The following is a 144,179-nucleotide window of genomic DNA, read 5'->3' on the forward strand; positions in this document are numbered from 1 at the left end:
TTGGCTACAGAGTTTAAGTCTACTGTATGGCAGGCTGGGAAATTTGATTTATCCCCAAGTGCCTTAAAATAAACCTGAGCTTCCTCAATTTTGAACAAGTCTCTCAAGGACTTCTGAGCTGGGGCTGTGTCCAAATTTAGTAAACCTCCCAGGTCTCAGCCACTGACTACTGAAGCTGAGTCATCTCTAACCAGCTTCGATTAGAAATGGGTGATGAAGTATCTAATCTGAAAATATGCTACTTTAAGACAAGGCCAAACCATCAAAATAGACCTGATAGTTATGGAAAGAGGGGCAAACAACCCAGCTCTTTTGTATAAGCCATTCCACTACATTTGGTGCCCTTATCTTCCCACCTATGTTTCCCAGCTTCCAAAACTTTACTCCAAAGTAATTTTTAAGAGGCATTTCTTTTAAGAACATAAAACTCTGATCAGTCCTTCAGTCTGTGACACCTTGAGCTTATGTACAATGTATGTTATTACTTTGAACTTACCTGTGTATTGTTTAGTAATTACTAATATTTTAAGGCATATTGTTTCTGTAAGTAGCATATCTGTGATTGGATCTTAAACATTTTAAGGGCAAAGAAAAGATTTTCTACCTTATTACATCCAATAGAGTGCTAGTTATGTGCCTGGTGCCCAGTATTTATTCTAACAATAGCTGAACAATGAACTCCTTACTCCCAGTTCAGGAATAATTCACCATGGAGCTCGTTGTGCCATCGCTTCTTGTGGCTACAGTCCTATGGCTGCTGCCCAGTGTCTGCCAGGACCATCCAACTCCTAGAATGCTGAGTTTGCTGGATAATAGCAACTCTCTCTGGAGAATTCCACTGCAAATGATAAGGAGAAGAGGAAGAGAAGATCAAAGAGGACACTCACTCAAATGGTCAGAGAGGTAAGGTCAGCCGAGAGGCAGTGAGCAGAACATAAGGCCATACAGTGTAGTGTTTACATGTCAGAATGTCTGAATATAAATCCTTGGCTCTACCATGTATGACCAGTATGAACTTGGGCAAGATTCTCAACTTCATTAAAGTCAGTTTCTTTATTTGTAATATACTACAAAGAGGTGGACTGTCAATGAGGATAAAGGGCATAATCCACATATTAGTGGTTGACACAGTGCCTCGCACCATGAGGTTAACATTTCATAAGTGTCTATAAAGCTCATGTTTCTGGGAAAGCAGCCAAATGGTTGTATTAGTACGTTTTGTGTTGCTATAACAGAAATACCTGAGACTGGGTAATTTATAAAGAAGAGAGGTTTATTTGGCTTATGATTCTGGGACAGCTGCATCTGGCATGGGCCTCACGCTGCTTCCACTCATGGCAGAAAGCGGCAGGCAGCTGGCAGGTACAAGCAGATCATATGGCGACAGGAAGCAAGAGAGAGAGAAAGGAGGTGTCAGGGTCTTTTTAAGCAATGAGCTCTTGTGGGAACTGATAGAGCAAGAACTCACTCATTAATCCTCCCTCCCCCAGGGAGAGCATTAATCCATTCATGAGGGATCCACCCCATGATTCAATCAGTTTCCAACACTGCCACATTGGAGATCAAATTTTCACATGAGTTTTGGAGGGGACAACACATTCAAACTCCATCAATGGTGATGTCTGATATGAGTTTGGACATTTGAGTTGACTCAGAGGAAGTATTATGGGGTGGGGGTGGTGCCTGATCCACCTTTCAATTGCTGCCCTTGGTGCAGGAATACAAAACATGCTGCTTTGGCTGGAGGCAGCCAACATGAGTGAGGTGCAGCTTATGAGGAAATCTCTTTGTGGCCTTCACTGAATAGAGCTGCATTGTCTCTGGTAAGGCAGGTGAATTCTCTGTTCCAAGATGGTCACAATGACCCCATGGACAACTATCTGACCATCACAAGAACCAAACTACTGAATTCTACTGCAGGAAACTGAAAAAAATAGAGATCAGTTTGAGGACACAGAGAAGGTTAGCGAGATTAAGAAATTTCATAAGGGGCAACAACAAGGTGGTCTTAGGGTGTTTATGACAATTCAGGTTCCATTCTCAAGAGATTGTGGTTGATTATCTCACCACAGTTCTAGTCCTCCCACCTTGTATTTCCTTGCCTTTAGCCCTGGGTTCTGGGGCCCTTCTAGCTAAGGTCCATGATCCCTTCCCTTTCTCCCTTAATTACCTTGTAATTATGCTCTATCATGGTTCAAATTTCACCCCCCAAATTCTTCTAGCTGCTACTAGCTTCCCTTTTCTGTCCCTTGTGATGTCTTTGATGTCTTTTATAGATTCTGGACCCTAGTTGTGACCACCAACCCAGCCCTGGCCTTGTCCCTGGTGCTCTGGCACTTTAGAGAGATGTCAGATTCAGCCCTATTGACACGGCTCAGCAACCATGGAAGCCATTCAGGAAGGAAAAATGCATCTGAAAATTCCTACATCCATGCCCCAGCACATACAGAAGCTCAGGTCAGAGGAGAGCCAGGTACTTGCTCCTCGAGTCAGCACCTCCCTGTTCCCTTCCTGAATGTGCATTTCTTGTGTATTGCTTATAGCAGTCATTTATGACCCCTCCTCTTGCTTCCTGTCCAGCACCAGCCCCCACTCTAGTGGATAGTCTATAGCACAAGCATGGGCGTAGGGCTTACATGATAATATCTCTGCCAGCTTTTCAGTTGCTCTACCAATGAGGGCCAGGGAATTTGGAAGAATTATCTTTTTTCAGGCTTTGACTATGGGGTGTTTTGTACACTCTGGCTCCTTCTAAGAGTTTTGATAATACAGAGAAATACAGTAGATATGAATGCAGAGCTCTTTGGGCAAGTAAACAAATATTTTTATACAAAATCCAAATCTCTTAATGTAGGCTCTTCTTCACCCCTCGAGAATCTCGATCAATGAGGGTTTTTATTTAATGACTGTGTTTAAATGTAATTTACAGAGACCAGCTATATGAAAGATCTGCACATCATTAGGGAGCAGTTTTAGCTGTTGATGAAGTTGGCTGGGTGTCTCAGTCCTGAACAGCTGCAGTTGATATTCAGCAACGTTTTGTTGCTCATTAACCTCAATCAGAAGTCCTGGAGAGCCTGCAGAAAATGTTCCAAGCCCTGGCTCATGTGGGGCTCTTGAAGGGCTGCCTTGGCTCTGTGGCTATAACTGGGCTATTAGTTTCAGAGGCCCTGCCATAGTCACTATTTGCTTGCCCACCCTGACTTTGACCTCCTTTCTCTTTTCAGGCCCCATGAGGCTTCCCTGAAAATAGTCTGTCATCTAGTACTTTTACTTTTGTAAACAAGTAAATATGGAGAAAGAAAAGTAGTAATCACAAAGGTAATCTTAATTAAACTACAAAAAGACCTTTCTTAAAGGGCTTGTTCAACTGGATATGCTAGTTTTCTAAAATTAGCTAGAAACATTCCTTCTGTTTTCATGCTCTGTAAAGATTATATAGCATATAATCTGTTCCTTGAAAGGCTGTCTTAGTCTGTGATGCTATAACAGAATAGCACTGACTGGTTGGGTTATAAACAACAGGAATTTCTTTTTCATTGTTTAGGGGCTGGGAAGTCCAACATCAAGGCATTGGCAGATTTGGTATCTGGTGAGGGCCCACTTCCTGGTTCATAGATGCAGTCTTCTCACTGGGTCCTCATGTGGCAAAAGGGACAAGGGAGCTCTCTGGGGTCTCTCTTATAAGGGCACTAATCCTGTTCACTCAATCCACCCTCATGATCTAATCATCTTTCAAAGGTCACACCTCCTAATATCATCACCTTGGAGGTTAGAATTTCAGCATACAAAGTTTGGGGGAACACAAACATTTAGTCTATAGCAAAGCCCAAAAAGAAATTGCCTGTAAAATGGTCTAGGTACATACTTTTCTTCAGAGAATTAATGACTTTTAAATGTTTTCTCTGTAGTTAATGGCCTGTCACATTTTTCTACTTTTTCTTGAGTCAAATTTGAAAATATATGTACACACACACTACTTTGATTTTTAGTACAATTTTAGACTTACAGAAATATTGAGCAGATATACAGAGAATTTCATGTACTCATCTCATCCCCACCTTCCCACCTCTCAGCACAGTTTCCCCTATTATTAACATCTTGTGTTAGTATGGTGCCTTTGTTACAATTAATGAACCAATATTGAAATGTTATTATTAACCAAAGTCCACAGTTTAAAGTTCATTCTTTGTGTTATAGTCCTACAGATTGCAACAAATGAATGCCATATGTCCACCATTACAGTATCATACTGAATAGTTTCACTGCCTTAGAAAATTCCGTGTTGCATTTATTAATCTTTCCTTGCCCCTGTCCAACCCCATCCACAATAACCAATCTTTGTACTGTTTCTATAGTTTTGCCTCTTTAAGAGTGCCATATTGTTGGATTATATAGTATATTGTCTTTTCAAATTGGGTCCTTCACTTGGTAACATGCATTTAAGGTTCCTTCATGTCTTTTCATGGTTTAATAGCTCAATTCTTTTTATCACTAAATAATATTCCATTGTATGGATGTAGTTTATCCATTCATCTGCTGAAGAACATCTTGGTTACCTCCAAGTTTTGGCAATTATGAATAAAGCTGCTATAAACATTCATGTGCAACTTTTTGTGTGGACATAAGTTTTCACTGATTTCACTAAATACCTGGGAGTATGATTGCTGAATTGTATGGTAGTCTACGTTTAGCTTTGTGAGAAACTGCCAAACAAACTGTCTTCCAAAATGGTGGTAACATTTTGCATTCCCTCCAGCAATGAATGTGAGTTCCTGTTGTTCCACATCCTTGCCAGTTTATTGGATTTTTGCTATTCTGATAAGTGTGTGGTCGTATCTTATTGTTGTTTGAATTTGCAATTTCCTGGTAACATATGACACTGCGGGAAATAGGAGAGGAAGCTGAAGGCACACCAAGAATTCGAGAGTGTGCTGAGGATGGAGTGAAGTTGGAAACTGAATATGTAGTGGTCATGAAGCTATGTCACCGATGACACCGACACTGTCCTGATGTCTCCTGCAGCATTCTGCACTCCAACGGTAGGAGTGGAGAAAACCAGTGGTTGGACTGATCCAGATTTAGGGCTTTGCTGGGCAGATACAATCAGGGATATAAGAACATAATGTATTGATAAAGTCCTGTAGCTTCAGTATCAGCTACTTAAAATGCTTGCTGTGCTCCTCACCAAGTGACCTGCAAATCACTTAACCTTCTAAAGTCTTATTGTATCACATGTAAAATGGGGATAATCATATGTATTTTATTGATTCAACAGATGTGTGCCCTACTCTCCGTTCTAGGACCTGAAGATATAGCTGAGATCAAAAGAGACGAAAATTCCTGCCTTTTTGGAACTAATAATCTAGTGAGGAGAGAGAAAATAAACGAGATAAATAAATAAAATATATAATATGTTAGATGACAAAATGATTAGGGAAAGAAATAAGCAAAGATGTATAATGTGTGTGGAAGACTGTAATTTTAGATGGGTAACCAGGAAAGGCCTTACTGAGCTGATGTTTGATCCTCAAAGGGTTATGTAACCATTAGGATTAGAATGCATATAGCGGGATAGCTGAGTGCCTCATACACAGTAAGATTATAAATTCAAACGAATATTATTCTTTTTGTCAAGAGAATGCCTTAAATGACAGATCATTGGGAGCTGGCTACTTTTATTTCTTTAGGATCTCAAGGACAGCATGCGTGATTTCCGTTTCTTGCTGGAGCTCCTAACTTCCATTCCAGGGCCTAAGCCCTCGTATCTCACCCTTTGCTTAAAACCTAGCTCAAGAGCCACTTCCTAAGAGGCACTTTCCCAGTATTCACTATTCTCTATCCCTGACACTCACGTCCTTAGAGACATCGCTGATCCTCTTTCATACTAACGCCGGGTTCTAGTCCGAGATCCATCACTAAGATGCTGCTTGCCTTGGGCAAGTCACTTCTCTGGTTCTCGTTTTTTATCAGTAAAATAAGAAGGTCATACTAGACGACTAGCTTTCCGGCTCCAGTATTCTATGACTCCACGAGCAAAACCCATATCCCTACTCTTTTCTCACAGCTCACTCAACAATCCAAATGGCAGCTGGTGACAGCAGTCTGAAGCTTAGAAGCCCAAGCCTCGATCTGAGTCAGTCAGACAACACGGCAGAGGAACTGGAGGAATCGAGAACGTACACATCACACGGGAAACACCTGTCCTTTTCCAGAACGCCCGCCCTCCCGGCATTTCCGGTCCTCCTCCAGATCTTCTTCCGGGACACTTGCTCTCGTCTGATCCTGCCCCTCACCCACTCTTTAGAATCTGTTCGCTGTTTCTTTGAGGAAGCGAAGCGTTTTCTGACCTGATTGGTTTCCGTCATTGTTGATGGTTACAAACAAGGCGTGCCTGGTCTCCATGGTAACGCTCTGCCGATAGCCCTGATTGGTCGATGTCCTAATCCCCTCTTCCGTCCCAGCTACGAGTGGTTGAGTCCCTGGCGGGGCGCGGCGGCGGTGGTAGGTGTCGCGTACGGGTTTCCCGAGCTGACGTGGCTTAAATTGGGAGGGGGGCAGTTGGAGCCTCCGGCTGCAGCCGCTTCCAGGTGAGTGGGGCACTCTCCCCAACTCCTCTCCTCCGCCAGTCCTATAACGGTCACCCTCGTCACAGGGGCCGCGGGGGCCTCCAAATCATTCACTCTCGAGTCCCCTCCCCGCCTCACCTCTCCCGGATTCAGTCCAGGATCCGGCCCTTCACCTTTCTCCCTTCATCTACCAGGCCTAGTTCTAGTAGCTCTCTTGCCTTTTGGCTCGCCGGAGGGTTTCGGGGTCGCTCTGCGCGGCCTCAGAGCACATACACGCGGTCTGCCCCAATCCTAGGACCTTCTTCTCTGGGAGCGACGGGAAAAGGCGCCCGGGCCCGTCCTGTCCACACGGCCTTGTTGCCTGAGCGGCCTGCTTAAGCCGGCCTCGGTACGCAGCAGCTGACGTCGGAGAGAACCTGCCGGGCCTTTGCGCTCAGGTCCCAAACAAACTTGGTGTCCCGAAAGGGAGGCGGGACCCAAACAAACCAAAGGTCTTGAGAGCAGAGGTCACAGAAACATTGGAGATATTAATGCAAACGGAGGCCTGTCGGACGAGCCTGCTAATGCTAATGGTTTGCTGGAAAGATGAGAAGAGAGGGATGATCCCTGCAATCCCATCAACCCTAAAATCCCAGGAATCAGAAGTGGGCAGGCTGTTAGAGGAAAGGGAACCTTGAAGAAAGTTCTGAAGGGAAAAGAACTTGATTTGGTGGTTTGGAGTATGTTTATTCTGCATAACAGGAGTGTGAAGGGGAGGATGAGTCCCTGGATGAATGAGGAATATATTTGTCTGACATAAGAGTTCCAGTCAGTTTATGAGGAGAGGACAATTTAAGAGTGGCACAGAGGTATTTAAAATCACGGATAAGTACTTTCACTTTGGAAATAGTTGGAAGCTCTCTGAACACTTAAAGGACCTGTTTACAGTTCCCTGCTAACATGGCAGTGGAGAACGCCTTTCAGAAAGGCTAGAGGCCTTTCCAGAAACCTGAATTAATAGAATTCGGACGGTCAGAATGATTATGAAGGGTCAAATCCAGGAAATAATCTTTTGGAAAAATGGCAGCATTTGGTCATGGAGTATATATAAGAAAAAGTTGAGGAATTGCAACTTTGAGTTGCAGACATTGCTCATGGTCTGCTTCACAGCTTTTTCTTCTCATCCACTGACCATGGAATAAGCCCTTTTTTGAGGGGAGTGGGGGGAGGCTGACCCGTATGGGGAACCAAACCTTGGTATTACAAGGCTGCACTTTAACGAACTGTGCTAACAGGCTAGCCCGGAATAAAAATTTAATGCTTTCCTCTTCACTGCAGTAAATTTGTTTGACTACATCAGCAGTTTCCAAACATTTTTTTTCCCCACACATTTTTTTATTTTACTTTATTTTTTTAAAACTTTTATTTTGTCGATATACACTATGGTTGATTATTGTTGCCCCTTACCAAAATCTCCTTCCCTCCTCCCTCCCCCCCCAACAATGTCCTTTCTGTTTGCTTGTCGTATCAACTTCAAGTAATTGTGGTTGTTATATCTTCTTCCCCCCCTCCCCCGGTTTTTTTTTTTGTGTGTGTGTGTGAATTTATATATTAATTTTTAGCTCCCACCAATAAGTGAGAACATGTGGTATTTCTCTTTCTGTGCCTGACTTGTTTCACTTAATATAATTCTCTCAAGGTCCATCCATGTTGTTGCAAATGGCAGTATTTCATTCGTTTTTATAGCTGAGTAGTATTCCATTGTGTTGATGTACCACATTTTCCGTATCCACTCATCTGATGATGGACATTTGGGCTGGTTCCAACTCTTGGCTATTGTAAAGAGTGCTGCGATGAACATTGGGGAACAGGTATACCTTCGACTTGATGATTTCCATTCCTCTGGGTATATTCCCAGCAGTGGGATAGCTGGGTCATATGGTAGATCTGTCTGCAATTGTTTGAGGAACCTCCATACCATTTTCCATAGAGGCTGCACCATTTTGCAGTCCCACCAGCAATGTATGAGAGTTCCTTTTTCTCTGCAACCTTCCCAGCATTTATCGTTCAGAGTCTTTTGGATTTTAGCCATCCTAACTGGGGTTAGACAGTATCTCAGTGTGGTTTTGATTTGCATTTCCCGGATGCTGAGTGATGTTGAGCATTTTTTCATATGTCTGTTGGCCATTTGTATATCTTCCTTAGAGAAATGCCTACTTAGCTCTTTTGCCCATTTTTTAATTGGTTTACTTGTTTTTTTCTTGTAAAGTTGTTTGAGTTCCTTATATATTCTGGATATTAATCCTTTGTCAGATGTATATTTTGCAAGTATTTTCTCCCTCTCTGTTGGTTGTCTTTTAACTCTGTTAATTGTTTCTTTTGCTGTGCAGAAGCTTTTTAGTTTGATATAATCCCATTTGTTTATTTTTCCTTTGGTTGCCCGTGCTTTTGGGGTCGTATTCATGAAGTCTGTGCCCAGTCCTATTTCCTGAAGTGTTTCTTTTATGTTTTCTTTAAGAAGTTTTATTGTTTCAGGGTGTATATTTAAATCCTTAATCCATTTTGAGTTGATTTTAGTATATGGTGAGAGGTATGGGTCTAGTTTCATTCTCCTGCATATGGATATCCAGTTATCCCAGCACCATTTGCTGAAGAGGCAGTGAATAGGCTTGGTGCCTTTGTCAAAGATCAGATGGCAGTAAGTGTGTCCCCACACATTTTTAATTACACACCCTATCAGTAAAACATTTTGAGCATGCATCCCCCCAAATATTGTATATTTAATTGTGGATAATTTATAAATACCACTGTATATTATGTATATTATAAAATATACAAAAACAAAACTGTAAAAGGATCAAAAAAAATTTTTTTTGGGGGGTGGCTGGCCAGTACTGGGATCCAAACCCTACGTGTATCCCAACCCTGAGGCTGGTGTTATTAGCACCACACTCTCCCAAGTGAGCCACTGGCCAGCCCTCAAAGAATGAAATTTTTAAAAAATTTCTTCCCACACCATGGAACACTCCAACCCTATTTGAAGATCACTGAAAGATACTTCCTTGTTTTTTGAGAAAGTTGTTTCCATCTCTGAAGATCTCCAGATTGGGGTGACCTCCATTCTTTTGGGATGCAGCCCTTCTTAAAAATAATAAACTTTTAGATCTTTTATTTATTTTTTTCCCCTTCTGCTTGACTTTTAAAGGCCCCCTCTCATTTTCCCTCTTTGGATTAATGGGTTAATTAAAGGGATGTTTATAAAATAAATCATTAAGTTCTCTAGGTTAACAACTGTTAGAAATACATTATTTGGACACATCTCATCAGAGACCATTACATACTAGTCTTTTGTTAGGAACCACTATGTAAAAGGAGGTTAGACTTTATAATACTCTATTTTTAATTAAGGTATTTTAACATAAGCTGCATGTGCTTTTCATAAAAGGAAATTCAATACAGAAGGATAAAATGTAAAAAGAAAAATGTCTTTCTCCACTATCTACTGACCCTCTTCTCCATTCCCCACTTCCCAGAAGCAGGCACTGTAAATAATTTCTTGGTCATTCTTAAGAAATGTTCTGATTGTAGTGAAGCACATATGTGATATATACCTCCCTCTTTCTCTCCCACAAGTGGAATCATAATACACATGTTATTCTATACCTTTCTTTTGCCACTTAATAGTTAATATATATTAGGTATTTTCAATATCCATGAGTATAAAAGTACCTTATTCTTTTACATGGCTACACAGCATTCCCTGTAGAAATATGAAAAATGTATTTAGCCTGTCCCCTCTTGATTGACATTTAGATTGTTTTCAGTTGGTAGCCATCAAGACACTGCTATAATGCACATCCGTGTATATACTTGTATATCCTTTTGCCCTTGTGTGAGCCTGTCTGTGGTATTAACATGGAATTATTTGGGGCTATACTACTATGAATTATTTCATTTCAGCCTTTGTACTGCACAACAAAAGTACCTATAGAACTATTAACATAGTATCTTCTTGCCCTCATTCCTGTTTTCATACTGGGTGAAGAATGTTGGGTGATGAGGTTACTCAGAAAATAGATTCTTTTGTGTATCTCTACCAGCCGAGAAGCTTTGTCCAGCTATGTGACTGAGCAAATGATTTAACCTCCTTATGCCTTAGTCTACTCAATTTAAAATTGGGGATATTGGTAGTACTTTCCCCTTGGGGTTGGCTTAAGAATAAAATGAGTTAAATAATGAGGATAAATAAGTTATATGTAAAGCAATCGGTCTTGCTGTGTATATGTTAGAGCTACTGTTTACTTCTAACTTTGTTTAATGAAAATAATTTTTTTGTATCATGAAAAAGTTTTTCATTTTCTAACTGTAAAATTATATCATAATATTGAATATGCTTCTTTCAGTTATACAGCATTATCGTCCCATTAGATCCTCAACTAAATTGAGAATCACTTTGAGAATTAAGAAATTAAGGAAAACTACTGAGGCTCAACTAAATATGCATGAAATAAGTTTGAGGAGTGAACTTAGTGGAAATCCAACCATCTTCTGTGTTGTGTCTGTGGAAAAATGTGATTTAAATTCCAAAGCAAATGACACATATGCATGTGCATATAGGCATGCATTCACTGTCTTGTTATTTTGCTTATTTTCCTGTGCATATTATACTAAGTTCTCTGTGGTTAGGGACATGCCTTATGTTTCTTTTTATATTTTTATAGTTCCTAACATAATGCCATACACCAGGAAGGTATGTTTTTTTAAAAATTTTACTCCTCAGTATACGTTGTAGTTGATTTTCATGCCTCTTTACCCGTTCCGCTTCACCCTCCTCCCCTGCACATCGTATCTGTTCATTTGGCTTAAATAGTTCAAGGAATTTTTGTGGTTATTCTGTCTTCTTCTCTGCTCCCCTCCCCACCCTTTATTTGTTTGTGTGTTTATTTATTTATTTATTTTTAGCTCCCACAAATAAGTGAGAACATGTGGTATTTCTCTTTCTGTGCCTGACTTGTTTCACTTAATATAATTTTCTCTAAGTCCATCTGTGTTGTTGCGAATTAGTATTTCATTCTTTTTTATAGCAGAGTAGTATTCCATTGTGTAGATATACCACAGTTTCCTTTTCCACTCATCAGATGATGGACATTTGGGCTGGTTCCAACTCTTGGCTATTGTAAATAGAGCTGCAATAAACATTGGAGTACAGGTATTCCTTTGGCATGATGATTTCCATTCCTCTGGGTATATTCCCAACTGTGGAATAGCTGGGTCACATGGTAGATCTATCTGTAATTGTTTGAGGAACCTCCATACCATTTTCCATAAAGGCTGCACCATTTTGCAGCTCCACCAACAGTGTATGAGAGTTCCTTTTTCTCTGCAACCTCTTCAGCACTTATCAGTCTTAGTTTTTTGGAAGTTAGCCATCCTAACTGGAGTGAGATAGTATCTCAAAGTGGTCTTGATTTGCATTTTCCGGATGCATTTTTTCATGTATCTGTTGGCCTTTCATATGTCTTCTTTGAGAAATGCCTATTCAGCTCCTTTGCCCATTTTTTAATTGTATTATTTGTTTTTTGCTGTAAAGTTGTTTGAGTTCCTTGTATATCTGGATATTAATCCTTTGTCAGATGTATATTTTGTAAATATTTTCTCCAACTCTGTTGGTTGTCTTTTTACTCTTGATTTTTTCTTTTGCTGTGCAGAAGCTTTTTAATTTGATATAATCCCATTTGTTTATTTTTCCTTTAGTTGCCTGTGCTTTTTGGGTCCTAATCATGAAGTCCGTATGCACTCCTACTTCCTGGAATGTTTCCCCTATGTTTTCTTTAAGGAGTTTTATTGTTTCAGGGTGTATATTTAATTCTTTAATCCATTTTGAGTTGATTTTGTATATGGTGAAAGGTACGAGTCTAGTTTCATTCTCCTACATATGAGTATCCAGTTTTCCCAGCACCACTTGTTGAAAAGGCAGTCTCTTCCCCGGTATATAGATTTGCTGCCTTTGTCAAAGATCAGATGGCTATAGGCATATGGATTGATTTCTGGGTTCTCTATTCTACTTCATTGATCCATGTGTCTATTTTTATGCCAGTACCATGCTGTTTTGGTTATTATAGCTTTGTGATATAGTTTAAAGTCAGGTAGTGTTATGCCTCCAGCTTTTTTTTTTTTGCTCGGGATTGCTTTGGCTATGCGTGGTCCTTTGTTGTTCCATATAAATGTCTGGATAGCTTTTTCTGTCTCAGAAAAAAAATGTCATTGGAATTTTGGTGGGGATTGCATTGAATCTGTATATCACTTTGGGTAATATGGACATTTTCACCATGTTAATTCTTCCAATCCAATAGCATGGGATATCTTTCCATCTTCTTGTGTCCTCTTTAATTTCTCTCAACAGTGAGGGCTGGCCCATGGCTCACTTGGGAGAGTGTGGTGCTGATAGCACTGAGGCCACGAGTTCAGATCCCTATATAGGGATGGCTGGTTGGCTCACTTGGGAGAGTGTGGTGCTGACAACACCATTAAAAAAATAAAAATAAAAATAAAAAATTTCTCTCAACAGTGGTTTGTAGTTCTCTGCGTAGAGATTTTTCACATCCTTAGTCAGCTTTATTCCGAAGTATTTTATTTTTTTAGTGGCTATTGTAAATGGGCTAGCTTTCTTGATTTCTTTTTCTGTCTGTTCACTGTTGGAGTATAGAAATGGTACTGATTTTTGTGTGTTGATTTTGTATCCTGCAACTTTGCTGAAATCATTTATCAGCTCTAGGAGTTTTTTTTTTTATAGAGGCTTTAGACTGCTCAACATATAGGATCATATCATCCGCAAAAAAGGACAGCTTGACTTTATCCTTTCCAATCTGTATGCCCTTTATTTCCTTCTCTTCTCTGATTGCTCTGGCTAGTACTTCCAACACTATGTTGAATAGGAGTGGTGAGAGTGGGCATCCTTCCTAGTTCCTGTTTTTAAGGAAAAAGCTTTTAGCTTTTCCCAGTTCAGGATGATATTGGCAGTGGGCTTATTGTATATGGCTTTAATTATGTTGAGATACTTTTCATTTATACCTAACTTGTAGGGAGTCTTTATCATGAAAGACTGTTGAATTTTGTCAAATGCTTTTTTAGCATCTATAGAGATGATCATATAGTTTTTGTCTTTGCTTTTATTGATGTGGTATATCACATTTATTGATTTGCGTAAGTTGAGCCAGCCTTGCATCCCTGGGATGAATCCCACTTGATCATGGTGCCTAATTTTTTGTATGTGTTGCTGTATTCTGTTAGCTAATATTTTATTGAGGATTTTTGCATCTATATTCATCAAGGATATTGGCCTGTAGTTTTCTATTTTTGATGCATCTTTGTCTGGTTTGGGTATCAGGGTGTGATGTTTGCTTCATAGAATGAATTTGGGAGAATGGCCTCTGTTTCAATCTTTTGGAAGTTTGTAGAGAATTGGTATCAGTTCCTCTTTGAAGGTTTGGTAGAACTCTGCAGTGAACCTGTCTGGTCCTGGGCTTTTCTTTGTTGGGAGCCTTCTAATAACAGCTTCAATCTCTTATTGTTTTGGTCTGGTCAGATTTTCTATATCTTGTTGGCTCAGTTTTGGTACTTTGAATGCATCTGGAAATTTATCCATTTCCTCCAGATTTTCAAATTTGTTGGCATATAGTTGCTTATAGTAGTCCCTTATGATTCCTTGTATATTGTACTAATTTCTCTGTGGTTAGGGACATGCCTTATGTTTCTTTTTATATTTTTATAGTTCCTAACATAATGCCGTATACCAGGAAGGTATTTTTAAAATAATAATTGTTGATAACTTTGAGAAGATAATACTTCTTATTTAATTCTAAGTGCCACTTCAGCATACAAGTGTCAAGTCCTGTGGCAGGGTTTGTGGAAGGTGTGGCCAGCATGGACTTTGAGGGATTGTTTTTTTTGCCTACGTGTTTTATAGAAGCCTGGCCTTGAAATGAAGTTCTGTATTTTTTTCTTTTCCTTAGTTGCTATTCATGATTCTGGTGTTTTATAAAACAGCAGCAAGAGCATTGTTTGTCCAGCAGTCACACATTCATATATACTTGCCCATTTCTATCCTACGGTGAGCCTAATAGAGGGTAATACCCATCTTTCTTCATTTAGGTTAAGCATGGCTTCTTCATGGCTATCTTACCCTCAGGTTCCCAACCTTTGAGGTACCAAAAGCACTCAGCTGTGCCCTTCCATTTACATTTCTAGATTATTCCTTTAATGTCAACAGCTGTAGAAATCACTTTTGAATCACGGACTCACATCAGTGAGCATTAGAATGTTCCTTCTCAGTCTTCATTTTAAGATGAGGAAACCAACACTCAAAAGGTAAAGTGACTTACCCAGTGTGATACAGCTTCTTGTTGAGCCGGGACTGAAAGCTCAGTTCACTGGTTCCCAGTTTGGTGCTTTCTGCTATGTCATCTACTTTCCCATGTATCTCTCAGATTGTTGAATCAATCTATGAGAGACTCCTTTTATCTTGCCTGAAATAGTATTTCTGTACTAGTCTCCTAGATTTTTATTTTGTTTAAATACTGGTCTTTCCTTTCTTACAATATACATATTTTTAAATGGTTATGTGGGAAAAGTAATCTATTTTACATTTAAAAAGCTGTTTATCTTATTCTGTTGCTTATTTAGCTGAGGGACCTTAAAATATCTTAATTTCTCTGGGTCGGTTTTCCCCATCTACTTGTATAAAATGGGGATGATAATAAGACTTACCTTGCAGATTTTAAGACTAGAGAGAAGGTGCTGGCTGGTTAGTTCAGTTGGTTAGAGTGTGGTTCTGATAACACTGAGGTCCAGGGTTCAATCTCTGTTACCAGCCAGCTGCCCCTGCCTCCCAAAAGCCATTAGAGAGGAGTGTCTGGTACTTTCACTTTCCAATTAAATTGGATATTGCTAAACAATTGTTGCCATTAATACTGTCATTGTTATCCCATGTTCATGTATATGTATCCTTCATATGCAATGATTTTCAGTAAGATGCTGGTGGAGACACACCCTCCTGAGGAGGACAAATCAGAATCTCATGTGTGGTAGTAGTATGGGGAAGAGAGAAGGGCAATTATAGTTTAAAAAAATATTCATGATTTTAATTTTATGTAAATGGAAAATGAAAAAAATCACATTTACACAATAAAAATTACATAAAATAAGATTCATCACAATCTTTTTGGCTAATGGTGGTATGCAAAGATTTTATCTAAGGAGTACCAACTTGGCTGGATGGATGTTTGCACATGTGCTTGTACAAACACGATAGTTTTACATTTCTCTGAAAAGGGTATGGCTTAAAAATGGCTGAGAAACATTGTCACTATGTCTGAAATTTCAGTACTTTTTTGGTTAGCCCTAAGGTTAGTAGGGTCCACACTACTGAGAGCAGAAAGTGTGGGTGTGAACAGTAGGGTTATGATAGAGGTAGGTTGGGGGTTGGTTGGGGAATCCGAACTGGAAGTGATAGAAAGTGGCCAGTGAGTTAGGTATATGTAGGTCAAGGTGTGCGACAGAGCCTGGGCTTGAGCCAAGAAACTCCCTTAGGGAAGCCTCTAAATATAATTGCTTAACTATTTCTGTTAATTAAAAAAAAAAAATTCTTATTGTGAAATAAAACAGATATAGAAAATAACACCAAAAATGTATAACTTGATGAGTTATAAGGTGAGCATTCTTGTCATAACTACCAGGTCAAGAATTATAACTTTGCTAGTCATCCCAGAAACTTCCATGTGCCCTATACCAGTCATGGCTCTCCCCTTCCTTCCAAAAGTAATCATTTCCTTGTTGTTTCTTTATAATTTTTTCACCCAAATGTGAACCTTGCCATATGTTCTTTAAACTAGCTATATCGAAGCCTTTTCCTTACAATTTATCTGTTGAAGAACTTAGGTCTTTTTACCTGTGGAGTTTCTCATAGTCTGGGAATTGCACATTCATGGGGCAGTTCAACATGGTCCTCTGTCCTCTGCATTTCCTGCAAATTGGCAGGAGGATGGAGGGTTCCTCAGACTGAGGTTAGTGCTATGTTCTGTCATCGGAGATTCATGATTTTGGGTTTTTGCTTTTTTGTTATCTGATGTTAATGCTCAATATTTAGATCCATGAGTTCATTAGTGTTTGCAAAATATTAGAATAGATATTCCAGTTCTACCATTTTGTTTTCATTTATTAATTGGAATAGTAAGAGATGTGTCCCCTCATCTACACTTTGCTTCCTGAATGAATGGTAAAGTTCAAATAGGAAAGGCAAGATAAATCCTTATATTTATCTAGTGCTGTGGGTCAAATGTGTTCCCCAAAAGTTCATGTATTGGAAACTCTAATCCCCACTATAACAGTGTTATAGAGGGTGGGAAATCCTATTATGGTGAGGACTGTACCCTCATGAATGGATTAATCCACTGATGATTGAATAGATGGTCATGGGGATGATTAAGATTGCTTTATAAGGAGAGCAAGTAAGAAGCTTAGCTCTCTCTTGCTCAGGCCATTTGCCATGTTACACCCTGCATTGTTGTGGAGAATTACCACCCACAAGAAGACCCTCACCAGGTGTATTCTCTGAGGACCTTGGACTTCCCAATCTCAAAAACTGTAAGAAATAAGTTTTGTTTCTTTATAATTTACACAGTTTCAGGTATTCCGTTATAAGTGACAGAAACAAACTAATACACGTATTTTTTAGGGTAATTGCTTCAGGTGGTAGCTAGTTAATCTGTTAGTATTACGAACTTGTGGATTTAAATTTTTTTGTGAGTTTCAATCTGTTGCAATTCTTATTCTTATATGAACTTAAGTTGTCCTTTAGACAATGGGAATATCTTCAATTGGGCTCCTATGTCCTTTTCACATGACTTTTCACAGTGGTCTTTGATAGCTTCCTTGCTATCATGTATGACAAGATGTTTCAGGCTCATTTTGTATTTCTGACTTCAGATCTGGAATGACCCATTTCTCTAAGAAGCCCTTCTATTTAAACAATTTTTTAATGGGAAATGGTATTTCAGCACCCCAATCTAGGCACTAGTGATATTTATTCTCAATTTGCCATTGTTTTTAAGACTTTTCAGTGGACAGACCTAGGAAAATATATGTAAGAAGATAAAATATCTTATAAGTTAATACTAAAACTTCCAATTCAAATTCAAGATCAGTTTATATTTTGGGGTTCTTAATTTCTTCTGTATTACATCTGTATCTTCTTTTTTCATATTGAAAATGTGATGATAGAATTAGTATTCCAATAATTACTAATTTGTTTTAATTCCACATTCACCTACAATAGTCTAGGCATAACAATGCTAATACCACCACTACCATTTTTTATTATTGAAAATAGTTTTAAAAGGTTTTTTTTTTTGCAGATGCTATTTGTATTCTCCCAGATTTTTTTTCATGGTTGCCCTATATATTGTCAGAGCATATAATCATAACATAATATGCTCTCTTCCTCTTGGTCTTTACTTAGTCTTGGTTCTACTAATAACTGTATATTTCACCACCAGTCCTCATAATGGTATTTCTTTAGTCATTTTGGCTGTCTCAAGTTTTCTCTCAAATAGAGCCTTTAGGAAAGGCTGAAAGGAAAACGTCTTAATTTTCTTGCTTGTTCGTTACATTTTGTCTGTGCTCTTTATATCTGAAGGTCAATTTTGCTGGGATGAAATCCTTGGCTCATTTTTTATTTTCTTGAATATCTTAAAGCTGTAACTCATATTTTTTTTCTGGCAAAAACATTGCTGTTGAAAAGTCTGTTCGTTTTATCTTCATTATCTTACCAGTCATAGGATATTTTGGACTATATCCTAAAGGATTTTTTTTAAGTCCAGTAATTTTACTAGGCTTTCCTGTTGGTCATTTTGGGTTGATATTCTTAGGTACATGCCTGCTTTTTTAATGTATGTTTTCAAATATTTTTTAAATTTCATATAAGCATTCTTGGTTATGGTTTTTCACATTTGTGCTGTTCCATTGCTTCATTCTTCTTCTTCAGGCAATCCTATCATTTGATTTGCTTATCATCAATATTTATCACTTTCTCTTGAATCCTGTTTAACTTTTTTTCTTTTTGAAAATTTTTTTAAATAAACAAATTTTTAGGTATAATTTTAGAGTACTATAGTGATTTTGCAAAGATAGTACAGAGTTTTGGTATACCTTTCACCCAGTACTCCCTAATGATAACACATTACATTAGCAATGTACAAAATTAATTGACCAACATTGATACATTACTATTAACTAAACTCCGGACTTTGTTCAGATTTCACTAATTCCTCCATTAGTGTCATTTTTCTGTTCCAGGATCCAGTACAGGATATCGCATTGCATTTAGTTCATTTCTTTTTCTTTTTTTTTTAAATTAAGGTAATTGTAGAGTCACATGCAGTTGTAAGATAAAGTACAGATATCTCTTGTACACTTTATTAAGTTTCTCTTAATGGTGACATTTTGCAAAACTATTATATAATATCACGACGAGGTTATTGACATTGATATATTCCCCAGTTTCACTTGTATATTCATTTGTATATGTATGCGTGTGTATTAAGTTCTGTGCAATTTATCACCTGTGTAGGTTTCTGTATCCATTGCTACAGTCAAGATGTTGAACAGTTCCAGCATCACAAGGATTCCTTGTGTTGCCTTTTTATAACCACAAACACATCCTTCCCTAACCACTGGCAACCACTAATCTTTCCTCCATTTCTGAAATTTTGTCATTTCAAAAATGTTATATATTAGAGCACAGCCTTGTAACACCAAGGTCAAGGGTTCAGATCCCTATACGGGCCAGCCACACCCCAACCCCCAAAATGTTATATAAGTATGTAACCTTTTGGAAATGGCTTCTTTCATTCAGCATAATTTCCTGGAGACCCAATAGTTTGTTCCTTTTTATTGCTGAGAAGTATTCCATGAGATGTATACACCACAGTTTTTGTGTGAACTGAAGTTTTCATTTCTCTGGGATAAATGCCTACGAGTGTAATTGCTGGGTTACAAGGTAGAATAATTTTACACTTTCTTTCACATAATAGTCAGTGAAGCATCTGATGATTAGTATCATTTCTTCAACTATACTTTCACAGAATATTTAGCTCTGTATTGAGCATATAATAGTTAAAGGGCTGCTATGACTGAATGCTGGAACTTACAAATCATTTATTTAACAAAGGAAGGAAATGAGGCTATAAGACATTAATTTGTTTAAGATTGCAGAGCAAAAAATAAAACAAAATTAAAAAGCAGGGTATAAAATGAGGCACATAGAAAAAAAATTTTGCAGTCACAGGGTTTATTTGAAAAAGTGGGAGAGAATAGTAGTCTGGCAGAGGAAGGAAGAATAAGAAATTCATTTTGTAGATGAAATTATTATGAAAGAAAGGATAATAAAGATGACTTTTAAGGTGTACTTAACAGTTACATACTTGTATTTAACAATTATGTAGTTGTATTTTATTTAAAATAGATATTAATGAGGGTGATTATAATCTCTCTGCAACTGCCACTAAAAAGTACAGTGTGTGACTACATGTCTACACTCAAGAGCCTTTTTGAAGACATCATCATGCTGCACACTGTCTAACATATATCACTTACACAGTTTTCTTATTTTGCTTATAGATGATGTGGTTACCAATATAGGAGATGCCTGTTCCCATTTTACTGATTCTTATGTTTTCTTTTCCTCTTTTCCTGCAGAAATGCTGAGCCGATTATCAGGATTAGCAAATGTTGTTTTGCATGAATTATCAGGAGATGACACTGATCAGAATATGAGGGCTCCCTCAGACCCTGTGAGTAGCTCTGTTCTGAGTTAAATTGATGAGACATATATTCCCTGTTCTTCTGAGGAAAAGAATTTAAAATAGAAGGGTGTGAGCAGCCTCCCTTGTGCTAGATGGAAGCAAGGATTAAGAGAAATATTGAAACTTTATAAATGTTTCTTCTGCTGTAAGTTTGTAGCCTAAGAGCCACAGTGATGGGAACTAAGTCCTCAGAGATACTTGAAAGATCTTTCTTGTTTGTCCCCATGGGCCTTGTTTAGTGCCAGATTATTTTAAGTATTCCTCCTCATCTTCTAGTATATATTCCTGTTCCATAGAAAAGGTTTTAATGGGGGAAGTGTAGCACCTTTTTGAGTTTGAGAATATGTGCTTGCTTTTATAAATTCATCTACCATTTCTCTTATAGTTTGTATTACATTTTCTGAAGGCCATGTAAGGAATCAATAGATGTTCTTTAGTTTTTTGAAAAGATAAGCAGTGATGCCTAGTGGTTAACAGAGTTTTATTAAAATACTCTCTTAATTTTAAAATTTGTGCTCTTCCACTTAATGGTTTGTGATCTTTGCTTTCCTTTATTTTTCTCTTTAGATAATAATACCTTAAATGAGATAATGTTTGTAAAATGCTTAACATTTATAAAATACCCAATACATTGTAATGGCTATGATAATTGTTATTGTTGGATCAGGGTTAGGTTAGAAAGATTCTTTAGTTAAAAATGGTATGAGTTGGACAAAAGATAAGATGAAGTTGGAATGAAGGAACTCTTGTTTGGAAGCTGAAATCTTTTCCCTGGTGCCTTTGCAACTTTTTGTCTAAATACTAGGAATTACCGCAAGAATCTGACATGGAATTTAATAATAGAACACAAGAGGATGTTCTGGAGCGCTTGGCTTATGCAGAACAGTTGGTGGTGGAGCTAAAAGATGTTATTAGACAGAAGGATGTTCAACTGCAGCAGAAGGATGAAGCTCTGCAGGTACTAGTGTTTTTGTCTTGTAGAGCATTTGATAAAGGACAGAAGCACCATTCACTTTGATTTTTCTGTTCATTTAGATTATTAGATTATCTGATTCTTATTTCCCTAGTACTGTAACATGATGCCTGTTGAAAATAACGTTTGTTATGAACTGGATAAGTGGTGAATAAACATTTATGTATTTACCATCATTGTTCTCTGGCAGGAAGAAAGAAAAGCTGCTGATAACAAAATGAAAAAACTAAAACTTCATGCTAAAGCCAAGTTAACTTCTTTGAATAAACACATAGAAGAAATGAAGGCACAAGGAGGGACTGTTCTGCCTACAGAACCTCAGTCAGAGGAGCAACTCTCCAAGGTATGGTGACTGGGTATAATATATATTTTCTGAGTCGAAAAAACCTCCCAATATAACAGATCTTCACTAATCACAAACATTTATGATGCTAAAATAATACATCACTAAATGCTGTCCTTTCATGTTGAGCTTGTAATCAAGCTAGACTATAGGCCACACACAGGAAAAAGAAAAGGACTACAGAAAACATGGACATGAAATGCCAGTTGTGACCTAGACTTTCAGAGAATTAAAAATGGCTAACAGGGAGACTAAAGTGAAGCACTTAGGAGAGACACCATACCTTTTGGAGGAGTTTCGTCATTGGTTAAAAGATCAAACTAAGATTTCTTCTAGCTCCTTTAATTCAATGACTTAATACAGAATATTCTATGTCCTCATATAACCACATAGTAGTAGGTTAAAGTTTCATGAATTGTGGGCTAAATGAGATAAAATACCTTGGACTCCTTATAAAGGAGCCTCTCTAGGTATATGACTGCCACCAACAAAGCAATTTAAAGTTGGGATACAGAGAAGAGTAAGGAAAGTATTGCCTTTTGAGGAGTACTGCATCATCCCAGTATTCATTTTCATTATCGTTCCTCTATGGTTAATCCCTAAATATTCATGTTCAACCAGCTTATTTAGAGAGCAAGAAACTGCAGTTTTATAGAGAGTTTGGTATAAATTATATGGAGGCAGGCATATCATTAGTGCACACTGTAATTACAGAATTAGCCTATACTTCACCCTGCATAAGAAATCTTTTTATTTTCTTAATTTCACTCTGTTTTGCCCTTTCACCCACTAGTATGCTTATTCTCAGTGTTCTTAGTTCTTGGGGAAAAGGTTTTATTCAATTCTCTAGGTACAACCCTTTGGGATCACTAGTACCCTGATAAGTCTTTCCCTTCTGGGGCTAATGCTCAGAGGATATTACTTTCTCTGAATTGATAGTCTTATTTAACTTCTAAAAGGTTATTTTAAAGCTTTTCTCAATCTTCTCAAATAATTTTTTATATTGATTCTTCTTTTCTTACTTTTTGATTTTCCCTATGACAATTCTTTTCCCCTGTGGTGGCACCAACCTCTTTCTTCCTATATTGCTTTATTTCTTTTAAATTTCTCTCAGCTATGTTGTTAGATTTTTTAATTATCCATTTTATATCCTGCTTTTAAATTTTGTTTTATTTTTAGCTCTGAGATCTTAAAGAAATTAATGTCTTATATCCTCATTTCCTATCTCTGTTAAATAAATGATTTGTAAGTTCTGGCATTCAATCACAGTAACCCTTTAACTATTATACGCTCAATACAAAGCTAAATATTCTGTGAAACTACAGTTGAAGAAATGATAGCAATCATCAGATGCTTCACTGACTGTAATGTGAAAGAAAGTGTAAAATTATTCTGTGTAGTTCCAGTAAGCAGTACTAGGTTCATTTGGGGGGTGAATTTAATAGGGAGGCAGAATCTGGTTCAGTCTAAGGAAGAGCTTTTGGGAAAAAAACAGACTTTTGAAAGATTTGGACTTCCCCTCACCAGCTCTTCTCTGATGTTTTGCCCCTGACTTAACAGCAGCTATAGTTTCCTGCACTCTGTCCTTGATTCTTCAAGGCAATAAGACTGTAAGTTTTTGATTAAGGTTTAGACCTGCATGATGCCAACTAGTTTTGCCCTCATACTAAAAGCTGTCAAAATGGGAAATTCAGTGTCATTTTTTCCAAGTATCAATTCCCCTTCAGTATCTTCCTGCTTTTGGTTGCTGTCTGGTATTTTCAGATAGCTTTTTTCTGTATTGTCCAGAGTGTATAGCTGTTATCTGAGGGAAAGTAGGTCTAATAGGCACTACTTGGCTGTACTGAAACCAGAAAACTCTAAGATTCCTGATTTCTTGTGTCAGCTGGGTTTTTTTGCTCCCATAAGTTTAATAAAACTATAATTGAATGATTGTAAAAGGCAAATCAGAGCAAAAGATCAAATATATATTCACTGTAATTCTTTTAAGTAAATGACTGTATCTCCTGCATTTTCAGCATGACAAGAGTTCTACAGAGGAAGAGATGGAAGTAGAAAAGATAAAACATAAACTCCAGGAGAAGGAGGAACTAATTAGCAGTTTGCAGGCCCAACTTACACAGGCACAGGCAGAGCAAGCTGCACAGGTAGGGGTAATCATTAGGTTAACGAATCACTAAAGCCCAGTGGATTATTATATGACAAGTGCATTTTCCTAGATGCCCAATGGATATTTATCTATGTACCTAGCAGTCTCCCTCCTCCCAACTCCCTTCCCTCCTTCCTTCCTAAGTCTAGTAATTTTATTAGAATATACATTGGTATTTATCATTCTTGGTTGATATTTGTAGATACCTCATTTAAAACATTTTTTAAGTTTCTTTTTTTTCTTATTACACTTATGGCATTCTATTTTGTATTTGCTTTTTTGTGTTCCTTCTTGTTTTGTCTTCTCTTCTGAAATGATTTTTTCTTGTATATCGAATTCTTCATGAGTTCTGTCACTTCGTTTCTGAGTTTTTCTGATAGTGATTTATGTTTTTCTTTCAAGTCTCGTATAATTTTCTCAAATTTTTTTAGCTCTTTGAAATAGGCTACAATTTCTATTTATTTTTTGAGCATGCCTCTGGTATACTTTTATTGCCTGTAAGTATATTATCCTGGCCCTTGAGTTTTTTTGTTTTTTAATAGTAACTTCATATGGGATTTGACCTTAATCTTTTTTTGCTCCTTATTTTTATTTATTTATTTATTTATTTATTTTTAATTTTTTTAAAAGATGACTGGTAAGGGGATCCTAACCCTTGACTTGGTGTTTTCAGCACCACACTCTCCCAAGTGAGCTAACCAGCCATCCCTATATAGGGATCCGAACCCGTGGCCTCGGTGTTATCAGCACCACACTCACCCAAGTGAGCCACGGGCTGGCCCTGCTCCTTATTCTTGTGCAATAGTTTTCCTGAATTTTTCAAAAATTCAAAAAAAAAAAAGGAAAGCTTTTCTTACTTAACACACTTCCCTCTTCTATTGTTTTTATGTTGTATTCAAAGAGATGGGAGCTGGATTTCTGAGATTTTTTGGCTTTTTCTCCTTGCCCTTCACTTTGGTCTATACCACCACTGTCTAATAGTAATAGTTTCACTTGTAATCATCAAAAACTGGAAACAATTCACATGTCCATCTACAGGTGAATATTTAAACAAACTGGTATATCCACATAATGGAGTAGTTCTTAGAAATAAAAAGGAAGATATCCATATGCAGAAGAATAGATATCCATATGTGGAAGAATGAAACTAGATATGCACCTCTCACCATATATTAAAATCAACTCAAAATGGATTAAAGACTTAAGTATAAGACCTGAAACTGTAAAATTACTAAGGGAAAATATAGGTGAAACACTTCAGGAATTAGGTCTGGGCACAGACTTTATGAACATGAGCTCGAAAGCACAAGCAGCAAAAGAAAAACAAATGGGACTACATCAAACTAAAAAGCTTCTGCACAGCAAAGGAAACAATCAACAGAGTGAAACGATAACCTACAGAGTGGGAGAAAAATTTTGCTAACTATGCATCGGACAAGGGACTAATATCTGTAGTATACAAGGAAGACAAGCAATTACACAGTAAAAAAAAACAAATAACCCAATTTAAAAATGGGCAAAGGAGCTGAATAGACATTTTTTAAAGGAAGACATACAAATGGCCAATAGGTACATGGAAAAATGCTCAACATCACTAGTCATCAGGGAAATGCAAATTAAAACTACATTGAGATACCATCTCATCCCAGTTAGACTGGCTATAATCAAAAAGATGGTGAATAACAAATGCTGGTGAGGGTGTGGAGAGAAGGGAACACTCCTGCACTATTGATGGGACTGTAAATTAGTACAACCACTATGGAAAACAGTATGGAAATTCCTGAAACAACTACAGATAGATCTTCCATATGATCCAGCAATCCCACTTCTGGGTATATACCCAGAGGAATGGAAATCATCATGTCAAAGGGATACCTGCACTCCCATGTTCATCGCAGCTCTGTTAACAATAGCTAAGACATGGAACCAACCTAAATGTCCATTGATGGATGATTGGGTAAGGAAAATGTATATATACACTATGGAATACTACTCTGCCATAAAAAAGAATGAAATTCTCCCATTTGCAACGACATGGATGACCCTGGAGAAACTTATGTTGAGTGAAATAAGCATAGCAAAGAGGGATAAATACCACATGTACTCACTCCTAAGTGGGAGCTAAGAGAGAAGGAAGGAAGGAAAGAAAGTACACAATGGTGCATTGGACTTGCAGAGGGAGAGAACATACCTTGGGATACAAAGTGGGGTGGGGGGGAAATGGGGAGAGGGAGGGAAGTGGGGAATAATTGGGTGGGGGACATGGGGTACAAACACGATTTGTGGTAAGGTGCGTGCTGCCAATATGGATCTGGCCTTCACATCTTGGGCACGAGGGGTGACAATCAGCTTTGTATCTCATGAATATTCATAACCAATAAAAAAATTGGGAAAGAAAAAGAAAAAAAGGAAGAAACTATAGAGCAGTAGAATGCTTTTATTTTAAACTTAAAAATGTTTCTATACTTATTTTTTGAACTAGAAAAAAAATTCAGTTATAGTTAAAATAATAATAAGTGTTTATATTTTAGTTTAATACAAGGGTACTTCAAAAAGTCCATGGAAAGATTTGTATGAAATTTCAATTTTGTTTTTCCATGAACATTTTGAAGTATGCTTATAGGGGTATAGAAAAAAGATCATTCATATTGAATCAACCCATTGATACCAACTACACGTATGTACCCTTGTTACTTGCACAACACCTCAACAATATCTTATTTGATGCAACAGGAAAAGTGAAATGAAGTTATTCCAAAACAAAGTGGTGTTTAATGGAAAAATAACTTATACTTCAGTTTTTAACTTTAAATCAATTAAAATTAAATAATATTAAAATTAAATTTTTCTTTCTCAGTAGGCATATTTCAAGTGCTCTGTAGTCCCATAGTTGATGCTGAATTGCTAGTTTATACTGAATTATACAGAATATGCATAAACCTTTTTCTTCAGTCTCTGTTATTTCTGTTCAGCTTAATTTTTATTTTAATCCTAGCAGTTTCTTCTTAGTGCAGGACCCTGTCTTAGAAGGGAGCATTGATGAGTCAGTTTTGACAGTTCAGACAGGCTAGATTGCTCTAGCCCTTTTAGTCCTCACTGCAGACCCCTTACATTTACCCAGGGCTGGAGAATGGGAAAGCCTTGCTGCTGTTCTAAAATTGGCCAACTCTGCATTTCCAACAAATACTTATTGGCTGTTTTGGGGTTTTTCTATTCTCAGGGTCATCAGATGTCACTGCGTTGCTGTCTCCTTCTTCTTACACAGACTCTAATACCATGCAGGTCTTCTGGTTTCTGGTGGTTTGCCCTTACTTGCTTATATTTTAGGATTTATTGGACTGTCTTCCAAATTTCACTGTAAATATTGATCGAGGTTTTTTGGTTTTACTATTTAGTTGTGCTTTCTTTCTATGTGAGGATTCAGAGAAATTGAAAAATTACTGCTACTGCTTCTTTCTGTCTTCTGACAAATTTTGATAGTTACTTTTTGAAAACCACAGTACATGCGATTCCCTTTTGTTAAGAGAGATTGGGAGAAAATATGGTAGGTATGGAGGGAAAATGAGAAAGGAAAGTCAAAGAATTAAGAATGTTACTTCTTTTGCTTAAATAAATACTCTTTTCCTTCTGTGTTTTCAGTTTGATAAGAGTTCTACAGAAATGAAAGAATTTGTAATGATGAAGCAACAGCTCCAGGAGAAGGAGGAACTCATTAGCACTTTGCAAACCCAGCTCAGCCAGACGCAGGCAGAACAAGCTGCACAGGTAGGGGTGGAAGTTACCTAGTAAACATTAGGATAAAGAATCATGAAGTCTTGTGGATTATTACATGGCAAGCCAATTCAAACAATCGCCTTTTAAAATCTTAGTAGATGAAAGTATAGTAGCTAGAGTATTGTAGTAAAAATTAGAAGGGTGTGGTAGTAGAAGAAATTGAAAGTAGTGTGATTAGTTAAGTGTGTCATTAGGGAACACCAGAAAACCTCAAAAAGTGTTATCTGCTTTGATGAATTTATGATAGACTAATGATGGATGTTTCTTAGTTCTACAGATCCAGAAACTTGATCTTAGTAGAACACAAGAGAGTTAGTCTCTTAGGAATGGGCTCAGGCTGAGTTCAAAAGGGAGTGATAGATAAACCAAAAGAAATATGAATAATTAGGTCCATTCTTTCCCTAAAATAAAATCTTAATAGGAAGATAAATTATAATCAGAAGATTACTTAGCCTGTAGTGAGAAAGTGGTGTAGATTATGTGATTCAGTGTTAAATGGCACCAGTATGTGACATTCTTCTTTATATTTATTTCTGCAACCAGGACCAGACTGTTTGTAGTGGCATCTTCAACTCTTTCTATTTTTCTAAATTTCCTGGTTTATCATCCAATCCCATATTTTTCCTTTGGAAATGCTTTTGAATCATACAGCATTTTTTCCCTGAAGAACCTTGGCACATAGCTAATTTTATCCATCAGGTGTTTACTTTATCGATAGTTTATAGTGTTAGTGGTGCCTTCTGTCTGTAGATGGCCTACTGCTATGTGTGCAGTTAAAATGGTATATGCAAAATCCTTAATTTTACCTGTTATCTTTTATTGTGTCATTTCTATGTGCAACTATTGTATATAGTGTAGGATGGAGAAATGCAAAACATGGTTTTTACCTATGAGTTGCTTAAAATATGGAAAGCCAAGGTATATAAATAGGTAATAGATCCATCATAATGCAAGCCATTTCAAATAAGTGCCAAAGCAAGCAGCAGTACAAACAAAAATGTTTTGAGAGGTAAAAGAGGTTACTGTGAATGTGACAGGGAAAGTTACATGGAAAAGTTGGGATTTAGGCAAAACCATGATGGATAGATTTATTCTAGACAAGCCGTGGTAAGGTATTCCAATAGGGGAGGATGGTGTGAACAAAGTCTCAGAGAAGAAAAATAATATGATATGTACACTTATGGGAAAGGAGTTAAATGTGTTTGGCTAGCAAAAGACTCCAGTGCCTACACACTTCAAACACAGGATTCCAAATTCATAGTGAGGTCAGAATTCAGATAAGTCAAAAATTATGAGGATTTTTTCTCCTACCAAGAAGGAGAGCCAAGTTGACGTCAATTCAAGGTGTCACAAACTGAGAAATCTGCATTAGTTGAAGGACCAATGCAAGATGGGCAAGCTTAGGGCTGGTCAGCATGCTCAACTATAGATCTTAAGGAAACGGTTAAGTAGGCATGCACGCGTGATCTAAAAACAAAACAAAAACACTGATACTGAGCAGTTCACAATCAGTTCATTTATTTACATTTCATTCTGTTGAGAACCAGTTACAAATGAGCATGATCTAGAAGCCTGGAAGTAATGACAGCTGAAAATAGCTGTCTGGAGAGGTGGCATGGGTTTGGAAGCACAACAAATTCTTTAGTAGAACCAATTCTTTGAAAATAAGACTAGAAAGATAGATTTGTATTTCTAGTAGTAGAGAATCTTGAATTAAAGATACATTTGCTTGAATTTTCACTTATTGGCCATGAGAATTTCATTGAAAGTTTTTGAGCATAAGTGTGGTATTGGAAGAAGTGTGTAGGGTTTAACTGAAGTCTAACTTCACTTTGTAGGTTTAATATTGTAATCTTAGAACTTTAAAAAAATACACTTTTGTATATTTGAAATATTTCTAGTAACCATGAAAATAAAATTTTTAATCAAAATGTATATTTAGGCTGACTTCTGGATTTAATAATATGCTTTCTCTCACATTTTGAAGTTACCGTCAGGCCTCTGTTCCAACATTCTCATCCTTGACATTCAAAATTTAATTTGAAAATGCTACTGTCTATCAGTTCTCAATGTCTATCTTTGGAGAGTAGTCTGTGAGTTTTGTTTTGTAATATATGGGGAGTGTAACTTGTATAGTTTCTCTGGTGTGTGTCTTCAGTTGAGTTCCATGCAACAGGTGGTTCGAGAGAAAGATGCCCGCTTTGAAACACAAGTTCGTCTTCATGAAGATGAGCTTCTTCAGTTAGTAACCCAGGCAGATGTGGAAACAGAGATGCAACAGGTGTGTTGCTAAAACTTAGTAGAATGACTATGATTTTGGTTAACTTTTAATGAAATCACAGCCACTTTTCTACCCTTACCCACTGCTCTTCGCTTGGTCTTAGCGTACTCCTTATTGGCTTCTTTTGGTGTTCTTGTCTTCTGTTGCATATTATTTATTTATTTATTCTTATCCTTACTTTGCCTTTTATCCCTCTAATCAGGTTGTTGGTACTCAAAGGCTGAGTTTAATTGGTGAATGTATGTGGTAGTCAGAAATTAGTTTTTCTTTAGTTTGCTGATTGTAGCTACCTTCCTGCATTAAAAAACTGATCCAAAGCTTCAAATCAATGAAGTCAGTTTTAAACTTTCAAAAAATTATAGAGATGAAAAGAAGTGATTTTGAAGCCATGCAGTCTTTTATTAAATCGGTAATTCTTTTTTTAAAAAATTCATTAAGTAGATTTTGAAAATTGACTTCATTGTATTTGAGTTTGCCATCTACTAATTCAAGGGTGTTTGTTTTTACTTAGCGTGTAGTGCAGTGCGGTACTGAAAGGCACTTCAGTGGTACTTTGATCTGTTTAAATGTTTTTGAGTGAAAACTTCTTTCAGGTCCTAAGCAATCCTTAAGAATTCACCACTAAATAAACTTTAGAATACAGTACTTCGTTAAGTAGAATATTAGTTGTATATGTGTATCATTGATTTATTTTTTCAGCAAGTGTTTTTCAAGTACCTGCCCTGTACATGAAACCAGGAGAAGAGAAATGTTTTTTGCTTGCAGAGAATGTTCTCTTTAGTGGGTGAGATAGACCTGTACCTATATTATATAGGTATAGGACATTAACTATATGATTTTGAAGTGGATACATGTCATTTTTCTCTATTTGTTAAAAAGTCTCCCTAATTCAGGGACTTGCTCGCATCTGGGTTTGGCTGTTGTCAGTGCTCTGGAGAAGATATTTTTGGTGATTCTTTGTTGCTGCTGGATGAGGAGCATGGCATGTTGGTGTCCCACTCTTTAATCTGTCATCTTCAATACCCCCAAATTTAAATACACAACCTATATGATATTTTGAAAGATAAGCAAATAATAGTGCTCATCTGTTAGTATATTATATCTAAAACATTTTCTCAGAAATTGAGGATGCTGCAGAGGAAGCTTGAAGAATATGAAGAAGCTTTGTTGGGCCGTGCTCAGGTTGTGGACTTGCTGCAACAGGAGCTGACTGCTGCCGAACAGAGGAACCAGGTACTGCCTTAGGATCTTTACCACCTGCCTTGGGAGTATTCATTTCCACTTTAGTTTGCCAGGCAGTGGGTATAAAAGCCTATTATAAGTCTTCAGAGAATTGATGCTATTTCTTCATTCTTTCAACAAATACCCTGTGCTTAAGCGGTGGTGATAAAATGATGAGCAAAACACAGTTCCTTCCCTCATGGAACCTACATTTCACATATTTATTGTTGCTCTTTTCCTTTGTCATTTTAAGCATAGAGTCCTGTTTTCTCTTAGAATGTCATATTTTCCTCTAGTGGGTTTCTTTTCCATCACTTTACCCCTTCTCTACTGAATGATTCTTGTGCTTTATGTACTGTCCCTTCTTTGCTTGTTTCTGTCAGTTGACTTCCTATTGGATTGAAATGGTCCCATTACGCAACATAAAGGTGCTCAGGGATGCTGATGTTCTAATATCTTAAAACTCAAAAATCCCATTCCCTGATTATAACCCGTTCTATCATTTCCTTTTTCATACTGTCTGATTTTCATTGCCATTGAGATCACTTGATCTTTCTACTTAGTTCCTCCAATATGTTACTTTTTCCTTGGCCTCACTCCTTTCCCTGTCCTTTAAGGACCCAGCCCTTGGATTCCCTGTGTCCCCTGTTCTTTTTCATCAGAGTAGCCAAATCCTAATGCAGAATTAGTGCTATAGTCCACATTCTCTTATTGTTCTTCTGGGTGCTGAGTGCTGCTGGAGAAAGTCAGCTATCTCTTCTCTTCTTAGTTTTCAACTCTCCTTGAGAAAGGCTTTTTCTATAGCATAGAAACATGTTCCTATTTATTCCATCCTCACAAAGTCCATACCCTGATCCCAAGACACCTCTCTGGCTGTCATCAGATAATCAGGTTCAAGTCCCAGTTGTGCCACTTACTATATAGTTACCCCCTAGATAGTTACATCTATATGACTGTTGGCAAATTATGTATTAGTTAGCAGTACTATGAATCCTTACAACAACATCCCTTTGCAATAGATACCATTATTATCACCATTTCACAGATGAAGAAACTCAGGTATAGAGAATTCATACATACCCAGGTTGATCTGGTAGGCATCAGATTTTTCATCAATAAAACAGGGGTAATAGTATTTATATAATGGGTATGTCAGAGGATCACATGAACTAGTATATAAAAGTACTTAATACAGTGTTTGGCACATAGTAACAGCACAGTATGATAGCTCAAATTACTATAACTCTACTGAAATCATCCTAGATAGTCGTGAAACACTTTTGCATTGTCAAATCTAATTGACATTTTCTAATTCTTACTTTTGAACCTTTCTGCTGTATTTGTTACTGTTGATCACTCATTCCTTGAAGCTTTCCATTCCCTTGACTATTAGAACATTGCATTCTCTTGGTTCTCTTTCTACAACTCCGGGGCTTTTCTTTTATTTTTACTTCATAGACTTCTCTTCTTGCTCATTAACAATGTTTTCCAATGTACCAGCCCCAGCCCAGTATTCTTACCATATACACTCTCTCATATTCTCTTGTGGTAGATATGAGACTCCATCCCCACAGCCACTAATGTGTCTCAAATATTTATCTCCCCAGTGCATTTGGTATATATCCAGTTTCCTACTGATATATGGTTATCCCACAAGCACCTCAAAAGCACCTCAACAAGTCAAAAACAAATCTTATCTTCCCTCCGTAAAATCTATTATATTTACTGTATTTTCTCTCTATTAATGGACCATTCACTCAAATGTGTGAATAAAACTTGTTAGACTTTCCTATTTCCTCCATATTCTTTAATACCCTATAGTTAATTACTTATCAAATTCTGCTGATTTTATCTCTTAGATAATTCTTGAATCTGTCCTCTCTACTATTAGTACCAAAGTTCTGGCTCAGGACATCTTTGCATAGAGAGTGCTTCCTGACAGGTTTTTCTCTGCCTCCGTTCTTCCTCCCTTCCCCCTATCCTCTATATGGCAATCAAAGGGATGTTTCCAAAAATTATATCTGATCAAGGATCATCATTACTTAAAAAAACAAATTTCAAGCCTCTTAACAATATGGTATATAAAAATCTTTGTGTTTGGCTTATGATTATTTTTCTGGCCTCATCTCCTGCCTTTTCCTGCTAGAGCTTTACCCACTAACAACTCCATACTATATAGATAACCATGTTTTTTTCTTAACCTCTATGCTTTTCTTGGCCAGTTTCTCTGCCTAAAGTACTCATTTTAATGCTTATTTGCCTGGCTGATTCCTCATTATTTAAATCTTGGATTAGGTGGCCTTTCTTTTAGGAAGGCCACCTAACCAATCCTTATTCTCTCCTCCTGTTAATACTTTGTATCTCTCTCATGACCTCTATCACTGTACTTATCTGTTTCAGTGTGCCTGAACTCTGAGTTCCTTGAGGGCAGGGACTAGATTTGTTCGTTCATTCAGTACAGTATTTATTGAGTACCATTCTATGTCATATACTGTGCTAGGTGCTAGAGAACAATAAGGACAGAAAAGACACTTATGTCCCTTCCCTTATGGAACTTACTTTCTAATGGGAGAGACAGAATTTAAAAGATAATGACACAAATAAGTATATATGAGTACAAACTGTCAAAATATCAAGAAGCAAAACTGTTAGGTGTTATGCAACTGTATGTTTCGTCCTGAGTGCCTAGCTCCATCCTTCTCCTAGAAGAGTCACTTCACTATGCTACTGAAATGAAAGAATGTATATATGGCTCATGAAGATTGTCTTTTTTCTTAGATTCTTTCTCATCAGTTACAGAAGATGGAAACTGAGTGTAATACCTTAAGGAACACTGTGGAAACAGAAAGACAGGAGTCCAAGATACAGATGGAAAAGATGGAATTTGAAGTGGCAGAGAGAAAATTATCTTTCCACAACCTGCAGGAGGAAATGCGTCATCTTTTGGAACAGTTTGAGCAAGCAGTCCAGGCCCGGGCTGAACTAGAGTGTCGATACAGTGCTTTAGAGCAGAAGCACAAAGCAGAAATGGAAGAGAATACTTCTCGCATTTTGAGCCTTCAAAAGTCTGAACAAGAGCTGCAGTCTGCCTGTGATGCTCTAAAGGATCACAATTCAAAGCTTCTCCAAGATAAGGATGAACAGGCAGTTCAGTCGGCCCAGGCCTTTCAACAGCTGGAAGGTTAGCATTTGATTGCTTTTGAAGCCCACATCTCTAGAACCTGAGTGCCTCCTACTTCCTATCTTCAGGGATCTGTTAGTGGCATCGTTTTCACAAACCAGTTGAATCAATAGAAGGATTAAGAAAGGCATCTCTTCTGAACTCTGTTGCATTTTTCCTGCCTCTGACTGAAGTTATAATGTCTTAATATTATAATTATCATTATAGAACTAAAAACTGATGGTAGTGATATTCCATATATCAAGTAAAATGCTATGTGAGACATGACTCTGGTCTAAAGGTTTCAGTGACTATAGGACTTGAATTTGTGGAAAACTCGGGCCAGATCTGGGTGCATAGATAGGAAGACTGAATTTCATGGAGTCATCCTTAAATCTAAAGATGGGTCTCAATTTTTTTCTTATAGGTGAAACTTTCCTTTTAAAGAAAACTTATCCATTAAGATGGTGTAAGGAAAAATTTTTTAAAGTGTGTTATAAAAGCAATACATGCCTCTAAAAATTGACTATTTTAGAAGTTTATTAATTAAAAAGTGAAGCTCCCTCAATACCAATACTCCATCTCACCAGTGAGTCCTCTTCCCCAAATTATAACCTCTGCTAAGCAATTGGCATATATGTAAAGGAAAAATATTAGAATTAAGTTAAAAATATGTATTGAAGAACTGAACATTAACCAGAAAGCCCTGAGGGGTGTTACACAGGAACAAAGTGTTACATGAGCAAGCTGTCCTCTTAACTGAACCATGTTCATGTTTAAAACCATGCTATATGGAATCTGGTGGGGGCCCTAACACTTAAGTGGGGAGTAAAGAAAATAAAATAAAAACCACTACAGCCATTTTCAAGGGGGAAAGGAAGAATGACGTTTTAAAATGCCTAGGGTTATTTTATTTTATCTTTGAAGTAAGTGGTTTACTGAGGTGGCATTTGGTCCTTGAGAGCATTTATTTATTTAATTTTTCAATTTTTTTTTCTTTAAGGTTTTAATTAATTAATTTATTTAGTTAAACATTTTTTTATTTTACTTCTCAATATACATTGTAGTTAGTTTTCATGCCCCTTTACCCGTTCCCCTTGAGAGCATTTAAAGAGTTAAAAAAAACTGTTGTCATTGGCATCATAATTTTAACTAAGGTAACTGAACTAGTAAACACTATAGATATATCCTTAGAAGATAGTTCACTAAGTTTCAAACTTGAAGCAGATATTACTTCTATTTATTTGTTTTCTTTTCCTTAGATCAACTCCAGCAAAAATCCAAAGAAATTAGCCAATTTCTAAATAAACCAACCTTGCAAAAACATGAAACAGCATCTCAGACTTCTTTCCCAGATGTTTGTAATGAGGGCACACAGGTAATTAAATATGAACCTCTTATGCATATGATCTATTTGTCTTTGCTGTATCTACAAGGGTACTTCAAAAAGTTCACAGAAAGATTTTTATTATCTGGCTTGCTGGTTAGCCCACTTGGGAGAGTGTGGTGCTGGTAACACCAAGGTTTGGATTCTGGTACCAACCAGTTGCCAAAAACCAAAAATCAACAATGAAGATGACTCATATTATCTTTCAATTTTATTTTTTCGTGAACTTTTTGAAGTACCCTCATATACTAGGATGCTCTAATGAGGATTTATTCCAGAAAACACTATAAACCCATAAAGCACTTCGCTGTCTGATAAAATTCATATTGGGAACGATTCTATTTGAAGGAAATCATGAAAGGTATTAATGCAGTGTCTCAATGAATAATGAGAAAGTAATAGATGACAAGCACCAGGATCTCAGGAGCCTTTCTGATTCTAAGGTCATAAAAGTCTGTATTGGAGACAAATCATTACTTTTGCTTTTATAATCAATTTTCCCAGTTCACAATTTTGTTTTTGGTAGACTGGGATTTGATCAGGTTTAGTGTGTGCAAGTCAGTAGCAAAATTTGTAAGTCTACTACAGAAATCATATTGCTCCCATTTATTAATTAACCGTGAAAAATTTAATATCCAAGTGGCTGCTGATTGACTTGTATATTCTCTCTTCCTTCTACAAAAATCTCTGTGGAAAATTATAATCATCAGAAGGCTGCTTATTGAGCATGAATGTCAGAACAAGGGAAATTGGTTTGATGATTTTAATTGACTAGTGTCAAGCTGGGATAACTGGATTCATCCATCTCTATTATTAGATTATACCCTTCTATACTGACATATGTGTTGGCCAGTATGGTCCCTGGACAGTACTGTGTACTGATACAAAAAATTTTACATCTTGGTTTCTAGCATCTAAGCTTTCCAATCTCTTCTATTTTCCCATTCTCAATTTTTTGTTAAGGTATTTTCCAATATTCAAATAAATTGACAGAATTTTATAGTGAACTTCTGTACAGCCATCATCTAGATTCTGTCATTAACATTTTACTATATTTGCTTTATCAAATATTCATCATTTATCCATACCTCTCTATCCAGCCACCAATTCATCTTAATTTGTTTATACATTTCACAGTAAGTTATAGTACATTTTTTCTCTAAATATTTCAGCATGCATATCATTGACTAGATTCCAATATTTTTATAGTTCTTTTTCTTTTGAGGTAAGATTTATAGACCATTAAATGCACAAATCCTAAGTATACCATTCATTGGGTTTTGTCAAATGCATTCTCCTGTGTTACCCAAACCCGATCAATATCTATCACATTGCCATCACCCTGCGAAGTATCCTCATATCCTTTTACAGTCAACCCCATCCTTCTCTCCAAAGATAGCTACTGGAGACCGCTGAAGCCATTTTCAAGGGGAGAAGGAAAAACAAAATTTTTAAAAATGCCTAGGAGTATTTTATTTTACCTTTGATGGAAGTGGTTTGCTGAGGTGTACTTTGGTTCTTGAAAGCATTTAAACAGTTTTTAAATGATGTAGTCATTGGCATCATAATTTTAATTAAGGTAACTAAAATAGTTCTGTTTTTTCACCACGGATTAATTTTGCTTGTTTACAACATCATGTAAATGTAATCAGACAATATGTGCTCTTTTGTGTAAAGCTTCCTTCACTCAGTGTGTTTTAAGATTCATCCATGTTGTTGCATGTATCATAATTTATTCTTTTATATTGCTGAGAAGTAGTACATTTTATGAATATGCCATATTTTCCTTTTGTATGATTGTTCTGCAATTTACTATTGATGGACACCTGGGCTTTTTCATGCTTTGGCTATTATGAATTAAGCTGCTATGAACGTTCTTGTACAACTATTTGTGTGGACATATGTTTTCATTTATCCTCTGTAAGGAATTGCTGGGCCATAGAGTACACATGTATTTAGCTTTATAAGAAACTGCCACATCTTTTTCTAAAGTGGTTGTATCATTTTAGACTCCCACCTAAAATATATGAGAGTTCCAGTTGCTCATATCTTCTCCAAGATTTGGTGTTACCAGTTTTTAAAGTTTTAGCCATTCTAATGAGAGAGTAGTGGTATCTCATTGTGGTTTCAACTTGCATTTCCCTGATTACAAACGATGTTGAACATTTTTTTATTGAGAGTCTTGGCCATTTGTATATCTTTTTGATGAAGTGTCTGTTCAAGTCAATTCCATATTTTTAAAATCTAGTTCTATGTCTTTTTATCATCAAGTTGTAGGAATTTTTTATATATCCTAAATGTTAATCACTATCAGATACGTTTGGTGAATATTTTCTCCCATGCTATGGCTTACCTATTTGTTTTCCTCATAATGTCTTTTAATTGGCACACATATAAAAATTTTGATGAAATCTATTATTTTTCAATTTTTTTATGATTTTTGATTTTCTGTATCCTGTCTATGAAACCTTTGCCTAGGCCCAAGTCATGAAGATATTCTCTTATGTTTTCTTTCACAAGCTTTATGGTTTTAGCATTCACAGTTAAGTCTCTGAACCTCAAGTACATTTTTGTGAATTGTGTAAGGTAAGAGTCAGATTGTTTGGGGTTTTTTTCCCCATATGGATATTTGATTGTTTCACCACCATTTCTTCTTTTTAAAAAATTTTATTTATATTTATTTTTGTGGGGAACAGTGTATTGTTTCAATACCGATATATACCACCAATGATTGAGTTAGGGTAGGTTGCACAATTTTGTACCCATTATTCCACCCCGTCTCCTCCCTGTCATCCACTCCTCTCCCAGCTTGTGGAAGCCATTATTCTACTCTCTACTTCTATGAGAACCACTTTTTGATTTGTTTTTTTTTTTTTTTTTTTTTAAGATTCCACATATGAGTGAGACCATGTGGTATTTGTCTTTCTGTGCCTGACTTACTTCACTTTAACATGATGGTTTCCATTTCCATCCATGTTGCTGCAAATGATAGGCACTTTCAGTTGGTTTATGTCTTTATGGATTAAGTGAGTTTCTTGTAGGTGGTGTATTGTTGGTTCTGGTTTTATAGTCTAGTGAACCACTCTGTGTCTTTTAATCGGGGCATTTAATCCGTTTACATTTAGAGTTATTAGTGATATATAGGGACTTGTTACTGCCATTTTGTTACTTTTTTTCTGGTTGTTTTGTTGATCCTTATTCTCCTTTTTCTGATCTTATTGTCTTCTTTTGTGATTGAGTGGTTTTTCTCTAGCAATGTATTTTGATTTCTCACTATTTATTTTTAGTATGTCTATTAAAAGATTTTGTGTTATGGTTATCATGAGACTTACAAAAAACATAGTAACAAAAGGTTATTTTAGTCTAATAACAACTTAACTGTGATGTATAAGAAAAAAGGAAAAACCAAAGCCAACTCTACGCCTTGGCATCATTCCTCCCCACTTTTTGACAGTTTGTTGTTTCAGGTTACGTTTTTAATATTGCCTGTCTGTTATATGCTTGCTGTATTTGTTGTCTTCTTAGGTTTGTCCTTTAGTGTTCATGCTAAAGATATAATCGGTTTATTCACGCCCCCCCCCCTTATGACATTGGGGTATTCTGAGATTGTCTGTGAGCTTATTTTACTAATGAGTTTTGTACCTTCAAATGTTTTCTCCTTAGTGTTGTCTTTTTTCAGATTGAAGAACTCCCTTTGGCATTTTTTGTAAGGCAGTTCTGGTGTTGGTGAATTCCCTTAGCTTTTATTTGTCTGGGAAAGACTTCATTTCTCTTTCATATTTGAAGGTTACTTTTGCTGGATAGAAAAGTCTTTCCTTCAGCATTCTGTATATGTCATCCCATTCTCTTCTGGACTATAGGGTTTCTACTGAGAAATCTGCTGAGAGATGTATGGGGGCTCCATTGAATGTTTTGTGTTTCTTTTCTCTTGCTGCTTTCAGTATCCTTTGTCTTTGGTTTTTGATAATTTGATTATGATGTGCCTTGGGGTGTTCCTCCTTGGATTGAATTTGATTGGCCACCTCTGAGCTTTTTGTTCCTGGATGTTGTCATCTTTCTCCATACCTGGGAGATTTTCATCCATTATTTTCTTGAATATGCTTTCTACGTTTCTTTCTTTTTCTTCTCCTTTGGGTATGCCAGTTATGCAGAGGTTATTTCACTTGAGGGAGTCCAATATTTGCTATATTTCTGTTTCACTTTTTCTTATTCTTTTATCTTTTCCTCTGATTTGATAATTTCATATGTTTTATCTTCCATCTCACTGATTTTTTTCCTCAGTTTAAGTCTAATATTGGAGCTTTTTTTTTTGAGTTTTTCAGGTTAGATAATGTATTCTTTTTTTTTTTTTTTTTTTGACCGGTAAGGGGATCGCGACCCTCTGCATGGTGTTGGCCGCACCATGCTCAGCCAGTGAGCGCACCAGCCATCCCTATATAGGATCCAAACCTGTGGCCTCGGCGCTACCAGTGCCGCACCCTCCCAAGTGAGCCACAGGGCTGGCCTGATAATGTATTCTTTATTTGTAGAATTTCTATTTTTTTATAATTGATTCAGTTCCTTTGTCAAGTTTCTCATTCTGCTCCTGGATTGTTTTTCAGATATGATTTAATTTTCTGTCTTTATTTTCTTGTGACGCTCTGAACATCCTTAAGAAGGTTATTCTAAATTCTCTGTCAGACATTTCATAAATCTGCTGTTCCTCTGCATCCATTGCTGGTGCTTGGTTTGTTTCCTTTAATGGTGTCATATTTCTTTGTTCTTTCTCGATCTTTGTGTCTTTACATTGATGTTTGGGCATTTGAGGAGATTGTTACCTCTTCTAGGTTTTATAAGTGTTCTTTGGTGGTGTTAGACCTTTGCTACCTTTACTAGTTAATATTAGAGCTTTGGGTCTGATCTGTGGGTTTTTTTTTTTTTTTTTTTTTTTTCTTTTTCAGTTATGTGTTGGATTATTATCTATCACCACCACTTAAACTCTGCACTGGAACTATTGTTGTCCTTTGGTTAATTCCAAAATTGGGGGAACTTCCTGTGGAGACCAACACTTGAGCCCTATGGTTTAGCTCAATTGCTGATTTGCTGCTGATTCTCTGGGGAAAGCTTTTTGTGCAGCTCAGATTTTAATTGTTGGCCTTTTAATCACTTCTGGGTCTTGGGAAGTCGGATACACATGAGCTATGTGGAAATTCTGGCCTGGGACTGAGTCTCTCCAGCAAACTGCACCCTCTGCTGTTCTTTCTCCCTGACCAGTCTCTGGTGAGTGGGACTGTACCAGTCAGAAAGTAGATCAGGACAAGACTCTACTCTGCATTGGCCAGTCAAGCAATGTGTTCATCAGCTGTGCTTCACCAGTTTACGACGTATGTACATTAACAATGAGATCTGCTCCCATCTTATCTGTAAGGAACATGAAGTTATGAAAGATGAACTTTGCCATCAGATGGCTGCTCTGCCTTCAAGGCAAATCTGTTGTTCCAACTACTTCAGACTTCCTCCCTGTGAAAATGTGAATTTGCAGAGACCCAGTGGTCTGTGATCAAAGAAGAGGAAAGAAGAAAGAAAGTGTGGGCGAAAGGAAGGGGAAATAATTCTTCTCCTACTAGTGTTAGTGAACCCATAGGCATTAGTATTTCTTAAACCAATCCCTTTGCAATGTCCGGCTTTTGCCCTTTCACCCAGACTGATAACATTTATCTCGTTTTTCAAAACTACTTAAAATACAAAGTCTATACTATTGCATGGTTTTGAGGCTTCCCAATACCATAGACATAGTGGATAAATGATGACCAACGGCTAAGAAGCAATGACCATATGGCTTATATGCAAACATTTCTACATACAATTTCAGGGGAAAATAAACTTTCAGTTAATAATCTTTACTATTGAATCTGTCTGATAGAAAGCTTAGGGTAAAAAAAGCTAAATTGTCTTGTATTGGCTAGCCATAGAAGTCTGTTTATTTTCCTTTCAGGAGTTTCCTGTATTAACTCCCCATCATTTAAATGTTCTGCTTTACTCTTATTTTCACTATTTTGCTGGATTGTCCTAAAATTTTCCTTGCAGGTCTTCTTTATGAGAAGTGTTATGGTAATTTTTATAGTCATAGAAGATTCTCCAACAGAGCAAAGAATTATATAATCCTACTAGCAAAAAAAGACCCAAAATGATGTCTTCTGCTATGCCAGGTAGAGAAGTTGGACTCATAATTTCCTGTCCAGTTTTTCATGCAGTTGTCCAGTCAGGAAGTATAGCTGGAAAGTAAGTCTCTTTTACTTACATGTGGTAGTAATTTGTGGTAGTCCTGGGGGTAGTCCACCCCGCGAAGCAAATTAGACAACTGAGTGTGAAACTGTACCACTGGCTGGAGTTTCCTCGTGTTGTCGGTACTCCTTTCATCCTCACCAGTAACCAAGTGCACAAGTAGAGATTACTGTGTGAATGGCTTCTGGAATGTACCCTGATTTGGTGCCTAAGAAGTGCATTTACACCTGAATTTTAATAGGCAAGCAGATAGTTTACCTAATTGTTAACATGAAAGAGTGAAAGAAAGACATTTTTCAGACAACCACATTCTTATCTTGACTCTAGCAGTAAACATGTATCCTCAGACGAGTCATTTTCCTTAAGTCCTGGTTTAATTTCCCTGTCTTTAAAATGAGAAGGTTAAATTTATCTTAGTTCTAAGGTTCCCTTTAATTCAGTGATTCTCTGAATTTAAATGCATTATTCATATTTCTTGAAGCCAAGGTGCAGTCTGATTCACAACAACCATGTCTGCTTTATTCTGGATGAGAACAGCAGTCCACGATGTAATAGAACAAAGTCCCATTATAATAAATGACAAATTATATATTATAGACCCTTCTGTCTAAACAACTCAATAACTTTCTATAAAAACCAATGAAATTCAAATAGGAACTAGGGAACAATGAGTTACATATGACACTAGGGGTTGTATTCCTTTTACATTGCTGAGAAAACTAGCTAAATGAAGATAGAATTCTTGCTGTTAAGAAACAAGTTAGTTTAATGGGATTTGTACAACTGATTAAGGAGAAATGCTACAAAATGCCCCAAAGCATGTAATCTCTCCTCCATACTGTCTCTAGAATCAAATATACTCATATATAGACAGACATATTAAATGCATATTGTAGCTACTATGGAGAGCTCATAGGCACAGAATATCTAAGAATCATTTTGAGAATCTCTTTATGAACTTGATCCTCCTAATACACATTGTGACATTCCCATCAGACAGCACCTCAATCTCAGTATTGTGTATATTGCAAATTCAACATTTTAATGTAAAAAAAAAAAAAAAGAAAGAAAAGCAGATTGGCTGTCCATGCTGCACCCCAATATTCCTCCAGTGGGCCAGCCTCCCTCAACACTCCAAACGCTTCCTGAGGGGCAGGGCAGGTTGTGCACAGGTCCCTCATGATGACTCACTGGCCTCTGGGTGACTCCTTTCTTCAGTTGGCTATGGCTCTTTGCTCCTATGTGGGTCCACAGGAACCCTGTCAGTGGTCTCACTGGCTTGGGGGCTGGTATGGTGCACTCCAAGTTCCTGTTATTACCAGCAGATGCCAAGCAACTTCATGCAAAGGGCACAGCCGTGGCTTTTATTGTCTCCTGCTCTGTGTGCTACAACTTCTTCCTGCCCTCAACCAGGTTTCCCTAAAGCTGCTGGAGTTCAAAATGGTTGGAGTGGTCCCTTCTTTCTCTTGCCATGGTTTCTCCCACCATCACAAACTCTGTGGGTTTCTTCTTCTTTTCCTCCAGTAGGCCCAGGTTGTTGGCAGTCTTTGCTTTTTTTTTTTTTTTTTTTTTTTGGTTAATAGTGTATTTTATTTTATTTTATTTTAAAAAATGTAATTTTATTAATAATAGTTTTTTACATTCTAGGATGTTGTTGTGGAGCAGTTGGGAGGGGGTATAGGGGATAGGGGAAGTAAATGATGTGATGGAAGAAGGAGGAAGGAGGAGGGATGGGGTTGAGGCCTGTGGCACCCCCCTTATTCCCTCAGGGGAGACCAGGGGGCTTCCAGCAGTGGCTTGGTCATTGATAGGCTGGGTGCAGATGTCAGGGGAGTGTGGCAAAAGCCCTCACCCCCATCACCCCAGTTCAAGAACCTGGGGCCCTTCTTGCTGTGGCTCGGTGGTCATCGCTGGACTGGTTGCACGTGTAGGGGGAGAGAGGCCGAGGCCGAGGCCATTGGCCCCCCACCACCCTGGCTCGGGAGAGCCCAGGGTGCTTCCTGCAGCAGCTCAGTTGTTGCTGCTGGGCTGGCTGCGGGTGTCGCGGCGGGGGGGGGGGGGAGGCATGGCTGAGGCCTCAGGAAGCCTCAGGCCCCCAACAGCCCCGGTTTGGGAGAGCCCAGGGTGCTCCCTGCAGTGGCTTGGTGGTCATTGCTGGGCTGGCTGTGAGTGGTGGGGGGCATGGCAGAGCCCTGAGGCCCCCCACCACCCGGACTCGAGAGAACCTACAGCGCTTCCTGCAGTGGCTTGGTGGCTGGGCTGGCTGTGCGTGTCAGGGGGGCGTGGCCAAGGCCTTCTCCCACCCTCAGGACTAATTTCAGGTGTCGGGTAGCATGGTTGAGGCCACTGGTGCTTCCCCCTTTCTGGCTTGGTAGCCCAGGGGACTTCCAGTCCTTTTAGGTTTTATGGGTGTTCTTTGGTGAAATGAGATCTTTACTAGTTAATATCAAACTTTGTCTCTGGTTGTGGATACTTTGTTTTTTCTTTCATTTCTGTGTTGGATTATTTGCTGTTCCCACCACTTAAACTCTGCACTGGAACTAATTGTCCTTTGCTTACTTCTAAAATGGGGGAACGTCCTGTGGGGACCAGTACTTGAGCTCTGTGGTTGAGCTAAATTGCTGCTTTGCTGTTGATTCCCTGGGGAAGGCTTTTTGTGCAGCTTGGGTTTTAATGGTTGATTTTATAAGTACTTCTGGTTCTCGAGAGATCTGGTATATCTGGGTTGTGTAGAAACTCTAGTCTGGGCCTGAGTCTTTTCACCAAACTGCACCCCAAGCAATTCTATATTCCTGACCAGTGTCCCCTGAGGGGTCTTTCTCTGATTGGGGTGCAGATAAGCTGTCCTTGCTGTGCCCCAGTATTCTCCTGGTGGGCCCATCTTCCCCACTGCCTGTGCTGCAAACACTTCCCGTGGGTCAGGCCATGTGTCAGTCCCATGTAATGACTCACTGGCCTCTGAGTGGCTCCTTTTTTTCAGTTGTTGTGGCTCCTTGCTCCTATGTGGGTCCATAGGAATCCTATTAGTGATCTTGCTGGCTTGGGGACCACCATGGCCCTTTTCTCCCCTGCCACCTACAAGCAACTTCATCCTAAGGGCACAGCTGCAGCTTTTGCTGTCTCCTGTACTGTGCACTCAGCTGCTCCAGCCTGGATGCAGCCAGGGTTCCAAATGGTCAGAGCTGTTTTTTCTTTGTCTCTTCATGGCTTCTCCTGCCTTCATGCACTCCATAGGTCTCTCCTCCTCTTCCCCTGAACTCTAGCGGCCCCAGCTTGGCTGTTGCTTATTTATAATTGTAAATTGGTTGATCTTTGGGAAAGAGTGATGCTGGGGACTGTCTATTCCACCATCTTTACTGGAAGCCAGAACTCTAGTCTTCTTATGTTTATTGCTTGCATGGTATATTCTTTTCTGTCCTTTTACTTTTAACTTATCTCTTTCTTTAAAGTGAATGTCTTGAAGGCAACCTATAGTTGGGTTGTGCTTTTTTATTCCTTCTCATAATCTCTGCTTTGTAATTGTCTGTTTCCCCCCATTCTGTTTTCTGTTCTTTTCTCCTTTCCTGCCTTCTATTTGATAATTTGAAGTTTTTTGAATTTTACTTTTATTTATCTATTGATTTCTATTCCTTTTAAACAGCTCTATTAGAGGTATACTTGACATACAATAATCTGCACACATTTAAAGTGTACAATTTGATACATTTTGACATATGTATAACCCATGAAACCATCACTACTATCAAGAAAATGAACATATTTATCATTTCCAGGACTTTCTTCATCCTCCCTCTTAATCTCCCTCACATCTCCCATCACTGATCTGCTTTCTGTCATTATAGATTAGTTTTTACTTTTTAAAATTTTTATATTTTTTTGCTACCTTTTCTCAACATACTTATTTTGAGATTCTTCTTAATGTTGTGTGTAGCAATAATTCATTCTATTGTATGGTTGAGTATGTTGTACATACCACAATTTTTGTATCCATTTACTCATTGATGGACAATTGGGGTTGTTGCCAGTTTTTGCCTATTACAAATAAAGCATCTATGTTAATCTTTTAGGGAGACACAATAATAAAAAAATAAATCTTAACTGCCATTGCAGGTATCATTTCTGGTACTTTTCATTCTTTGGGGATAGATCAGGGATTGGCACTCTTTTTCTGTACAGGGTCAAATAGTAAATATTTTAGGCTTTGTGGGCAATACAGTCTTTGTTGCAACTACTCAGATCTGCCACTATAGAGCAAGAGCAGACATAGAGCAAAGGTATTCGAAGCTATTTACAAAAACAAGTGGTGGATCTACAGAGTCTGCCAAACCCTGGTTTTATAGTTCTATCTGGTATCATTTTCCTTTTCCCTGAAGGATTTCGTTAACATGTGTGTGTGTGTCTGTCTTTCTGTCTGTGTCTGTGTGTGTGTGTGTGTGTCTGTGCATCTGTGCAAGTCTGCTGGTGATGGCTTCTTATGACTCTTGTATATCTGAAGACGTCTTTATCTCACCATTGTTGTTGAAAGATATTTTTGCTGACCATTGAATTCTACATAGACAGTTTTTTTTCTTTCAGTACTTTAAGGATGTTACTCTACTGTCTCCTTTGTGCATTTTGTTTTTGACAAGAAATCTGCTTTCATTTTCTTTTTTTTCCTGGCTGCTTTTAGGATTTTATCACTGGTTTTGAGCACTTGGATTATGATATACCCTGGCACAGTTTTCTTCATGTTTTTTGTGCTCGGGATTCAGTGAGCCTTTTGAATCTATATGTTTATAGTTATCGTCAATTTTGGAAAATTTTCTGCCATTAACTGAACATTTTTTCTGACCCCTTCCTTCTCCAATTAAATATATATTAGGTTACTTGAAATTGTTCTAGAACTCATTGATGCTCTTTTAATTAAAAAAAAAATTTTTTTTTTTTTTTTTTTTTGGTGGCTAGCAGGTATAGAGATTAAACTCTGGACCTTGATGTTATCAGCACCACACTCTAAACAACTGAGCTCACTGGCCAGCCCCTTAATTTTTTTTATTATTATTTTTCTGTTTCATTTTGTTAGTTTGGTTCACTAATCTTTTTTTTTTTTTTGCAATGTCCAATCTGGTGTTAATCTCACCCCGTGTATTTCTTTCAATCTCAAACATTGTAATTTTCTTCTCTAGAAGTTTGATTTGGGCTTTTAAAAAATGTCATCCATGTTTTTATTTGACTTTTTGCATATATAGAATCACAGCTGTTTTAATGTTCTTATCTTCTAATTCTAACATCTGCATCTGCATCAGTACTGGGTCTATTTCAGTTGATTATTCTCTTCATTAAGGTTTATGTTTTCCTGCTTCTTTGCATGCCTGATAATCTTTGGTTACCAGACATTATGCATGTGGATATCTTTGTATTCACGTAAATATTTGAGGGCTTTTTTATGGGATTCAGTTTAGTTACTTGAAAAACTTTGATCCTTTAGCTCTTGCTTCTTTGATTTGTTAGGAGGGTTTAAATCAGTGCTCAGTCATTCATTACTACTGTGACAAAGACCTTGCTGAGTATTCTTCTTGATTCCCTGTGAAGTGTAAGATTTTTTACCTGTTGGAACTGGCACTCTTCCAGAACCTGTATGCACACCAAGTGCTGTTCTCTAATCTTTTTAGATAGTTTGGGGTCAGTCAGGTTGCTTTGGACAGTTTCCTTGTATTTATACGCTGCTCTGTACTCTGCTGAATAGTTGTTTGGGACCCTTTGCAGATATCCAGAGTTTTCTCTCTATGTGGCTTTCTCCTATTTGGTATTCTATTCTGTGAACTCTGGCCACCTTGCTGTCCCTTGACTCATTGTTCTGTCTCCATAATTCAGGTAGTCTGCCAGGCTTTGTATAGGTTCCCACTTCTTGGGCTGGAAACTCTCTTAAGGCATTAAGTAGGGCTCATGCTATTTGTTTCCTACCTCTCAGGGATCACTGTTCCTCATTGCCTGTATTTTGTTTCATTATTTTGTCTTTGTTGTTGTTGTTGTTTCAGGTGGGAGCATAAATCTGTTCCATTTTACTTTGTCTTTAGCAATAGCAGAAGTTGTGACTTTACAAAAAAAAGTTTTACGTGGTTGCTCTAGAAAATTCAATATGTATACTTAATTTTTCAGTCTTTTAGATTTAATACTGTACCACTTCACTAAAATGTAGAAACCTTATAAGCAAATACCCTTACCCTATTCTTTACGCTATAGTTGCTGTATGTATTATAGTAACAAAGGTTATAAGCCCCAGCACACAATTTTAACATTTATGCATTAAAGAGCTATATTAAGAGGAAAATATTGACCTTAATATTTGCCCACATATTTACCATTTGCAGTTCTCTTTCTTCTCTGATGATCAGGTTTCTATCCGATATCATTTTCCTTCAGCCTCTAGAACAACCTGTAGTATTCTTGAAGTGCAGGTCTGTTGGTTAAAAAATTCTCTTAGTTTTCTCTTATCCAAAAATGTCATTCTTAAATGGTATTTGTTACTGGTTATATAATTCCAGATTGACAGTTTTTCTTTCAGGACTTTGAAGAAGATGCTTCACCGTCTTCTGGCCTACATTTTTTCCCCACCAATTCGTCAGTTTATTGCTCTTCTGTATGTAAAATATCATTTTTCTGTGGAGCTTTTGAGACTTGTTTTTTTTTTTTTTTTCTCTTTATCCTTGTCTGTGATGTATTTAGTTGTGGTTTTCTTTGTCAATTTCTTGCTTGCTTTTGTTAAGTTTCTTACATTATAACCTTATGTTTCGGAGAATTTTGGCCATTTCTTAAAATAATTTTTCTGCCCATTTTGTCCTTCCTCCCTTCTGGCACTCCAATTACAAGAACATTGAACCTTTTAATATTATTCCATATATCATCCCTGAGGTTGTATTCTTTTTTTTTAATCTTTCTTTTTCTTCAGTCTTCAGATTGGATAATTTTTATTGATCTATCATCAAGTTCACTGAGAGTTTTCTGTCATCTATATTCTACTGTTAAGCCTATTCATTGCGTTTTTCATTTCAGGAATTCTGGTTTTCGAATTTCAAATGCATTCATTATTATATTTCCTTTGTACTAAAATTTCCTGTCTTTTCATAGCTTCTTTAAAACCCTGTTTACTAATTTCAAAATTTGCATCAGTTTGTGGTTGGTCTCTGTTGATTGTGTTTTTTCTTGAGAATGCATCACATTTTCCTTTGTGTGTTGAGTGATTTTTGTATTGAATCCTGGATGTTGTGAATGTTTTGTTTGTTCTTGAGATTCTATTCTGTTATTTCAAAAATTCTGAAGAGTTTTAATTACTTTTTATCAGCCAAAAACTTGCACTCAAACTATAACCTCCAGCCTATGGTAAAGAGCCACTCAGAACTTAATTCAGTTATTTCTGTCTTAGCTGGGCTGCTTTGAGTCAGCCCCACAAACACATAGTTCATCGTTCAGCCAGATATTTTGGCTAAGTTTATACATGGAATTTAGGGCTCCTCCTTGCTTATTCTTTTTCTCTTCTCTCTGGTTTTCCTCTTTACATTTTGGTAGCTGTGTTTATCCCAAAGTCTTTTCTTTTCATTCTTCAAACCAAAAACACCTATGGCTATTCTATTAGAGTTTTACTTGTACTGTACAATGCAAACTGGGAATTTCCCTCAGGGCAAAAGCCATAAAAACCCTAAACTTATCCATTGCTTATTTCTTTTAACATCAAATAAAGCTTTAGGGTCAAGTATGCTATAAAGATCCTCATGACTTAAAAATTCCATAACTTTATGAAAATTGCATAGACTAACCCCTTTGGAGAAGAAAAAAATAATAAAAAGACATAAAACTAAAGATGTGGCATAATTAGATATATGCCTGTCGTTAGGAAAACCAGTCATTCTGGATGCATAAATTAAGCGCAAGAGAATTTTTACTATACTTGGAAAAAACAAAAAATCAATTATGGTACTTCTTCCTTTCTTAAGAGGTACATATTACTTTTCCCTGTATTCCTCTTTGGTGAGCCTCTCTTCACGATCATTCTCCTTCAAGAGAGAGACCTTGTTACTTGGTGGCATTAATCTAATCTTGTAATGTTATTTGTTTGTGAACCTGAAAATGTTCTTTCTTAAGCAATAGACTTGGCATTTTTATCTTTATAATCCAGTCTTCAAACTTAAATTCAAAAACCAATGAACTGGGAGTTTGTGTGAAATATTTTATTTCTCTTTCTATCTTCAGGAAGAAAAACATTTCTTCAAAATTACCTAGGCAGATAAGTAGATGCTATTTTAAAAGTATTTTCATGGTTGGAGAACTCTTAGAAGACAAAAATGATGGAGGCTATCTGGGCATTAGTATGAGAATTTTCACTGGAGAATCATTAATTTGTTGTTTTTCTACAATTTAGGCAGTCACTGAGGAGAATATTGCCTCTTTGCAGAAGAGAGTGGTAGAACTAGAGAATGAAAAGGGAGCCTTGCTCCTTAGTTCTATAAAACTGGAGGAGATGAAAGCTGAGAATGGTATGTATTAAATGAAAATCATAATTCTTTGTCTTCTATCCCACAAGTGCCTCTACTTTTATCACTATACATGTGTAACATGTAGACTCTCTCATTCTGTGATAGTAAAGATCTTAGATAGCAGAGTTAGTCATTATCAAAGATAAGACTAATACACATTAAACAATTAGAGCATAGTACTAGTGTTTACATAAGTATAACATTTTGCAATATCAGCTATAAATGCTGCAGGATTTCTATATAATTTATATTCATTTTGGAAAGGTCAAGATATCTTCTAGGAAGTATGGCTTGAACAGGGCCTTAATAAGTTGATGAATTTTTAAATAGGCAAAATGAAGAAAAGGAGGAAATTTCCATCAGTAAATTTGTGGGATGAAGTAACAGAAATCAGTACATAAAAGCTCAAAGGTGGATACCATTTTGGTTTTTGCTCATGCTGTACCCTGCTTAGCATCCTACCCCTTTCCTTTAGTCTGGCTGATTCTTTCTCATCTTTCAGGCCTTAACTGGAGCATTGTCTTTTTCAGGAATTTGGCCCTGATCCCCAGAAGGTGGGATAAGTGCATTTTTGTGCATCCATAACATTCTTGCATATCTTTAACGTTGTATTAAAATGATCTGTTTGTGTTTGCCTTTATTACTATATTATAAACTCTTCAAAGATAAAGTATAAGCTCCTCAAGAACAGGGGCTATTTTTCTTTTCATCTTTACTTTACCCAGCACAGTATAGTACCTGACAAATAGTGGCTGCTGAATAAAGTTTTATTAGATTGAACTGACCTTTGCATTTTGTTCTATTGGACTGTGTGTGAACAGTAAGAATGAAGACATATCTCCTTCTGCTTATCATCTGCTTTACAGGAATCTGATGGATTTAGTAGCATACAGTTAATAATGCTTTATTGATCTAATTCATCCTGGATTAACTGAGTACTATGCTTTTTCTTTTAGGAATAAGAATGAATACCAAGTAAAATCTTTGTAAAATTTTTATTTAACTCCAGAGCCAATATTTCCAACTTTGCCATTTTACAGTTTTTTGCTTAGCTCTAGAGATTTTAGACCTTTTTAAGACTGTTTTCACCATTGCTTATTAATAAAGAATAGCACACATTCAGCTCATTACTCAACCTACCCAAAGCACTTCTTTGAGACCTTATTCATGATGGTTATTTTGCAGTTTTATCAACAGTCCCTGTTCCATTCCCATGGCTTTCATGTGGTTTGGAGATATTATATGAGTTCCATTCTCTTTTCCCTTTCCTGCAGGGATCACTGGCCTTAAGGTTTTCTGTATTGGTTTTTGTGTCTGGTCTCATAAGTTGCCTTTGCTTTATGTGTAGTATTCTATTCACCTCACCTTTTATACTGCCATTTCTACCACCATACCCCTTCCTCAAGTAATCTTGTGAAGCGTCTGAACATATTATATACGGTCTTGAATTCATTTGTTTCATGAATATTCCTTCCTTCATCCAAACAGCAAAAATCTATGGTTCCTTTCCTATGTGCCAGGCACTGTTATAGTTGCTGAGGATACAACCATGAACATAGTAGAGAGGAAGACAGGCCATAAACATGTATGTAAATGAGAGAATTTCAGAGAGTGGTAAGAATTAGGATAAAAATAAAAACAGGATACTGCAGGTGTGCCTGGGGGAAGAGGAAGGCAGTATTAGAGTTGTTAGGGGAGTCCTCTCTGATGACTTGAAACCTGAATGATGAAAAGGAGACAGCCATGCATATAGGCTAAGGAAAGAGCATTCTGAGCAGAGAAAAGAGCAGTGCAAAGCCCTGAAGTATGAACGAATTTGATAGGTTTGTAGAACAGAAAGAAGGCCAGTGTCTTTGGAGCAGAGCCTAAAAAAAGAGGCAATTCAAGAAGAGGAGGTTGGAGAATAAGTGGGGTCAAAACATGAGGGCCCCTGTAGGTCATGTTAAGACATTTGGATGTAGTGTAAAAAATATACTTTTTTTTTTTACTTTAGTCATATCTGTCTTAGCTTCTCAGAAATAATATAAGCTTTTGGGGGATATTAATATTAATGCTCAGTGTTTTTAATCCTCCAAGGTATTAACTTCCTTTTTAAGATATACACATTGTAATAGAATATAGGGAATGGAAGTACTGGATTTTGATCCCAGCTCTCTGTGAACTGAATGTATAACTTCTTCAAGTGGTATCATTTCTTTGTTTCCTCATGTGATCATTGAGGAGATTGGATAACTACCTTTTAGTGCTAAAATTTGATGTCTATGAATATATGTGAAGAACATTAAAGACATTGTAACTGTTATGTTAATGCAAAATATATATCATGAACATAGGATTATGGATAAATTAAGGAAAATTTATTGCCCTAGAATTTCCAAATCATGCCGTAGAAATAGCTGCTTCATGTCACATGCCCTGGCATCCTACTCCTTTCAAACCTTCCACTGTTTAGTATACTTCACTCTGGTTCATTATCATCATCTACTACTATTCTATCATATCTCATCTTCTCTTTCCACTCCTTTAATAAGCCTTTTATTCCCCCAAACTCTTTTCTCTATTTCTCTCCTCTTGAATAGCCATAGATCTCAGCCTCACATGCAATTATATCTCTATTTTTGCAAACACTCCACATACATCTTCTAAATATATTTATTTTGTGACTTTCAGAAAAACTGTCTTCTCATATTATTCTCCTGGAGGCTCAGAATAGAGCTGGGGAGGCAGATAGAGAGGTCAGTGAGGTAAGTGATGCATTCTTAATATAACCAGAATATGAACTAAATTAAGAGGAGGTACATTCATATCTAAACATTCCTGCAATTTTCTAGGCTTGACAGAGAATTACATTGCCTATAGAGTGAGATCTGTTAAAGAGATTTATAATGGTTATTATTTCTCATTTATTCTCATTTCTTTCTGAATATTTAGAATTCTTTGTCCTAAACCAACACAAGTACAGTTGCCACTTATTTGGGACTTGATAACCCATTTCTCATATTGGATTTTCATTTATCTCAATTTCTTTGTCTGTCTCAGAAAATTTTCTCAATAAAGAGATTAGATAATATCTCTTGGTCCTCTCACAGTTGGCACAGTTTTACTTAGGATTATTAAAAAAAAGGGTTATCTTGGGAGAATGGTGTTTTTTATAACCTGAAGATTATTATAGAGAAATGTATGGTTGTGTAATATTATTCTGTTGAATTAAGATTACTGTTAGCTGTATTGTGCTTAATTAACTGTGCTCTTCCAATCAATTCTTGAGAAATAATGTAGCTTCTTAACAGAAGTGTCTGCTTACTTATTGTATCAGTCAGGGTTCTCCGGAGAAACAGAACCAATAGGATGTGTATATATAGAGAGATTTATTTTAGGGAATTGGCTCATGTGGTTGTGGAAACTGGCAAGTCCAAAAATCTGCAGGGCCGGGTGGCAAGATGGAGACCCATGAAGGAGTCACAGTTCAAGTACAGAGAAAGTCTGCTGGCAGAATTTACTGTTTTCAAAAGAGATCAGTCTTTTTTCTGTTAAGGCCTTCACCTGATTGGATGAAGTCCACCCACATTGGGGAGGGTAATCTGCTTTACTCACATTCTCCTGATTTAAATGTTAGTGCCATCTAAAAAACATGAAACATGTAGAATAATGCTTGACCGAATATCTGAGTACTGTTACTGAACCCAAATCCTGCTACCTGCCCTGTACAAGAAACCTGACCAGGCTCACCAAAATCTGTTACTGAACCCAGGACATTTCAGCTCTTCACTAAGGCTTACCAAGATCTTGTTACTTCAGGGCACTCACCTCCTGGCTTAGGCTCACCAAAATCTTGTTATCAAACCCACGTCTGGTGGTGTGCCCCAAACAAAAAAACAAATGAATGAAAAGTCAGATGGTAGAACAGGAAGTCAGCTTTTATTCAGGAATATCAGTGACTTGAGGAGAGATGTTAGGCTGGTCCATCTGTCCAGTAAACCTGAAGGAGAATGGTCAGACTAAAACCATCTCAAAAACTCAGATTTACTGAGGGGCTTTTAAAGAGGTGGTTGAAGCCGACTGGTTAGTTCAGTTGGTTAGAGCATGGTGCTGATAACACCAAGGTCAAGGGTTTGGATCACTATACTGACCAGCCACCAAAAATAAATAAATAAATAAAGAGCAGGGGTTGGGGGAATGGAATGTAGGCAATGGAAAGCAGGAGGGAGGAGTCTGTGTAAGGGGCGAGGTGCAAATTCTTGCCAAGGCTCCTTCTGGCTAGTGTTTTCGTCCTTGATGTTATCTTACGGTCCTACTTCGGGGTGGAATCAGGATAGCTTTATTGATGTTTTCCTTGGTTTCTCAGGATCTGGACAGTCTCATGGCAAGTTTGCAGCTCCAGGCTGACTGGAAAACATTACATTTATGTAAATAATGTCCTGTAACCAAGGTTCAAAATATCAAATAACCATGGGAAAAGAGGGAACTCAGAAAAATGCATGCTAAGAAAGAAAATGTCTTAAAATTTTCCTACATCCCAGGTGGTTTTAGGTCCCAACATGGCTTTAGTCCTGCTCACTCCAGCAGTACCATGGCCTAGCCAAGTTGACACATAAAATTAACCATCACACTTCTATTCAATACCTGTTCATGGGCCACTTGATGCTCTGTTCACAAAATTGTCAAAAGGAGACTAAACATTAAAAATCTTAGTATTATGTGGTCATTGACAAATAAGAGTCTGGAGGAAAAATGAATCTTGTTTGGCCAAGGGATGCTTAATATTTTAAGATGCTCAGCAGTAGTGTTTTGTGAAAACAAGAAAACTTAGCTCAAAAAAGAAGAGCAAATAAGAAAAATGCAAATATGGTAAGAAAAAGAAAAACAAAACAACCAGAAGAGAAAACAAATAAATAGGAAACAATAGAAAAGAAAGGGAAAAAAACCCACACACAGAAATTGCAAAAGGAAGGGTGACTAATATAGTCCTTTAGGGTAAGAGAGACACTGTAGAAAAGGTTCATAGAAGGTGTAAGCTCAGCCGAGAGGGGAAGACTAGTATTAGGAGAAAGAATAATTAATGTGAATAGACAGAAAGAGCAGTTATCTGCCCTCTCGGTATGGGATGACGTTGATTCTTTAAGCCAAAAAGCTAATTGAACTCTGTAGGTATCATAGGGAAGAGCAAGGAGCATGATCAAGGGAACTTTTTCCCTGTGCTAAATACTGTGTCCACACATTTTGGTCTCTAGAAATTTGAGTATGGATATAGGTAATGCAGACAGCAAAGAATTTTAAGTGATTAAAATAATGCTTATGAAAAATGAGAAAACTTTTCTTAAAATAATAATTCTAAAACAATGAAAATTTTTTCTTAGTGGCTAGAATGATACCAAGATAATAGCTAATATTCACTGAATACTTATTACTGTGTGCCAGTTTCTGCTAGTAAATGGATCCAAGATGTAAACGCAGACAGTTGTGCTGCAGAGTTTGTACTCTTGGCCACTGCATTATTTGATGATCCTGTTTGTTTGTTTTTTTCTTTTTCTCCCATCAAGTTGGAATTTTTTTCTGGGGAAAAAAGGTGTTGTTAACAAAGGTGGAGATTTTATTGTGTATCCTGTCCCCAAGCTGATTTAATAAAATTCAAATAAATTCACCATGAGATTCACTGATTTTGTTTCCCAAGAAAACAATTATAGAAATAATTCATGTGGGTCGTGCAGTCTAAAACAGTAATCTTTGTAAAAACTTGGTTCATATTTTATCCATCAAATCCATAATTTCATGCCCAAGCCCCAGCAGAGCTCCTTTTGATTATTTGATCTTGGTAATTTATCTGAATCTACTTGTTTGATAATCTGCTTGTCTGTTATTGGCTATTTTATGTAATATTTAGAACTTTTTTTCAATAGATAGTTTAGGAAAAGAAATCTCATAGCTTCCTTCTTGGTATAGCAGGAAACAAAGATTTAATTAATTTCCTGCTTCCCTTTTTATCTTTAAGTAGTTCTTAGGAGAAAATTAGGAATTTTAATCTGAACAAAAAAGTTTCCCACATAAGGAGTATCTAGAAAATGAATTTCAGGTTTCCTTAGGTCTTGTGAATAGGGCTTGACCTCAGCAGGATTGACAGAGTGCCAATTTGGGACATAGAAACTGATTTTTAACAAAGGAAGTTTTGACCAGGAAGTTTCAAGTTCTGGAAAATGCAATAAATACCAGTTTTTAGTTAGGCTATTTCTATCCTAAAACATTTGATTTATGATATTAAGGCTTTTTCTTTTCTTTTCTTTTTAATAGATCAGCATGGTTGGTATTACCAAGCTCAATAGGAGTAGCTCTTCTACCGAGGAAAGTGGACCAGATGTCCTAGAGAACACATTTTCTCAGAAACATAAAGAATTATCAGTTTTATTGTTGGAAATGAAAGAAGCTCAAGAGGAAATTGCATTTCTTAAATCACAACTCCAAGGCAAAAGCTCTGAGGGGGACCACGAGGTCCTTGGCCATAAAGAAATTAAACAGATAGAGAGTAAGGGAACACCTCCAGTCACAATGAAAGTATTTTTTGAAGATACAGGACAAGATTTTTCCTTAATGCCAAATGAAGAGAGCAGTCTTCCAGATATTGAAAAAGAACAGGCAAGCACTAAACATCAAAATAGAACATCTGAGGTAATATCTTTAAATGATACTGGAGTGGAATTGAAATCAACAAAGCAGGATGATGCTGATAAATGCCCTTCTGTACCAGATATTGGTCAGTATCACCAGGATGAGTTAGAAAGATTAAAAAGTCAAATTTTGGAACTTGAGATAAGCTTTCGTAAAGCAGAAGAAACCTATGAGAAAAATTTAGATGAGAAAGCTAAGGAAATTAGCAGCCTAACCCAGTTGATTGAGGAGTTTAAGAAAAATGCTGAAAGCACCAACAGTGCATTCACTGCTTTGTCTGAAGAAAGAGACCAGCTTCTTTCCCAAGTGAAGGAACTTAATGTCTTAATAGAACTGAGGGTTCAGGTAAAAGAACTGGAAACAAAACTTGCAGAAGCAGAAAGGCAAAGAAGACTTGACTATGAAAGCCAAACCACTCATCACAACCTGCTCACTGAACAGATCCACAGTCTCAACATAGAAGCCAAATCTAAAGATGTGAAAATTGAAATTTTACAAAATGAACTGGATGATGTACAGCTTCAGTTTTCTGAGCAGACTACACTGATAAGAAGCCTACAAAGCCAGCTGCAGAAGAAGGAAAGTGAAGTGCTTGAGGAGGCAGAACGTGTGAGGGATATCTCAAATAAGATGGAAGAACTTTCACAGGCTCTTTCACAGAAAGAACTTGAAATAGCAAAAATGGATCAACTCTTACTAGAGAAAAAGAGAGATGTTGAAACCCTCCAACAAACCATTGAGGAGAAGGATCAGCAAGTGACAGAAATCAGCTTTAGTATGACTGAGAAAATGGTTCAGCTTAATGAGGAGAAGTTTTCTCTTGGGGTTGAAATTAAGACTCTTAAAGAACAGCTGAATTTATTATCCAGAGCTGAAGAAGCAAAAAAGGAGCAGGTGGAAGAAGATAATCAAGTTGTTTCTGGCCTTAAACATAATTATGAGGAGTTAAGCCCAGGAGGGCTAATAAGTAAAGAAGAACTTCAGCATGAATTAGACCTTCTGAAGAAAGAAAGTGAGCAGAGAAAGAGAAAGCTCCAGGCAGCTCTTATTAACAGGAAGGAACTTCTACAAAGAGTCAGTAGATTAGAAGAGGAATTAGCCAAAGCAAGAGATGAATCTAGGAAAGATATCCCACTCAATGAGAGTGAAAGGAAGGAAAAGGAGGAAGATAAAGAGAACAAAGAAGACTCAGAAAAATGTGTGACTTCTAAGTGCCAAGAAATAGAAATTTCTTTAAAACAGGCAGTATCTGAAAAAGAAATGGAACTAGAGCATGTAAGGAAGGATTTGAAAGAAAAGATGGTCGCTGAAGAACAGTTACAGGCTATGGTCAAACAGATGAATCAGAACTTACAAGACAAGACAAGTCAAATAGATTTGCTCCAAGCAGAAATAATTGAAAACCAAGCAATTATCCAGAAGTTAACTACAGGTAATAGGGATGCAGGTGATGGGGACTCAGCAGCACCTGTGAAAGAAACAGTGGGGATCAGTCCACCTAGTGCAGGTAGTGGAGAACACTGGAAACCAGAACTGGAAGAAAAGATACTGGAGCTTGAAAACGAAAAGGAGCAACTTCAAAAGAAGCTACAGGAAGCCTTAACCTCCCGCAAGGTGATTCTAAAAAAGGCACAGGAAAAAGAAAGACTTCTTAGGGAGGAGCTAAAGCAACAGAAAGATGACTATAATCACTTGCAAGAACAGTTTGATGAGCAAAGCAAGGAAAATGAGAACATTGGAGACAAGCTAAGGCAACTCCAGATTCAAATAAGGGAGTCCATAGACCAAAAACTCCCAGGCACTGACCAGCAGGAACTGGGCTCTCCCACTCAAGATTTAGAAGAACCTTTATTCAAAGCTACAGAACAGCATCCCAATCAACCTACTTTAGAGTCTGACATGTGCCCAGACTGGCCTTCTCATCCTGTAGTGGCGAATACGCTGCAGGGCAATACTTCTATTGCCCAGATTAAGGCCCAGCTGAAAGAAATAGAGGTTGAGAAAGAGGAGTTAGAGTTTAAAGTTAGTTCTATAACAAGTGAGCTTACTAAAAAATCAGAAGAGATATTTCAGTTACATGAGCAGATAAATAAACAGGGTTTAGAAATCCAGAGTCTGAAGACAGCATCCCATGAAGCTGAAGCCCATGCAGAACACCTGAAGCAGAAATTGGAAAGGAGTCAACTAGAAATTGCTGATTTAGAACATCTAAGAGAATTACAGCCTGAGCTAGATAAACTGCAAAAACTCATAAGCAAAAAGGAAGAAGAAGTCAGCTACCTCTCTGGACAACTTAATGAGAAAGAAGAAACCCTTAGTAAAGTACAAACAGAGATAACAAAACAAGAAGATTTAATTAAGGCTCTGCATACACAACTGGAAATGCAAGCCAAAGAGAATGATGAGAGGATAAAACAGTTACAAGTGGAACTTTGTGAATTGAAGCAAAAACCAAATGAGATTGGAGAAGAAGGTAGAGCAAAGCAACAAATACAGAGGAAATTGCAAGCCGCCCTTATTTCCCGAAAAGAAGCACTGAAAGAAAACAAAAGTCTCCAAGAGGAGTTGTCCTTGGCCAAAGATACCATTGAATGTCTCACCAAGTCTCTGGCAGACGTGGAAAGCCAAGTTTCTGCTCAAAATAAAGAAAAAGATACATTCTTAGGACAGTTAACCCTCCTTCAGGAAGAAAGAGACAAACTCATTACAGAAATGGACAGGTCTTTACTGGAAAATCAAAGTCTCAATGGTTCTTGTGAAAGTCTGAAACTAGCTCTAGAGGGTCTTACTGAAGACAAGGAAAACTTAATGAAGGAAATTGAATCTTTGAAATGTTCTAAGATTGCAGAAAGTACTGAGTGGCAAGAGAAACACAAGGAGTTACAAAAAGAATATGAAATTCTTCTGCAGTCCTATGAGAATGTTAGTAATGAAGCAGAAAGGATTCAACATGTGGTAGAAACTGTGAGGCAAGAGAAGCAAGAACTGTATGGCAAGTTGAAAAGCACAGAAGCGAACAAGAAAGAGGCAGAAAAGCAGTTGCAGGAAGCTGAGAAGGAAATGGAGGAAATGAAAGAAAAGATGAGAAAGTTTGCCAAATCTAAACAGCAGAAAATCCTAGAGTTGGAAGAAGAGAATGACCGGCTTAGAGCAGAGGTGCATCCTGCAGAAGTCACAGCTAAGGAGTCTGTGGAAGCACTTCTTTCTTCTAATTGTAGCATGAAGGAGGAGCTAGAAAGGGTCAAAATGGAGTATAAAACCCTTTCTAAGGAGTTTGAGGCTTTGATGGCTAAGAAAGACCTAAGTGAAGAGGTTCAAGATTTAAAACATCGGATAGAAGGTAATGTATCTAAACAAGCTAGCCTAGAGGCCACTGAGAAACATGATAACCAAATGGATATCACTGAAGAGGCAACACAGTCTGTGCCAGCTGAGGCTAAAGAGCAAGATTCTCTGAATATCAGCACAAGGCCTGAATGTTCAGAATCTGTTCTGTCAGAGCACAGTGGCAAGCCTGACATAAGTGAGAATTTCAGCTCACTTGATGAAATTAATAACTACCTACAGCAGATTGATCAGCTCAAAGAAAGAATTGCTGAATTAGAGGAGGAGAAGCAGAAAGACAAGGAGTGTAGCCAGACTTTACAAAATGAGAGAAATGCCTTATTGAGTCAAATATCGACAAAGGATGGTGAACTAAAAATGCTTCAAGAAGAAGTAACAAAAATAAACCTGTTAAATCAGCAAATCCAAGAAGAACTCTCCAGAGTTACTAAACTGAAGGAGACAGCAGAAGAAGAGAAAGATGATTTAGAGGAGAGGCTTATGAATCAATTAGCAGAACTTAATGGAAGCATTGGGAATTATTATCAGGATGTTACAGATGCCCAAATAAAAAATGAGCTATTGGAATCTGAAATGCAGAACCTTAAAAAGTGTATGAGTGAACTGGAAGAAGAAAAGCAACAGTTAGTCAAAGAAAAAACTAAGGTAGAATCAGAAATACGAAAGGAATATTTAGAGAAAATACAAGATGCTCAGAAAGGACCTGGCAATAAAAGCCATGCAAAGGAACTTCAGGAGCTGTTAAAAGAAAAACAACAAGAAGTAAAGCAGCTGCAGAAGGACTGCATCAGGTATCAAGAGAAAATTAGCACTCTGGAGAGAACTGTTAAGGCCCTAGAATTTGTTCAAACTGAATCCCAAAAAGATTTGGAAATAACCAAAGAAAATCTGGCTCAAGCAGTTGAACACCACGAAAAGGCACAAGCAGAATTAGCTGGCTTCAAAGTAGTCCTAGATGACACTCAAAGTGAAGCAGCAAGGGTCCTAGCAGACAATCTCAAGTTGAAAAAGGAACTTCAGTCAAATAAAGAATCTGTTAAAAGCCAAATGAAACAAAAGGATGAAGATCTGGAGCGAAGACTGGAGCAGGCAGAAGAGAAACACCTGAAAGAGAAGAAAAATATGCAAGAGAAACTGGATGCTTTGTGCAGAGAAAAAGTCCACTTGGAAGAAACATTTGGAGAGATTCAGGTTACTTTAGACATGAAAAACAAGGAAGTTAAGCAACTTCAGGAAAACTTGGACAGTACTGTGGCCCAGCTTGCAGCCTTCACTAAGAGCATGTCTTCCCTCCAGGATGATCGGGACAGGGTAATAGATGAAGCCAAGAAGTGGGAGAGGAAGTTCAGTGATGCTATTCAAACCAAAGAAGAAGAAATTAGACTCAAAGAGGAGAATTGCAGTGTTCTAAAGGATCAACTTAGACAGATGTCCATCCATATGGAGGAACTGAAGATCAGCATTTCCAGGTAAATGATTGATAACTTTTGTTTTGGTTTTTGTTTTTTTCTTCCTCCTCCAGAGGTAATTGGAGGCAAAGAAAGTTTCTATTTAAACTATTTCTATCCCTTTAAGATTATGGGATTAATTTTGGCTTTAATTTGCTTAGAATACATATTCTCTCACTTCTGACTTTTTTTTTTTTTTTTTTTTTTGGCAAGTGTTTTAGTCCATTTTGTGTTGCTATAACAGAATTACCTGAGACTGGGTAATTTATAAAGAAGAGAGGTTTATTTGTCTTATGATTCTGGGACAGCTGCATCTGGCATGGGCCTCAGGCTGCTTCTACTTGTGGCGGAAAGTGGCAGGTAGCCAGCGGGTACAAGCAGATCACATGGCAACAGGAAGCAAGAGAGCAGAAGCAAGAGAGAGAGAGAGAGGAGGTGTCAGGGTCCTTTAAACAATCAGGTCTCGAGGGAACTAATAGAGCGAGAACTCACTACCCCTCCTCCCCCAGGGAGAGCATTAATCCATTCATGAGGGATCCACCCCCATGACTCAATCAGTTTCCAACACTGCCACATTGGAGATCAAATTTCCACATGAGTTTTGGAGGGGACAACACATCCAAACTCCATCAGCAAGTAACTTCCTGCTACAACTTATATTAACATAAAAACTAACATCTTCTCTTTCCATCTTTCTATTGAGAGACCTTTTATATTTCCTCTCTTTTTATTTCCATTTCCACTATCCTTGTCTGGATTTTTACCACAGTCCTCCCAAATTATTGCCTTCATGTCCTAAATGGTCTCGTCTTTTCTCTTCCCCATAGTCCATATCAGTTCATACTGCATATGACTGTTAGAATTGTTTTCCTTAAATTCCAATTTTATGTCACTTTTCAAGCTCGAGAACTAACAATGTTCCTTATTCTTTGTACTCCTCCATTTCTAATAGGAACCATCTGTTCTAAAACAGATTTCCTCACTTTCTCTCATACCAAGATTGTTCCTTAAAAAGGCCAGACATTAGCTTGTCTGGAGCAAAGTAGAGCAGAATAAGAGAAAATGTTACTTTTCAGAGTGTCCAAAACTATGTCATTAAAATAAGCAACATATTTTGGAGTTTATGATTTAAATATATGAATCCTTAGGTATGGTATACCTTTAATACAAAGACAAGTAGACAAGTATAATATACTCGTATAACATATATAATGTAAATATATGATATAATACTTGTCAACAGACAAGTGTATAGATACAGAGAACTAATATCTCTTCATTAAAAAGTTTAACACCTTCAATTATGATTATTAATTCATTTATAGATCTGTTGAGTACATGTTGTTGTGTTTGTTTCTTAGGTATGATACAGTTTTTCCTTGACATCTGTAATTACTGACCTTCTCTCTCTCTCTCTCTCTCTCTTTTTTTTTTTTTTTCAGGTTTGAACATGACAAACAGATTTGGGAGTCCAAGGCCCAGACAGAGGTCCAGCTTCAACAGAAGGTCTGTGATACTCTACAGGGGGAAAACAAAGAACTTTTGTCCCAGCTGGAAGAGACTCGACACCTATACCACAATTCTCAGAATGAATTAGCTAAGTTGGAATCAGAACTTAAGATTCTCAGAGACCAGTCAACTGACTTAAATAACTCTTTAGAAAAATGTAAGGAACATAAAGAAAATTTGGAAGGGATCATAAAACAGCAAGAGGCTGATATCCAAAATTTTAAGTTCAGTTATGAAAAACTGGAGACTGATCTTCAGGCCTCTAAAGAACTGACCAGTAGGCTGCATGAAGAAATAAATATGAAAGAGCAGAAGATTATAAGCCTGCTTTCTGGCAAGGAAGAGGCAATCCAAGCAGCTGTTGCTGAACTGCATCAGCAACATGATAAAGAAATTAAAGAACTGGAAAACCTGCTGTCCCAGGAAGAAGAGGAGAATATTGTCTTAGAAGAGGAGAACAAAAAAGCTGTTGACAGAATGAACCAACTTATGGAAACACTGAAAACCATCAAAAAGGAGAACATTCAGCAAAAGGCCCAGTTGGATTCCTTTGTTAAATCCATGTCTTCTCTCCAGAATGACCGAGACCACATAGTAGGTGACTATCAACAGCTGGAAGAGCGACATCTCTCTATAATCTTGGAAAAAGACCAACTCATCCAAGATGCTGCTGCTGAGAATAATAAGCTTAAGGAAGAAATTCGAGGCTTGAGAAGTCATATGGATGATCTCAATTCTGAGAATGCCAAGTTAGATGCAGAACTGATCCAATATAGAGAAGATCTGAACCAAGTGATATCAATAAAGGACTGTCAGCAGAAGCAGCTCCTTGAGGCTCAACTTCAGCAAAATAAAGAGTTGAAAAATGAATATGCTAAATTAGAAGAAAAGATGAAGGAGTCTGAGGAAGCAAGGGAGGATCTGCAGAGGTCCTCTGGTGCCCTACAAGAGGAGAAGCAAGGTTTATTGAAAGAGATTGAGAGCTTGAAAGTATCTGTATCCCATCTAAAGAGACAAGTGACAGCTTTGCAAGAAGAGGGTACTATAGGAATGTATCATGCTCAATTAAAAGTAAGAGAAGAAGAGGTACAGAAGTTAAGTATTACGCTTTCCTCCTCTCAGCAGAGAATTACAGAACTGGAAGAGGAATTGGTTGGTGTTCAAAAGGAAGCTGCCAAGAAAGTAGGTGAAATTGAGGATAAACTGAAGAAAGAATTAAAGCATCTTCATCATGATGCAGGAATAATGCGAAATGAAACTGAAACCGCAGAAGAGAGGGTTGCAGAGCTAGCAAGAGATCTGGTAGAGATGGAACAGAAATTACTCATGGTCACCAAAGAAAATAAAGATCTCACGGCACAAATTCAGTCTTTTGGAAGGTCTATGAGTTCCTTGCAAAATAGTAGAGATTGTGCCAATGAGGAGCTTGATGAAATGAAAAGGAAATACGATGCTAGTCTGAAGGAAATGGCACAGCTGAGAGAACAACAGGGCCTCTTAAATGGAGAGAGAGATGCTCTTCTTGCTAAAGCTGCTTTTCCAATGAACTCCACTGGGGATCTCAGCTTGTCTTACCTTGAGAAACTTAACCAACAGATCCCATCCAAAGATGAGCAACTGCTTCACTTGTCCTCACAACTAGAAGATTCCTACAACCAAGTGCAATCCTTTTCCAAGGCTATGGCCAGTCTACAGAATGAGAGAGATCACCTGTGGAATGAACTGGAGAAATTTCGAAAATCAGAGGATGGGAAGCAGAGGTCTGCAGCCCAGCTTGCTCCCAGCATAGCTGAAGTACAGAGTTTAAAAAAAGCTATGTCTTCACTCCAAAATGACAGAGACCGACTAGTGAGTGTCTTGTTCTCTCAGATCTATGTTTAAGAGTTTTTGAATGTTTCTTTAAACTGACTTTTGTTTCTATAGAAAAAGATGAACGCATTTTTAAAGACGTTATCTTGGCACTCAGGGGCAGTATCCCACAGGTTCTGTTTGGTCTTAGACAAACACAGAAACATCATTTAAATTGCTTTAACTCTGCTATTACCATTAAAAAAAAATCACTAATTTCTGTTGCACAGAACTATTCATTGATTATAAAAGGACAAAAAGATGGAGAGCTGTTTTATGTATTTTATACACACATGGACAAACGTAAATGTTTCCACAGTTTGTCATAGTGCAATTGAAAGAAAGTGTAGGGATTACTTAGTGCCTTCTTAACAGTGACAGTATAGCAATAGATCATCTGGTAGAATTTGAGGTAGAGAGGACTCCTCTCATCTCAATCCTAATTTGTCAAAAAAAAAAAAGTTAAATGTAAAAAGGGTTAATTTAAATAAGTTTAAATAACTATTCAGTAAAGTTTTATTTGTAAGCTGAACCATTTACCCACTTCCTTTTAATACCCAACTTTTTTCAATGGGAGAGAAAGTTCAGGAAGATCTCTAAAGCTGAAATTTTGTTGCTTATAGTAGGAGCCAGGAGTTTAATCCAGGTCTTTTTTCTGGAAAATTCCAGGTCATCAAGATTAAGAGGCAAAAACTGGAACTATATGAGCCAAGTCAGGTTGCCAGGGGATTCTAATTGTGTGACATTACTGTCTTTACTTTTATGACAGTCTCTTAACTTTGTCAAGGCCATGTACAGATAGGAAAATTGGCCAAATAGGAAGTAAATTAAGCCTCAAAAGGCCAGATCTTCCATTTTAAAATGTGGTCCATGCCCAGAATCTGAAAATTCTTGATTTTAAGATTAGCCCTAGTGAAAAGATTTCCCCTAACCATAGAGTCTTGTGCAAATTTTTCCTTTTCTTTGTAGGTAATTTGTTCATTCCCATTACACTTAATATCCAATATTTATAGACAATCTTTTTCCTTTTATAATCTGAGCAAAGCCCCCCTTTTCAGCTATGGTTTTGATATTATAATTTATGCATATCTGTTTATATTTTAAAATAATTTGAGTTCAGCTGACTTTGTCCTAGGACCTTGGACTTTAGTCAGTCCTTTCAGAATGCAAATGCAAAAGGTTCTCTTCTCTGTGCCTCAAAGCTGTAATTTATGGCATGCTGGTGTTGATTATCTTCTAAATCAAAGTCTTTTTCCTGGAGCTGTTAAGATAGATTCTGAATTAACCTACTGTGTTTCATTCAGTGAATTGCTTTACTGTTCTTATCTATTGTAAACACTAGGCACAAAACTATTATATCTCTCAACCCCAACTCCACATTTTTGTCTGCTAGGTATTTATAAGCAAGCCAGCTTTTTTATTTCCATGTTTCTATAAATCATAGTAATATTTTTTTGTTTCCTAAGACTCATAACTGTCTGTGATTTTATTCCATTTAACCATCAAGGTTTATCATTCCTTTATTCACAATGTGTCTTCAATACCTTTCCTCTGCATCTCCAACATCCTAGAATAAGCTCTTAATACCTTACCCTTCTTAAACTGTTGTAATAATGCTGCTTCCAGTTTGTCACTGTTCCAGTATGTTGTATACCATTGCTGAATAAATCTTTCTGAAACTCCACCTTTTACTATATCACTACTCAAAAACCTTTAAAAGTTGTACTATCTTTAGAATAGGCTTAGGACTGAAACCCTTTAGTCTGGCATTTAAGACCTTATAATTTGTCTTTACCTTTCTTTCCAGCCTTCCCTTTTATTGCTCCCTACTGATCTACTCAGTATGCAATAATCATGTTTGATAGTTCCTACTTACCCATATTATCATCCTCTCAGGCAAAATGTCCTCGCAATTGCTTTCCTTTCTTAGGTGAATATTTTCCACGATTTAAAGATCATCCCAGAGCTTAAATCCTCTGGTTACATTTCTGTTTGCCCTGTTGTCTATTGCCTTTGTACTTCCCTAATACTTCTATCATTCTTCCTGTATTGCTTTGATTTGTGTGTTTGTAATTTCTATATACTTTTTTTTTTTTTTTTGTGGCTGGCCAGTATGGGGATCCAAACCCTTGATCTTGGTGTTACAGCACCATGCTGTAATCAACTGAGCCAACTGGCCAGTCTTCTTTTATTTCCCCAATTAGAACGAAAACTCCCGGTAAGTGTCATGTCTTATATTTGTTTGTATATCCTGTGGTATTTAGCATAAGGTTAACTAAGCAGATGGTAGATAATCAACAATTGGTGGTCATTCTTTATATTTGTAGCTCTTACTGAGCATTTCTCTAGGGGTACCTGTATTTGTCTATACTCATCTCATTCTGAAAATGAAGTAGCTTATAAAGATACAAACAGCTTTTCAAGATAAAATATAATAAAAGGGTCTGAGAAAGAAGAGAAAATGAGGACAGGACAGAAAAAGATTAAGGAGAAGTCACAATATCCTGTACTTTTTGTTAGAAAGTAGGGCCACAGGCTGGCCCCATGGCTCACTCGGGAGAGTGCGGCACTGGGAGCGCAGCGGTGCTCCCGCCGCAGGTTCGGATCCTATATAGGGATGGCCGGTGTGCTCACTGGCTGAGCGTGGTGCAGGCGACACTGAGCCAAGGGTTGCGATCCCCTTACCTGTGACATTAAAAAAAAAAGGAGGGCCACTAATTTGCTCTGAGCTTTCTGGCAGCTGTCAGAAAGAGGGAGTCAAAACTGTGTGCGTGAATTGCACTGTCCATATTTTAGGAGAAAGGAAGAAAGAAAAATCACTTGCTCAAGACAAGAATAGTTGTTCTTTAAGTACTGAAGCCTATAAGAAATTGCTTCTGTGTTCTCGTGAAGAAATCACTATGTCGTTTTTACTACTCTACAGTACGTCTTTTATTTCTGTACAGTAAATATAATGATTTGTTTTATAGAGTTTTTATTTAACTATCCCTTGATGTAAGTGCATAGCAAAAGAACTATGATTCACTAAACATACCTCAAAAGGGGCTAAAATGCAGTCTCAGACACACAGCTTTCTGATGGTCTGGTCTTTTACAAGGCTAACATTTACAATATCTAGACCAGAGGAGTGAGTGGATTGCATAAGAAATACATTTTTGCTTTAAATCAAAACAAAAATATGTTTTTAGTTTTTGGTTTAAAAAGAATGCTATTCAGCACATATTTAATTAGTCACTAAATTCTACAATGTTTGGTGGAAAAAGCTAAGAGTAGCATCCCCAACCCCATTTCTTCTCCTCCTGAGGCAATTTGCTTTTAATCTTTTAGCTATTTTTTGGTATCTCAATATTTTAATATCATGCTTACATTGCATTTTGGCTTTTCATTCATTGCATTAAGTATTGAACATTCTTTATGCTAACAGGGTGCGGCTCTCTTTACCTCTCTGCTTCCACAATATGTATGTACATTCTCAACACACAACCCCTTCCCCATTCTTCTGGTATAATTTAATCTTAATTTTGATTAAGTCAATTCAGTGTTCACACTTTTATGACTACAAATGCTATTAGAACTAAGACAGTTACTTTTATTTTCCTCAACATCTTTCTGTTTGTCCTTGATTTAATAACTATTTTTGTTGTTGTAACTTAATTTTCTATGTATAGCCATGCACCACATAATGACATTTTAATCAATGACAGACCATATATACAACGATGGTCCCATGAAATTATAATGGAGTTGAAAAATTCCTATTGCCCAGTGACATTATAGCCATCTTAATGTTGTAGGGCAATACATTACTCACATGTTTGTGGTGACTGGTGCTGGCTAGGAGCAACAGGCTATACCATATAGCCTAGGAATATAGTAGGCTGTACCATCTAGGTTTGCGTGAGTACACTCTGTGATATCCACACAACAACAAAACTGCCTAAAGATACATTTTCTCAGATGTATCCCCATCAAGCTACATGACTGTACTTATCAATTTAATTTAACCCCAGATTTACTACCATTTGTCCACATCTTTTCTCAAGATGTTTATTCCTATACATTTCATTTTTATGAAAATTCTCCTGGAGTCTCTGATTTGCTCCTATATGAGCCAGTTGCCCTGTACACCCAGAACATAGTGTAGGATATTTCCCTTTACCTCTCTCATGGGTTATATCTCCTGTTTATTGTATTTCATGTCTTCCTCTTCCTGGTTTTATGCCATCATTTGGATAGAATAAGTCATTCAGTAGCTCCATAAGAAAAGATACATGGGAGGTGAATTTAAAAGAAAAAGTCTTTTAATCGCTCATACCTTATTGATAGTTTGGCTGGGTAACTAGGCTGAAAATAATGTCTCTTCGAAATTGTGAAGATAAGGGCTGGCCCATGGCTCACTTGGGAGAGTGTGGTACTGATAACACCAAGGTCACGGGTTCGGATCCCTATATAGGGATGGCCAGCTTGCTCACTTGGGAGGGCGTGGTGCTGACAACACCAAGTCAAGGGTTAAGATCCCCTTACCGGTCATCTTTAAAAAAAAAAAAAATTGTGAAGATATTGGTCTTTTAGCCTGCATTGTGGTTCACAAGTCTAAAACTATTTGGGTTCCCTATCCTTTGTATGTGATCTGTTTCTCCCTCTCCCTCACACATTTCCCTCCTTTTGCCCCTTCCTCCCCTGCTTTTCTTCCTCCCCCCCTCTCTCCTTCCCCCTAAAATTTTATGTTAATGTGATTCAGTGTGGGTGTTTTTTCCTTTATCACACTAGTCCTTTGAATCTAAAAAATCATATTCATCAATTTCTTGAAATTCGTTTGAGATATTTTTTCCATTTTCCCCCATCCTTTTTCTTTACTGTCTTTTTTTGTGAAAATCCTATTATTTAGATGTAGGACCTTCTGGATTGGTTCTCTAGTTTTCTCTAGTTTTCTTACCTTACTATATTTTTTGCTATACTTTGAGAAAATTGTCTCACCTTCATCTGTTGACCCCAAAACTGAGGTTTTCATTTTTGCCATCATTTTCTTAATTTCTAGGGAATTCTTTTATTTATTTTATTTTTTTCTTGTCCCATGAATAGATTTTTTTCAACTTATCTCTCCAAGGATAGTGGTGATAATCTTGTCTTTTGAAATTTTCTTGTAATGAGGTTTTTTAAAAATAGTTTTATATTTCTGTTATAATATTTTTGATTTCTAATATTCTATCTTAAATATTTTAGTACATTACATCCTTTCCCCCACTAATGTCTTCCAAGTTATCTTCTTCCAGTTGGTTTGTATTCCTTCCTAATGTTAGCTGTTCTTCAGGTGAAGGTTAATCCTTGGTTTATTCTTCATGTTTAAGATAGAGTCTAAAAAGCTTATGAGTGGGGTTTACCAACTTGAGTTTCATTGCGGTATGATCTTGGTAAGCTTATTTTTGGTAGTCCCTATGTTGGTGTCTTTAGTTCTTCTTGGGATGGTCAGATTTTTGAGAGAAGATTTCTCATTTTCTGTGTCGAAGGTAAAAGGCCTTGTACCAGCACTCACCAGGCTGAGTAGGGAAATGGCTTCAAGCATTCAGAAAACATGCATTCACTTATTGCCCTTGTTTTGGAACAGTATCCTTACTTGCAACTGTGCCTGGTGTTCAATAGTCCAGAAACACTTCTTTAGCTTCTCCAGGAAATAAAACTCTAGTTGTCTGTTGGGGTAACAAATACTGTGAAGCTTAGGAGGGAATCTAGGGATGAAGTCGTTTTTTATGCAGCTAATCCTTTTCTTAGCTACAACTTGTCTCCCACCCCCATCATCATTTTTTCCAGAGCGTTTTGAAGATTCTGCAGAGTAAGTTCTATTGATTCTTGGCTTTCCCTACTGCCAGCTTAAGATTCAGCTTTCTCAGATCTAAGTCAGTTGCCATTTATTTATCAGCTTTTCAACTTCAAAATTAATTTTGTTGCTGCTGATTCCTCTGTTCTTCTTGTTCTTGTGTTTTATACTTTTTTAAAAAAAAATGCCTTTGTTGCAGTTTTAGTGACATTTCTGAGTAGGTGAAAGAGGTGTATGTTCAAGGCCCCCATCTTTACCCAGATGTACTGACATTATTTCTTTGAGTTTTGGGGATAAAGAGTTTGAAAATACACCTGGAATGTAGATAGGCAGTTTTGCTACTTAAAGGCAAGTCCATCACCATCACCACTAACTTTATGTGTGACGAGCATTAATTTTCTCATTTAATTCTGATATTCTTGTGAAAAAGTTACAGTAATTATCTTCATTTAATAGATGAGGAAAATTATAGGGTGTGAGCAATATGTATAGGATCACACATCCAAAAACAGAGTAGGATTAGATAATTAGATAAGCCTAAGTGCTCTGGACCACTGGGCAGCACTGCCTTCTTTATAATCAACATCAGCTAAGCTAGAGTTAAGATTGATATGCATATAAAAAAAGCTAAGAAGCCTAACCAGGGCACATGACTAAATGGAAAGCCAGTCCATCTTTACACTTTTTGTTCTAGGGCGTTAGCACCCACCATGAATCTGTAGGTCCCTTAAGTCTGTCCCATGTTAGAGTTGCAGCTCTTGAGTCAATTTAGGACTTCAGGGGCAGAGGGAAGGAGTAGAAGCTGCAGGAAGGGTCAGGCCCTGCAGCTCCGTGGAGTGATTTCCACCAGCCTGGCTACATGTGTTTTAACATTTTAGAGATTCATGCTGCATTGATATATCAATGGACTGTTAGGTGTTGGTTGTCTGTTATGGTGTCTGTCTGACTTAGTAGAAGAGCTGCTGATGACTTAGCACTGGGTGAATGAGATGTGATGAATCACCCTTTTACTTTTCCTTTGGTTAAAGCTGAAGGAATTGAAGAATCTGCAGCAGCAATACTTACAGATTGATCAAGAGATCACTGAGTTACGTCCACTGAAAGCTCAACTTCAGGAGTATCAAGATAAGACAAAAACATTTCAGATTATGCAAGAAGAGCTCAGGCAGGAAAACCTCTCCTGGCAGCATGAGCTGCATCAGCTCAGGTATGATAATCACTGTTTTTTTACCCTTTTCATTTTCTCTTAACTTTTTATTTTGAAATAATCGTAGATTTTTAGAATGCTACCATTGGAGGAAACTGGGTGAAGGGTACATAGAGCCCTCCAGTTTCCTCCAGTGGTAACATCTTACATAACTGTTGTATGATATCAAAATCAGAAAATTGATATTGGTACCATTCACAGACTTTATTTAGATTTTACTAATTTTACTCATTTGAGTATGTGTGTTTCTATGAAATTTTGTTGTATTCTAGATTCATGTAAGCATCACCACAACAAAGATACATAACTGTTCCATCACGACAAATACATCCCTTGCGCTACTAGTTTAGTCACATTCCTCCCTCCCTTCCCTCTCTTACATTTCCTAACCTCTGGCAACCACTCATCTGTTCTCCATCCCTTTAATTTTGTCATTTTGAGAATGTTTTATAAGTGGAACTCAGACATACCACCAGCACCTCAGGGACCCACCCAGGGGCCCGGGTCTTGGAGCCAGGGACTGGACCCCCCACCACAACTAGGTATACCGCCAGTGCCAAGGAGCATGCCAAAAAGATCATCTCCATGTGGGTGGCCCACCACAGCCACCGCAGTAGCCACGGCTGCCTCAAAAGTGGCTAGACATCACAACCACCACACAGATGGTCCGCCAGCCACTGGAGTGCAGTGAGACAAGGAGAGTCACCAGTAGAAACCAAAGAAAAGAATAGGATGTCTCTCTCCGCAAAGCCCATTGCAGAGTGACAGAAGAGCATCTGCTCTATGATTATATTGGGGGACCCGAACACACCTTTCAGCATTGGACAGATCATCTAGGCAATAGATCAACAGAGTAACCATTACTCTTTCAGAGGGAGAGAAGAAATCTAGAGCAATTAGAGGGGGAAGGGGAGAGATTGGACAAGGGGCATAATGAATAAATATGACTTGTAACAATATGCATACTAATAATATTGATTGATCCACATGTCAACATTGAATCCCAAAAATATGTATGATCAATTATGACTCAATTAAAAAAAAACCAAAAAAACAAAAAACAAACAAATAAAAAATAAGTAGAATCATGCAGTATGTAACTTTTTGAAATTGGCTTTTCTCACGCATCATAATGCCCTTGAGATCATCAACATTGTTGTGTGCATCAGTAGTTCGTTCTTTTTATTAATGCATACTATTCCATAGTATGAATGTACCAATTTAACCATTCACCCAGTGAAGGACGTGAATGTGGTTTCTAATTTGTAGCTGTTATAAGTAAAGCTGCTGTGAACATTTGTATATAGGTTTTTATGTGGATATAAGTTTTTATCTCACTGGGATAATTGTCCAGGAGAGCAAATTCTAGGTCGTACAGTAAGTGTGTGTTAAGAAACATCAAAACTATTTTCCAGAATGGCTGTACTATTTTTATATTCCCACAAGCAATATATTAGTGATCCATTTTTATGCATCCTTCCCAGCACTTGGAATTGTAACTATTTTTTATTTTAGTTGTTTTTAACAGTTGCGTAATGGTATCCCATTGTGATTTTAATTTGCATAATGGCTAATGATGTTGAACATCTTTTTAAGTACTTATTCGACGTCTCTGTGTCCTGTATGATGAAGTGTCTCTGTGTTTTGTTCATTTTCTAATTGGGTTGTTAATTTTTTACTTTTGAGTTTTGAGGGTTCTTCATATATTCTAGATATGAGTTCTTTGTCAGATATGTGGTTTGCAAATATTTTCTGCCAGTGTGCTGCTTATCTTTTCATCCTCAACAGAATCATTTTAATTTTAATGAAATCCAATTTATTGATTATTTTCTCTTTATTGTTCAGATTCAGTATTTTCTATTGTCCTGTCTTCAAGTTCTATGATTCTTTCCTCCATCACCTACATTCTGCTGTTGAGTGCACTGAGTTAGCTTTTTATTTTGGATATTTATTGTATTTTTCATTTCTTAAGTTTTCATTTGGTTCTTCTTTATATCTTCTGTTTCTTTGCTGAGGCTTTCTATATTTTTTCCAGTGCATTAGTAATTACTTATTGAAGTATTTCTATGATGGCTGCTGTGGAATCCTTGTCATATAATTCCAACATCTGTGTCACCTCAGTGTTGTAATCTTTCAATTTCCTTTTCTTAGTCAAGTTGTGGTTTTCCTGGTTCTTGGTACGATGAGTGATTTCCAGTTGTGTGCTGGACATTTTGGAGATTATTCAGCTCTCAATCTTATTGAGATCTGCTTTAGCAGGCTTCCACCAATACCCTACCACATCAGCAGGGGAAGGGAAACATTGCCACTTTACCACCAGATGGAGGGGGAAGTCTGGGCATCCCACTTAGCCTCTGTTGGTACCCCTTGAGGGAAGGGGTGATCTGATATTGCCAGGGAGAAGTGGAAGTCTAGTCTCTGCAGATGGCCTCCACTGGTACTGCTGGAGGATATGGAATGGGACACCTCATCATTGCTGAGTGGTGGTGAAAGTCCAGGCTGTCCACTCAGCCTCCACTGACTCTGAAGGGGGGTGATTGAGGAGGGGCATCTTGTTACTGCTGAGTAGTGCCTAAAGTCCAAGCTTCCTACCTGGTCTCTTCTGATACCACCTCTACAAGCACAGGGAGGGGCACGTTGTTAACCTTGTTATAAGTGGAAGTAGATGTCCAGGCCCCACATGTTACCTCCACTACACCATGGTGGGGATGGGGTAGTCAGAGAGAGACATCTCCTTACCACTGGGTAGTGGTGGCAGTCCAGGTTCCACACTTGGCCTCCTTTGACACCACTCCAACAGGGAGGGTAAGATGCACCTTGTTACCACCAAGAAAGAATATAAGTTAGTGATACCTTGGCTTTTCCATGGTGTTTGCCTGGAGTAGGATGATTATTGTCATTAATGTTTCTGTCTAGCTAGACCTCCCCTTCCTGGTCCTTTGGCAAGGCAGAATAAACTTTTCTTGGCAGTTGTTGATGTTTCTGAGTTGTGGGATTCTCTAGCTCCCAATTTGGGATATCAAGGATACAAAGATAAATACCAAGGAACTCACTGCCATGTCATTCCTCGAGTCCTGGGGTCCCTAGCTGGTCCCTGCCTTCTCTCCATCTTTCTATGTCTTCTTATGTTTGTTTTTATTTATAATGCTGAGGAGTTAGAGGAATAAGGAATAATACTCCAGTCTTGTCTGGAATCAAAAATCCTGGGCTGGCCAATCAGCTTAGTTGTTTAGAGAGTGCTGTTGTAACACCAAGGTCAAGGGTTCAGTCAGATCTCCATACTGGTCAGGTGCCGAAAAAAAAAGAAATCCTATCCCTTTTCTTTTTAAGAAACAAAACAATAACAATGCTGTCGTGGCAGAAAAAACTTAAGATACTAACTGTAATTCTGATTGTATTTTTATTCAGTTCTTTTAACAAATTTAATCCAAAGAATAAAGGTATTGAATAAACACAAGAGTATATAACATCAGGTCTAGTTGTTGCTACCTCATTGTTGGGATTTTATTTCTGTTTACTGAAGATGGTGCATGCCACCTTAACAAAATCAAACTGGAAGCTTTCAAGATTTGGTACTGAAAGGAGAATCTCCGTGTTAGAAAGTGCTGCCGTTATTTTGCAGTCCCACCAACAGTGTGTGAGAGTTACTTTTTCTCTGCAACCTCACCAGCATTTATCATTCATAGTCTCTTGGATATTAGCCATCCTAATTGGAGTGAGATGGTATCTCAGTGTGGTTTCGATTTGCATTTCCTGAATGCTAGGTGATGCTGAGCATTTTTTCATGTGTCTGTTGGCCATTAGTATATTTTCCTTTGAGAAATGTCTGTTTAGCTCCTTTGCCCATTTTTTAATTGGGTTACTTGTTTTTTTGTTGTTTCAGTTCCTTGTATATTCTGGATATTAATCCTTTGTCAGATGTGTATTCTGCAAATATTTTCTCCCACTCTGTCAGTTGTCTTTTAACTCTGTTAATTGTTTCTTTTGCTGTGCAGAAGCTTTTTTGTTTGATATAATCTCATTTGTTTATATTTCCTTTGACTGCCCGTGCTTTTGGGGTCATATTCATGAAGTCTGTGCCCAGTCCCACTTCCTGAAGTGTTTCCCTTATGTTTTCTTTAAGAAGTTTTATTGTTTCAGGGTGTATATTTAATTCTTTAATCCATTTTGAGTTGATTTTAGTATATGGTGAGGGGTATGGGTCTAGTTTCATTCTCCTGCACATGGATATCCAGTTATCCCAGCACCATTTGCTGAAGAGGCAGTTTCTTCTCCAGTGTATGGACTTGGTGCCTTTGTCAAAGATCAGATGGCTGTAGGTGTGTGGGTTGATTTCTGGATTCTCTATTCTATTCCATTGATCTGTGTGTCTGTTTTTATGCCAGTACCATGCTGTTTTGGTTATTATAGCTTTGCAGTATAGTTTAAAGTCAGGTAGTGTTATGCCTCCAGCTTTATTTTTTTGCAACCTCTATGGAAAATGGTATAGAGGTTCCTCAAACAATTGGAGATAGATATACCATATGACCCAGCCATCCCACTGCTGGGAATATACTCAGAAGAATGGAAATCATCAACTCAAAAGTATATCTGTACTCCGGTGTTCATTGCAGCACTATTTTCAATGGCCAAGAGTTGGAACCAGCCCAAATGTCCATCATCAGATGAGTGGATATGGAAAATGTGGTATATCTACACAATGGAATGCTTCTCTGCTATAAAAAAGAACGAAATACTGCCATTTGCAACAACATGGATGGACTTAGAGAAAATTATATAAAGTGAAGTCAGGCACAGAAAGAGAAATACCATGTTCTCACTTATTTGTGGGCACTAAAAATAAATAAATAAATACACAAATAAACTGGGACGAGGGGAAGAAGACACAACAATCACAATTCCTTGAAGTTGTTAAGACAAACAAGCAGATATAAAGTTGTTGGGAGGGAGTGGGGAGAGGGAGGGGGCAGGGAGGATTCAGTAATGGGCCACAAAAATCAACTACATTGTATACTGATAAAATAAAATTTTTTTTAAAAAAAAGTGCTGCTATCAATCATCACCTGCTTTGTCTCACCAAATGCTAGAGGATGAGAGGCAAATGAATACAGAGAATATGAGTTAGAGTCTCAATTCCTAGCAAGTTTAAAAGGGGCTACCAGGATACCAACTATCAATATAGTAAAATAAATATCATAACATCCCTAAGAGAACTCTTAATGTGCAGACACAGATTTGCACCTTACTAACATGATATTTCAGAATAAACTTAGTTTGTACAGCAAAATGCTTTTTAGAATTTAATGATTTATATTTTATACAGTAAAATAACATCCAAAGATTTTCATATTTAACATCTTTATGGACTTGCTTATAAGTAAAATCAAGCTCATAGCATGGAGTTGGCAACTTACCCGGATAATACAAGAATATTTTTTTGACCAAATCATGATGTTTGCAGAAAAGGTAAACAAACAAAACAAAAAACTGGGTTTTGCTCTCTGGTAATAAAATTTTCTTCAGTTTCTTTTTGGAATTGAACCTCAAGAGAAAAGATAAATTGCCCCATTTCAATGTCATCTTTTTTCCCCCCAGGGAATAGCTGCTGCCCTAGCTTTATTCTGTTAGAATCTCAATTCATCATCAAAAGACCAGGTACTCAGTGTGTCATCCTTCAGATGTACTTTAATGCTGATGATTGAATTTAAGGCCCTCCAAAGGTGATTGGGACCAGGTCAAAGTATTACTTTGATGTCTCTCATATTACCTCCATGTCACCTGGCACTACAAAAATCTTTGTGTCCAGCTACTAGTGTAAATCAAAGAAGAGCTACGAAACTCTAAAGCCTTATTTCCTGCAGCCTTTCTTCTTTAAATTTCCTCTAAGGACAATCTAAAAGGACACTTTTCCTTATAAAATTGACTGTTAGGGAAGAGGAAAAGAGACAGAATAATTATTTCCAGCTTTTTAATTTTTTCTCCTTCATTTTCTCCTTTTCTGCCTTTTTCTTAACCTTCCCCCTTTACCTTCAGATTTGAGCAACTTTGAAGATAAGAAAAATTATATATCAAATGGATGTGAGTAAATTAGGAGAAGGAAAGGAGGGCATTTTATTTTATTTTTAGAAGGAAGAAAAAACTGAGGACACAGATTTGATTCACTGACTTTAGGATCAGCTTTTCTAGCTGAATAGTTTGAAGACTCCCCGTGTTTTGCTCTTGAAATACTTGGGAGAAATGAACTTTTCAAATGTGAAGAAGTCAGAACATCATTCAAGATTCTGTTGGAGGGCTGCCCAGTTAGCTCAGTTGGTTAGAGTGTGGTATTGTAACACCAACGTCAAGAGTTCAGATCCCTGTACAGGCCAGGCCAGCAAAAAAAATTCTATTGGCTTTGAGGGGCTGGCTTATCAGTAGAGCCTGCATTTACAACATAATCTTTCTCTTCCACTATGGCTACTAGTTTGCTTATTCTGCTCTGGTTCCTGTACACTCATACTTAAAGAGGTAAGTGAGGTATAGTCCTCTTTCTCTATGGCTGATTTCCATTAGGTCGTCTTATTTGTCTTTTGGCCACCATTGAGGGTCTCCTTCCACTCCATAACCACTTGTTCATCCTTCCAAAAAAAAAAAAAAAATGGCAGTTTGAAACTTCATGGAAGATTATGATCTTTCTCATGTCCTCTCACTCTTACATGCCTTCTTGTTTCTTTCTTCACAGACAAATATTTAAAAGAAAGTTTCTAGAAATACTCCTATGTCTTTTGCATATTGTGACCTTGTAATAAAAATTTACTTTTAATTTTTTTTATTGAAACATAATTGATTGTACATATCTGTGGGATACAGCAATGAATATTAATACCTGTGTGCAACATATGATGCTCAAATCAGGATAATTAGTGTATTCAACATTACACAATGTAATCATATTTTGTGGCCCTTTACCAGTTCTTGCTAACCCACTCTCCCTGTACCCCTTTCCCACCTCTGGTGGCCTCAGTTCCATTCTCTTTTTTTGAAAGTTCATGAATTATTGTGATTTTTGTATTTTTTCTTTCTTTTTTTATGTATTTGTTTATATTTTTTAGCTCCCACTTATGAATGAGTACATGTGGTATTTCTCTTTCTGTGCCTGGCTTTCACTTAACACAATTTCCCCTAAGTTCATCCATGTTGCAGTAAATGGCAGGATTTCATTCTTTTTTATGACTGAGTAGTATTCCATTGTGTATTTTTACCACATTTTCCTTATCCAGTTTTCTGCTGATGTACATTTAGGTTGTTTCCAACTCTTGGCTATTGTAAATTGTACTGTGATAAACACAGGAGTGCAGGTATCCCTTCAACATGATGATTTCCTTTCCTTTGGGTGTACAGCCAGCTGTGGGATTGCTGGATCTTGTGGCAGTTCTATGTGTAGTTTGAGGAGCCTTCATACTGTTTTCCATAATGCACTAATTTATAGTCCCACCAGCACTGTAGGAGCATTCCTCTTTCTATGCAGCCTTGCAAACGTTTGTAATTCTCTTTATTTTTGATAATGACCAGTCTAACTGGCATGAGATATGTCATTGTGATTTTGATTTGCATTTCCCTGATGCTTAGTGATGCTGAACATTTTTTCAAGTGTCTGTTGGCCATTTGTATGTCTTTCTTTGAGAAATGCCTCTTTAGTTCCTTTGCCCATTTTTAAATAGGATTACTTGTATTTTTATTGTTAAGTTGCCGAGTTTCTCATATATTCTGGATGTTATTCCCTTGTCGGATGCATAGTTTGCAAATATTTTCTTCCTGTCTGTCTTTTCATTCTGTTAGTTGTTTCCTTTGTTGTGCAGAGCTTTTTAGTTTGATATAATCCCATTTATTTTTATTTTAGTTTCTAAGTTTTGGTTCTGTCTTTTTGAAAAAAATTGACTGTAATCCAAGCCACTGCTATTTCATAACAGGTATGTATCAATTAGCAAAGAAGGGACAATTTTACCTGATTTCTAAAGAGAAAGACAAAAAAGCTAGAGGTAATTCAAACAAAGCTTTGTATTTTGGGGAAGATAGAGATATTTGGTACTACTGAAAGTGAACAGATCCTGAAGTTCATGGAATAATAGATTTAAAATATAATAGTCTTTCCATGAACTTTTGAAGTACCTTTGTAGTATCTCATTTAATTCTCACAATAATACTAAAATGTACATAATTTATTCCTATTTTATTGATGAGATCCAGAGAGATTAAGTAATTTTTACTCGGGGCCTCACATCTACTGTATGATAGAGCCAGCATTTGAGCCCAGGTTCTTCAGACTCTATAGCTGCATTCTCATAATCGTAATGTTATACTGCATCATTGCACTGCCCTTCTGAAAAATTAGAGTGGTTTCCCATGACCTACATGATCTAATCTCATTTGTTTCCATCCTATTTCTTACCACATGCACTCTACATGCTGTCTGATACAGTGATTCTAAAATTCATTCACTATATCCACTCATACTTGTGCCTTTTGCTCAGTTTTCTCCTTGAACCTAGAATGCTATTCCCTTTATGGAAACCTGATTCATTGCTCAGGTTTCAGACCAAATGCCAGGTTTTCTGTGAAATCTTTCCAGTCCTGCTAATTAAAAATCTTGTTTTTGGTTCCACTTCATCATCTTGCTGTACAGTTCTGTTTTTAAAATGAATTTCATTCTGATTATGTATTTTCTTTACTATATCTCTAACAGCTCATAATACTGTTTTGAATATAGAACTATTCACCTTTATATCACAAGTATATTTTTGCCTGTGATTATTTCATGTTTTTTTCTAGGATAGAGAAGAGTTCTTGGGAAATACATGAAAGGAGAATGAAGGAACAGTACTTTATGGCTATCTCAGATAAAGATCAGCAGCTCAGTCATCTGCAGAACCTTCTGAGGGAATTGAGTTCTTCTTCCTCCCAGACTCACACCCTCAAAGTTCAGTACCAAAGACAGGTAAGTAATTGCAACACTGATTACTACTCAGAGGTAACCACTGCCCAGAAGGCATCAGCTCCCTGCAAGTTATGTGCCCATCTACCACCATAAGGCAAGCCATCTTATGACTTACGAGGGGTTGGACAGTGTTTCTAGAGGGATGGAATTAAGCATAAGCAATCTTAGGAGAGAATTTCATCAGTGTTTATATCTTAGCAGGCATCCCTAGAGACATCAACTTCTCCAGATGGCTCACAAAACCTAGTTCGTGAGACAGAACTTCTCCGGACCCAGCTCACTGACAGCTTAAAGGAAATTCACCAAAAGGAATTAAGAATTCAGCAGCTGAACAGCAAGGTAAGTGTTTCCTGCTAGACTGGAATTCAGTTTCTTTTTTCCATGACTGAAGCAAGAAGGTAAGTAGAAGCTGATTCAGCATAATCTCCTAGCTGTAGCATATTTTAGGGTGCAGAAGTTTTATCTATCTCAGAATACGGGTTGCTTATCCTAAAGCAGTGGGTACAGGGCCATTTCCTTTTCCTTGACCTTGGAGAGTCCTTGGGAATGATTTGGGGAAATTCGTACAGTAAGAATAAAGAACCCAACTCCTTTAAGAAGATTTCCTCCTGAACATCATCTCCCCATCTGTATCAACTTGCTAGTAATATTGGGGTAACTCCCTACCTCAACCTCTTATGAGTTATTATCCTCCTGTTGCTCTCTATTTAAAGTATTCTCCAGTGGCACCTCCCCTAGTTCTGCCTTCTTCATAGGAACTCAACTAGGTAGTCTATGTTAGAACTAGAAGATATTCAAGAGATCAGTCATACTCTGGAGTCCAGAGATTAGCTTTGAGGAGAGCTGTGAATGTCCAAAAGTTGTAATCACAATGGTGTGTGCATGTGTGTGTGTAAATTTCTCATCACAAGAACTTATCAGTTCACCAAGGGATCTATGATCCAAAAATTGTAAAGATCAGTAGAATATTTTCACAGATGAGGTAAAAGGCCCAGAGGTATTACGTAACTCACCTAAGGTGTTATGAGATCAGCCTGAGATAAATGTATGTGGAAAAGCACAGTGCCTGCCATATTTAGGAGGTACTTATTAAATGTTGTTAGATTCAACTAATTGTCATCGAAGTGTCAGACACTGACACTATTAACTTTGGCAGAGAAATTTGCAATTTTTAAAGTTTGCAGATCCAAATGAATTGGTAAAATGGCAAACCTTTTATTGGGGGATTTGTCTGGGAGTTATCAGAGGGACTCTAGAGCAGCTCCCACCTAGTTCCTCTTTCCCCTAGTCAGCTATTTCAAGAAGCTTCACCCTACATGGTTCTATAACTCACCTCTTCTGTCCATAAACTAGTTCCCATCTCAGACCTGTTACATTTGCTCTCCAAACGTTAAACTATGAATCACTCTGGGCATTTGTCTTTCTACAACTGTGTTTTAAACTAAAATTCAGGACTATTAATAGATGATGAGATCATTTTGGTGGGTAGCAACTAAAAAATTAATTTAATGGTCTATTGAAGTAAAACACAGAAAAGTACACATATCATAAGTAACTCATGATAGATTTTCACAAAGTGAAGACACACGTGTGACCACCCAGATCAAGAATTAGAACACAGCAGAACCCCAGAAGTCCCTTGTCTCTCTGCTGTTTACTACCACTCCCTTGGAACTACATATAAATGAAGTCATATCTTCTCATGTGTTGCTTTATTTTACGAGATCCATCCATGTTGTTACATATAGTGTGATTTTTTCCATTCTCATGCTGTATAGCATTACATTGTAGGCATTTACCGTAATTTCTTTATTCTACTATTGAAGAACATTTGGGTTTTTCCAGTTTGGGACTATTACAAATAGTATAACCAGTGCCTTTTTTACAAAACAAAAGAAAAGAGATTAAATATATATATATGAATGCGATATACAATAAACAGTATGTCTCATTTTGACAAACTTTAGTTTCAATTATATATATTTATGTATTGGTTTCTCGGTCCTAATCAAATTTGTATTTTTTTAAAAGCTTTATTGAGATATAATCCCACTTAAAGAGTGAGAAGCACTGTTTTAAGTCATTGTCATCCTGAGTGAGGAACCGTCCTTTCTTTAGAACTCATTTCTAAGAAAGTCACTTCTATCCCTAGCCTCATTCATTCATTAAACAAATAACTATTACTTGCCTTCTGTGAGCTTGGCCATATGCTAGATACACATGGTCCCTCATGAAGCTTACACTTTTGTGAGCTTAGTCTCACTCTAAATGGGTCCTAGCTAACTAGGAGAATTGCTTCTTGGGCTGTAGAATAGGATCGTAGTAGATGGGCTGTCAGCATAGGATGGTACCTCTCTAAGCCACTGTCCTTATTCTTTCCTTGGATGCTCAGACTTTATATATATTTGTGCCAACATGCTTGGATGTTTGTATGTAATGTAAGAATGTACTAGAAACTTAAAAATATGAGGGGGATAATTAGTGGTTGTATTAGTCCATTTCTGTTGCTTACAACAAAATACGTGGCACTAGATAATTTATAAAGAAAATGAAATTTATTGCTTACAGTTTTTGAGGCTGGGAAGTCCAAAGTCCAGGGAACACAGCTGGTGAAGGCCTTAGTGGTGGACAGTAACCCAGGGGTCTCACATTGCAGAAAATGGTGGAGCAGAGAGAGAGAGTTCCTCACGCACTCTCCTTTTTAAAGCCCTCAGACCATGCTTGTGACCACCATTTTTAATCCACTCACTGCAGTATGGTCCTATAATCTAATCACCTCTCCAAGGCCCCGCCTTTCAATTACCATAATAGGATTTCCCACTTTTTTTACAATGCCACAGGGGGGTCAGGTTTTGGGGGGACACTTAATCCAAGGCAGTGGTATAATCTAGATTTTATTCCCTCCTAATTTGTTTTTATAAGTGTAGATACAATGGAATATGGTAGCTCATGAGCTAGAGCAGTGGTCAGCAAACTTTTCCTTAAAGGTGCAGACAGTAAATATTTCAGGTTTGTAGACCATACTGTCCTTGTTGTGTTGGGTGGCTGATTTTCAATAAAACCTTATTTACAATAAAAGTGTGGCAAACCCTAGATCATGGTTTGCCAGCCCCTAAACTAGAGGTGCCTATGATTACCCTAGACAGAATAATGTAGACATAAAGGGTGGTTTATGTGAGGATGGCTTGTTATAAGCCATTAGACTTCTTCAGTTAAAAGAGTTTTTGCTTCCAGTGAGTTTTACAGGTCTGTTCTTTCTCCTCTAGGTCTGCTAGGAAAAAGTATTAGGATTATTTCAACACTGAGGGATATTTTGTTTTGGTTTTGGTATGTTTTGAACTGTTCATTGTAGCCAGGAAAATTAACTTCCTCCCTTGTTAGGAGAGTATCATGTTATTCCCTGTCTCAGAACCCAGTAGTTGTCATTGTACCTAGTTACTTCTGTCTTCAGATTAGTATTGCTTTTCAAACATTTATATCCACTTCTTTTTTTTTTTTTTGGCAACTGACCAGTAAGAGGATCCGAACCCATGACCTTGGTGTTCTAACCAACTGAGCTAACTGGCCAGCCCTTTACATCCTCTCCTTTACTAACTACCCCCTACCCTACCTCCCAAAATACCTGTGACTTTCTTGACTTCTTTTGCTGGACTCTCAGAAGGAACACCACCAGATAGTAGATAGAGCTCTACAGTTGGAATCTAGAATCAAGAACCACACTTTAGATCCGTTTTTGGTTCATAAACATGATGGTTAGGTTTTCACTCTATTGTATGACATGCGCCTCCCTTTAAACCTTGTTACAATGTCGGCATATTACCTGTCTGATGTGAAAAAAAAAAAAAAGAAAAACACACTTGAGTCCTGGTCTGACATCTACTGGCCAGATGACCTTGGACAAGTCACTACTCACTTCTTTTTGTCATTTGTAAACAGGGACAGAAATCTTTACTTCTCTCAGCAAGGTCATAATTGTGAAAGTGTACGCTAAAAATTCCTCTACAGAATGACAAACACAAAAAATAACCTCACAATGGAAAAACAATTTTTAGCTTACAAAGCACTTTCACAAGTATGTGTGGATTTCTTGTTCTGATTTTCTGTGTGCGTCAAATGTCCTTCCCCAGAGTGTCTCTCGAAAACTGTTTATCTTCTCTAAAACATTGTTCGATTCTACTATTTCCACAAATACTCACAAAAAAGAATCCCCAAGAAAAGACTGGGCATGTATCCAAGTTACACCAGTTTCCTGTCATACAATGTACATAGCCCTACAATAGGTACTCTGGAGCGACATCTCTGTGGTTATTAATGTATCTGTATGTTAAACGTAACTGAAAACTTGATGGTCTGCAAGTGAGGAATTAGAATTTCAGTTCCAAAGGATCAAATTCAAATTAGTGGGTTGAAACTATAATAAGTAAATTTTTAATTCATATAAAAAAGAATTTTGTGTTTTTTACATGGTAAAAAATGGCTTGGTTTGCTTTGTCAGGTAGTGAGCATCCTGACACTAAACATTTTCAAGGAAGGACTGAATGGCCACCTGTTATTCATGCAATAGAGGATAATCTTGGTTTGAGTGACTGAAATGTTTCCACATGAGAGTCTTTGCTCCCAAAAGAGTCTCTTACTTGTACATGTTAAAATTTATTCTGTTTCTTCCTCTTGTTACATATTGTCATTTCTTATTCTACTCTCTTGGTAACATAATTCTTTATGACTTTGAGGAATCTGCCCATAATATTATTGTGCAAATTTTTAGGAAAGATTTCTCTCTCCAGCCATATTGAGCTCTAGGAATTATAGTCATTTGTTAGTAACTTAAACTTGGACCCAAGCTACTGCCTTCTGCCTCTTACATGCCTGGGATTGCCTATCTGATTAGCTTGCTTATGAATTTCTGCTTCATGGTTTTTCATTTAATATACTAGACACCATGTTTTTTAAAAAGTTTTTTAAAAAGTTCCCTACTACTCCTCCAGAATTGTTTTTCTTTCTTGGTCAAAAAAATTATGCATTCTTTCACTTTGAAGGAATGTAACGTTGTTGCTGTTGTTGAAATAGAGGACTTGCATAAAATATTAGATCCTTAAAGCTCAAGACAGTCAGCCCAAGCACTGCTTATAGTGAAATAGTTCTGTAGCATGGTGCTTATCCTCTCCTGTGTTTCAGTTTTCTCAGCTTCTCGAAGAGAAAAATACCCTTTCTATTCAGCTCCACAATACCAGTCAGAGTCTTCGTGAGAACCAGCAGCACTACAGTAACCTTTTTAATCACTGTGCAGTCTTGGAGAAGCAGGTTCAAGAGCTGCAGGCGGTGAGTAAGATGATAAGAGACTGGGAGAAGTGTTATGAAATGAGTGCAAGTGGTAAAGCATAGAGAGCAGCATTGAAGAAGCCCATGTAATTAGGTATGAGGGAAGAAAGTGGGAGGGAAGAGGAATGTGTAATTAAGATGGGAAGAAGGTCTGAGAAAAATTACAGAGTGAAGGGATTAGAATAAAAAAGATCAGTGAGATGGTGGGAGAAAAATCAAAAGTGAATAAGAAACTGTGAAGACTGAGGCTTTTGGAACTCTGAAATTAAGAAAGTGTTGATTTTGCTATAAGTAATAAGAAAACAGTAGGAAGATTTGGAACTGAGAAATAAAACAGGCAGAGCTGTTGACAGTGGAGAGGACTGCAGTGTTGAATTTGGAGGAGACTGAGAATTAGTATGGAGATAAATAGGACGTGATGGAGAAGGGACTTGGGAGGGGTTGACGAGCTAGGGAAGGATCAGAGTAGCATCTGGAAAATCCATGAGCTTCCTCCACTAGACAAAAGCAGACTTGAATGATAAGCCTTTAAACTTTTAAAAGGAGAAATTCAAGAACGAGAATCTGGGAGAAAATCTAATCAAGGCAAGAGTTTTATGTAGACAGTTAATCTAGAGCAGAAGATTCTCACTTCTAAGTCTGAATTATAAGCGGAGATATCCCTGTCCAAGATTTCTCATTGTTTCTGATGTTAAACCAGTTCTCATTTTGCCCAAGTACGTTTTCTTAAGAGCTTTCATCACTGAATTACTAAACTTGTTATTCTAGGTGCCACTAAATATTGATGTTGCTCCAGGAGCTCCCCAGGAAAAGAATGGTGTTCATAGACAGAGTGATCCTGAGGAACTGAGGGAGCCACAGCAAAGGTACGGGAGCAGGACTCAACTTGGGAGCATATACTTCATGGACAGAAATTGGACAGTAATCCAGTTTGAACTAGAGTTCATTGTATGGATTTAGTATGTCTTACTATCTTATTGGCCTCACAGAAGTGCTGTGAGGATTAAGTAGTAACAATAACAACTAACAAATTGTGTGTGAAAAGTATGAAATGCAAAAACAGCAACACCAACACACACACACCACTAACAAATGTTATGGTATTAAAGTAAAACATAATCAGTCTGTAAACTCTCTTAAGGTGTTTTCTGCAGCTTCATTTAATCTCTCTACACCCATGCTTTTAAAACATTCTTTATGTTCAGACAAGGTTTTATAAATTTTCCTGCTTTATAACCTTATAAAGACTTTGAATCCCTTGGATTAGCAACTCTGTTCTGTATCTAGTGATGCTCTTTGTTTTCCTTCTATCCTGAAGCTTTTCTGAAGCCCAGCAGCAGCTATGCAACACTAAACAGGAAATGAATGAATTAAAGAAGCTGCTGGAAGAAGAACGAGACCAAAGAGTGGCTGCTGAGAATGCCCTCTCTGTAGCTGAGGAGCAGATCAGACGGTAAAGGCTGAGGGAAATAGTCTCTACTCACTTCTGATCCTTTCTCATTGTACTCGTTTACATTTCAGTGCCCAGACTCAGGATTAATTGAGATTTTATGCTCATCTTGAGATGAGTGCTGGAAGGAGCTTAGGGTCATTGTGGTAGCCCAAGAGAACACAGTACTTTTGGAGCCTAGGAGGACCATACTTTTCAAAGCAGTTGTTCTTAGAGAATAATAATAATGATACCTACCATTTATTGGCAGCTTATTTCATATGATATGATATGAAAGGTATCTTATTTCATCTAAACAATAGCTATATTAAGTAGGCATTGGGTTCTTTAAAGGGCCAAATAAATGGCAACCCCATTTCCTATCTGAGATCCAAAGCAATTGAAATCTTTTTTTAACGATTAAAACATTTAAGAGATTAAAACACTACTTTATAAAGTGATATTAAAAGAATGTAGCTTTTGATTTGGTGGCAAATGCACTTCCTAACCCTGAACTTCCCCTCCCAGTCACAGGCAGTGTTGGGCCAGGGTAGGCTTTCCTCGCAAGAGAATCTGCTCTTGACAAACTAGAGCTTTGGAGTAACAGTGAATTGTGCTTTCTTGTGGGCAGTTTGCTCCAAGTGTGAGTTGGAAGGGCAGAACTCCACATCCCCAGTTCCTTATTCCCAACTCACCAGTCAAGAGAATCACCATGCATGAGACAGTAGAGGGTGGCTACTGGATGTCCCTCTACATGGAAAGAAGCATTAAAAGCAGCCTCTTTTATTTTACTTTGGGAGTAAAACCACCTACATATATTGTCTGTTCCCTCATAGGATGGCATTTGTGGTATTAATGCCTTGTTGAAAAGTTTAGGTGGCAGAGGTGGCAGCCCCAGTGAACAGGTTTCATTGAGATACGTTTCTTTCGCATCCAGCATATTCACAACTTTTTAATTTTCATCACCCATTTGGTCCTTGGTATGCAGCTTTGAGGGTAGGATCTGTAGGAACACAGCACAGCCTTGTATTGTGTCTTGCTGTCTCTGCCAAGCATTTTCAGGCCTGTGCACCCATGACTGTTTCTTTTCCACTTGTTATGGAATTGTTTAGCCCTGTGAAACCCGGCCCATGGGGAGGTTAATCTCTGTCATGTGTAATTAATCTGTCCCAAGTCAACTTGAGACTGCATAGTGTGGGGTGAATCTCGAGTATGTGGACAGGCCTCATGAATCCAAGCTTAGCCCCTCCATACTTCCCTCTTTGGCCCTGATGCAGAATGGAATTTGGGGTAGCTACCTAGGCCAAGAACTGCTGAGTTAACATAACCTCACATATACTCTGTAGTGCGTGTGAAACTCAGTGGCCCAATAGTTTAAATGTGGCCAGTATACTGTTTGGCTCACCAGTACCTACAAACATCTCATCCCTCCTCAGCTTAGCCTACAGAAGTTGACAGGCTGACCTCCATAGTAACAGACCATGCTCTTCCAGGTCAAGCCTGCCTCTGAGGAGTTTATTACACGGAACAGACACAGAAGGTGTACTCTACAATCAGCCTGGCTCTCAAGAGAAAAACAAGCAGGAAGGAGCTAATCTGTGCATGCTCAGTTTCTCTTTCCAGACTCACAAATCAGATTAAGGTATTCCTTCTCTCCTAGAGAAAAGGAGTATGACCTACAAAGAGAGGCCAGGAGTGTTAGGCTAATGGATATTCCTTTATAAGGAAGAAGCATGAGAAGTAAAGGAAAGAGTTCCATCCTCCCCACCCCACTTAAGAAGTGCATTTCTACAGGCAAATGCTTGATCACATGTACTCTATTACCTGCAGCTCCTTTGTTACAGTGCTTGTTTTGTCAGAAACCACTGATGAGTAACATCAACTTCTTCATTAAATGGATGATTTCCAGTATTAAATAAATAAACAAATTGGCAAAAAATGAAGCAGAAAGCAGTAAAGGCTCCCAGTTCAGTTTAATTCTAAGAACCCCATAAAAATCTTCCTTGGATGCTTTTGCCTATTAGCCTTTAATAAATGAAAAGAAAAAAAAAAAAACTTTAATGAGTTTTTCTGAGTCAGTGCGGTGTAGTGGAAAAAAAGAGTATGAGGTTTAAAGACAAACCTGGGTGTTGAATTTTGGCTCTACCACTTACTGGCTGCGCCACCATGGGCAAGTGATTTGACCGCTTTAAGCCTTACTTGAAGATAATAACACTAACCTCAAAACCTGAGGACTGAATGTATGTAAAGCACCCAGTCCAACATCTCATACATAGTAGGCATTCAGTTCCTAGTAGTCGTTACCACTTTTAATGCTGCTGAAAGAAACCTGTCTGTCTGTACACTCCTTGCATGGGGGCAGGGGCCATAATAGCCACCTTTACTGCAAGTCCCCTATGCTGCATCACATGGCAGGGTGACTGGGAAGACTTCATTTGATTGGCCTCTCATGCTGTGAACCAAGGCCATGCCTCTTTTTTTTTCTCAACACAGGTTGGAGCACAGTGAGTGGGACTCTGCCCGGACTCCTATCATTGGCTCCTGTGGCACTCAGGAGCAGGCACTGTTAATAGATCTTACAAGCAGCAGTTGTCGAAGGGTAAGAAGGGAAGAAGGATAAAGAGAAGACTACACTGTATTATCAGACAGGGCTGGCTGTATTGAGGGCAAGGGGTCAAGGAGAGGGAATGTAGAAGTCCGGCCACTGAGCAACTGATGGGTTTAAGACTAGAAGAGTGTGGAAGATTGAAGGAACCCAGTGGAATGTGCTAAGTTGTTGATCCTGAGGGACTTTCTCCCAGGATAATTCTTTTCTGCAGTGGTTGCATCAGCTTTGCTTCCATGCAAGATTAGTGGGAAGGGAAAGGGACATATCCCTACAGAGTGAAGCTCTCTGACTTTCATATTTTTCTTTCAGACCCGGAGTGGTGCTGGATGGAAGCGGGTCCTGCGTTCGCTCTGTCATTCCCGGACCCGAGTGCCACTTCTAGCAGCCATCTACTTTCTGATGGTTCATGTCCTACTCATTCTGTGTTTTACAGGCCATCTATAAACTTAGTTTTCACTTTTTGGACCACTCTCCTCAGAACTTGGAATTCCCTCGCTTCTAATGTTAGAACTATCAATTCCAATGGAACAGTCTTCCCATTTACAGGTCATCTCTCCAACTCTCCACGGAAAGTGCCTGCAAAAACAGAGGTTGATATTAGCACAGGTTGGAGCTGAAGGGACAACAAGTTTGCTTTCTTCTACAGCCCAGCACATGAACACTTCTGCTTAATTGGAGAAGCCCCACAGTTGATTTGCTGAGCCCAAAATTAGTTCAGATTTTGCAGGGCCTTGATCTTTTATGGTCCTGTAAAAGATACCGAAGAAGTCTTTCACCCAAGCCAAGAGGATGGTTCCAATAAACCTAAGAATCTGAAATCCATTATCATTTCGATTGATAACTTTCTTTGCCTCATTTGCCTGTATTTTCTCCTGCTTCAGAGGGAAGGTGGCCCTGCCATAAACAAAGTTCTGGGGAATGAACATATGGCCTCATAGGACATCTGATTAAGTCTCTTGCAGAACAGGGTGGGAGCTGAAGAGCTCCTCAGGGGTTTTAGCTATTGGATCATAAGGGGGAGAACAGCATCTTCTTCCCTGGCTGTTCAAGCGCAATTGGAGTGAGAATTTGTGGTCCTGGACTGTAAGGATAGGATCTTGTTGCCTATGCCCTTGATCACATGTGTATGCAGGTATTAAGTGGTCCATGCCTTTCACTGGAAGGCAGAAAGAACTGGCTATGAACAGCAAGGTTCAGATTCTTGTCATTCCTGTGTTATCTGGATATGCCTTAAATGTAGACCCTGAGACAGTGCCCAGTGGCCAGCAGGAGCCAGTCCTAGGTGAGTCATTCACTCCCAGCCAGGGTCTCACTGGTCTTACACTTACAACCATGCTGCAGCTCCTAGCCTCTTGAATTGCTAAGCTACTTTGCTGTTGGTGACAGTTATTCCAGTTTCTCAGCCCCATAGTCATCTGCCCTCTGTGGTAACAGAGGGCTGAGGCAAATGGAAGGAGAATAAAAGAAAACAAACTATTTAAATCTAGACTTGAGAATGACATCCAGGATTGAATTCCATTTGTGCCTATTCTCTACCTCCTCCCCCGCTTACCACCTTTACCAGTTGGTTATTTACTCATTATGTACACGGTTCCTTGCCTGTTCTCACCACCCAAAGAAGAGAGAAGGCTGGTTTGCTGACTGATCTGCTCTAAATCTTTTTTCTTTGGGGATTAAATCTTGGTCACAGCATCCCAGGAACTCTCCTGAACAACTGTAAAATAATAAAATTATTTTCAGAATGAAGAGTTGTGAGGGGTGTGTGTGCAGGGGTGTGTGTGTGTGTGTGAATGTGTGAGTGCACAGGTGCTTGCATACCTGTGTTCGCATTCTTGGGGGAAGAATGTTGATGGGGAGATGGGGCTTACAGGGTAAAAAGCTGTATGTATTCAGGCTTCCTTCTCACTGACCAACATCAGTACTGGCTGCATGCATACTAGCCTTAGCCAATAGACCCCAGGGTGATGATATGTAGGGAGGAAATTTTATCCTAATACTGAACCAAACAAGCTGGGCCTTAGGGCATGAAATTCAATGCAGGTTGGGGCCAGCTCGTGGCTCACTTGGGAGAATGCGGTGCTGATAACACCGAGGCCACAGGTTCGGTTCCCATGTAGGGATGGCCGGTTCGCTCACTGGGTGAGCATGGTTCTGACAACACCAAGTCAAGGGTTAAGATCCCCTTACGGGTCATCTTTAAAAAAAAAAAAAATTCATACAGGTTCATGCATGGTCATGAGAGAACTCGTATCTGGTACATATTGAAAACATTAGGCCCTAGGGATCCCTCTGGATGGAAATGGGGGGAGGAAAGTTTAATAGTGTGTAGCAGATTAAATAGACATTATGTATTCATATTAAGTTGCTGCATGAGAACAGCTAGCTTACTTTCTCAAGGAACAATAAGAGGCTTAATTCAACCAAGTCTATCTGGCCCATGCTATTTCTGTGTGTTACACCTCACTATCTCATCAGAAATGAACTTAGGACATTTGCTAAGGAGACATGGGTTTTCTTGGTGTCATCTCTGTTTATATTCTATGGTTTCTCTACAGAACTGTACCTGGGTGGTGTGTCACAATATCCAGTCTGATGACTCCTATTTTAACACTGCCTTAGGATTCCAAATGATCTAAAGGATTTTTGTCCCTTCTACAACTTTATTCTTCCTTTAAATGACTTTGGTGTCACCCTGATTAATAGGTAATGAAGTAGCAGAGAGAAATAAAAGTACCCCCAGGCATAGAATCCTTAGATTTGGAAGTGACCTTAGAGACTTACTATTCCTAATGCAGAAATGCTCTCCTTTATATTGTGGACCAATTTCATCCAGCCCTGCTTGAACCCCTTGGAGAGCTCGTGGCTGTGAGCAAATCAGGTCAGAATTCCACAGACAAGCTTATGAGGCTAGGTCAGATACAATAACAAGCACCCCCAAATTCTCAATAGCTAGAACAACAAAGGATTATTTTTTAGTCAAAGACTCCGAATCCCTCACATGATGGATAGAGCTCTCTACTTGTGTCATCATTCTGACTCAGAGACCCAGGCTGTTAGAGGAGCCACTGTGGAGAACTGCAGGTTGCCTGGGTGGGCAGTGAGTGACAATTGATGGCAAACCTTGCAGTGGTCTTAAAGTCTCCACCAGAAAGTGATGCATTTCACTGGCCAAAAAGAGTCACCTGAGCAAGTCTGACTTCAAGAGGAAAATCAGGGGCAGCAATCTCAATGAACAGTAATACAGGATACCACAAAGACTTCATCAGCTGGTGCCACCTGGTTCTTTCAGAATTCTTGCTACTATCTGGAGCCAAATCTTTCTACCAGTTAACTCAGACCCCATACTGCCCCCAGACAAGCTATGAACATTTCTCCATCTGTGTCTTGCCTTTTCACTTGTGAATTATTCTCTTCTGTCACTCAATTGATCAATGTGTGTATGAACATCTACTATATGCAAACCCCAATTTTAAAGGCTGTGGGACAATGTAGAAGTAAGTATCTTTTTAAATCTCACCCTTCAAAATCCAGATATAAATCACTTTTCCCATTAAGCCTTTTTTGATTACTACAATGGCCCATAGCAAATTCTCTGAATTCCTTTACTATCACAAACGCAACTACCCACCTATTTAGGACACAAATGCTGTTCTACATCATCCTCTACTGTGTTTTTTGGTTGAATCTTTGTTTCTCTTACTAGATTATAACCTCTGAGAGCAAAAGCAGTGTTTTCTATGACTGCCCCATGACCCTCAAAACCTTGCAAAAGGCTAGACACAGGCACAGGAACATTTAATCTTTTTTTATTTAAATGCCTAAAGCAGAAGGAACTGACTCAAACTTCAGGAAGTAGCTGTGAGGACAGGGTGGCAGGAAATGACAGAAAACCTAAATACGGAACTAAAACAGCAGCTCGGAGTTTCTTGCTCTGAAGTGGTAGCAGCCAGAGTGAGCCTGTGTGAACGTGAGGAGCTGGGAGCTTAGAGCAGACACTCGGATTAGTGGAGGTGGGTACTCTGAGCGGTGGGAGATGGGGATTGCAGGGCAAGAGTTGAAGAGGAACCTACCTGGCTCTTAGTCTTTGGTGAGAGACAAGGTCTCTGCTAGTAGTCTTCTTACCTTTGATGGCCAGAAGGCCTGATTGTGGTGGTGGGAAGAATGAGCATCTGGGGTTGGAAACAGAAGGGAGGGGCTGGAGCCCCAGGGAACAGGATTTAGCAGCCATCTAGGCCCCCAGACCTAGGGTTGCCTGGTTTCTGCTGACAATCTACAACCCACTCAAAAAGGCCTAGTGCTCCTAGGCACTGAGTGGGAGGAGGACCACAGGAGATGAAGATAAAGTCTGCCCTGAAGAGTGTATGGTCTAGCAAGGAGAGAAAACCCACATAGGAAATCCTGTAACAGATCAGGAAGTAGTTGCTGATGAATACTAGTGCCGAGAGCCAAGTGCTGATGGAGGCCAAGTGAAGGTATGACTGTTCGGCCTGGGCTGGTTTCTGTAACTGTAGGATCACAGAAACCCAGAATGCCAGAAATGGATGGGACTTTATAGATTAGTTATGTTAATCCCTTCATTTATTTTCCACAGGGGAAATCAGAGATAATCAGTGATTTGCCAAATTATTTAAGTTAGTATTTGTGAAACGCCTAGTCTGGTACCTGGCAAATGAGTATATACTCTATGTTGAACCCCTTACCACAGTCCCACAGAAGCTTAGTCTCAGAGCCGGGGTGATCACAGGGTCATCTGAGTCCTGGTCCATTTACTTTACTAATGCAATAAATCTGCATCATGATGAGGCCCTTCAGCATGTCTGTCATCTTGGGCACCATGCCTCACCAGATTAACTCCCTGGTCTTCCACGTCTAAATAGCACCTCTTGTCTTCCTGATTTCTGGGCAGTAGGTCAAGGATATTAAATCGTCATGTCAGAAACTCTTTATTTCAAAAGTGGGTGTAGGTAGGAGGTTTATGGGAGAGTTAGGCTGAGGCCTCGGAGGAACAGCAGGAAAGAGGATGGGACGGTCGGTCCTCATTGCTTCCTTATTGCTCATGAATATTTCAGAAACTTCTCCTCTCCAGATTTCTGTGTAAAGTCGTTTTGTTGCAGAGTGGTGCAGGAGCCAGGGTGTGAGAAACAGAGGGGTTGTAAGGATGTAGGATTATACGTCTTGTACACAAGCTCCCACCCGCATCAGTCAAGGTAGAGCTGCTCTGGGCAGTGACTCATCCATGGTTAGGCTGACTCAGTCAATCCTTCTCCAGCGTCCCCTTACCAACTCTTCAACTAATCTACCTCAAATTTCCCCTGGCTGGTTTTCAAGGAATAGTTCAAAGAGCATGGAGAAACCAAGGTCAAGGGTTCAGGTCCCCAAACCAGCCAGCTGCCAAAACCAAAAAACAAAAGACCCAAGTATGGAGAAAAATGGAGTTTTCAAGTGGAAATAGGAAAGTGGAGAATCTGAGGCCTAGGTGGAGAGACCGAAGAGCTCTCAGAGTGCTTGTAAGAGGGATTCCTTTAGGAGATAATGGAGAGCGTGGGGAAGATCTCCAGTGGGATGAGGTGTCTGAGCAGGGGAGGATGGGCAGGGAAGTTGCCAGCTGGCAAGTGATGCCAGGGACAAGAAGTCCCAGTGGCCACCAGAACAGATGAGAACTTCCTTTGTTACCTCTTCACACCAAGATCCAGGAACCACTTTTTTGAACCACTTTTCTTTAGAAATATAGTTGAACTGTTTTTTTCATATTAAGTAATGAATGACGTAGTCCCAACAAATAATACTTCCCCATGCATTGTTCAGTGTCAGAATTTCAGCAGACTGTCCCTACTGGCCTCCAGCAGCTGTGCAGTGACCATTCTCAGAGTGGAGGTGGGACAGCACTGGCACTGAAGGTTGGAAAAATTGTCAATATAGTCAAGCGGGTTGCAGAGGGGAGTGTAGATGTTCACTTTGTCAGAAACTGAACCAATTTATATGCCAACAGCTACGAAGGGAGTCATATGTAGAAATCTGAGTGAAATTATGCCATAATTCTAGGGATATTATAGCACCTCTCCTTGACTGCCACTTCAAGCCACTGCCTAGTTAGCCTCTGGACACAAGCGAACAATCCCAACAGTTTGGACTCCCAGGTTATTTAGAGTTACCTATATCCAGGATGACTTCTCTTCAACTCAGGGGGGCCCAGGCCACATCAGTTTGTCTTGAATGAACCCCCATCCCTCCTCCTTTAGCCGAGCAGAAGTACTTTCCTAGAACTCCCATTTGCTTTGCCTCAACTTCTATTTTCTCCTAAGAAAAAATGGCAGGAAACATTGGGCTACTATATCATTGACTTCAGCATTCTGTTTTCCCTCCTCTTGATTCTTTTTTGTCCCTAATTATTCCCATCTTCTGTTACCCTCAGATGTGGAAATCTGTAGTGGGACATGATGTATCTGTTTCTTTGGAGACCCAGAGTGATGATTGGGACACAGACCCTGACTTTGTGGTGAGTTCGGAAGTAGCTTTGCTGGGTGGTGAAGTGGGAGGGTATCTGGACCTTTGAGGAGGCTTGGAAAAGGACATCCCTGAGACAGCCCTCATGGTGGGACTGATTGGTAGGATGTTTGTCTGTCATGAGTGTACATGCATGACAGCTAGTGTTGAGGAGGAAGGAGACAGGCTTAGGTGAGTTTGGCAGTGTGATTGAAAGGCTGTGACAAGCTATGCTGAAGGTGAGGAGCAGGTGGATGTGGGTTTTCTTTGGCCTGTGATTCAGGATTTGGGCTAAACATGTAAAATGTGACAAGATTGAGAAATTGTAAGAGAACTGAAATGTAAAGACTGCAGAGGAAGAATGGTAGTTTCAGAGCTCACCAGTTTAATTTTTACATGGGGTCAAGGTGGGGTAAACATAAAGAGGAGTCAGAGTAAAGACTCTGGCTGAAGAAGGCAGCTGATGCAGGGGATATGGAGGGCATGTGTGTCAGTTGTGTGGCCTCTCTCAGCATAGCATATTTCTTGCCATCGCTTATTGCTGAGTGTTGTCTTCTGCAGAATGACATCTCTGAGAAGGAGCAACGGTGGGGAGCCAAGACCATCGAGGGCTCTGGGCGCACAGAACATATCAAGTAAGTGCCTAAAGGACTGGAGCAAGGGAAGGGGGTTATGTGAAGAGGCTAGAGAAAACTCAGAGAGGCAGGGGAAGGTGAGGAAGGATAGAGAGAGGGTAATTCATGTCTATGTATCTTTGTGTTTGTTTTTTGTCAGAATCTGTCCCTGTGTGTCCCTATGTGTGTCACTGTGTATTTCCATTTCATGTCTCTCCTCTTATCCTCCCAATCCTATCATCTGTCTTTTACATATAAAAACTCTGCTATTTCCCCAAGTGAGTCTGTTGTATTAACTGCCCCCTTCCTTCAGTAAGGCATGAAGGATTCAGAGAGGAAGTAGCTCAAATGCTAGATTGTATGTTTCTATCTATCCATCTGTCTACCTACCTATTGTCTATCGATCATCTATCTATCTATCATCTGTCTCTTCACATAAATATAAATGTGTGTTTAGAATGCAGGATTACTCCAGGTGGACTAAGAAAGATTCAGTAAAGTGTCAAGGTAAAGAACTCAGAATAAACAATATCAGCTCCCATACCTGGTCCAAATGACTTTTAAAGTACAAATTTGTACTTGGCCACTCTACAGAAGTTGGAAGCCATGAATGGCAATATAATGAAACGTGACATTTGGAAACCTGTTGATTAACACTATTTTGGCAATTATGTTTAGGGTTTTTTAAGGTTATAGCCCAATATTCATATTATCAGAAACAAACAAACAAAACTTTGATACCAGAAGCGAGAAGGAACTTACAGACATATCCAGGGTTTCTGTGAGATATATCGTATGTTTGAATTGAGAGATCCCCTCCTCTCTTCCAAGGATCATCTAAGCAGGACTACCTGCTTCGCACAGCATCAGAATGTCAAATATTAGTAGCAAGGTAGACACAATAGATGGTATGATAAGAGCAAAAATAAAAAGTAAAAATCAACAACTACAAACAAAATGGCAAAATCAATACAGTTTTAAGCTCCATTTTAACTTTTTCCCCATACTCTAATAGCAGTGTTTTTACCTCATTTTCCCCTAAATATTAAAAAGTGTCAGTTGATGACCACATTGCACAATCAACACACTATGAAAACTAGGCACATGCTTATGCAATTGGATAATACTCAGTACTATGCATTGTTGCTTAATCAGACATAAATGGTTTGAATTAAGTAGCTATAATGAATATTATTCTTAAACAAACCAAGCAATTCTGGAAGCAGGTGGAGTGACTAAAAAAATAGTACAGGATTGTTCAGGAAGCTTCTTTGATGCTCCTCTGTAGGCTCATAGATCAAAAAAAGAAAAAAAAAATACAGTTTCAATACCCCTTTCCTTTTCTGAGTGAAGGCCACTCCTTCAGGATCCTCCTCAGTGTCCTGGGAACTGTTAAGATGAGGATATACACTCTCTTTGTAACTTTCCTCTTTCGTTACCAGTCTCATGCATAATAGGTAGGAATAGAACATTCTAAGGAAGTCTCCTAAATTCCTGCCATGATGTTATGGAAAGAGCTTGAGTTTGGATATTAGATAGACTTAGATTCAGTTCACGGCTCTGCTACTACTAGCGATGTGAACTTAGACGTATAACCTCTCTGAATCTCAGCTTATTTATCAAATAGTCAAAATCATAGCTACCTTGCAGATTTGTGGTTCGAATTCAGTGGGATAGCTTATGTCAATGTCTAGTGCAGTGCTTATTACTTCTTAGCAGCTCAATGGTGTGATTTCTCTTTCCTGTTAATATAGATTAGTTTAATCAGATTTCCTTCTTAAAACCTAACATAAACATATAAACAGATGACAGCATTTTTCTTCGTAAGTGTTGTTTACCTGAACTGCTATGTTGTACATCTCAAGTATGTGGATCACTCTAACTGTATCCCCTGGATTTGTACAATGTGTTGACCCTGCATATTTCCTAGTTAATCGAACGGTATCTGTATCTGATAGAATAAATGATTGACATATTTACACAAAAGCTCACCTGCCTCCCATTTACCCGGGGTACCAAGGTATAAAAATCTAGTCTCTGTGGTAACAGGCCTGGTGACCTTGGACTAGTCACTTTTCCCCTCTGATTCTCAGTTTTCACATCTGTATCAAAAAAGATCTCTAAATGACTTTCCAGCAGTAAGTCTCTAATACTCTGGGTTTCTCTCTGCTAGTGTGGACTAAGCCAATCTTGAAGGTAGGTCACTAAGTTCCTTGCAAAGGGTGGGGAAGTTGGTGAGGAGAACAGTAACTGCAGAGCTGAGATGACTCAAAGCAGGAAAAGGAAGTGACTGCAGTTCTCACTAACCTCACTACCATCCCTCACACACTGATGCTCTTTGTAGGTCGGTCTTAATTTAGTTTGGGGAGTGGTTTAGTAATTCAGTGAATAGCTCAAATGATCCTATCCATCCCTCAATTATTGTGTAAAGAAACTGCCTGGTTTTAGGGCTATTGCCCTTCCCTTAATCTTCTCTGCACTCTTGCCCATTCATTCTCTTTGGTGTCTTTTTCCTTGACCAGTTAAGAATCCTATTACTCTATGACAGTGTTTTCTAAACTATCTATGGGAAAGGACCAGGGTTTTTGTCCGTTCATTTAAGTTTAAATCTGTCACAGACTGATACATTTATAAAATAAAGTTGAATTGCTGAAAATTTAAATGAAAAAATGACAAAGACAATATGAGCATAATTTTTATTTTTAGATTCAACAGATATCAAATCATTATGTCAAATTGCTATAAAAGTTTCTAAACATATACCCTCAAATTTTATTCTTATTTCATTGTGGAACAGACGCAGTTCAGCTTGTGGACTGCACTTTGAGTAGCACTGCTCTAGAATAGGCTTTTGGTGCTTCCTGAAACCTGCCTGGCCTTTACGTTAGGTCCTTACCGTAGGATACCTGCCTCAGTGGCCCTGTCCATTTTCTTCTGCCTGATATTTTTTACAAGTGGAAATGGAGAATGGTGTAGTGTCAAGAGTATTGAAATAGAATTCTGGATATCTAGGGACTGGCCCAAGCTCAGCTGTAAGGAGCTCAGAGTGCTGAAGAGAATTATTTTACTACTCTGTCTTTATTTTCCAGTGGTGACCAGAGATAATAATACCAGCCCTGTTTACCTCACAGGGGTACTGTAGAGAGCTATGGCTATAACATAAAAATAGTGGCCAACATTTATTGAGCTATTACATGTCATGCAAAATACTAAGTGCTTTTTCCAAACAACCCTATATTATAAATGATATTGTCATCCTGATTCCACAGAAAAGTGAACAGATGTATTGATGTTTAGCAATTTGTCCAAGGATATTCAAATAGTAATTTGAATTCAGCTCAATCTGATTCCATGGGCTGAATTCTTAACCACTATATCATATTATTTCTAATAAACATAATATTGTCATGTCCACAATTTTCTTGTTGAAATGGAGTGCAAATTCCCATGAGCTAAGCTATTACTTTCCCATAAGGCAGATATTCTGTTTAGAGTAACTAAGTACTGTATAGATTGGCCTTAATAATGTACTACAAAGACATTCGTTAAGTATGAACTTCTTTAGGAGTGCTCAAACTCTATCATTCATTTAATGTTTCCTTTACTTTCTTATTTAAAAAAATCAACTTTATTGATGTATAATCATTATCAGCAAATGGTTCAATGAGTTTTGACTATGTATGTATGTAATCACTAACATAATCAAGATGTAGAATATTTTTATTACCACAAAAATTTCCCTTGTGCCTCTTTGCAATCAATACACCCCATCTCCAACCCCTGGCCAGATATAAACACTGATCTGCCTTTTGTCACTGTAGATTAATTTTGCCTGTCCTAGAATCTCCTGTAAAAAAAAAAAAAAAAAAAAAAAAATTGGCTGGCTGGTTAGCTAAGTTGGTTGCCAAAAGAAAAAACAAAACAAAACAGGGTTTGACCCCTGTACCGGCCAACTGCCAAAAAAATTTCATGTAAATAAATAATATATAATGTACTCTTTTGTGTTTGTCTTGTTTCACCCAGCATAATGTTCTTGAGATCAATCCATGGTGTTGTGTATGAGTCTTTTGTTCCTTTTTATTGTCAAGTAGTATTACCTTGTATGTATATGCCACAGTTTGGTTTATCCATTACACTATTGATGGACATCTGGGTTGTTGACAATTTGGGTCTATTACAAATAAAGCTGCTATGAATATTTGGGTACAAACCCTTTTATTGACATATATTTTTATTTCTCTTGGGAAATAGATAGGAGTAGAATTGCAGAGTCATATAGTAAGTATATGTTAAACTTTTTGAGAAACTGTCAAACTTTTCCAGAGGGGATTTACCATTTTTCACTCCTACCAGCAAAGTATAGGTATCGGTTGCTTTACATCTTTGTCAATGCTAAGTATTGTTAGTATTTTTAATTTTAACTGCTTTTGTGGGTATGTGGTGATTTTAATTTGTATTTCTCTGATGACTAATTTTATTGAATATCTTTTCAAATGCCATTCACGTATCTTCGTATATCTTCATTTTGAAGTGTGTGTTCAAAATTTTAATCACTTTTAAAGTAGGTTGTTTTGCTTCTTATTGAGTTGTAAGAGTTCTTTATATATTCTAGATACAAGTCTTTTGTGAGATACATGTTTTACAAATATTTTCTCCCAAAGTTTAATTTGAATTTTTATTGTATTAATGGCATCTTTGAAGAGCAGAATATTTTAATTCTGATAAAGTCTGATGCATCAAATTTTTTTATAGTTACTGCTATATGTGTCTAAAAATTTTTCCCTATTCCAAAATTGTGAAGATTTTCTCCTATGTTTTGTTCTAAAGGATTTATAGTTTTAGCTTTTACATTTAATTCTATGATCCATTTCAAGTTAACTTTCATGTACAGTGTGAGACCAAGATTCAGGTTCATTTTTTCATATGGATATTTAGTTTTCCAACATCACCAAAAGACTATTTTTTTCCTCATTGATTTTCTTGGCATCTTTGATCATATACATGTGGGTCTATTTCTTTTTTTCTGTTTTTTCTTTGTGGGTAGACTTTTGGAGGATCCGAACCCTTGACCTTGGTGTTATAACACTACGCTCTAACCAACTAAGCTAGCCAGACAACCCAGATGTGGATCTGTTTCTGAACTTTATTCTGTTCCATTGATCTCTATGTCTACCCCGAGAGCATACCACACTGTACCAATTATTGTAGTTTTATGATGTAACGAAATCAAGTAGTTCTCCAACTTTGTTCTCCTTTTTTAAAAAAAGAAACAACTTTTTCCTATTCCAGGACTTTACATTTTTACAAACATTTTAAAATCAATTTCTGCAAAAATGCCTCTTGGGATTTTGATTGTGATTGCTTGAATCTATAGATAATTTAGGGGAGAATTGACATCTTAATGATACTTAGTTTTCCAATCCATGAACATGGAATATCTTTTCATTTATTTTTGTCTTCTTTAATTTTTTCAGAAAAAAAGGCTGGCCAGTAAGCTCAGTTGGTTAGAGTGTGGTGTTGATAACGCCAGGTCCAAGATTCCATCAGTGTAAGGGCCAGCCACCAAAAAAGAAAAAAGAAAAAAGATAATTTTTTCAGAAATGGTTTTCAATATTCTGGTCTTGCACATATTTTGTTAAATTTGTCCTAAAATATTTTATGTTACTTCATGTGACTTTAACTTGTATTTATTTTTAACCTTCATTTCCAAATATCAATGGCTAATATGTAGAAATAAAATTGATTTTGATATAGTGACCTTGTATCCTGTGACCTTGCCAAATACACTCAATAGTTCCAGTAGCTTTTTTTGTGGTTTCTTTAGGATTTTCGACATATATGAACATGTCATCTGTGAATAAAGACCTTATAGTTTGAGTCACTCACCTTCGTGCTTTCAATTTTATAATAAAAAACAAAAGATGAGTCCTTTCTCTTAGCTCATCTTTGAGAGCCTTTATTCTGCTTAGTTCCTCCCATAAACTGCATTGCTTTATCAATTCCAAGGTATTTTGAAACTTGAAACAGACATCTGAGCATTTTCTTTCTTACCTCACACTCACTTTCATCTTTATCATGAAGGTGACTGTAACAGTTAAGAGGGTAGAGAGCCACCTCTGCCAACCTGTTTGGCCTGAGGATATGAAGCAATAGTTCAGCATCAGTATCAGCAAAGGGACAAGCAAGACTTAGATGTGGGCACTTATAAGAATCCCTAGGGAGTCTTAGAAACATCTGGGCAACAAAGCCCTAGATAAGAAATTTGACTTCCTGCAGCAAGCAATGAAGGTTGAGGGTACTGAGTTAGTGATGTTTCTGGAATTCACTAGCTCAGGAAACCAGACACATTGTGTCAAATGTCTCTTTGATATGACACATAGCACACTGAATTGCAATTTTTTTGTATTCTTTCTATATTCCACCTGACCATTATCTCCATTAATCATCTTTGTGTCTTCAGAGCCTCACAGTATCTCATACTGAAAAGCTATTTAATTAATATTTCTCAAATGAAGGAATAATATAATTAAGAATTATTTAGAATGGCTTCAGCTATATTCTAAAGAAGTCAATAAGAATTTGCTTTTCTTTGGCCCCAACATTTTCATTCAAATTATATCAACTAAACTTTCTGTCATCCACTAGGTGGATATTCCTGAATATCATTCTCTAATCTCTTTTAGAAACTTGTTTCAACTATAATATAGTTATGACCCATTTAACAATCACTGGACTCATTAAAACTGAAGATTTTTCCTGTTTGAAAGTAATGTTTGGTCCCATTTTCTTCATTTTTCATCTAAATACTTCAGTTGGGAAATACTGGACAGTAATTTACAAGCTCTTGGAACTAGTACCTTTTTTGACACACATTTAAGGTGTCGGTGCTGTTGAACTAGCAACACAGGATCTTTGCTTTCATTGTTGCCAGAGGGTTTAGAGCAGGCATGCGAACAGAGAGTTCTTCCAGCACTTAGCTTAATTTTATCTGGTTCATAGCCAGCTTTCTAAAATTAACTGTGGCTAAAGCTGAGAAGGCTTTTTTTTTTTTTTTTTTTTTTTTTTTTTTTGTCTTTTTCGTGACCGGTACTCGGTACTCAGCCAGTGAGTACACCGGCACTTCCTATATAGGATCCGAACCCGTGGCGGGAGCGCTGCTCCGCTCCCAAGCGCTGCACTCTCCCGAGTGCACCACGGGCTCGGCCCCCTGAGAAGGCTTTTAAAAAGAACTTTAGTGAGATTATCCTACAAGGCCACCAGATGGATCTATACTTCCATGAAAGAAGATAATGTCCACTGTGAGATGGGCATTTTACTTGTAACCAATGTGTTGGGTTGGCCTGAGCTAATGAAGTCCCAGTAGCATCACTAACTCAGTACCCTAAACCTTCATTGCTTGCTGCAGGAAGCCAAATTTTTTATTTATGGTTTTGTTGCTCAAATGTTTCTAAGACTCCCCAGGGGTCCTATGTGTCCAAGTATCAGACTTGATTGTCCCTTGTTGACACTGATGCTGAACTGTTGCTTCATATCCTCAGGCCAAACAGGTTGGCAGAGGTGGGTCTCTACCCTCTTAAGTGTTGCAGTCACCTTCATGGTAAAGATGAAAGTGAGTGCCTCCTCTTCGTATTAATTTCTCTTAGTGACAGAAGCGTCCTAAATCAAGGTAATTTGAGCCTTTAAATGTTACATCGATTACTGATGAGTGAATTTTATTAGTTCTTATTAGTCATCAGTTCTTTCGGGAATTATCCGGCTGAGGGAGGGGCACAGAGGATGTTAATTCTTGACAAAATAATACACAAAATACTAATATATAAATAAATTTCTCCAGTGCTGTATTTTTGTAAGCATCATTTTTAATGACTTCCTAGTGTGTTATTGAAAGGTAATATTTCAATTTACTTACATTATCCAATTATTGGCCATATAAATTGTTTCTTGTGTCCTGCTATTATACACAATGTTTCAGTGAATGTCATTAGACATTAAGCTTTGCTATATTTAAAATTATATCCATGGGGTAATTCCTTGGACTAGAATGTGTGGGTCCAAGGGTACATGAGTATTTTTATGTTTCTTGAGACAGATCATTTAATTGACAGAAAGCAGATCCATTCTGAGAGGAAAACAACCACCCAGTTATTAGAATACAGATATCATCATCCTCTAATACTTAGGAACATGAAAAACGGGACTAAAGATCAGAAGGTTATTTTAGTGATCAAAATAACAGACTAGAGGAAATACTATTGGCTTATGGGAAAGTTAAGTCAGGCTGTAGTGTGCAGGCCATACTCATCTCTTACTTCCAGACTCATCACTAGTATATTTAGGGGGGTCAAGTTATTGTTAAAAATAAATAGAACACACCTCAAAATTTCCATTTTTCTGGGAAGATGGGTTTGTTGACTTTCCTGTGCTAGATGAGTCTTGGTCATGTGGTTACTTCTAGCATCCACCAGCTAAGGAACAAAGTGTCAGAGGAGCACAATGTTCTCAAGAAGAAAGAGATGGAATCAGGGCCCAAAGCATCCCATGGCTACGGAGGGCGGTTTGGAGTGGAAAGAGATCGAATGGACAAGGTGAGTTGAAAGGGAGAGATTTGCTTAAAATCAAAACAAAACAAAAGATAGATTGCCACATTATTGATTTTATGGTTTAAAACTTGTTTAAAAGTACAGCATGCATTTGGACTCTAAAATAGGATGTCTGCATATTATTTGTGTAAATTTTTTCTGATCTTGACACATAAGATACATATGGCAAAAAACGGAAGTCAGGATATTAGAACAACTGGCTGGCTGTAGCCCCCATCTCACTGTAACTCCTAGACCAAGGACAGGTAGCACACATGGAGAAGGTAAAAATATGTTTTAAAATCCTTTACTGCTTTTAAAAAAAAATTTAATTAATTAATTAATTAATTAATTAATTAATTTTTATTGAATCATATTTGATTATACATGTTTTGGGGATTCAATGTTGACATATGTTGATCAAATCAGTATTACTGGTATGTATAATGTTACAAACTGTACTTACTCTTTAGGCCCCTTGTCCTATCTCTTCCTATCCCCTCTCCCACCTCCTCCCACCACTGATAACCCTAGATTTCTTCTCTTCCTCTGAAAGAGTAATGGTTACTCTGTTGATTTGTTGCCTAGATGCTCTGTCCAATGCTGAGAGGTGTGTTCAGGTCCCCCAATATTATCATAGAGGAGATGCTTCTTCTGTCACTCTGGAATGGGCTTTGTACAGAGAGACGTCCTCTTCATTTCTTTGGTCTCTGCTGGTGACTCTCCTTGTGTCAGTGCACTCCAGTGGCTAGTGAACTATCAGTGTGATGGTTGTGACGTCTAGCCACTTTCGCGGCAGCCGTGGTTACTGTGGTGGCTGTGGTGGGCCACCCACATGGAGGTGATCTTTTTGGCATGCTCCTTGGTGCTGGCAGTGTGCCTAGTTGTGGGGGATTCCGGTCCGCAGTTCGATGCTCTGGGCCCACGGGCAGGGACCCAAGGCGCTGGCTTTACTGCTTTTAAATGTCTGTGTATCATGTCTATGTTGCAACTTCTCTTAGTATTTTCTTTACTGTGTATTTGATGATGTGTATATATATATATATACACACACACACACACACACACATCATATATAAAATATATACATTTTATATATGTATAAAATACATTATATATTGCATAAAAGTTTAGAATTCACTTCTGAACTTTGATGGCCATGCAGGAGCAAAGATCTAGAACAAAGGCATCTGGCTGTTTTAGTGAAACATTCAGTCCCAGCTATGGTATCCAGTCAGTCCCCTTTGGTCTCTCCCCATCCTTCCTTCATTTCTGTTTTTGTGCACAATGCCCTTGTTTTAGCTCTTTTTTGTTTCTGGTTTAAACACTACTCTGTCTACCCAGTGTCTGTCCTCTGGCTCCCAGCCCATCCTATAAGAGTTTTCTGAATGATGATAGCTTCCTAATGGTATTAAGAAGAATCAAGGGTTTGCAAGTCTCAGAGAAAGTAACCTTGCTCTCCCATCACATATTCCTTTGCACCACTGTCAGAGGTATGGGTCTGACCCAGAATGAAATTTCTTGTATTCTTGCATCCCATTCCATCTCCGTATCTATTTTTTCAAGGTCATTTCTATCTTTTCACTCACTCCATCCTTGATTTTTCTCAGAGTGCTGTGGGCCATGAGTATGTTGCTGAGGTAGAGAAACACTCTTCTCAGACCGATGCTACCAAAGGCTTTGGGGGCAAATACGGAGTTGAGAGGGACAGGGCGGACAAGGTAAGTGACAACTCTGTCCCCATGCCACCCATCTCAAATCAGACAGAACTTGCCAACACTCAGCCATGAATGTAGGCCCATATTTCTTTGGTGAGAGACAGGATGTTTGGAGGCAACATGCTGAGCTGAAAGACATTCACTTAAGTGAGCAAAAACTCTCAAACTCTCAGTTTGAATAAAGAATTCCTCAAGCCATTGGTTTTAATTATACCTTTATGCATGAAGAGAGAAAGGAGAATTTCCGAAGCTCCTTTTTTGGCCTAATATCAAAATCTTATAAATATGTATGCCTTTCAAGAAAAAAGGTGTCAGTTTAAAATTATTACCACAGCAGTAAATAATCAAGTAAAATAACTGATTAGGATACAATGTTTTTAGAAGGTAAAGGTTACTTTTCACAGGATTTAGCATCCACCTCTGAAGTCCAGGTGTTTTTAAAGACGGCTTTGTACAAAAAAGTAGTTTTAACAAGTGCGAATACAGGATGATATAGCGGACAGGAGAGTAAATTGATAACTTATGGATGTTCTCATTTCCACACCCTGTTAGGTCAGATTCTTTGAACACGTTCTTTATGTTGCAGAATGGTGTCTCTTCCCCTGCAGCTGCACACAGAGGGGAGAGGACATTTCCATCATAGCTAGCTGAGATTTTTTTTTTTTTTTTTTAACCAGCAGTTGTTAATCAGATGGGCCTGAAGCCTTAAAGCTAAGTGCTAGAATGTTAATTGATTGCATTGTAGGGGAAACAAAACAAACCAGGAAAGTTCAAAACAAACTGTAAAGGAAAGGGAAAATGCAGAAGGTAATTTTTAAAGACAATAATGGAATATGGAGCATGTAATGTTCTATAATCAGGATGGAATTTCCTGTTTCATCTTGGCTCCCCTCCTGCCTGCCTTTGCCTAATCTGTGACTGTTTTATCTTCTGCTTCACAAGTCACAAACAGAATCACCTAAACAATTAACATGTCATGTAAATCAAGAAACAAGGCATACTAATTAGCTCTTAAGATGAAAAACCTAGACTTTCTTAAAGACCCACAGTTACTGAGCCACATGGATATGCTCCACAATGATATTAGGTGTCATGTCAGCCAACATATCCAGTCCTGGAGCCAGCTAGGATCCAGACTCTCCTGGTTGCTCCCACCCCACCAAAATCCACATCTTTATATTTCCACTGCTGAGTTATGAAAGAGAAGAGGCACAATATAATCAGCTAGGAATAGGATAATATCTCTTACATGCACAGAGTACTTTACAGTTTACAAGGCACTTTTCTAGCCATTATCTCATTCTAGTTTTGTGAGAATTAGTTCAGAAGAAAAACACCAATTGAGTGAATGACCCAATGCAGACACTTTATCTACCTTGTCCCATTTAGTTCTCATAAAATATCCCAAATGAGGAAGGATCATATCTCTCATTTTACAGTTGAGGTAGGAAGGCAGGTATCCCTCTCTTCGTTTTATATTTGAACAGACTGGGGCTCAGTAACAGCAAGGAACACACCTGAAGTTAAACAACTATAAAAAGGGGAGGTTGGTTTGAACCCAGAACTGTCTGTGTCCTGGTGTGCTGAGCCCATGTTCATTGCTTATAGCACACTGCCTCCACACTAGCCTGTCAGGGAACTTTTTCTACATTAAACCCCCATACTCAGCCCTGAGGCCCTAGTAACTACCTCTGGGGTTGGGCTGGGAGTAAGGGTAAGTCAGGGAAGAGGAAAACCGTCAGCTCCGACTCTAACCAATTCTCTCCTCTTCTCTGTAGTCAGCAGTTGGCTTTGATTATAAAGGAGAAGTGGAGAAACATGCATCTCAGAAAGGCAAGGACCCTGCACTTCAGCCTCAGCAGCCTGACTGGCTGGCTATTCTGCTAAGAGTTCATCTTCCAACAGCTGTCATCAGCTTCCTTCAGCTCCTAGCTCCCTACTGCTTTATTTACTTTTTAACGCAAGTGTGTACTTGATTTTTTTCTTTCTCCTTTATTGCTTTCTATGAGATTGATCAAGTTTTCACTGAAAATAAGGTACTCTTTTAGTTTAGGAAGTTGCCCCTAAGTTTTAATATGCATCTTTGACTTAAATTTAAAATTAATCACTATCACTTCCTGAATATAGGAAGTATAGAATATTTTATCTACATTCTTTCTACCAAGTATATTATGTTATTGCTGTTCAGTATATTGGTTCTATCTTGTTTTGAAACCTCACAAAAATTAATCATTATTATTATTTAATTAATGTTTATTTAAATTAACCTCCATATTTACCAATTTCCTAGCTAATCCTTGTTTATTGTGTTTCATTGTTTCTCGTTGCTTCTCCTCTCTCCCTCTTGCTAAAATATGTCCCTTGGTAACTCTTTCAGTGAGAGTCTACGGAAGAACTCCCAGTCTTTGAACAATGTCTTCATTTTGCACCATTCTTCATTATTATTTTCCCTTCATTACTTCTCTGACATGTCTCTTGTGTTAGTCTATTATTCCTTTGTAGATCTTGTCTCTGTGTTTTTTTTTTCTTTTACTATTAAAAATTTTCTTTTGGTCTTTGGTATTCTGCGGTATCATCAAGATGTGTCTAGGTATTAAATCTATTTTTATTATCCTATATGAGACTTATTACTCCTCTTCAACCTCAGATATGACTTTCATTATGGAAAGTTCTTAGTCATTTCTCCTTGAATAGTGCCTTCCCTCTCTTCACTTTTGTCCTTTCTTCTGGAACTCCTATTAGATGTATAGTAGACCTTTCATTCTCTTCTTGATGTCTCTTAGTTTATTTTCTCTGTTTCCATCTCTTTTTCTCCCTTGCTGCATTCTGGGTAGTTACCATGGATCTATGTTTAGTTCACTTATTCTCTCTTTAATATATTTAATTATTGATTAAGGTGTCCATTAAGTTTTTAACTTTCTTTCAGATATTTTCATTTCTGGAAATTCTCTTTGATTCTATTGCAAATCTGCTGATTCTTTTTCCATAATGTCTTATTGCTTTCATTATGGTACCCTCCCCCCTTCTTTAAGCTCTTTAATTATTTTAAACATATTTATTGTATAGTTCTTTCATATTTTATATTACTTGCAGTTCTTGGAGATACAAATTCTTCAGTTTGATTAATCTGCTTTTCCTCATGGTTATTTATTCTCTTGAAGGTTTGTAATTTTTGTTTGTGAACTTATTTCAGTGAGGGAGAGGGATATTTCATTTTTTGGAGTTTTCTGTGTCCCTGGTTGAATAAGTGCCCCATAAAGAGAAATTTTGCCTCTACTTCTGAGTTCTGAGTCTGTCTGAGTTCTGAGTCTTAATAGTAATGGACCATTTTTTTCTTTATGATTTTCTCCCTACTGAATTCAATGTCTTAAATAGATATAGCTCTATTCATTCTTTATATATCTTCTTAAGTCAGTTATGGTATGTCATGCTTTTCAAGAAATTTTTCCATTTTTTCTATGTTGTCAAATTTACTGCCATAAATTCATTTTTAGTATTCCCATATTTTCTTTTTGACCTCTTTAAGATATGTAGTAATATAATATGCCCACTTTCATTTCTCATGCTGTTAATTTGTGGGGATTTTTTCTTTTTAATTGATTATTTTTGCTAGAGGTTCATCAATTTTATTATTCTTTTCAAGGAACTAACTTTCAGCTTTGCTAATTTTCTCTATTTTTTTTTTTCTTTATAAAGATGACCGGTAAGGGGATCTTAACCCTTGACTTGGTGTTGTCAGCACCATGCTCTCCCAAGTGAGCTAACCAACCATTCCTATATAGGGATCCGAACCCGTGGCCTTGGTGTTATCAGTGCCACACTCTCCCAAGTGAGCCATGGGCCAGCACTTAATTTTCTCTCTTATCTGTTTTAAAAAATTAGTTATTTCTGCTCTTTTTAATTTTTTTCCTTCTACTAAATGTGGGTTTAGTTTGATCTTTTCCTCGCTTCTTAAGGCAGAAAACTAGATAACTGATTTTAAGCCTTACTTTCCTATATGGGCAATTAAAACTGCACATTTCCCTCTAAACCCTGCTTTTGCTGCATTCCACAAATGTTATGTGCGTTTGAATTTTAATTCGGTTTAGAAAATTTTCTAATTTCTTTTGTGATTTCTTCATTGACATGGGTTATATTAAAGTATCTTATTTATTTTCTAAGTATTAGGAAAATATTCTAGATAATTTTATTAGTATTGACTTCTAATTTAGTTCTATTGTGATCAGAATATGATCTCTAATATTTAAATCTTTTGAAATGTATTGAGACTTATTGTATAGACCAGCACATGGTCTACTTTGGTGAATGTTCTATGTGCATGAAATATATATATATTCTGTAATTTTGGAGTGTAGTGTTCTGTAATAGTCAATTAAGTCTTATTAATTGATAATGTTGTTTGGATCATCTATAGTTTTCCCAATTCCTTTTAGTCTAAAATTTCTATCAATTAATGAGAGAAGGATGTTAAATTTTTCAACAATGATCATGGATTTGTCTATTTTTCTGTCTACTTCTGTCAGTTTTTGCTTCATAAATTCTGATTGTGTTAATAGGTCTATGCCAGCGAACATATTCCTGATGAATAATAAATTGTTCTTTTATAATTGTGTTACATCCCTCTTGTCTCTAATAATGCATTTTGTCTTGAGGTCTGCTTTGTTCTCATATTCATGCCATCTTTCCTATGCTTACTCTTTCCATGGTGTATATTTTCTTGGATCAGTATTTAAGTTAATTTCTCAGCCTAGAATTCCTGCATCATGTAAGCAGTAAAAAGTCGGATATTTGCATTCCACATCAGGTGTAGGCCTGGAGTTTCTAAGTCTCATAGGTAAAATTTCCCTCTATCAAATGCTGAACAGACTACAAGGTCCCTCACCATTTCCCTGGACAAGTGAGTAGAATTTTTCTGGAACTCTTTTATAGGAATAGGCAGAGCCTCCTTTTCTGCTCCCTTCCCCTCTCCTCCCTGGTTCTTGTACAGAAATTTGAACCCCAGATCCTAGACCCTAATCCCTATTTATTAAATTTGGAGGGGCCGGCCCGTGGCTCACTCGGGAGAGTGCGGTGCTGATAACACCAAGGCCCCGGGTTCGGATCCCATATACGGATGGCCGGTTTGCTCACTGGCTGAGCGTGGTGCTCACAACACCAAGTCAAGGGTTAAGATCCCCTTACCGGTCATCTTTTAAAAAAAAAAAAAAAAAAAAAAAAAAAAAAAATTTGGAACTTAAAACATCCTTGAGTTTTCTGTGGTGTCAGCTCATAATTACTCTCAGACATACAGCTTTGATTCATCTCTGTTTTTGGAGCCAGGATTTTTTTCTTCTTTTCTTTGAGCTTCCCTATTTTGAAAAATTGCTATATTTTACCTGACATTTTTATGTGTATATGGGAGTAGGGGAAAGGCATATATTTCACATGTATCTGCCTTTTTTTCCCCTGGATATTTCTCCCCTCATTCTGTGTACTTGCCCCTTCCTTAAAGAAAAAAGGAGAAAACTGAAATGATCTCATCTTGGGATGGAAGTGAGGGAGGAGAGAAAAAGAAGAAAAGAGTGAGCAGTGTTCAGTTAAAGATTATGAAAGATGACTTAGGACACCGTTTCTCTTTAATTCACCTGAATTTGAGCCCTGCTCTCTTCCCAGGCCCCTGTCGCTATGCACTCATTCCTCCTGATTTCTGTCCTTTACAGAACTTTCTGGTGGGCTGGAGGCTGAGGGTGGGCTCTCATGACTGCTGCTTCAACCGTAGATTACTCTTGTGGCTTTGGTGGCCGTTATGGGGTGGAGAAGGATAAACAGGACAAGGCTGCACTGGGATATGACTACAAGGGAGAGACGGAGAAACACGAGTCCCAGAGAGGTGAGTAGGAGTTGAAAGGAGGGAGGTTGCAGAGTAGCACAGGGCCCTCCTTCCTTCCTTTCTGGAACCCGACCCAAGGGCCCCAGAATACAGATGTGCAGGGGAGGTGGCTGGGTGGAGAGTAAGTGCATGTGGCAGGGGTGGGGGGGGACTGACAAGTTAGGTGATGGCCAGAAGGGGTTTGGCTGTGAGTCTTAGAGGCCCCTCTGCCTCACACAGCTCAGAGAGGTCTCCTTCTTCCCTGGGACACATAGGGGGTGGCTGCAGGGCTCTCCCTATTTTTTCCTATTTCTTCCTTTACATTTCCTTATCTGTCACTTCTCTCTTTTTGTGTTTCCCTCCTTTCCTCTCTTTTCTCCGTTCTCTCCCGACCTCTTTTCTTCCCATCCATGCCTCTCTCTCTATCCTCTGATTCTCATGTTTCCCTTCTACATCTGTTTTCCGCCTTCTTGTCCCCTGGTCTTTCTTCCCACTGCTCCCTCTCCCCACCTAGTCCCAGAATTCTTATCTCCTGTCATGGTTCTCAGAACTTTCTGTCCTGCAGATTATGCCAAGGGCTTTGGTGGACAGTATGGAATCCAGAAGGACCGAGTGGATAAGGTAAACCACCAGAACACCAATGTCTTGAGAAGAGTCCCCTAAGTTTAGGGAAGTGTGCAGAGAAGAGTGAGAGGCAAGGCTGGGAGAAGGATGGGACAGTGGTACTGGGTGCCCTGAGCCTATCCTGCTACTGTCCTGCGGGGTACTTCCCCATTGACTGTCCTCGGCATCCAATGGGCATGACTTCCAAAGCCTGAGCTTTGACTGAAGAGAGTGGAGGGAGTCAGAGAGAGATAGAGATAAACCACAGGCAAAGGTGACGTTAGACTTGAAATTTCATTGCTCAACTCAATCTTTAGTCTCTTCCCACTCCGTGTCACTGTCCTCCCCTGCACTAGTTCCTCCTCATGCACTGGCCGGGGCCCTGCTACATTCTAGGCGACTGGGCTTGGAGGCATGAGATTCTAAGTACAATGACCTTTCAAAAAGGGAGTTGAGCCCGCCAATTTAGAACTTCTTTACCCCTCTCTCTGCCACAAAACAATATTGGAATACCTTGTCGAACTATTGAACATCAAATGGTTGGGGATACCTCCCACAGTGGCCCTAACCCCCAGTACTGCCTCCTGGGACACTACTACGCTGCCACTCCTCACACCACACATACTGTTCTCCTACCTGCAGAGCGCTGTAGGCTTCAATGAAATGGAGGCCCCAACCTCAGCTTATAAGAAGACGATGCCCACAGAAGCTGGTGAGTCTTAGCGATTCCCTCTATCTGTGTTCCTCAGCCCCCTCCCTTCTTATTTTTCTCCTCCCCAGACCATGTGCTCCGTGCCTTTAACTACCTAGCTTAGCTGAGGTAGGCTTGATCCCTACACTCATATTCCCAGATTCCACCTCCTAGAAAAACCAGGTCATGTGATTAGAGAGATAGAGTAGCATTGGGGAAGGAAAGAACTGGGGCAGAGAACACAGGGTGGGAGGGAAGGAGGAGGAGGAGCACTTGGGAAGGATGGATAGGGACAGGGACTTGGGAGGGGACTAGAGGAGTGGGGGGGCCTGGAGGGCATACGAATTTAAGGAATGTGGACAGGGAAGGATGCTGGTTACAGGGAAAAGCCTTCTAATTTAGAAAAGGCAAGAGTCTGAGGTCACACGGCCTGGCCAGGTGGAAATCTAGGCTTCAGGGCAACACTATCCCCCTCTAATCCCATTGTTCATCTGTCCATACCTCCTTACCTTCTCCTCCATAAGCCCCTCTCCACCTTATCTCCCGGATATTTAATTGATTCCTCTTCTTCCTTCAAGTGCCCCCAACCCCAATCCAACTGTAATTCTTCTTGCCTGTGTCTGCAGCTTCTAGTGGTGCCCGTGGGCTGAAGGCAAAGTTTGAGTCCATGGCTGAGGAGAAGAGGAAGCAGGAGGAAGAGGAGAAGGCTCAGCAGATGGCCAGGCGGCAACAGGAGCGAAAGGCAGTGGTAAAGATGAGCCACAAGGCTCAGCAGCCGGCAGTGACTGTGGAAGAGCCAGTGGTGCCTGCCCCACTGCCCAAGAAAATCTCCTCAGAGGTGAGCGCTTGGCCCTCTGGGATCCACATCCAGGATCTCTTGCCCAGACAGGAGCTTAAGGGGCACAAGTTATTGGCAGAAAAATAAGGCAAAGGCCTCTCCTGTCTTAGGCAGGGTCTGCTATTTCTGTCTTTAGGAAGATTTCAGTCTGACTGTGCAATTGGGCCTCATACAGGAGACATTAGTTAGGAAAAAAACAAGATTTACATAGTTCAACAGAAGGCAGGTCACCAGCCAGCACAGCCAATCATTGCTGCAGGAACTAAGAAGAAGGAGCTGTCACTACAGGTGGGAGCTCATCTTGAGGGACGGGTTCCATCTGGGTTGGCGGAGAGCAGGAGGGGGTGTTCCTGGTAAGTATAAGAGTGAAGATGGAGGCTTGCTGACTGGAGAGAGGCCCCATTGTCCACAGGCCTGGCCTCCAGCAGAGAGTCATCCATCATCAGAGCCCGAGCCTGTGAGAACCTGCAGGGAACACCCAGTGCCCTCCCTGCCCACAAGGCAGAATCCCCAGGAGGTAAGCAGAACCCCAAAGATTCTCTGCCCCTACCCCATTTCCTCATCTCTTAGTATGGTGGGCTGTACGAGGTGACCAACCATTCTGCTTTGCCTGGGACTATTGTGGTCTTAGCACTGAAAGTCCTGAATTCGCAGAAACTCCCCAGTCCTGGGCAAACCAGAGCAGCTGGTCCTCTCAACAATGTGGTATCTCAAAAATATGGTTATCACAACAATGTGCTTTTGCTTCAATATTTTCCTCGTTTTCTGAGGAATTTGATTTGCTTTCTACTTCCCTCCCCTCACTTCTTTTACATCTTCCTCCCACCATCTCTGGGTAGGTGTTTTGAGTGGGTGGGTTTGGGAGGTTGAGGAATAGAGATGGGTGACAGGCTGTGTTCCCTAGGAGATGCTGTCAGGTGAAGGCCGGCTGGAGGGTGGAAGAGGTAGGGTGGAGAAGGGTGGGGGTCTTAGCAGTCCTCATTGAGTCCTCCTCGTGAGTGGAAGTCACCCTGCTCCACACTGTCTCTTCTCAGGATCATGAGGAGCCCCCAGCTCTGCCTCCTAGGACTCTGGAAGGCCTCCAGCTGGAGGAGGAGCCAGTGTATGAAGCAGAGCCTGAGCCTGAGCCTGAGCCTGAGAATGACTATGAGGATGTTGGGGAGATGGACAGGCATGAGCAGGATGATGAGCAAGAGGGGGACTATGAGGATGTGCTCGAGCCCGAGGATTCCTCCTTTCCCTCTGCTGTGACCAGTAAGTGGTGGGGGGAGAAGCAGCCCCTGAATTTGGTCAGGTCTAGGGGAGGGTAGCAGAAAGAAATTTTCCCATTGTCCAGCAGGATCTGTCTCTGTTTGCCTTTTCCCCGTTGGTGAGACCATGTTGATATTTCTCATTATGCAGGATCATCAGGCTGCCCAGTTGAGGCTGGGGCCATGGGAATCTCAGCTGTAGCCCTGTATGATTACCAAGGAGGTAGGTTGGGGGAGGCCCCTGATGCAAGAGAGGGGGATGGATTCTGGGTGTCAGGGAAGGGCCCAGTCTTGGCATCAAGAAGAAGGCCATTTCTGTTTCCCTCCCTGAGGTTTAGGGTGGGCATGGGGATGGAGGGATTTCTCTGTGACCATTCTAATGTCCCCTCAACTTTCTCCCCAGAGGGAAGTGATGAGCTTTCCTTTGATCCAGAGGACATCATCACTGACATTGAGATGGTGGACGAGGGCTGGTGGCGGGGACGTTGCCGTGGCCACTTTGGACTCTTCCCAGCAAATTATGTCAAGCTTGTACAGTGACTGGTCCTCACGTCTACTGCAGCTGTGACTTCCCAGGTCCAAAGTGGCTTTGCTCCACCGCCTCCCAATTCCTGCTGCAAGCATCTAACAGGATGTTCAGGTTGCCTCAGGTTCTGGACAGACTTCCCTCTCCTACTTCATTAAGTGCTTGGGGCAGTCAGCATGAGGAAGGGGCTCTTCTTCCTCTCAGTGTCCTCTCTAACCTGGATGAACTCAAGGACATTATCTTGTGGTCCCGCCTCCTTCTGCATGAGTGCCCTTGCAACACACACCCCAAGCTCTGCTGTCCTTCCTTGTGAGCTCTGGGCTTCCCAGGTTTGCTTACCTGGCAAGTTTTGTCTAGATTGCCTGGTTTGCTTGGTTGTGCTATTTGTCCAGCTTCCTCCCCTGCAGAGATATCTCTGAACCTTCTCTCTGCTCAGTCCTAAAATTGGAAATAAAGTTGGACTATGATTCAGCATTTATGAACCGCTATGTTGAGGTAAATAGTATTTTTTGTGCAACCCTCAATGGCCCTGACTCTCATAGTTCCAATTCTTCTTCCCTCTTCCAGGCATATCCAGATGACTCCCTCTTACCACTACCCATCCCCCTGCATCCTGGATGTCAAGGGCTAGGCTTGTTCCTTAGCCCACACTTTAAACCCAGTCCAAAACAGATCAGCCTGTGGAATGGCTGTAAGGTAGAGTAACGGGGCCAAGTGGTATCCACATCAAGTCAGTTCAACTCTTACTCCCTTTAGCAGTTGTGTGAGGCCAGTCACCTTCTTCCTGGGAGTAATGACCACACTTTTTCAGGATACAGTGATTCTTGAGGGGGAAGAGCAAATTAGGGGATAGGAAGAAAGAAAAGGGAGGTTTGGCCAACAGGAAAGACTAAAGCTAAAGAAAAACAAACTCAGGTGATGTTTAAGAGAATTTGGAGCCAAAGGCAGTAGCCTCTGCTCAAGAAAGTCCAGGATTCCTTGTAGCTGGAAGACTGAAATTAGTGGCCAGGAAAGAGGGTGGATGGAGGAAGTGTGTGATGCTTCTGTGTGGTCCAGACAGGAGGCAGATAGGAAAAGAGGCAAGGACGTTTGCACAGCCAGTGACTGGCAAAAAGTGAATCACCAAGCAAAATATGGGGATAAGGGAAAATGGGAGGCCAGGGCAAGGCAGGTTTATCCTGGCCCCAGGCCATTGTGCTGAGCCTCAGCAAGGTAAGAGATAGGAGATCTTAGGGCAAAATCAAAATAAAAGGGAGAGATTTGGTTGATAGGACATAGATGTCTGTGTTGTTACTACCATCAAAGTTGGGTCCAGCTTTCAAAGAGGGAGAAGGCACCGGAATCAAGGAAGGGCTGGATTAGAGGCTGAGACCCACAGTTGCTCCAGACTTCAAAGAGTTGGTGAGCTGCCCATATGTCTAGAGCCCTGCGTCCTTCAGGCTTTTTCCTTGGCTTTTCTTCAAGATGTACACTTCTTGGTTTCAATGATGATGTCTATGCTTCTGAATCACAAATCTGTCTCTAGATCTAACTCACAAGATTCACCCAGTTAACGTCTCAGAGTGCAAAGCAGCTTTTATTTCCTCTTATAGAGAGAGACATTGGGATTTCCAGTACATGGAGGTAAGTCACCATAGATATACACAATCTCATTCTTCATTTCAGTTTGATTTGACTTTACACATACATAAATAAGACTTTTACAGTGGTTTTCCTGATACATCTCCAAGTTCCACCTTATATTTCACTTTTCCCTTCATTATAAGACAGAAACTTCTTTTCCAGATCCCCATGCTACAAAGGCAGCAAGGTCCTCGCCCCGCGTGTTCGGCTGATCTCTGCTCTGGATGTCTTTCTCAGCAGTGATATTCACCAAGGGCTGTGCTTGTAGAATCTCTCCATCCAGGCTCCTATTCCTGTGTATACAGTCCCTCTTCACCTCCTCAGCTGCTTCTTAATCTGAAGCCATGTCTAGCTGTCATGCCTCTATCAGACAACACTGGGGGCACATGCTGCTCACTACAACCTCATCTCACTGATCAAACCATCGCTGTCTAATCCACAGTCTCTCTGAAAGACTTCCCTTTGACTCCATCTGCCCTCTCACCATAAAATGCGCTCCTTTCTATGGACCAGGGGATACCAGTAATACTCTGGCTTCCTGCAACATATGTAATTAGATACAGGATGCACTTGATGAGGTTGATTCGATACTGTTCTGAAGGCAGCCATCGGGAGAAGAAAGTGAGGCTGAAAGCCACAGAGCAGCTGGGGGCAGTGCCCTCACTGCTCTCCTGAACCTGGGCCGCCCCCTCCCACCCAGATTGTGAAGGGAAAGCCCTCCGCTGTCTTTCTCTATAAAGCACCTTGCTTCTCATCTGTCTAACCACAGACCCTGATTTTCATCTCCGTTGGTCTATAGTTCCCCTTTCTCTCTTTTTCTAATAAAATGAGTGGATTCCAGGAGCTTTCTTCCTCCATGGAGGAAGGACTGGATGCAAAACACATGGAACTGATACCTGGAGATCTCTCTTCCTTCTTTCCCACTTCAGCATTTAGTTGTTTCCAGCCATTCATATTCAATGAATAAAACCTTAGATTACATTCTAGTTATATTTTTAGAAAAGGGTGCTTTATATACAAGTGTGAAATATAAGCAAAACAACAAGGATTAAGAAAAATAGATTACATTAGCAAATAGTACCAAGGGGCACATTACAATGGAAAGATGAGCGTATTTCTGGTGTGGGACTCACTCTCCTGCCTTCTTGACTCTTCTCAGAGGTGTCGTCTACTTCCGCTACACCAGCTCCGAACCATGTTCAGCGAGAGACCCAGACCATACCAAGAAGCCAGACTGACAAGACTCTTTTGTTGGCTAAATTCTTTGTTCTCTGATTCCCTGCAATGCCTGTCCTTCCTTCTCCCAATTCCTCACTTGCTTAAGGACTGCTAGAACTGCTGGGGAAATGGCACCAGTTAAGGTAACAGGCATATAAACATGAGACAAATAGCTCAACTTTCCTGGCTTCAGGTATACCCAGAGAGAGCTGAAAGATGTGTTCTCTCATGTGGCCCGAGGACGTGAAGCCATATCAAACAAATCAGATCCATTTCGTTCCCAACTTAAAATTACCACGTCTAAAACCTACTTAGTATGTAAAGAAGAACTTCATTAAATCATAACCACGTGCATAGCTACATGAGATAGAATTTTGCTGTACTGAAAAATAAGTGTATCCTAACTCCCTGTCAGTGGTATGACATCCTTTAGGACAGTGGTTCTCAACCAGGAGCCATTTTGCTCCCAGAGGACAATTGGCAATATCTGGAGACATCTTGGTTGTTACCACTGTAGGGGTGCTACTGGCATTTAATGGATAGAGACCAAGGATGCTGCTAAATATAATATAAATAATATAATACACAGGACAGTCCCTTACAACAAAGAATTATCCAGTTCAAAATGTCAGTAGTTCCGAGGTTGAGAAACCCTGCTTTAGGGGATGCTGGTTTCTATTGTGTATTTTTTTTTTTTTTTTTTTTTTACTTCTGCTCTTGTAAATAGTCACTGTTTGTTAGTTACTCAAAACAGCAGTATCATCTATTTTTAACAGGCTGGAAGCATGACCACAATAAGTAGGAGCAATTTCTGGGAGCCATTATGTCCACCTGCTTCCTCTCCAGGACCCCCATTGGGGCACCCAAGTGGTATCTAGGACCTAGTGACTGGTTCCATAGGAACTGCAGAAGGCTTTGTCTGGTTTTGCCAAATGTGTGGTCTCCTTGAGTTATGGCGTGCATTCTGGCATGCCACTGAGGTTTATTAGTGTATTGAAGTCATTTCAGATAGCACAGGGTGGTGCTGGGCTATGCCTATGCTCTCCCTAACCCAAACCTAGAATATAATTTTCAGAAGAAAGCAACCTTAACTCTTAAGTCATTACTGAAACTTGAAAAAGTAGGCTTGTGGCTTTTTTTCCCTAATTTTCTCCAAAAATATAGTGTCTCCTTTGGATTTATCTTCATTTTTCAAGACTTTCCTTCTATCTGTTGCTGAGATTCTATAAACAAACTCTGTGACTTCATTTCTGCCCCTCATCTTTTGGCCTGTGGTGTTGAGGCTGCAGTGCTCAGCCATCAGAGATCTACTCTGTCTGGCTATATTGGGACCACCTGGGCTTAGAAGCAGTAGGGTGACTAAAAGAAGCCCCAGTCTTGACTGTCAAGACAGCCCCAGCTCTAGAGCCTTCCAGTTGTGTGCCCTTCACCCTGGGTGCACTGGGAGGTAACTCTCTGCACCCCAGTCCCATCCCTGCATTGCCTCCCCATGAATTGGAAGGTGATTTGTAAACTAAAAAGCCCTGCGTGAAAGCTCAGTTCTGTGCTGGTTATGGGACTTCATTGCTCTCTCTTCTCCCAAAAACTTACGTTCATTTTCCAAATGGCCTCAAGTTACTTATTTTCTCTTTGTACTCATCTATTTTAGGAAAGGGGAAAAAAAAAAAGGAAAAGAAATAAGTCATCCATATGGCACTATAATACAAGCCATAACTTAAGAAATTCTTAAGCCATGGCTTAGGAAGTATAAGCCATGGCTTAGGCAATTCTTAGGCCTGTGTGACTGCTGACAGTTTGAAGGACATTGTTTGTTCCAGTACACCCAGATAAGCACATAAGCAGTATACAGTAGGGAGTCCTCAAAAACCACTCTCTGTCCTACTTTCAATAACTCCACAGAGAAATCCAAGAACAGTGGAATCTGAATGTTTAGCAGACATGTCTTCCTCGTGGTCTGGCTCTAAAGGTGGAGACTAAGCTCTCCTGGGCCTGCTCATGGGACTGACACATGCTGGTCAAACGTATGGGGTCAGTCTTGTGCTCTACAATGTTGAAAGGACAGGCCTTCAGGTGCTCAGACATGGAGGTGACTTCATTAAACTCCCAGCTCTTAATTTTGGAGAAGAGGCTGCTGAACTGCCAGATCTGTTGGGAAAGATAGAAGGTCAAAGGTGAACACTGGAGCAATATCCTCAGGCTGGCTTTCTTTGACTAATATAAGGAAATGCCTTTCTTTTCTTCCTGTTTTTAGCTTCCAGTTTTAGCGGCTGCTGTAGACATGTGTTAGTTCCCTCCCCAGCATCCAATTCCTAGTTCACCTTCCAATTAATAATCTTCCCAGCCAGCCATGTAGTTGTGTAGGAATGACTAACACCAATCAGCATACTGACAAACGCTCTGCTGCTCCCCCACCAGCAACAGTGATTAGTTCTAGATAGACACACAGTTCAAATCAGGACAGTTAGTACCAGTCACACTCGACTCTCCAGAACTTCTGTTTGAGATATCAAGAAGCAGATTCTCTTTTCCTTCTATATTTGAACTGTGAAGCTGCAGTCCTAGGAGCTGCCAGCAGCCACCAGGGACCACCAAGGGATAACTGTCTTAGAATGGAGCCATTAGTGAGAAAGTAGAGGTAAGAAATGGAAAGCAAAAAAGGTCATTTGGGGGCTTTTTTTGAGCTGCTAGATCAAGCCTTACCTGAAGTCATTACTTTCGGACTTTTCAGTTATATTGGCCAATAAATTCCCTATATTGCTTATGCCACTTTAGATTGGTTTTCTATTATTTGAAATTAAAAGTATCCCAATTTATAAGGGTCTCACTAGAACAGGAACCCCATAAGAGAATTCTGAGTCTGGTGCTCAATAAAATACTTTCTCATCTTTCCATGTGGGATGTGGTGCAGTCTCTATTTTTAAAATTTGGTTATGAGGGTAGGAATAATCTGATACCCTTTCAACTTGACTACTCCACCCTCAGTTTCTACATTGTTTCTATGTAGGAAAAGTGTTTCTTGGGATCTTAGAACTATTTCCTTTTTTATTTTAAAAAGCCATTTTAATATGAGTATTCTCTAGCCCCAACTAAATTTTCTTTATTCCTTTCTGCAAGGAAATTAGTTTGTTCTAAATGATATTCGAGTGGTTAACAGCTCTCTTGCTCAAGCCATTCACCACATGATACCCTGCATTGATGCAGAGTCCATCCAGAAAAAGACCCTCATCAGATGCGCCCCTTGGACTGTGGACTACCAAGCCTCCCAACTATCCACATCCAGAAAAATAAAGGATGTGACCCTGTGATGGTAACGCTAATTTTTGTTATTGATGTGGGGAGAAATACCACCAAATCCATTTCTTTGGATACTACACATCAAACTTCAGTATTTTTGGATACAAATATTGCTACTTCCCAGAGAAACCTCATTTAAGGAGATTAGTACGAGGGTTGGCCTGTGCTGGGAAATTATTCGTTGCACCTCTAATTGTGGTCTTGGGATTAGCACTAGGGGCCACAACAGTTGTAACTGGTATATTTGTATTTCCTATCTATTGCTTTTGTAAAAAAACAGAGAAAACAATCACGAATAGGTATGTGCTGGTAAAACACTTATGATTTCATCTATCTCAACTGGTTTGCGTAGGAGCTACACAGCATGGTTGACCCATCTGTGAGTCACTTCTTGAAAAATACTGAAGGGAACTTTTGGCCATCTCGTCTCCCCCTCATTCTCTGCAGGCCACAATGCCTGTAGTTATGGTGCACTTCCGAGGTGGTATGATGTCCTTTCTCCAAACAAATTGCCACTTTTGAGAAATGGTCACTTTCATAAACTATAAACATTTGTATCATAACTCTGACCTTTGTGGTTCTTGGAAGAAAATATTTGAATTAAGAACCAGTTATCCTTAGAATTGTTCTGAGTACACCTCTCCTGAGCATTGCTTAGACTGTCTTTGAAACATGAACTTCCCTCCAGGCCATTTTGTGAGACTTGATGTGAATAGCTGAAGTCCTATTAATATCAACAAGGTGAACTTTTCAGAATATAAAATTTCACTGAATGCAACTGTTTTCATCTGTGGCCCAAGCAGTACAATTCCTTTATCCTTCAAATGCTATAACTGCTAAAAATCTCAATGCCCAAAAGGGAACTAATGAAACTAAATTAATGAGAAGAATCATGAGTTACTGAAGTGTAGGTATGTAAGGGTGTGAATGTGTGAGTGCATGTATTTATATATATACTGTGTGTATGTGTGTGTATACGTGTGTGTATATATATATATATACACACACGTATACACACACATTAAAACTAGGCCCAATAAACTTGTGCTTATCTAGTTCCAAGCCTCTACACTATTTTTCCACATTTTCATAGACCTATTTTAAAATAATGGTTCCTTTGTGGGCATAATTTGGTAATGTATTGAATTAAAGTCTGTGTAGACAACAGGCTATTTCGATGTCGAGCTTTTCTATTTCTTTCCCTCTCTCCTTTTGTCACACACACAGAAATTTGTGCAATGTTACCCAAAGAGTTTCAGGCTTTGTAAACTGAAAAAACCGATAGGCTTCTTTTAGGAAATCCTTAAGACTCAAATATTCAGTCTTTTCAGATTTCTTATATTTTGGCACACATGCTTTACTCTATAGATAAATCCTTCACATGGGATTATTTAATCCAAAGAACAAGTTTTCTGTATAGAGAACTGCTTAAACCTGTAAACAAATTCCTCTACTGCTAGATTTTTTTTTTTTTTTTTTTTTTTTTAAAGATGACCGGTAAGGGGATCTTAACCCTTGACTTGGTGTTGTCAGCACCACGCTCAGCAAGTGAGTGAACCGGCCATCCATATATGGGATCCGAACCCGGGGCCTTGGTCTTATCAACACCGCACCCTCCCGAGTGAGCCACGGGCCGGCCCTACTGCTAGTTTTTTAATCAACTGAAATTACAGATAATTCTGCTTTAGGTCAAGGTTTTATATGATTTAATATACCACCCTCTTCCCTGTCCTCTCTTTCTCTCTCTCTCAAAATTTTCCTAAGTTTTTCATAAAACAAGTATTAGTTTTGGAGGATTTAAAAAATATTTACTGTTCAAATGCATAAGAATTTGCTGGTATCTTCTTATGAAGGGGCAATTTGAAAACTTTTTGTGTTTATGGGTTTATTTAAAATATAAACTGCTTTTGGAGGAGAAACAGAAAAACGAAAGAAATATTTTCAGGAACTTTTCCAACCTGAGACGTCTTTAAAAATAAGAAGTAATTAAACTATGATATTCCTCTGTTTTTATCATAAAAGTTCATTAATACAAAGGAAGAAAAGAACCCTAAGAAGCCTAAGTCTCTAATTTTCTCCAAATTCTTAAAATTAGCTAATTGCCATAGATGTAGCATTTATTTGCCAGGAACCTTGTCTTATTTGTAGTAGATTATATAAAAAAACATGCATTAACATGAGTAGTTTGTCTTTGTTGGGCTCCAGAATGCAAAAACATTTTATCATGTTTGTTTGACCTAAAAAGTCCATGGTAGTGAAGTTTACTTACGTGCATAACAATCCAGCATGCTTTCATTCCTTCTGAGTAATACAGAATAGCTATGCTACAGCTTCTGTGTATGTTATCTATTTCCAGTAAGAGGAGGTTGTGACATTTATGGCTCTGGAATAGCATATTTCTAAAGTGTAACACGATACAAGAAAAAGTGATGCTCTAGTTTCACAAATCGGTCTTTCCATCCATCCATCCATCCATCCATCCATCCATTCAATAAATATTTACTGAGTGCCTATTTTAGGTCCTCTAGTAATAGGACTGAAAGAATGAGAATTTCTAGCCTAAATATGAGGGTTCTTCAAAAAGTTCATGGAAAGATACATATTATCTTTTAATTCTATTTTTCCATGAACTTTTTGAAGTGCCCTCATACACGTGTTTCTGTCATAAAAGTGCTTAATTTTTGTAAATTCATTTTTCCTGGGCTTAGGCATTAGTTTGGCAATTTATAAATGTGATGAATTCTAATTCTAGAGGATCCGTATATACTCAGAGATTTTCATTCTTTTTTAAAAAATACCTTATCTTTTGGAGGTATTTTATATTATCTGGAAAACTTTCTAATATTCCAGTTAAAAACGATGTCTGTTATCAGTGAAGACTATTTCATCAGTGCTTAAAATAGTGTACACTGTGTTGAATAGGGTTTTTATTTTTCTATTGTACAGATTTTTAAAACATTAATGTATGCATTTTTCTCTTTAAAGGTTGATATATATCAGGCTCCCTGCTGGTAACTTAAAGTAATTATTTGTAAATTTTTTCTACAAATTTTCTTCAAGATCATAAAAAGAGAGAAGAAAATACAATGGATTATTTATACGTCAGTGCCAACTTTGAGGGTAAAAAATAGTAATTTGGAGATAAATTCTAAAAACTACCTTAGAAAAAGAAGCAAGCACATAAAATAAATATCCTTCTATCCCCTCCCTCCAAAAAAAAAGAACGGAAGGAAAAGAAAAAAAGTAGTTAGCAATCATTGAATTGGGGACAAATTTGAGACAAAAAATAATGGGATTTCTAGTATGTAAATGTAAATTAAATTGTTTGCATCTGATTTTATAGAGAAAGGTATTAGGCAGTTTTAGACAATAATACTCGTGAGGGAGCATCTTAGTCTCATTCATGTTTATCCCTAACACATGGGTGGTTGTCAGTCAGTGTTTAACACATGGATGCAGGGGCCGGCCCGTGGCTCACTCGGGAGAGTGCGGTGCTGATAACACCAAGGCCCCGGGTTCGGATCCCATATACGGATGGCCGGTTTGCTCACTGGCTGAGTGTGGTGCTGACAACACCAAGTCAAGGGTTAAGATCCCCTTACCGGTCATCTTTAAAAAAAAAAAACACATGGATGCAGGCATGGATACACAAGAGAGAGTCTTATAATTATGTTTTGAAGAAGACTGTTTAGGCAATGAATAATGAAAAATATACAAGATGTTTTAGACATAATCAATATACAACTCTAACTTCCCAATGCCAGTTTGCAAACATCCACATATTAGGAAGAAACTTAACATTGAAATTAGGGAATTATTGACCTAAATGGGCATTATAAATTCATGGTTCATATTACCAACATATTTACCACGAGAAAGGATGCTATAGATACCTTGGACAGGATGAACTAGGATTCTCAGTTCTGTATGGTACAACCTGGTAGGAGTTGTGATACAATTAAACATGGCCCAATCTGGGAAAAGGAACAAGGATTTTTTGAAGGGAAAGATTCTCTGATTTATACAGCAGCTTTTTTGAAAAATTTAAAAAAGCATTTGAACCTGAGGAAATTAGTGGGCCAGATTCACTTAGAACTTCAAAATGTCTTTATCAAAGGCAAAAAACTGTCCTAAAAAATTAGTTGGCATGGGACTGAGGGCAATTTGTTGGCCTATTGTATCAGTCACAATCCAAGCAGGAAACATATGGCACACTCAAACTGGGTAATTTGAAGAGAATTTTTAAAAGGAATTATTTATAAAAATGTGGGCAGCGTATAGAAAAGCCACATGACATAGTGCATGACCCAGGGCTAGTAACAATACAGAGAGTTATTGCCCTAGGCCTGAAGGCGAAGAGAAGGGGAGTCATTGGAACCCAGAATGAGTAATTGTGTGGCAAGAACCACTTGATGTAGCCACTGTCCATGGAGGGACATGGCCAATCCAAAGTGTCATAAAAGGAAGCAAGCAGGCAGGGAGGAAGCCAGAATAGATATGTGCAGATCAGTCTTCCCCTCCCTCCCATTTCCTGCAGACACACTCTTCTTAGATTAGCCCTATTGGAAGCTGGAAGTCAAAGGAGCCAGTTGAGGCAACCTGTAGATTAACCTCCTGGAGGACAGACCAGGTTGGAGAAGGATGGAGAATGTCATGTGAGCAAACAGAAGCTATTTAGGATACATCTAGAGGGATAAACAGGTACTACCATCTGTGTTGCTATTTACATTTATATGTCTGTTTTTCCTACTAGACTGACCTCCTTGAGTTGGTCTTATTCCCAGCAAGTGTCCCAGTGCCTAGTACAGTGCTCGGCACATCGAAAGCTCTTAATAAATATTTGTTGAATGAATGAATAAATAAGTAAATGAGTGTTTACTTGCCTCCCTGTGGACTCTCCAGGAGGTGCCTCCATGGGAATACCTCTTCTTCTTCCACTGCAAGAGGACCATCCCTCGCTCTTGTAACAAAGTTGCACAGATATTCCTCATCAGCACAGACACTTGGGAGAGCTGGGACAGGCTGACGCTGTCCAAGAACCCAGCAATGTACTGCAAAACCTCCAGGGGCAAGCTGGTTAGAGAATTCTGGCTTTTTCCTCCATGGCCTGAGAGATGGTTGTTCTTCCTTCCTTCACTTAGCTCTGGAGCAACCTCTGGCTTGATGACAAAGGTCTTGAGTTCCTGACTATAGATCACTTTTGCCTTTTGCCCTGGGGGGCGGAAATGGTTTTGAACAAACGTACATCCCAAGTAGGCAAGGGGGCATCGATGCTGGAACCAGCCATTGAGACATGACTGGATGTCTGTGTGGACATTCTTGAAGTGCAGGGGGAATTCATCCCTCCTGAAGAATTTGTTGCAAGTGAAAGTAAAGGCAGAGCTGCTCTTATTGTGTCTTCGGGTCACACACTCACTGTGGAGCTCCACATGAAGTCCCCCTGGGTTGGCAGTGGTGAGGAGGTCAGCCAGCACTGTCCCAGAGGAGAACTGTTCTGGCTCAAAGCTATATGTCTGTGTGGCAAAATCCATGAACAGCCCATCAATGCTCCTGGATTCCGAGATGACATGACCTTTGAGTTCTCTTTCCAAAGCACACTGGAGGGTGGTCTTGATGAGGTCGGATTTTGGCAGGTCCTCCACAGTGATCCCCAAATCTGAAGTATCTACTGCCTTGTGTTCACTTGGCCTACAACGTGACATAGCATCTCCAATTCGAGCTCGCTTTCCACAGTAGCTCACAGGAACTTTGAAGGTGTAAACAGTCTTAACTTCCTGAGCCTCAAGGTTGCCATAAACAAAGTCTTTCTCCTTAGGTGTACAAGCAGGCATCTGACCAAAGTGAATAAGCATCCGCCCATTGTGCACTAGATACATGTTATAATCCTTTGCATCTACAGCTGTTTTCAGTCTTTCCAGAACACCGTCCTGCCAAGGGGCAAGCCCTGCCTTTTCCACGGCTGCACAAAAGTCCCGCTGCTTCTGGTTTTCCTGCGGCCCTCTCCCTTCAGCAGTGCCCTCTCCATTCACCACGGTATTGCCACTGGAAATCTGTTCTGTCCCTGGGCCATTCCTGCTCTTGCTGTCACAGCTCACTGATGAATTTGTTAACGCAGAGGCTGCATGCTCTTTGCTGAACATATTTTCCCACTTGCCAAACTTGGCCAGGTCCAGCCCTTCTTTGGTTTTAGCTAATGCGTCTCGTTCTTCTTGACTCAGCTCTGCCATCTCCCCACTGGCTACTGACAGACAGCCATGTGGTGATGAGCTGTTTTCCACTCCACCCACTGCTCCTCCCATTTCCTCCCAACTAGCTTCACCATTTATAGTTGGTTCTTCCTCAGTGGCCTCTTTAGTTTCTGGGAAAAGTTCTACCATTTTCAAGGATCTGAAGAGGACCTTCTGGTCCTGGAGGGCCAGGGCTGTGTCTAAACACTCCTCACTAGGGGTTTCTTTCATGATGTTCTCATGAAGGGTTGTTTCAGAGTCCACATTTGGCCAGCGGTTCCACTCCATGGAGCAGCAGACCACACTGGCGGGGCACATCTGCAGGTGCTTGGCCAGCTTGTGGCGAGACATGGAAAGGGGGCAGCCATATTCAGAGTTGAGGCACGGGACCTGCTCTAAAGGGCAGAGGAGCTCATGCTCTGCCTCTTTGCACATGTGGAAGGTAGCACCACAGAGTAGGTGGCAGCTGATCACCAGGCAGGAGACATTGGGCTCCACAGGAACGTGGCAGTGGCGGTTGAAGCATCCCTCACAGTGCCTGTGCTGCCCAGGTGGGGGCCTGTGTGCTCTGCCCTGGACATGCCAAGGGCAAGGGGAAAGAGAAGACAAATGAACACTGGAAGAGAAGCTCTATGCATGTCTGTGACTGTGTTTTAATTGATTTATTTCCTGTTTATACATGCTTTTTGTGGAAACCTTGTACTATATAGAAAATCATAGAGCAGAAAGCAAAAACCATTCATAATCCCACAACCCGGAAATAACAACTATCAATACTCTTTCAAAAATTTTCCGTAGGCTCACTGGCTGAGCGTGGTGCTGACAACACCAAGCCAAGGGTTAAGATCCCCTTACCGGTCATCTTTATATTAAAAAAAAAAAAATTTTTTTTCTGATAGTTTATTCCATGTATATAGTAGATATGTTTAGAATTTTGAAAAAGCTAGATGTAATGGACTACAATGTTGACAACTGTCATTTTTGAGTTGTGGATTATGAGTGATTTATATGACATACTTAATACTATGAATACAGGTTTGTATCCTGCTTTTTAACCTGCTATTATAACATGAGACTAGACTGTTTTATTAATTATTCCTTGCAAACTCTCTTGGTAATGGCAGTGTAACATTCCAGAATATGGCTGTGCTGTCATTCATTTGACTGACTACCACCAGAGGCCTGCTGAGAAACAGGAGCCGCGTCTGGTTTTGCTCACATTCGCATCTCTAGCACCTTGCACGGGGCCTGGGCCATTGTAGGTGCTCAGTAATATTTGCTGAATGAAGGGACTGTTAGCCATTTAGATTGTTGCTGACTTATTTTGTTATTTTATTTTTAAATTTTCACTAAAAATTTTTGCTCAACTTACTGCTTTTCCCTTACTCTGCATCAATTTCTTCCAGGTTTTACTGAGCATCTCCAGCTTGAGAAAAAGCCAAAAAATATTACCAAACCATAAGGATAAGTCTGCCATCTGCTTGGCCTACAGGCTAAATAAAGTCAGACCTGGGCCTCTGAAAGTGACACTCCAGTAAGCACCTGGTACTTACCATAGCTTCCCAATTTCTTCTTGTTTCTTAACTCTAGGAGGAAACATGAAAATATGAATATGAGTGATTAGTAAGAAAAGTATCATGGTTTCCTATATTAACAGGGGACAAACAGACATCACATACTTTCTCACTTAAATTCCTTCCACCACCCTGGGAGTGTCATTGCCACCACTTTACAGTTAAGGAAATGGAAGCTTGAAGGAGTTTAGTAACTTGTCCAAGGTCATACAGCAGATAAGCAAAGGAACCAGGCTTCCAACTCAGGCCATGTGGGCCCATGCTCTTTGCACTGACCCACACTGCATCCTGGTGGGGCATGTTACCAACCAGGGATGTTTAATTTCTGCTTCCTGTAACGTTTCTCCATTGTCTACCGACAATTATCCTAGCATTCCAAACACCCTCCCTGCCCTCAATCTGGCCCCCAATCTTACCTCCTAACCTCTCTCACTGGGGCATTATGTCTACTTATAGGTCAGTCTGAAATCCAACTTGGTCTGGGGCAGCGTGTAAGTGTCTGTGGAATATCTATCGTGTGCAATTCACCAAGGTATATTCAGCTGTTCTGTGGCTAGTGCAGGGGTCAAAGGCCCCAGCAGCAGGCTGAGTGGGGACTCTGTCAAGAGAAAGAGAAGATTCCTACTTTCAGGAGAACGATGCTACTCGGCTCTGGTCAATTGGTCCCATGTGGTAATGTGTTGCCAGATCTTCTGCTTTTTCCTGAGCAAGCGGAGATGCAGATTTTTTGAGTGGTGGTATGTGCAGTGGTTAGGAGGCAGACTGCACAGGCTTCAGTCCTGGCTGTATGGGTGGGTAGCTCTGGGACTTTGGGAAAGCTACTTAACACCTTGTTCATCAGTTTTCCCCTCTGTAAAGGGAGGATAATAGTAGTACCTATCCCACAGTGCAGTAGTGAGGAGGAAACGAGTTAATAAAACTCTTAGAACAGTGTTTGCCTCATAGGAAGTGATCTATACATTCACTGTTATAAAATTTTATGTGTAAAATAAGGCAAATCATAACTAAAGCCAGAATGTCTCATTATTTTAATTAGTTTAGTTATACTGTTTCCTTTTATATTGTCAGAGCTAGGGCTCAGACCCTTCAAACTCATTGTACAGACTGGGTCCCCAGACCCCTCACATGCAGGTCCATGTTAGGTAATCGGGAAAGATCCCGGGAGCTGTTGGCAGATGACACAAGCTCAGTCCTCAGCAATGGCAGCAGCAGCTTACAGGTCCAGTGGTGACAGCGGCCTTACGGGGCGCCCTGGGGACACTGGCAGCAACAGCAACAACCTCCAGCAGCAGTAGTGGCCTCCCCATGGCCCCCCTAAGGCATCCCAGGGGCAGGGGGCACGATGGATCAGAGCCACTCATCCTTTATACTTAAGTCATAACCCAGGACACCTGGGTGCACATGCGCAATTACATTAGCCGATAACCAAGGAACACCTGAGCACACGTGCCTATTTACAGCGAATGCTCAGAAAGATTCTGAACATCTGAGGGGCCCTGACCGTTTTCCTATATTTTCCCCAACACATCATAATGCAAAATATTTTATTACATAATATATCAAGATAAAAATCCTCAGAATTTTAAGTATTGGCAACAAATTTAATTAAAAACACCACCACCACCAAGAAAAAATGTGAGTACAGGCTAGATAGGATTTATAGGTTGCCAGTGTGCAAAACCCAGGCTAGAGAATTTGTAACATAGTCTCAACACTGTGTTAGTCTGGGATGGGGTGAGGAGGTTAGCACCCAAAAGTAACAAGATGCAGAATTTTTTTTTTTTTTTAAGATGCAGAATTTTAAATTTAAATTTTATTTTACTTTAGGATTTGCCAATTCATTGTGGGTGAACTTCCCCCAAAACTTATTTTTTGAAAAATTTCAAATACACTGAAGAGTTGAAGGAATATATACAATGAACACCAAATATACTCTACCTAAATTCAACAATTGTTAGCATTTTGCCATTTCTTTCTTTCTCAATTCCCTATACACACACACACTCAAACACACGCACACACTTTTGGCTGAACCACTTGAAAAGAATTTGCTGATTTCATGACATTTCATCCCTATGTAGATCAGCATGTATTCCCTAAGAATAAGGATATTTTCTTTTGTAACTAAAATAACATTATCTAACCTAAGAAAACTAAAGATAATTTTCTAATATGTAACGTATTATTTATATTCAAATTTCCTCAGTTGTCCCCAAAATGTCTTCTGTAGTTCGTTTTTGTTTTTGTTTTTTTAATTTTCGATTTTTGAAAAAGGATCCTTTTAAGGTCAATTTATTGCATTTGGTTGTTCAAGTCTTTTTAGCCTCTTTTAATCTGGAACAGTCCCCAACTTTTGTTTTCCAGAAGAGGCAGCCTTAAATCTCAAGGGAATTATAGTCTGGTTCATTCATTTATTCAATGGTTCATCCATCCATCGATTCAACAAACACTTGTTGATTACCTACCATGTGCCAGTAAGTGAGCATAAGGTTCACCTGGACTGCTTGTTAACATGATTCTTAAACATAATTGTTCATTACAATCACCTGTGTTACTTTTTGAACCTATAGCCACCAGCTACACATGGCTATTTAATCAAAATGAAATAAAATTAATAATTTAGTTCCTCAGTCACTCTATCCACATTTCAAGTGCTCAAAGAGCCACATATGGCTAGTGGCTACTCTACTGGACAACATAGAATAGAATATTTCCATCTTCAGAGGAAGTCCTATTGGATTGCACTGTTGTAGATGCTGTCAGCACCCCTACCTGAGTGAGGGGGTGTGTCCTAGAATTCATTTTCTTAACACACTCCCCATCTGATTGTGATGCACATTAATCAGTGAGAACCCCTGTTCTAGAGACTGGTGGGGTTACTGAGAGTGAAAGAGGGATTGTGCCAGATTGCTTTATCCTCCTAATAGTCAGCCTGAGTCAGGAGGCAGATGAGAAGTTGCAAGCCAGAACATCAAACAGGTCTAGGTCCCAGAAGAAGATAAACTGAGGTGTTGAAGCCAGAGAAGAGGCTAAACAGAGCCAAGAGGGTTGAACTGCGCTATAGTTTGAATGTTTGTGTGCCCCCAGAATTCATAGTATGAAACCTAATCCCCAATGTGATGGTATTTGAAGATGGGGTTCCTTTGGGAGGTGATTGGGTCATGAGGGCAGAGCCCTAATGAATGGAGTTAGTGCCCTTTATAAGAGGCTGAGGGAGTTTCTTTGCTACTTGTGCCATGTGAGGACACAGTGAAAGGACGGCTATTTGTGAACCAGGAAGCAGACCTTCACCAGACACCGATTCTGCCAGCATGTTGATCTTGGACTTCCCAGCCTCCAGAACTGTGAAAAACAAATTTCTGTTGTTTATAAGCCACCCAGTCTATGGTATTTTGTTATAGCAGCCTGAGCAGACTAAAATAGACTGAAATAAAGCAGAATAGGATGAAGCAAAGAACACATCTTTATTTTTTGTTCAGCCACTGGATCTTTTAATATGCAATTTAATGTGCAGGTAGACTCCTGCTGTATTCCAGTCACTCCTGGGGGAAAAAAACTCCATTGTGGACTTATTGTAGAAATACTTAAGTATCAGGCTAAAGCATCTGAAATTATTTGGTTGACAATAAGGAACAATTTAACCATGAGGAGTAATTCGAGTGTTAACTAGGAGTGGTGAATGATGGATGCAGTGGGAGGAGCTAGAGTTAGAAACTGCTCTGTAGAGAATGTGATGGAAGCTTGAATGGACGGGACTGATGACAGTAGAAACAGGCAAGATGAGACAGGAGAGATTAAAAAGGGAGAGTCAACATTTTTGTTTCTGGCTGGAGATGAGGAAAGAAGAGTCAAAGTTGATGCCAAGATTTTGAACAAAGAAAAGATAATGTTGGTTATAATTCTGAGAAAAGTAGAGGTCTGAAGAGGGAACTATTATGGGAGGAAAGATGGGTCTACCAAGTTTAATACAAGATGCTTAAGGTGGTGACAGATCACGTGGATAGGAAGATGAGGGATCAGAATGCAGCAATACAGATTTGAGAATTATCCACTTAAAAGTGAGAGAGGAAGCCATAATTGGGGAAGTGGGAACAAAGAATAGAAATCTTTTATTTTTTTTCCCACTTATCCACCAAATGATCTGATTTTATTTTTTTACACTTTAAAATGGTAAATTTTATTTATATTTCAACCATAATTTTTATAGAATGTAATTACACATAGTGATTGGTACATAAATTATTTTAAAAAAACAAAGATAGAAGGAAATAGAAAGAAATGAAAATATTAATTATGATGTGATTATTCTGCATAGAAATTAAGCTCAAAAATTTTTAATTTTTAGCTTATGGGTTTTCATTAAAAGAAGATATATTTTATGTTAGGTAGCTTCTAAAACCAACAAATAGTAAGAAAATTTAGGTGACTCATTCTCAACATTGGTAACTATTAGTATTTTGTTTAAATTTTTGGGAGGTGCTATCCAGTTAGCTCAGCTGGTTACAGTGTAGTGCTAACACCAAGGTCAAGGGTTCAGATCCCCATCAGAATAGAAATCTGAGCCATGAAGTACTTGGTCATAGGCCAGTATGACCACTTCTGGGGGCATTAGGAAGAAACAGAGCCAGAGAAGAAAAGACAGGAGAGCCAAGAAAGTCAGGACTATGTTGTTACAGATGTAGACAAAAGAGTGAGTGACAGCCTCAGTGCTACTTCAAAATTAAAAACAATGACGATAACGCCATGCTTAGGGGAGGTCCCCAAAGAGCTCACGACAGAGCAAATGTGGCATTTCAGCTTTTCACAGGGACTCTTGGCTGTTCAAACCTTGGCTGGAAGAGGAGAGGGGAAAGCCATTAAGCACATACTTCAGTGTTGACAGGGCCTGTGTCCTGGCTGGGAGAATGTGACCATCTGCTTTCCATTCAGAAGAGAAATTCATAAATAAGGATGGAGTCTGGATGACTCAGAGTCCCCTACTGGTTTTCAGATGGGAAAGAAGAGTCAGATCACAAATGGAATAAAGCTATGTGAAAAAAGCTACCAGCACCAGGAATGTCCAACTTCCTATTTGTCAGCCTGCTATGTCACGAAGTAGAGCCCAGTCCCTGGGAGGGGAAAGGAAGGTCTGTGTGCTCCACGTGTTTAGTGAGAACTCTGCCCCAGCAGCAGGGATGTGCCTGGCTGGAGGGACACTGGTGGTGCACTCCAAACCCAGCCATTTCTTACCCTTCAGCGCTATGGAGTATGGTTCTTGGGGACAGTGTTATTGAAGCTGGAAACATTTGTGGTAGAGCCTTATTGCTCTCCATCTCATTGAAGTTATTAGCAAATATCTCTTTAAGAGACAACAATGCATGTTCTCTTTTTTTAATACTGCTATTTAAAGATCCTCTGCCAGGCTCTGGAGCTACACCAGATGAGTGACTTTGAGAGAGGACATGAGCTGAGCAGAAAGACAGTGAGTGAAGAAACTCTTTGGAGAAGTTTGGTAGTGGAAAGAAGGAAGAAGATAAATATAGCTTAAGGGCTTAAAAAAAAAATCACATCTGAACCTTTTGTTGTATATCTGGGGGAAGTTGTTCCCACCGAGATAAGAGTCAATACAGAATTCGTGGTAATCTAATGATTGCTGGGGAAGTAGGGTGACCAATCATCCTGGTTTGCCTGGGACTCTCCTAGTTTAGCACTGAAAGTCCCACAACACAGGAAACACCTCAGTCCCAAGGCAAACCTGGACAGTTGACTGATCACCTTGAGCTGGAGCCAACTGGTGTTGCATTAAATTGATCAAATTAGATATATCATTGGTTGTGACGTTAGATGCCGTGTTCTCTTAATCCTCTCTGTTCCAGTGCACAGTGACTGGATCCTTATCCTCCATGGGGTTTGTCTGATTTTCTTAGATTTAGAAATTTCTCTTTGTGTTGGGTGTCATGGAGGAAGAGATATATTATTTTAGTGCTCATCATGTGCTTTTACATAACATTTCATTTAATCCTCACAACACCAACTGAGGTGGGTATTACCATTTTCAGTTTACAGATGAGGATACTGAGGCACAAGAAGACTAGATTTGTCTGGCTTTAAACTCTGTACTCTTTGCTATGTCACACTGTGTCCTTCAGATACCCACAGAGACAAATGTGATCCATCTCCAAGATCTGGGGAAAATGCAAACCCATGGCTAGAGTTGGGGAACAGAAGAGTGTCTACATGTATAATCTTTCCAGATTCCAAAGGAGTCAGATACTCTTCATTAGGAAACACTTCCTGTGGTGATGTGGGCTTTTTTCCCCCTCATCTGGATCACATTCTATACTGTACCACCCCCACCCCCCACCATTGAGTAGAGGAAGCAAGAAGAGCACCCAGGCCCAATGGCTTTGCATTTCAGGGAATACAAATGGGAAAGGGGAGGTTTTAAGGTTAAAAATATGCACTACGAGATGGATTCTGAGATTTATATATATATTTATTTTTATTTATTTATTTTTTTAAAGATGACTGGTAAGGGGATCTTAACCCTTGACTTGGTGTTGTCAGCACCACGCTGTCCCAAGTGAGCCACGGGCAGGCCCTTGGATACTGAGATTTAAAATGAACACCTACTAAGTGAAAATACACTGATTACAGAAGCTCTTCACTGTGAAAAAACTGACAAAAATCTACGACTGAGACAAAGTGTGGTTATCCAGGTGCGATTTTTCCCTTTTAATTTCTTTGCCAGTGTTCACCTTTAGATTCTCGCTTCCTGTCTGAAAAGGCAGTGCATCTCATCCTCTTAAAAACAAACTTCAGTCAAGTACATGGCCAACACGCTCTCCCCAACGTATGAGTTTTAAAGTTCCCCTGTCTAGAAGAGACAGCAGTCAAAATAATGTAATTTAGACTTAAATAATTTAAGGAACTAGATTTTACTGGATGTACTAGATGTAGTTTACGTGGAATAGGAGCCAAGAGAAGGACCAGGCATGTGAGTTTGAGAAATGAATATTTCTTTAAATAAGTAGGGTAGCATTTAGAACCTGGCAAGGGGGCAGCAACTTGATTTGATGCAGGCTGTGGTGTTATATGGACCACTCAGAAAGGAGAGAGTTGATAAGCAAAAGCAAGGCAGCTAGAATGGTGGTTCTTAGAGCATGGTCACCAGACCGACAGCATCAGTACTTACCTGGGAACCAGTTAGAAATGCGAATTATTGGGCCCTATCCAGACCTCCTGAATCAGATGTACTGTATCCAGCAGATTCTAATGTAAGATCAAGTTTGAGAACCACTGAGCTAGAAGAAGCTTGGTATTGTGCCCCAATCACAAAAGAACTACTGCCAATTAGTTGGGAAGGCCTTGACGAAAGATCTGGAAAGGCAGTGGGCAATTCTGTCCACTTCTCCCCATCTCCACCACCACTGCCCGAGTCCAAGCACCATCACTTCTCATCCTGTCTAGTGCAATGGCTTTATAATCAGTCTCAGTCCTCCCATCTTGAACTCCATAATCCATATTCATCAGCAGAAAGAGTGATTTTTAACGATTTATAAAATTAAGTCATTACTCCCCTGCTTAAAATCTCCAGTGGATTCCCAACACAGGAATAAACTCTGAAGTCCTCACCTGGGCCCACAGGCCCTGCCTGAGCCGTCCTCTGCATGCCCCTCTTACCTCACCTCTCACTCTGGCACGCGTTGCTCCAGACTTTGTACTTGCTCTTCCTCCCGGAAGGGCCTTCCCCTTGCATTTGCATTATGGGCACCTTGTCGCCATTTAGATTTCAGCTTCCATATTACCTTCACAAAGAGGCCTTATCTAACACCTCTGATATAAAATAAATCAGTGGGCACTGATTAGCTGAGTAATTTTTGACAAATTATTTAATCACTCTACAGCTAATTTATTCATCTGTAAAATGGGGCTCATAATACCCCATAGGCTTGTGTGAGCATCAAATGAGATAAAGTGTGGAAAGTGTCTAATGTGTAAGAGTCACTTTCACTGTGAGGAAGGCCATTCTCATGGCCACCTCCCTTGTCCTGGCCTCCATTTCTCCCTATTGATCACTCGCATAACCCTTGGTGACCTTTCAGTTTTCACTTCCCTCTCACTCCAGTGTATCTTACATACCACTGTTGGAGTGAGCAGGACTGAAGCTACGTTGGGACCTAAAGCTGCCTGGGCTGCAGAGCGGGGGAGGGTTTTTAAAGGGACAGGTTTTTTCTCTCCACTCTTTCTTCCCATCTCCTGACGTTCTTATCTCGCTCCCTAGGAAGGAAAACAAGGCCGAGAAGCTAATTAGTACTTTGCAAAGCTAAGGGTTCTTTCTTTGAGACTTGTAGAGTTTTGAGAAATGATCAAGGCCAAATCACTGAAACTGACTTGGGCACCAGCCAAGTACACTGGCACAAATCAAAATCTTGCAGGGTCCCGAGATAACAGCGAAGATGAGAATAGAAACCAGAGGAAGCCTTGGCGAGACCTTGTACCTGACTCACAGACACGGACCCCTCATAACTCACGTCTCCTTCTCTCCTGCTTTTCACCTCCCACATTCCATTCCCTCAACCCTTCCTTTAAAAACCCCTCAGTAAATGTAAATCTTTGAGATGGGATAACCTACCACCTCCTTCAGCTCAATACAGCTGCTTTTCTAACACCAACCGTTTGACTTCTGAGGTTTTTTCTTTCCTTTTCAAGGGGGTGGGCAGCCAGAAATGAGTCCGATAACATTGTCAGCTTAATAATCTTCAAGTCTTATTTTTTTAAAAAGTCTTACCTCACTCTGTTAAGAATGTAAATCCCCATGATGTCCCCCCTTGGGTGCCCCTCTAATCACCACAAAGCATTCCTTAAGCACGTAGGAATTCAAATCGTACTGCCTCAGGCCTGGGACTTTTTGGATGCCACAAAGACAACCTGAGGGCATCTTAGTTTCGTAGGCCCAAGTGAGTAATTTTTATTGTTTACCTACGATTCTGCTCATTAAGAGAAAAAAAGAAGGTGCCAGTGAAGCTGGGCTGGGGAAGCCACTGGCCACTGTGGGGGGCGAGTGCTGTGACCCGGGCTTGTCCAGGCAGTGCAGGGAGCGCTGAGGGAACATCAGTGGAGGCCTCGGAGGCCTCGCCAAGGACCTGCCGAATGGGGTCCCCAATGAGGGACAGGACAGTGAACGCGGCTAACACTGCGCCCAGCACTCAGTCACTGCGTATTGAATAGGGTTGGGTTGAATTCAATGGAATAGAAGGCAGCATTTTGAAAGAGCTGTGAGAGCAAATGGAAACACATTTAGGAGGAAAGTGTAGTGATGTCAGATGTACTCCAGTTTGGGGTGTGCTCTATTTAAGGCAAAAGAGAAATCTTTTCAACTTAATTTGGTAATGTAGCCTTCACTGAATGGAAAAGACTTCAGTGGGCTCGAGTTAGAACAGATATCCTGACTGCTGCCAGAATTGTTTCCAGCGGGTGACAGTCCTTTTTCTTTTAAACACTTGCAGTCATAGCATCAGGAATCTGGATCAGGCAGATAACCAGCACTCTATTCCAGAGCTTCTCAAACACCAGTGTGCACAGGAATCACCTGGGCAATCTTTTTAAAGTGCAGATTGTGATCCAGTAGGAGTGAGGCCTGAGAGTCTTCCCTTATACTAAACTCCAGACAATGCTGTTAGAAGGACCTTACTCTGAAAGGAAAGGGGCTGTTTTAACCTCTTCATTTCCTAGATGAAAAACTGAGGCTCAGGCCGGCCCGTGGCTAACTCGGTAGAGTGCGGTGCTGCCAACACCAAGGCCACGGGTTCGGATCCTATATAGGGATGGCCGGTTTGCTCACTGGCTGAGTGTGGTGCTGACAACACCAAGCCAAGGGTTGAGATTCCCTTACCGGTCATCTTTGAAAAAAAAAAAAAAAAAAAAAAGGCTCAGAGAAGTAAAATGTCTTGCCCATGCTCCCAGAGTCTCCAGCTCTAATCCCATGCTTTATTTCTGCTTCACTTTGATGTTTTACTGAGAATCTGTAAAACCCCAGCACCACACAGATGCTACCTGCGTGGTGGTGGCCAAGGGAATGTTGGCAGCTCAGTTGGTACCAAGGGCAGAGTAGGACAGAGACTAGAAGAATGAGGAGGTGTTGCTAGCCAAGTGTTGCTAGCCAGCAAGGTCATGATAATGCACGTAGAAGGTGTATTTAAATCACTGACTCAAACAAAAGAGAATGGGATTAACTGATAATGGTTTTAACATTCTTTGCTATAATTTTAAAGTTGGTAGGCAAACAGGATCTGTGTCAGGGAGATATTTTTAGGCAAGGGGCCCTCTCAGCACCCCTCACATGATGTCAGTGACTAACTGTTCTGCCTCCTCATGTGCCTAGCACTGGCAATAATGATTTATTTATGAGTTTTAGCCTCAATGAAAGTGACAAGGTTAAAAGTTAAGGGTCAAAGATATTCTTTAACTCTTAACCTATTATCCAGCCAACTGATTAGTTACTTTAATTAAACATTGTTAATGTAATTCCTTCCTATGGAGATTTTTTTTCCCTATGGAGATATTTATTTTTAGGGAAAGGAAATATACCTAATTATTATTATTATTATTATTATTATTATTATTATTATTTTTAAAAAGATGACCGGTAAGGGGATCTTAACCCTTGACTTGGTGTTGTCAGCACCACGCTCAGCCAGTGAGCGAACCGGCCATCCCTATGTGGGATCCGAACCCGGGGCCTTGGTGTTATCAGCACTGCACTCTACCGAGTGAGCCACGGGCCGGCCCGGAAATATACCTAATTAACCATTAATGTAATCCCCTTGCCTCTTGAGATTTTAACACAACCATCCTGGCTGAGGATAATTCCCACATCTGGTTCCATAATCCTGGGCTTCTGGGCTGTAATTCCAGTAGTTTCACTGTACCTAACCACCCTCCCCCAGATTTATTTAACTTCATAATCTACAGTTCTCCACCTATGCTAGAAATCTCTCTACCTTTAAACTTTTTATTTGTTTAATTAGCTAATTAATTCTCATATCTGGTGCTTATATATTGGCATCAGTATTTTAAATTATTGTTCTATTGGCCAAGAAAGTGCTTCACTGGCTGGATTATCTGGAGGTAGCTGTGAGTCAGCCTGTCTGCTTGGTTACTGCTAAGCCAACACACCCTAGTTCCACTAGGAAGGCACCCCAGCATACACCTTGGGGACCTTGGTACCATGAAAACCCTGGAAAAATTAAATGAAGTTAGGCAATTATACACAGTGCATTCGACTGTGTTTAGCAAACAAGCATGATTATTACCCAGACAACTATAGTGAGTCACGGAGTGTGTCTGGAGGTTATAGAGGCAGGCAGAAAGGAAACAGGAGTTAGGGTATCTGAGTAGTTGCTTTAAGTCTCCTTTTACTTGGCATTGGTGGCTTTTGCTGCATAGGCCACTTGCCAGGATGTCCTTAACTGAACTTTGAACCAGAGAAACACAAGAATATAAATACTGCTTCCTCACCTCTGCCAATTTTTTGTGCATGCAACACTATACAGTTCTTCCAGAAGCTAGAAATAGTCTACATTTTATAGCTTTCGATAACTCAAGAATCATTAGTCATTTTACTTTTGTCCCTTTGGATGTGCAAGTTTCAAGTCTGTAACAATTTTTGGTTTGGGTTCATAAGCCTGTATAAGTTTTTCAACTTGTAAAATACATTCTCTTATATTCCACGATGCATTTTGGCTTCAAGAAAGCTGGGGAGGAGAGACAACATTTAGGACCACATTCATTAGAGAAAAACAGGATTTAAACTGCAGGCAGAGTTTGAATGGTACATGCAGTAAATACAGTTGTGCTACATTAAATGGTAGGATGACACACTACAATCAAGCTCCATGAGAGTGACTTGTAATTAACAGCAAATGTTGATTGGAGAGAAGATCCCAGCACTCGGATTTTAGAAAGTAGAAATTCTAGGTCTGGGCCTTCCACCTGTTTCCTCACCACCTCATCTGCTTCCCTCCCACCCCCCACCCCCCATCACTACTGTGTAACTTTAAAGATATCACATAATGTTCTGGTTGATTGTAGAAGAAAGAACCTACACTGTTGTCAGAACGTTTACACATGGCTGGGTCTCATTCACAGTGCCAACCTTACCCCCTGCCAAACATAACTAATTTGCTTAACAACCTTCTTCAGGACACAAAGGTGATGTGCAGCTCAGCCCCCATCTGCATGTTTGTCACTCCGAACATCCCCCTGGTGCACCTGCTCATGTGTGAAAAGCGTACCTTCATGGCACGGGCTTACTCACCATATACTGCACCTGCGTCCCTTGATTGTGAGCAGGCAGATCGCTGGGAGGTGGCTGGGGCACACCAGCTGCAGCAGAGTACAGGGTTCTGTTGGGAAGGCAGGGAGAGGAGAGGAAACTTCAACAGAAATAGTTCAAGTGTTTTGAAGTTAAAAATAAAACTA

The 144,179-nt window shown here is 39.0% G+C and overlaps 3 protein-coding genes and 1 non-coding gene across 18 annotated transcripts in view; 3 read left to right on the plus strand and 1 right to left on the minus strand.

The window, feature by feature from the left end:
* The first annotated feature begins 6,272 nt into the window (after window positions 1-6,272).
* GOLGB1 (golgin B1) lies at window positions 6,273-91,451 on the plus strand. Of its 8 annotated transcripts, none has more exons than XM_063077327.1 (22): window positions 6,273-6,590; window positions 20,301-20,395; window positions 21,213-21,365; window positions 21,571-21,723; window positions 23,742-23,870; window positions 27,512-27,637; window positions 29,805-29,927; window positions 31,047-31,160; window positions 33,927-34,329; window positions 35,571-35,686; window positions 50,355-50,469; window positions 53,140-53,213; window positions 56,755-61,943; window positions 63,365-65,279; window positions 72,123-72,301; window positions 81,110-81,275; window positions 81,474-81,614; window positions 86,451-86,594; window positions 87,363-87,460; window positions 87,913-88,047; window positions 90,517-90,622; window positions 90,941-91,451. In XM_063077327.1, the coding sequence occupies exons 2-22, from the start codon at window positions 20,303-20,305 to the stop codon at window positions 91,073-91,075; spliced, it is 9,807 nt and encodes a 3,268-aa protein (XP_062933397.1). In that variant the 5' UTR covers window positions 6,273-6,590; window positions 20,301-20,302; the 3' UTR covers window positions 91,076-91,451. The 8 variants fall into 8 exon arrangements, with proteins under 8 accessions (XP_062933397.1, XP_062933419.1, XP_062933427.1 ...); XM_063077349.1 differs by having other exon boundaries at window positions 81,477-81,614; XM_063077357.1 differs by having other exon boundaries at window positions 53,140-53,204.
* LOC134365973 (small nucleolar RNA U13) lies at window positions 85,001-85,105 on the plus strand. Its single transcript, XR_010022220.1, has one exon. It is a non-coding gene; the product is annotated as a small nucleolar RNA U13 (small nucleolar RNA).
* A 5,592-nt stretch (window positions 91,452-97,043) lies between the features above and the next one.
* HCLS1 (hematopoietic cell-specific Lyn substrate 1) lies at window positions 97,044-118,176 on the plus strand. Of its 2 annotated transcripts, XM_063110557.1 has the most exons (13): window positions 97,044-97,127; window positions 97,676-97,749; window positions 106,184-106,313; window positions 107,918-108,028; window positions 109,804-109,858; window positions 113,784-113,894; window positions 114,439-114,494; window positions 115,119-115,188; window positions 115,794-116,005; window positions 116,418-116,522; window positions 117,040-117,259; window positions 117,407-117,478; window positions 117,659-118,176. In XM_063110557.1, the coding sequence occupies exons 1-13, from the start codon at window positions 97,044-97,046 to the stop codon at window positions 117,793-117,795; spliced, it is 1,437 nt and encodes a 478-aa protein (XP_062966627.1). In that variant the 3' UTR covers window positions 117,796-118,176. The 2 variants fall into 2 exon arrangements, with proteins under 2 accessions (XP_062966627.1, XP_062966636.1); XM_063110566.1 differs by lacking the exon at window positions 113,784-113,894.
* Window positions 118,177-119,338: 1,162 nt separating this feature from the next.
* The window catches only part of FBXO40 (F-box protein 40), a 25,085-nt gene continuing 244 nt past the window's right edge, over window positions 119,339-144,179 (minus strand). The window contains exons 1-5 of one of the 7 annotated variants that reach the window (XM_063079735.1): window positions 144,016-144,179; window positions 132,134-132,315; window positions 131,697-131,729; window positions 128,800-130,716; window positions 119,339-122,767 (exon numbers count right to left, since the gene is read on the minus strand). The exon at window positions 144,016-144,179 is cut by the window's right edge and continues 244 nt beyond it. In XM_063079735.1, coding sequence (XP_062935805.1) covers window positions 122,552-122,767; window positions 128,800-130,716; window positions 131,697-131,699 — 2,136 coding nt within the window. In that variant the 5' untranslated portion in view covers window positions 131,700-131,729; window positions 132,134-132,315; window positions 144,016-144,179 and the 3' untranslated portion in view covers window positions 119,339-122,551. The other 6 variants (XM_063079742.1, XM_063079727.1, XM_063079718.1 and 3 more) reach the window with 6 other exon arrangements.

The sequence above is a fragment of the Cynocephalus volans genome, chromosome 1 (assembly GCF_027409185.1).
Source record: "Cynocephalus volans isolate mCynVol1 chromosome 1, mCynVol1.pri, whole genome shotgun sequence".
In the NCBI taxonomy this organism is placed as follows: Eukaryota; Metazoa; Chordata; class Mammalia; order Dermoptera; family Cynocephalidae; genus Cynocephalus; species Cynocephalus volans.

Bases quoted from the DNA above. Each gene is read 5' to 3' on its own strand.
- GOLGB1 (XM_063077327.1), top strand. From the start codon at position 20,303: ATGCTGAGCCGATTATCAGGATTAGCAAATGTTGTTTTGCATGAATTA. The intron at 61,944-63,364 runs GTAAATGATTGA...TTTTTTTTTCAG, and splicing joins CTGAAGATCAGCATTTCCAG to GTTTGAACATGACAAACAGA. The intron at 86,595-87,362 runs GTGAGTAAGATG...TTGTTATTCTAG, and splicing joins AGGTTCAAGAGCTGCAGGCG to GTGCCACTAAATATTGATGT.
- HCLS1 (XM_063110557.1), top strand. From the start codon at position 97,044: ATGTGGAAATCTGTAGTGGGACATGATGTATCTGTTTCTTTGGAGACC. The intron at 109,859-113,783 runs GCAAGGACCCTG...CTTCAACCGTAG, and splicing joins GAAACATGCATCTCAGAAAG to ATTACTCTTGTGGCTTTGGT. The intron at 115,189-115,793 runs GTGAGTCTTAGC...CTGTGTCTGCAG, and splicing joins GACGATGCCCACAGAAGCTG to CTTCTAGTGGTGCCCGTGGG.